The sequence below is a fragment of the Emydura macquarii genome, unplaced genomic scaffold (genome assembly GCF_026122565.2).
Source record: "Emydura macquarii macquarii isolate MOO-44397 ecotype Brisbane River unplaced genomic scaffold, CSIRO-AGI_Emac_v2 contig_1644, whole genome shotgun sequence".
Lineage (NCBI taxonomy): Eukaryota > Metazoa > Chordata > Testudines > Chelidae > Emydura > Emydura macquarii.
The window spans coordinates 17,729,207-17,873,385 of record NW_027131781.1 but is presented as its reverse complement, the minus strand read 5'-3'; the positions used below and the strand labels follow the sequence as shown (position 1 = coordinate 17,873,385).

Below are 144,179 nucleotides of genomic sequence, written 5' to 3'. Positions count from 1 at the left end.
TTATCGAACCATAACTGCCCTTTTGTTCAGGCTGACTTTAGGATAAGGATGGTGTATCCAAGATCAAGTCATATGTCTAACCCAAGCCATCGGAGATGCCTTCAAGAAGGGCAAAAAAAGTTGGCATCATTCTGGATCCGTCAGCCACATATGATACTGTCTGACATGTAGAACTGAATGTCAAGTTGTTGCAGAATATTCCCTGTAAGCCTGTAACACAGTACATCATGGAAATGATAAGGAATCAGACCTTCATCACGTGAGCTGGAAACAAAGTGAGCCATCTTAGGTGTTTCTGTAATTGGCTCCCACAAGGATCTTTTTCAGCTCCTCTCATTTTAAACATATATACTTATGACCTACCAGTAACTACGGCTTCTGACTATAATGGCTAGAGTAGTTGCCACAATGCAGAAATTTGGCTTAGCCCAATCTTCACAGTGTAACTGCAGGGTGGTAATTCAGACAATCAAACATGATGGAGGACTGCAGTTACAAGATGGGAGGTTGGCCTTCAACACCTTGCTACACTCCATGATGCAGCAGTTAGATGGCTAAACAACTTAGATATTAACTTGTGTCGCATACAAAAGAAAAAGTAGGCACAAAGGTGAAAACTGCAGGAGGCAAATCCATCAAAATTGCAATAAGCTCCACCATTGCCACAACACTTCCACTAATTATTTAGGATTTGCTCTGACAAGTACATGCTTTTCTGAGGACAAGGCAAGGATGCTACAGGCAGGCAAGTCCTCAGTGTTGTGATGCATGTTGACTGTTCTAAAGGGACTTCACCTCTTGTGATGTATTTGGCATGCAGCATGGGATATGAATAGATGCACACCTAAATTATTCTTTTTTTGGTGCAATACATTTTACCAGCATAGTTTTGCAGCATCTTGGGTACAGGTGTCAGCTTGTGCAGAGCTGTAACTTGGGCATAGCATACCTTTTTCTTCATGCACTCCATAAATCACATAAAACATGTGGCTAATGAACATCTGCTATTTCCCCTCCCATTTCCCCTCAGTCATGTAAACTGGAGCACATATGGTGAGGGCTATGGTTCTAGAGACGTTAATTTCGGCATAAATTACAGAAGTTAGAATTCATTGGCAATGCTGCAATAAAAGTCAGAGTTAAACCCTTAAACAGGGAAGAAACTTTTAAGGACTATTCTAATCCTATTGTAGACCATCTCCATTATTTCATAACTGGTTTAGTTTAATTTGCATCTTTAGTTTAATTCACTAAAATTATTTAAGATTGAGTTGCTGATATTCCTGACAGTTAAATGAAAATTTAAGAATTGTCCTTTTACATACCATTCAGATTAAGGTAACTGAAAAAGACAAAATGACTATCAGTTTATCTGCTTCCTTAATCCTGATTTTGCATGACGTATTAGAACTCCAAACTCGGTGCTATTAGTCATCTGAAGTGGACTAATGGAGAAAATTATCTTTCAGGGAGCATACTCTTCATCTTCTCTTATTGTTATTTCATATTTTAGTTTCCAAATTTTAGCTAAAAGACATTAGCCTCCTCCCCCGCTCCCTCTCCCCATTCCTCTTTTCAAAATCATTCTACTAAGAAAAATGTTTTGAAAGCTTTTCAATCATCCCTAAATCACTTTTTGTTAAACATCTACATTGCCTCTCTTGCCTTCGTATACATGTGAAATACGAATTACTTCTCTGTTTTGTCATATTAAAATGTTACCTAAATGACTGATTCTTTCCTCAAATTATAAAAGGCATTTCTCTAATATGGTGTGCCAAATCCTTTCAGTCTGCCATCTTTGGGCTACTGTTTTGCTTTCTTAGAGAATTACCAGGTTGCATTTTGATTTAACACTTGCCAGAAATATGTCCACATGTAAATGTCTTGTATTAGCCCTGCAAAATTATCAAAAAGGTAATAGGACCAAAATGTATATAGAAAAGCGTGTCACCATATCACTGGGAGTTCTGGCTGCATAAGGATTGAGTAAAGACTGCAGTATTTAGCCACTGTACCTATTTGTCTCTCCATCTTGTTTAACAGAAACATCCTCTTATTTCAAAATATAAATGTAAAATGCTTGTACATTAAAAATTGTCATTAAGCCAACAAAATTTCAGTAAGGATACATAATATACACAAATGGGCAACTGTGGAAGGCCCCAAATATAGCAGGACTAGATTAAGGAGCCAACCTCCTGCATCCTGTAGTGTTTGGGAAAAGCACAAGAACAAACGATGGCTCAGAAGGCTGGAAGCCTTGGGGTCTTGAGCCTGGAGCAGTCCACATATTAGGATTTTCCCAGAGCCATGGATAAAGGTACTAGGACTCCAGATTCCCAGCTCCATGGCATGGACCCTGGAAGATCTGAGAGCTATAGCTCAAGCAGGGAACATAGCAGCCTCGGCTCCAGCTGGGGTTCCAGGGGCTGGCAGGGTCCCTGTCACAAAGCAGTGAGCCTAACAGCCCAGAGAAACCCAGCTCTAGCAAGGGCTCACAGGGCTGCCTGCACAGAGCTAGGAGCCTACCAGCCCCCAGAGACTCAGCTCCAGTCTAAGCTGTGTAGGCTGGAAGGCTCCTTATCACGGAACAGGAAGCCTAAGAACCCCCAGAGTCCTGGTTCCAGCTGTTCCGATCAGCTCTAATCCACACAAAAATGGTGTAGCTGCAGTAGCACGAGCAGCAGCACCCCAATACAAACCTGCCTGGACTCAATGGGCACTTGTTCGGGGTTGCTAGCTGCTGCTGCCCATGCTACCACTAATATTTTTAGCATGCTGGCTCAGATGAGAGCTAGCACCAGTATGTCAAGGTGAGTTGGGAATCACACTCTTAGTTTGTAGTGTAGATGTAGCCTTTCAGTAAGGGGGTGTGTGAATGGAGAAGTGAGACAGAGACAGAGAGAGACCAGCCCTGAGCACACAGCTGGTAGCACAAGCCTGAAAAAAGCCTAAAGCAAGAGCTTTTTGGGATGCTGATTGAAAGTGTTTTTGGTGTTGAGACTAGCTTCCTATTGTTTGGTTCATCCTGTGTTCTGGATGTACATTCTTTGTAAATAACCAAGATTGCATCAAAGGTAACAGATTCCATATTCAATTTCTCCTCCCAATTGGAACAACCCGCAGGGCCCTAGCCGCTTGACTAGTTGCTTGGGACACAAAAGGGGTAAAAAGAGCCTATATAGTTCAGGTCCTCACAATTAAAAAACAAAAACGTTACACAGTTTTTCCTCTGCAAATGCTCATTTTTCAATTGTTTAAGTTGTATGACATCATTTTTCCTATCTAGCCTTTGTGAAGATTCACAAAAGTATTCTTACTGATTAGCACATTGGAAATAATCAGGCAGGTGAATGACTCTATACATGACAGCAAATGACAGTACAAGCATAAAGCAAATAATTCATAAACTAATATTGAATCAGATATAGATAAAGATTAATTTATGGACAAAATCTGTGATCCTTTGAACAAAAAAATAACAAAATCCTTTTATTGAACATTATTATTTGTTCAACTAACAGAGAATTTGGCTCTTGGATATTTGCAAATAATTTGCACTCTAGAATATGCAGTAATATGATCTGATTTAAAAAATAAAGTTAGTAATATAGAAAAGTAGCATTAAAATTATGAAAATAGACATTGAAAGTTTACAACTCTAAAAGGCTCATTTAAAGGTTTTTCAAGTTATGTAAGTTTTCCCACTGTGAAATGTACAATTTTAGAAATAAACAAGGACAAGATAATCTCAGGTGTAACTCCACTGAAACCTGTAAAATTGCACAAAAGGATGAATTTAGCCCCAAATATTTATCAAAAATAGACAGACCCAGAAAAGACTACTTGATAATGTAATGAGATACAGAGATATCTCTATTTATACACCTGCTACACAATAGTTTCCATCCTGATTGGGAAGCACTGCATTTTATTATAAAGAACACAGATAACAGTACAAATAGCTGTTTTATAGATTATTGTAAGTGTTGATATTAATATTTAACACCAGAGAATGAATTAAATATTTGTGCTGATACAGGATATATGTAGTAGGTAGAATTCCCAAAAGCATATTTTATAGTAAATTAAACATACAGTTTAGTAACAAAAATAAGTCGCAATTTAGATGAAGAAAATATGTTTCCTTTGAAGTTTTATTTAGACATTTTCAATTACTGTTCTGAGGGTTTATGAAGCAATATATATAGAAACACATGACCCAGCTATTATGGCATCATGTTTTTAAAATAATTTTGACATCCTAACTGAATCATATAAGGTGGCAAATAAGTAAGTGCTGAATCTAAAGGTTTTATTTCTATATATTTTCAACAGCTTGTCAACTGCCTCCAATAAAAATATTTTTAAAAAAAATGTATTATATGTAGGTGAATTACTGGGGAACTAGGAAAGCACACAAAACATTTACTACAAATGATTAACAAATTAGTGACCAGTGTCATGCAGTGCATTACAATGGAGTAGCACTGAACCCGTTAAAGAACATTTATACTGAAATGTTTCAAGCATGAGAGAGCTGAATGTAACATAAAATGAGTTTTGTTAAATTGCTATTGAAAACTGAAGAACCCTTCTGTTAAGAACAGTGACTTGACATGTAAGACTAACAGATAAAACTGGAGATATAACTGGAGATTCCAGATATAAGATTCAATCCTTCCATCCCTGTCACTGTCTCAACTTACCAAAACAATACAATTGGCTCTGGCTCTCCTGCTTTGGGATATCATACCCCAAGAAAATCATCTTTTCTTTTTATTTCCTTGCTCCCAGATGGTCTACCCTAAAGAAAAGAAGAAACAAAGTCTGCTGGCAAAGAGAATTGGGCTGCAGAAGTGAAGCCTACATTACTTCTACTTTCAATAATAAAAGAGAAGCACAACTGAATAGGTCTTGACAAACCTCTGTATTCAACCATCCTGAGTGCTCCACCCTCAGGTAAAGCCGTTTCATATATGGTGGCCACATGTGAACAGACTATTCATGTTCTCATCAGAACAGAAATTATTCCATTTAATGATATGTGAAGATACCGTCCAAGTCTGTAGCCATTTTAAGAGAGTTTATCTATGTGGTCTTTGGTTAAAAACACTCAGAAAAATGTAAGAACCTTTCTTTCAAGGCTATATGATTACATATTATCAATAACCAGAGCAAAGCAGCCCATGCCACCTCCTGTTTAATAAATGCAGTGGTCCAATTTAATTAGTCCCCTCGCTGCTGTTTTTCTTCAGTTATCCAGAAGTACTATACATATATAGATAAGACATACAAAACAGACTGATTTATCTGTGTAACACTCATTCTCCTCTATTAGATGATTAGGTTTTTATTCTATCATCAAACATCCAGTTGGCATTATTCGCTGCTCAAATGTCAAATGCCTGAAATATTCCCTATTCTGCATTTAGGCTGTAATGCCACCAAACAATCTTTCATTCTTAGCTACTGTGCCAACTGAAATTCAAGTTTTTCCCACAAACAGGCCAAAGGTTTTCTAATATAGTTTAACTATTAAGCTTTCTGTTCTTTAAGGTCGTTTGTCTTTTTTTTATTTATATTTTTATATTGTTTTTCATCACTAATTACATTTGCCCTATTCTACCACTCGCCAAATAAAATGGAGTTGCAACTTCCCATAAAAAAAGAAAATTGCCTGCTGTACAGTCTGAGGTTACAAGTCTAGCAATTAGACTCTTTATCTTCTTTAAAACAACACATATGATCCTGTACAAATATAAAAGCATATGCTAAATAATTACAGATGAAGAGGAGCATGTCTAACATTACACTGACTAGAGGGTTGAAACAAAGCAATTACCTCAACAAATGGCAACATGGCCACAGATGTTGCTTGAACAATACAGGGATTTAATGTACAACTCATTTTATATGAATTGAAGTTAAATTCTCACTTTTATACTTTGCCTTTATCTACATTGTAACAGTCACATAATGTAGTACCAGTTACTATCAATATGAAATTTAAAAGAACTGACCTTTTGTAAAGTTCTGAGATAAGGATCAACAATAAATTCAGCCCTGTCCTTTAACACTATCAATCTAACTAGGTGTCTAATACAAATACCTCATTAATACACCAAAAAGAGGTACAGCTTCTCTACAGAGAGCAACATGACCCATCACAAAATCTGAGGTTATGGCAACAGGTATATTTAACCTGTCATGTTTTATTCACTCACAGTATCTCATCATTGTCATTGGGAATAATTCTGTGGGTGTGCCACTTTATTAGAATAGATATTAGCTATTTCTTTTATTATATTAGCTTTGTTCTCAATCCCACCTCAAAATAGGTAACTATAATTCACACCAGGAAGGCTTTGGGGTGGGAACCTATCACACTTAATTTAATACTTCTTCATCTACACACCCCCTTAAAATGCTTTATTGGCCCCCGGGGGGGGAGGGGGGGGAGAGAGGAGGGAAGCTAGACCCAGCTCAAATGAAAATATTCTGCTTTGAAAACAAAAATTGTAACCATTGAGTCAAAAGTATGGCAATGAAACACAAGAACAACTCCAAATACTTAGTTTCTTACCACTAAACAATCCTCAATAAGTCTTATCTATTGAGGACATATTTTTATAAAGGAAGATAAAAGCCACATATCAGACAGTTGGCCACTTACCAGTGAAGGAGACTCTTAAATAAACCATCATTCTCTTTCAACAGAAAAGAGTGAAGAATTGGAGAGGGGGGTGGAAAAAAAATCTTAAAGCAGAGGGCTGAAAACAAAATAGTATACAGATGTGCTGAAAGGGGAACTTCTGCTTCTCCTCTTGCAGCTGCTGTTGCTGCTGCTTTGTATACCACACCTGTTCACTTACACAGTGTCACACAGTGCGCCTTGGGACCCTCCTTTTGTTTCTCACCAAGAGTACAGTATATCATGTTCAAAGGAGACTTCCAACCAAACAGACCTGTGTGAGAGAGGAAAATATGCTACCAAGTTATAAAGGAAAGTGTTTACCTTTCAAAGCTTTTACAACATTAAAGTTAACAACATACTTGTCCTGAACTTCTAATGTCATAAATTGAGTGAAAGAAAAATGGTCAAACAAAAACAGCATCAAATATAATGAAGTCAGGAACAAATACAGTAATGATATAAGTCAAATGAATTATGTTCCCCCACCTCTTCACACACACACACACACACACCCACAGGAGAGCAATTATCCCTTTTCCTGCCACTAAGACTAGCATCAAAGTGATGATATATTTTTAGAAAGCATTTTAATTCCTGGAATTACAGCACCTATTCAACCAGCTAAAGCCCAATACCAGTGGTACTACATATACCAAAAGGCACAGAGTTCTTTCCATATTATAAACAAATTATTTTAGGATCCAATACTCTACTTATTTCAATTTGTCTCAGATGGCAACTGTCAACACTAGAGCAATTTTTCTTTATTAAATATTTTTAATCAGTTCAACTATATTTTTAGTCAGAACATCAAAATATTTCATAATTTTAAAACTAGTTACACAGATTTTTGTTGGCTAGTTTGTTTTTTCAGCAAGGTTGTTAGGGCACATGGGCTTCTTTTACCTGCCATGCATTACACTTAAAAATGAAATTAACAAAAAGCTCATAAATGCTTCAGGGATTTAACAAATTCACTGTGATGCTCCACTCACAAATGGAGGCTGAAAAATTAGAGGAGCAGAGCTTCTGGAAGTGGGGAGGAAGCATGGATTTATGGGATTATTATCATGGCAAGTAGAGAATTATGAGATTTTGTGAGTGACAAATGAGACACTGTAAAATCCTGTTCCACCACTCCCCCATACATGTCAAACCTTATTTTAAAATGATCTATAGCTATAAAAAGGGATTCATGATAATTTTTTTATTAATTTTGCAGGCAGTTAAGTCCTGCAAATGGATTAAGTTCTTCCTATTTTGAGACAAAACTATTTAAACAGCCAAATTTTTTAAATTCCAAAAACAATTATATATAATTATAATACAATAGAATACAATGCTATTCAAAAAAACAAAACAACTCTTGCGCTGTCATTCCAGCATTCTTCTAGTGGACTATGTATTGTCACACGGTCAGAAAGAGAACCGAGAAAATGAGAATTACCTACACCTAGGTCAGGCTGACCAGCAGAGTGTCTCAGATTTTTTTTTTTTTAAATAACGATAATGCACACACAAAAAGTTTTTAAAAAACTGTGAAAAATCTTTACTGAAAATATGATCCTGTTTCCCCAATCAACTACAGTGAACAATTAGGTCCTCAGTCCTCCAGTGGAATCTGCTAATCTGAATCCCTTGCCCCTGTGTAATTGCATTGGCCTTAATTGAGTCCAACAGAGTCCACATTAGCAAATCACGATGCAGGATTAGGGTCTTAAAAAACCAACTGTACTCAGAGACAGGAAAGCAGAACAGGAAGAAAGATGGGAGAGTTGCAAAAAGAAGAAAAAAACAAATATCTGATTAGGACATGAGGGGGAAGGGAGAAGAATGATGGTATATGAAAGTGGCATGGAGAAAGGAGGTCTCAGAAACTTAATTTAAACATCCAAACTTGGGGGGGTTAGAGGTAAGAGTTCTACTGAACTGTGAGTTTCATATCTCAGTACTTCACATTTGCCATTCCAATGAACAAACAGTTCTGCCTGTGTGATAGCAGAGATAAAACATCATTTATAAATGACTCACCAGAGATTACAAGAGGTCCAGGTTTTCCTTGTGCTACAAGGATTATTATATTAAAAGATAGGAAAAGCTTTAATTTCTGTACTGTGAAACCAACTGTAGCCCACTGCCAACTTTAGAAGCTGATGTCCTAAAGAAAAGCTGAATGTTTTAATAAACCATCATATTACTTGACTTGATAAACATTCATAAAACACAAATAAACAGTTATTAAAATATATGTGCACATATTTTATATACATAATAATATGCAAGATCCAGAATGTTCAGCACCTCACAGAATCAGGCCTCATCTGTCAGGGTGTTATTAAAAATTATATAGAAAACTAAAGCAGATTATTCTTCTACTCTGTGGACAATTTATACCAAGATAACAACAACAAACTACATCTAATTAAAAAGGCTATCCTGATGCTGACTGCTTTCCTTAAGGACCACGAAGCCAGCAAAGGAAGGACACACAATTTTTCAGATTAATCCCATAAGAGTTATTTTAAAAGCATTTTAAGGCAGCAAAGTCTAGAACAAGCAAAAAGAATATGCTGAGTTTGAAACTGTTTTCCTAAACACCTACAAAACTGTCTCTAAAATGATTAAATCTTAATAGGAGCAATATTCCATGTGAAATACATAGACAATACAAGGAATGGGGTCTTGTATGAGTGAACAGAATGAGGTAACTTTATTATTTACATCTGGCAGCAATTTATACAGGGGAAGGCCCAATATTGTGAAGCCAGAGTAAGAACTTTAGGCCCACACAGCAAGTAATGGAACCAAATCACTAGACCTTCTTCCACTGTGAGAAATGTTTGACTCAAATTGCAAAAGCTTTTTTTTTTTTAAAAACATCAGCCTTGATTGAACTACAGGGAGAGTTTGTAAAACACTAGGGGTTCATCAGAATTTTCTTGAACCTACAAACTGTAAATCAAAAAGGATTTTGTTATATTTTACGCTTTCAGTGGGTTCTCAAACTTTATAGCAACACATCCTATTTCTATCACAGCAAATGAGATAAAGCCTCACATCAACATTCTAGAGACAAAATTCATAGCAATATCAACTGTAAATGAAAAACTAGACTGCTTAAGTATATAAAATTATAATAGCCATAATACTTACATTTCAATGGATATGCTTGGGTTAAGTGGAAATATAAGCCATTGTGGGCACATAGTGAGCCTGCTGTGGCAACATGACAAGATGGTTATGGGAGGCAGTGGGACCCTACAGCTTTGAGTGGTGAGTGGGTGGTGAAAAAGGGGGACATTCTAGAACAGTCTTACCTATTCTGCCCTGCCTACCATTATTCCTTACCCATCAGTCTTCCCTTTTCTCCAGCCTGTTTCCCTTAAGTAAGTTTGTCATGTTTTGAGGGAAAAATTAGGGACATTTAGTTACTGACATATGAAAAAAAATATGCAAATCATTAGTTATTGGCACATAATCATAAAGCTCCTGAACAATGCTCTGTGTTTAGTCTCGTGTAGAAAGGAAGAGGTTTTTTCAGTGTCATCATGTGTTGAGCCCCAGCTAAAGTTATTCAACAATGGTGCGTCTACGCTAGTGACTGTCCAGGTGTCCATGCACGAGGTTTGCCATGTCCCCCCTCCTGTCCACATCTGAACCCCAAAAGCATGTGTCTAAAGGCTAAAGTGGAGGGCAAGTAAGCTAGCACACCTGAGGGGTAGTGGATATGTACATGCTTCAGGCTGTGGAATGGCCCCGTACACCTGTCAATTTGCAGCATGCATGGTGGGCAAGAAGCATGTACCAGGTCTTGAGTTTCAATAGTCCTCCACCCCCAATCCCACAATGAACTGAACCCTTTTCTTCCTGCCCCTTACCCAATCTATAAAAGGTTCCTGTCCCCCCATTTTCACTGGTAGTAGCAAGCTGTGCTGACCATATGAGAACTGCTTCCTGCTGCACTCCTGCTCCAGGAAATTTCACAGAGGCTAGAGTAGACAAGTCTTGAGCAGCCTCTGGCCAATGCCAGGAACATATCAAGCACTTTAAGTTCCCACACATGTAAGCAAAACATTCCAACAGTTGCTCCAAGATGGCTCATAGGGAACGTTACTGAGTGCTGTCAAGGGCTCCCAGTACACAGGCTGAAGTGGCTTACTAGGATGAGCAGGCAGTGCAAGGCCCCGGCCCTCGGGTAGGGCAGGCAAGGCAAACGGGAACAGTCTCTAGCCCTCCGTAGCGTGAGGAAGCAGTTCTGAGCCCCAACCCTTAGGCAAGGCGGGGCAGGCAGAAAGGAAGCAGTTTCTAGTCCTCAGCAGGGCAAGAAGATAGTCCACAGCCTGGACAGGGCAGGGCAGGCAGCAGGGACACAATCTCTAGCCCTCAGAAGGGTAAGGAAATAGTCCAAAGCCCAGCCCGTAGGCAGGGCAGGGCAGGCAGCGGGGACACAGCCTCTGGTCCTTAGCGGGCGATCACCCCAGGTCGCGGTAGGAAGGGGGGAGGGGGACGCGGACCCACCCAACTCCACTGCATCCCAGCCCAGGGCCCTGGCAGTCACTGGCTCAGAGGGGCTCCAGCTGAAACACGCTGAGCCGGCTACAAGCCATAAAACAGCTGGACAGATGTCTGGCTCCCCTGGGCTTCTTCCTTCCCCCCTTTCCCTGGTCCCTCGAGTCACCCCCGAGTCCTCAGGATACTCTGCCCGAGGGAGGTTCCAGAATCCCTCAGTCTCGTTGCTCAACAGCAGGTCCACGAATGCTTCAAAGCTGTCCACGGAGGGCATCATCTCCTCTAGTTCACAGGGTCCTGGGGTCTCTTCTGGCTCACAGGGGGCTGGCAGCTCAGGTAACTCCCCCAGGTCGCAAGATCCAAAGGTCTCCTCCGGCTCGCTGGGGTCAGGTAGGTCCTTCAGGCCCTCAAGCAGTGGGCAGCTCTGACAGTCTGTCCTCCGGGTAACAGTCTGGTGCAGGCCCAGGCCCAGGCACCAAGGGAAAGACATCCTTCTCCCTCAGCCGCCTTTCCCTTACTGAGGAGAAAGGCCTGCCTTTTATACTTCCTGCCCCGCCTCCCTGCTTCCGGTCAGTTGATCTTTTCTCCTGGGCTCTGTCCCCCAGAGGGGGTTTGGCTCTCCCTCATCGTCAATCCTTGAGGGAGGCCACACCTCCTGGCTACAAAGATGTTGCTATAAATCAACGATTTTATTGATTTCCCCTGAACCACTATTATGCATTTGGCAGAAGCTATGCCTGAAAAACAGATTATTAACAAAAAATCATTATGCCCGTGTCTGTGCATTTCTTGGCCAGCACACAGGTAGTGATAACCGTGGGGCCACATGGACTGGGGAAAGACAAAGGGTGGGTTTAGAGAGGTCCCAGAAGAGGATGCGAAAGTTGTAGAAAATATATAGTTGTTTGTCTAAAGTTAACAATATCCTTGGAAGATTAAACAGTTTCAGTGCATGTCTCCACCAATCTTACTGTCCCCTTACAAAAGGGAGCCATGCAGAACATGGTGGAGGAGTGAGGTGGAGTAGGGTTTATTTCCAGGAAGGGAAAGGGAACACTTTGGTTGCCTGAAGAAAAGTCCTTTCTCCCATGGAAGATAACAGTTTTTACCATCTTTGTCCTTAGTGTCTGGCCTCCTTCCACACTGAGCCATACTGCATAAGCTGAGGGGAAACGGGGGTGGGAGAAGGATCCAGTCTGGCAGTTGGATTAAATACAATGTGGTGTCACTTTCAGGTGGAGAGGAAAGAGGCTTCTGGCATGGATCTGAAACTTCAGCGAACCACAGGAAGTTGTGGTATGACTCTTTTCCTGTCGATTTCACCATTGTTAAGTAGAAAAGGTCAAGATTCTCTGGTAATGCTGGTGGGGAGGGGCAAGGAGTACTTTTCATGGTTCACATCTCCCTTTTCATGGAAACGCTGTACGCTAGCTGAGAATATAGTTAATTTCCAGTTCAACTGCCTCCCAGTCCTGTAAGCATATTTCAGCAAATTTCTGGTGTAGCAGAAACTCTAGCTGAGTCTTGACATTCAAAGGCAGTGAAAATCTGCTTGGTCCATTTTCATAGCTCATTCAGCAATATGTAGAAGGTGACCATTAACAGAAACATCTCTCTGGCATAGAATGCTGATCTCCCTCATAAGACTGGAAAGTCACCTGATTTCAATTCTTGTACCCAATACAGGAGGAGTGGGGGTTTTAGTAGGAAGAAATTTTGATGATCAAGTTCATGCAGCAGGAGACAAGCCATAGGGAACAAGAGCATTCTCTGATGGAATACTTGTCAAACAAGTTTGGGGTCCAGCTGCTCCTATCAACACTGCACCAGTCCATGAACCGTCACCTCCTGCTCTTTCTCCTCCTCCTCCAGCTGACACCTACGGTGCTGCTGAGCCAGAGGACCCAACCACCCCAAGTGACTGGGAGGAGAACATGGAACATGCAGGACTCCCAGGACCTCACCTTACACCGGCACACAAAACTCCTCTCAGGGAAATCCCCATGAGCATCCAGAAAGTTAATGATAAGCCAGCACAACTCCCTGAACTCCACGACGTGCCTACCCCTGAAACCTGCACAGAGAGGTCCCCAATTGTTCCCAAGAACAATTTTTCACAGTCATTCCCCCCCACCCTTGTTGGGAAGAGAGCAATGAGACAGGTACAGAGACATTAATATTTGCTCATTGTTCACAGATTCAGTCTCATGTTTTTTAAATTGTTGGTTTACGTTTCTTTTTAAAATATTTTACTTACATGTTCCATAGAAAAAACGAGAGTTCTGTAACACTTTAAAGACTAACAAATTTAATTTCAGCAGGCATAAGCTTTCGTGAGCTTCAGCTTCCTCAGCCTTATGCCTGCTGAAATTAAATTTGTTAGTCTTTAAAGTGCTACAGAACTCTCGTTGTTTTTGCTGTATACAGACTAACACGGCTACCCCTCTGGAAATGTTCCATAGAGTACTTTCAAGAAATGTTGTCATTTCCTTGACTTGCGTGTGGACCCTCTTTCCTAAGTATGATGAACATAAGATGTTTTCAGCTTTGGAACTGGGTCCCACATTCACAGAAAATGAATTGCAATGGCGTAACTGTCTGGTGCCATCATACTGCAAATACTTCTCTGTCTGTCCCATACCCTAGGTTCAGAAATCCCTAGCTTTCTCAAGGAGGGATGCAGAAAGTGCAGTTAGTGATATGTGCTTACAGAAAGCACCACAAGGACTCAATGCAGCAGAACTAACATCATAAAAAATGGGTAAATAAGCGTCTTTTTGGCTTTGTTCACATGCAGAAAATCGAAACACAATTCAAACAACAATACAGGCATCTGCCACTACCTTGTCATTAAATGGCCCCTGCTCACTGCTCAGTTTTAACCATACTAGGGGGTAGTGCTCCAAAGTAGCTGCTAAGTGCAGTTAGCACTGCCGACAATGGTTTGGGAAAAAAATGGGTGCACCACATCTGCCCCAAAGCAAACATTGATAAGGTTGTTAAGAGAGATTGAGTGCTCTCAATAACAGAGGTTTGTAAATACGTGTGAATAGTGAAGACAAAAACATTGCACAATGACTGCAGTTTGTGATGGTGTCCCTTATCATAGGCAGATGTCATCCTGGCCTTGTCTAGGCAAGCAGAACTTCTGCAACTGATTGGGTGGGCCTGCTTTCAAATTGGGTGGGCCACGGCTCACCCAGGCCCACCTGTAGCTACGCCAGTCTATATTACAAAATTAAGTTGACCTACGTTAGGTCAACATAGAGCCATCACAGTAATTACTGTGATTTTTCATGTCCACGCTACCTGCCTTCTGCCAGTGGTGTGCATCCTCACCAGGGGCTGCCTTACATCAACTTAACTCTCTAGTGTAGAACAGGCCCCTCTGCTTCCCTGCTGTGCACATATGGCATCCTGGGCCAATATGCATATGGGTAGGATCCAGCTGCCTGTCCAGTTTGTAAACCAGACTTATCCTGACCCCACTCAGGATGGAAGCACTCCTCTTTACCTCACAAACAACATGGAGGGTGCAGCAGGCTATGATTAGATTAACAGCATTTGCCATATTGGCATCCAGGCAGATGTGTACACAGCACCAATGAGATTTTCAGCCTACCAAATGGAGATTGGCAACTACTGAGCTTGTAAATGAATTCCCTTTTTCTAGGGTCATTGATGGCAGGGTATGGTTTCATGAGTCAAATTAGGAGCAAGTATGCAGGGTCCCCCAAAATAACAGTGTCCACAGACATCACACTGTAAACAAATGTTTAGGGATAAACTCTCTTCTTTCCACTTCAAGTACAATCCCAATCTCTTTAGCACCCTGGCATCATGAACCTTTCCAGTGTTTTCCACATTTGCATACATGAATCTGCTTCTGTGTCCCACTAAGCCTTGCATAATGAGTGAACAGTAAATTTTTGGTTCATATACTGCCTTCCCATTGTGGTGAGCAAAGTATTGGGCTATGGGTGCCATAAATGATCCCTGCACAGTTTAAAAACCCCATCTTCTCAAATCTAGCTATAATTTCTGGAACTTTTCTTGTGGCAGTCACTCATGGGTAGATCACAGTGTCAGGAATCTGGCAAACTTGCAGAGTCATGACCCTGACAGAGGACTGTCCAAACTGAAGGGGTCTGCAACGGATTAATAGCTGTCTGATGTTGCCAGCATCTACAGGACAATAGCCCCCAGCTTCTGCACTGGTATGGCTTCCCTGACTCAGCTGTTCTGGTGCAAACCCCTCACACAGATCCAAGGAAATTTGTTTCCTCTTTTAGAAGTTCTGAAGCCACTGTTGGTCATCCCAGGTTTCCAAAACAATGTGATCCCATCACACCTTGCTGGTTCTCCTGCATTAGAAGCAACAGTCCACCCACAGTATACCATGCCAATACTGGCATTCACCATGCCTATACCATGTGATTGAATGTATTGTCGTTAACCCTCAAAGTCAGCTGTCTTCAGCATGTCAAAAAGTTCTGCGCAAATTCCATCCAGCATCCCATCCAGTCACCTACTCCATTATATAGCCATTTGTCTTCCAATAAGGAGCAGGAGTAGTACCACATCAACATTGTCCCATTGCTTTATATCTTCCACCCAGTTTGGCAGGGAATAAGTGAAGGGAGACGTGATTTGGAATTGCCATTGGCAAATGTGTGAAGGTGGGAGAGAGTGAACCACACACAGCAAAGCAGTTCCTACAATGCCTCCCTGTGATACACAGAACCCTGGGATACTGCTCCTGAAATGGCAACACTAACATCACACTACATTACTGTTACATGGACACAGGTATATGCGTGTACACAGTGTTATACCAATGTCCAGCACATCATATGTGGACACTCAGCATGGGTATGGGGAGCATGAGTGGACATGAACACGGTCCAGTAACTGAGTATGCACACCAGTGTAGATATAACCTAAAACAGTGGTCCCCAAACTTTTGGGGTCACAACCCCTTATCTGGTCCGCAACCACCCAGGAGCCACAATCAGGAGCTGGGACAAAGCTGCGGTCAGGGGCCGTGAGCCATGACCCAAGCTGTGGCTGAAATCAGGGTGGGGGATGGAGCTGCAGCCATGGGCCTGGGCCACAGGGTCTGGGGCTGTGAAACAGGCCCAGAACAGGGCTGCAGGACCTGGGGCCACAGACCTGCGAATAGGGCCATGCAGGGGCCCAGGCTGAAGCCAGAAGCCAGGAATAGCCAGGACTGGGAGACAGGACCCAGGCGCAGGCCGTGTCAAGGAGCAGGGCACGGAGCTGCAGCCAGGAGCCAAGGTTAGGGCTGCAGCTGGCGAGCAGGGCTGGAAAAGAGCTGGTGGACTCTTCCTTCCCGCCCTGTGGGGGCTGGCCCAAGCCTTGCCATGACCCCCCCAAAGGTTCTTCTGGGGTGCGCCCCCAGAGATTGGGGACCTCTGGCCTAAAATCACACATCCCCTGGAAAAAGGGGATGGGATGAAAGGGTGTTACATTTGGAGAAGAGGTGCTTATTGGCCTCTTCTCTCCTATTCATGGAACAAGTCTGGGAATTTGAGAGATTAGTAGACAGAGTTCAGAGCAGCAGAGATTGTATGACCTGGAATGAAGTTCAGAAGAGATAGATGGTCTGTTAGGGAAGAAAAAGGGTACTGTACATGCTGCGTGAACCCTTACAAATTCAGTTTAAAATAGATTTATACACTCTTTTTGTGTTATAATCTTGGATTTAAAGAATTTTGATGTGCAGGCCTTGAAAGTTCTTAAAAATAAGAATGTCTTACAGTCAAAGCCAGTTATATAGGGAAAGTTCAGCACACATATGTACTGGTCACCTGGCTTCCCAGACTGAACTTCAGCTTTGAAACAATATGACTCTCCTCCTTTTAGAACTGAGATATAATTATGTCAGCCAAAATAAGAATTCCCAGTAACTGGGAGAATTATGCAAGGTAATAACTGTCAGCGCCGGACCCTGGGTAGCCAGATCTAATGGGCAGAGCCAGGGTCCACAGTCATGGGATGGGATGGTCAGAGCCAGGGTCCACAGTCCTGGGGTGGGAGTCAAGAGTCAGCTAGATCAGGATAAAGATCAGAAGCAGGAGACAAACTCAAGAGCAGAACCGTGAATCGGTAACCAGAGTCAGGCCAGGTCAGGATACCAGGGGGTCAGAGGCAGGAGACAAACCGGAGATTGGAACCATAAATTGGATGCCAGGAGCCAAGCCAGGTCGGGATGCCAGGAAATCCAGCCAGGGAGCAGGTGCAGGAATTACAAGGCACACAGTCTGGAGCAGAGTGGATCCCATTGCATGGACAACTACCTGTTCCTGTGCTGGGTTTATATAGAAGCTATGGGCTAATCAGGACCCCCAGCATTCTGTCAATCAGGTTCCAGGACTGGAGTCCTCTGTTGGGGTTCAGCTTCTGCCCTAGCAGCTGTTGGCAAGTTGGAGCTTACTAGTTCCTAAATGTCCTTTAGACATGCAAGACCCATAGTCCCTGACAATAACATATTAGGGTCTGAGCTACCAAACTCAGAAAAACTAGGAGAAAATGTTTTTAATTTGATTTTACTAGATGCATAAGAGAGCTCAAATTAACCCCAGTTCCCCAACCAAATGAAAAAGGCTTCTGAGTAGCTGAACTTCCTGATCACATTGGGTAGGCTTAGCCAGTCGACAGGAGATATACCATGTGACTTACACATGTGATGTACCCCAACAAACAAAGCTCATGCTTAAAAACTCTGAACAGCAGTTTTGGGGGAAGGAGGTGTTGAAGTCATAGGTTTTCTGATAGAACAGGCTCTCTCAAACTATGGGTTGCATGCATCATAGCTGGGACCTGAACAGTGGGGCTGGAAACTATTCTTTTATTTACAGTCTTTAAAAATGAGAAAAAGCAAATTGTTGCACAGGACTTCTCTTTTAGATTTTCTGTAGGCCTGTTTCAGCTGAGACTAAAGTCTTTTCCATGTACCCAGCAGGGCTGCAAAGACTGTTCACTGTTTCACTTCAAGGGGTTCTTTGGTTCTGCCAACTGTGCTAGTGCAGAGGGCAAGAAGATTTATTCTCCTTCTCCCTGTGCTTCCCCGCTGCCCAGCCAGAATGAAGTCATCAGAACTAGAAGGAAGCAGCAATTGATCAAGCACGTGGCTACAGTCAAAGTAGTCCCCTTTGCCACATAATTTATTTGTTTGATCCCTACCCTCCCCAAAAAAGTTTGTATCAATAAAACAACCATTAAAGTTCCAGCTACCTAACTACAAAAACCTATGCTGTGTGTGTAAGGACTCAATTCAGAACTGATCAACCCAGTTCTGTTGGAAATGAGGAAGAAACAGAGCTCCCCTCAAGCATGGAAAGTAAATAAATTACTAAAAAAGTTATCACTGTTTCCCATCTCAATCCACAGTCAAGTAAAACCTTTACATCACTGAACCCTTCCTAACCACAACATTTAAAAAATAATTTATATAAGAAAGAAAATGCATTTTATCCAACAGATGACACCAACAAGATAGCCGTAAATGGATTACTAACATAATGAGATACTGAAATGTAGAATTATTCACCTAGAAATTATGGTTTCTGGATAAAAAAGTTTTGCTCTCTCCTTCTGTTTTGTTTTGTTTTTTCTGTAAAGGCTGGTCTACACTTACCTGGAGATTCGGCGGCAGTCGACGGGAGTTACGCAAACTACGCAGAGTAGCTTGCGTAACTCACATCGCCTGCTCTTCTTCCCTTCTGCACGCTGTCTACACTGCGCTGTGCTGACGGGAACAGCGTTCCCGTCGACACAGCGCTATGCTACTTGAGGGGGTGGTTTACCAGCATCGACTTCCTGATCGATTGAGCGGATCTATACTGACCGCTCAATCGATCCAGAAAGATTGATCTGCGGCGGCGAATTTGCCGCCGTCAGTATAGACTCAACCTTTGTCACTTTTCCATCCATGTGATAGTAAAGAAGCACAATTCTAAACACACAAAAAGGCCACAACCATAAAAAATCAGGGAAATTACTTCTCAAAATGCCTCAATCTCTCACAATCACAGACTCATTCTCAACTTCTTGGATACAAATAGATTGTATTTTCACCCTAGTATTACAATAAACAGAGAGCAAAGTTTGGACACAAGTACTTAAAGTACACAAAGCAAAATGAAGATTAGGACAGATCTAAACATACAGAATGCCTTCAAAAGCAAACATGATGGGGTCTTATCCCAAGAGATGTAACCAGATACTTTATCACAGAGAAAACAAAGACCCCTCAACCTATCCCCTCCAAGCAATTACTTGGCCCTTAGTTGAGCTCATCTTACACATATAAAAACAGCTTTTCTTTACTTTGAGCCAAGAGCATCTATCATATGTCCATTTTGTCAAAACATGCTATATTGTATAAGAACTGTAATAAGCTACAAGTGTTACCTACCCAATTGGTTAGCCAAAAGGACAACTACATCAAGCCTCTCCAAATTGCTACATAATGAAAAGATAAGATAACATTCAAAAGAATTGGAGAAACTAATTCTAGTGCTACATCTTTGCACAGACCCGTTTAAATATAGGTGGGGAAAGGAGGAAATCAACCTCCCTGCTTTATTACTGGAAAAGCAAAAAATCCCAACAGTGAACACAGACAGCCAAACCAAACTAAAACAGATATAACCTAAAATGAATGCAAGATATGGTAAAACCAAAACTGATTTTAAAACAACCTCTGCTAACTCAAAGAGTATGGTCTATACTGCAATCACAGCATGTGAAAACATACCAGGAGCTAGCTTTAATCTAGCTAGTGTGAGTACCAACAGCAGTGAAGCTGCAGCAGCACAGGTTTCAGAACAGGCTGCACAAGCCCACCCAGGATCCCAAGTACTTATTTGGGTAACCAGTCCATACTGAAGTCTGTGCTGCTGTGGCTTTGCTGCTATTGGTACTTATTAAAGCTAGTTTGAAAGTCTACACATGTTGCAATCACAGCTTTGACTGTGGTGTAAACTTACTATAAAGCCAGCTGGAGGGAATACCTTTTCCATTCCATGCACTCACAAACATTGTCTCCAATCTACAACTGTCATAGGTTTTATTCAAATGAAACAAATAGGCTTAGCCTAGAAATTAATTTGGATAAATGTAAGAAAATATATCTGGGGAAAGAGCAAGGCAAACAGAGATATTTAATGGTAGGAGAAACTTCAAATGGAGTGGGGCCAAAAGAGATCTATAGGGGTAATTGTGGATAGCAAATTAGATAGGAATTTTCAACGTGGTATGTCTAAAGAAAAAAAACAGCCAATGCTGTTTTGCATTGTATATGCAGAGGAATCATGCCACAAATCAGGGAGGTGATAGTTTTCACTCTCCGCACATGGCTTTGGTGAGATCACATTAGAACTGCATTATGTTCTATATCAAAATATATGAAATTGGATTAAATTCAGAAAACAGCAACAAAATGATTAGGGTGCTGAAAAGATTGATATACTGAGAAAAATTAAATGAACTAAATATGCGTAGTTTGACTAAGCAATGATAAGGGTGGGACATTATAAATGTCTACAAATATTTAAAGGGTATAAACACTAAGGGGGGACAAGAAGGCATAACTAAGAGTAATGGATTACATAAAGAAAAGAAAAATTCAGACTCTCAGAAAACTTTCCCTGACCGCAAGATCTCTTAAGACTGTAGAATAGTCTGTGAAGGAATTTGATGGAAACCCCATCATTTGGAAAATTAAAGCCAGACTGGACAGAGCACTCAAAAATATATGAAGGGTTTCTGATTTTAGGTTTTAACAGTTAAACACCAATAAAGCACTCCACAATTAAAAAAAAAAAAAAAGAACGAGTCAATGGTTATCCAATAAATGTCAGAAAAACATCAGAAAGGTTACTTGTAGCTAAGGGCTTGTCTACTCAGAGCAGTAATGTAGACTACACTGGTGTGATTTCTGGAGCATACTAACATGTTGTGCGTTAATTGGTCTGTGAAGACATTGCTGGTGCACGCTAAATATTTCCTAGTGTTCTTTAATACGGTGCTGTTTGAAACAGTACTTACATTAAAGCTCACTAGGGAACATTTACAGAGATTACGCATTATGGTAAATACTACTGACATGAATGAAATATATAACCTTTATTACCCATTACAATGTATACAAAGAGAAAGCCCTGAAAACCCCTGATTTTCATGATTCTAAGGAATGGTAGGAGGGAAAACAGCACAATAAAGATAATGGATTTCAAGTAGGCAGACTTTAGCAAACTCAGGGAGTTGGTAGGTAAGATCTCATGGGAAGTAAGTCTAAAGGGAAAAACAGTTCAAGAGAGTTGGCAGTTTTTCAAAGAGACATTATAAAGGGCACAAGAGTAAACTATCCCACCTTGTAGGAAAGATAGGAAGTATGGAAAGAGACCATGCTGGCTTAACTAGGAGATCATCAATGATCTGAAACTCAAAAAAAAAGTTCTACGTAAAGTGGAAACTAGGTCAAATTACAAAGGATGAATATAAAGAAACAACATAAGTATGTAGGGACAAAATTAGAAAGGCCAAGGCACAAAATGAGATTAAACTAGCTAGACACAAGGGTAACAATGAAGGTAAACAAGAAAACATTCAACAAATCCATTAGAAGCTAAAGGTAGGGTAGGCCCATTACTCAATGAGAGGGGGGAAACAATGACAGAAAATGTGGAAACGGCAGAATGCTAAATGAGTTTTGTTTCAGTTTTCACCGAAAAGGTTAGTAGCGATTGGACATCTAACATAGTGAATGCCAGTGAAAATAAGGTAGGATATGAGGTTAAAATAAGGAGAAAACAAGTTAAAAATTACTTAGACAAGTTAGATGTCTTCAAGTCACCAGGGCCTGATGAAATACATCCTACAATACTCAAGGAGCTGACTGAGGAGGTATCTGAGCCATTAGCGATTATCTTCGAATCGGGAAGACAGGAGAGATTCCAGAGGATTGGAAAAGGGCAAATACAGTGCCAATTTATAAAAAGGGAAATAAGGACAACCAGCAGACCAGTCAGCTTAACTTCAATACCTGGAAAGATAATAAAGCAAATAATTAAGCAATCAATTTGCAAACACCTAGAAGATAATAAGGTGATAAGTAATAGGCAACATGGATTTATCACGAACAAATTGTGCCAAACCAACCTGATAGCTTTCTTTGACAGGGTAACAAGCCATGTGGATGGGGGGAAGCGGTAGATGTGCTAGATCTTGACTTCAGTAAGGCTTTTGATACTGTCTCACATGACCTTCTCATAAACACCTAGATGGAGCTACTATAAGGTGGGTGCATAACTGGTTGGAAAACCATTCCCAGAGAGTAATCATCAGTCGTTCAGTCAAGTTAGAAGGGTATATAGAGTGGGGTCCCGCAGGGATCAGTTCTGGGTCCAGTTCTATTCAAGATCTTCATCAATGATTTAGATAATGGCATAGAGAGTACACTTATAAAGTTTGTGGATGATACCAAGCTGGGAGAGGTTGCAAGTGCTTTGGAAGATAGGATTAAAATTCAAAATGATCTGAACAAACTGGAGAAATGGTCTGAAGTGAATAGGATGAAATTCAGTAAGGACAAATGCAAAGTAATCCACCTGGGAACTGTACAAATTCAAAAATACAAATTGAACTGATTATTCCTTCCTATGTACAAAATGGGAAATGAATCCCAAGATAAGAATTCAGCAGAAAGGGATCTGGGGATCACAATGGATCACAGACTAAATATGAGTCAACAGTGTAACACTATTGCAAAAAAACAAACAAACATCATTCTGGGATGTATTAGCAGGAGTGTTGTAAGCAGGACACAAGAAGTAATTTTTCCACTCGACTCCGCATGGATTAGGCCTCAGATGGAGTATTGTGTCCAGTTCTGGGAGCCACATTTCAGGAAAGATGTAGACAAACTGGAGAGAGTCCAGAGAAGAGCAACAAAAATGAGTAAAAGTCTGGAAACATGACTTATGTGGGAAGATTGGAAAAAATGGGTTTGTTTAATCTGGAGAAGAAAAGATTCAGGGAGGACAAGACAACAGTTTTCAAGATCGTAAAAGTTGTTATTAGAAGGAGGGAAAAAATTTATATTCTTATAAATTATATTATTAATTTGTTCTCCTTAACCTCTGAGGACAGGCCAAGACGCAATAGGCTTAAATTACAGCAAGGGCAGTTTAGGTTGGACATTAGGAAAAACTTCCTAACTGTCAGGGTAGTTAAGCACTGGAATAAATTGCCTAGGGTGGTTGTGGAATCTCCATCATTGGAGATTTTTAAGAGCAGGTTAGACAAGCACCTGTCAGGGATGGCTAGATAATGCCATAAATGCTGGGGACTGAACTAGATGACCTCAGAAGGACCCTTCCAGTTCTACGATTCTATGAAGCCACAACTGCAGGCTCCATAATTTCAACTAATACATTTACTTTCTGCCTACCTACATTCCTCTGTAGTTCCAACTGAATAAAGCCTTGATCCCCCATCTATTGACGTTAATAATTAAACTTTCAATAACTTCAGTGGTGTAATATCTGGTCCTTAATTACTTTTCAGTTTCCTTGTTAAAAATGCTGTTGTGCAATGTGGCTGCTTGTCTCCACCCAGAAATGTGGCTGCATTTCAGTAGCAATTCCTGTAAAACAGTCTATATAGCATTTTGGGATTCATCAAGAATTTTAAAGAGATTATTTTTAAGAGAACAATTGTCTGTTGTCTCACAAATGAGGAAAATCTTCTTAGCTTCTGTTTCTGACCACACTGGCTCCCTTTGACAGTTTCCCTCTTCTTAAATCTCTAATTAAAAGACACTAAGCAACTTTAATCAACTAGAACAACCCTTGTTTAAAATGTTTGCTAACATCCTTGTGGTTTCTTTCTTCTGCCCCATCAGACAGCTGTTTTTGTTGAGAAACCTGATGAGAAGGCTTCAGCCGAAGAAATTTACACAAAGAGAAATACATAGCCTTAAAGAAATCATAAAACTACTTTTTATGGTGCCTTTTCTGGCACAGCTCCATCACCCACAAGCCTTACTAAACCTAAGCTATGTTTAAGAAAGACTATAGTCATGACTGCAGCAATGGCAGGTGCTGCTGACTCTAAAAACAATCAATCCAAATAAAGGTAAGGAGTAGGAATTAATATCATAAACTCACACAGTGGGCACTGTAATCCCTCAAAGAGAGAGGTTTTAAATTACTATTTATTTGCATTGCAGTAGCACCCAAAGGCTCCAAGTAGGAACAGGGTCCAGGAGGAAAAAGCAGTCGCTGCCTCAGAGAGCTTACAATTTAAATGAGGTAATAATACTATATAATTTCTCAATTGTCAAGAAAGTAGGCTTGAAAGTTTTAGTAAAGATTTTAATAATATCACAAAGCAGTGGGGAAAAAAGGATATATTACAATCAGCATTTGTAAGAAAACAAGAAATACCTCAAAACCCTCCCCAGTAATGTAATGCCACAGCTGCCACTTAAAAGTTTTTACATTTATAATTAAACATTGTACGAAACTGTCTCTGTCAACAACAGAATAATATTTTTCAAATTTGTCATGTTTGATAGCATAGAAACAACACACAAGTTGAGGATTTCAAAGATGTTCGCGAAACCAATCCTTCCCACTCACATTGCCATTCCTACACTCTTAACAGTAAATAATTTTTCCATTTACACTATTACATAAATTTCTTAGCATGGATGAATAAGTCAATTGGGATCAAATAAGAACTGTGCATTTACAAGATTTAAATAGGTTTAGCTGGCTTCCTTGCCTACCCATCTCCCCGCACACTTTTTTCTATTTCTACACACATCTTTTCTAATCTGGACTAAAATCTCTTCCTGTGTAGAGCTGGTCAAAAATGTTCCGATGAAACAGTTTAAAAAACAAATCCAATTTGTTTAACCCAAAACATTTTGTGAAAACGAGTTGGGTTTGACAAATGTGGGTCAAATCTCAGGCAGATTTCCAGGTCCATGGCAGCCTTACCATGTGGACTGCTCCCAGATAGGGGACTCCAGGGATTCCAGACTCTCTGAAATGAATTTTTTTCAAGACTTCCAGTTCATGGGAAATTTCAGAATATCAGAACTGGAAATACTTAGTTTCAGATGGTTCCATTCCTATAGTATTTCCAGTCTGAACAGAAAATGGAAATCTCATGAGAAAGCCTGTTTTCATGATATTTCTATATTAAAGAGCCTCAGAAGGTTCAAATGAGCGTCCTAATATACAGCCAAAGTTCCCAAAGAGCTTTCATCATCAGCTACTAACATCATGTGTACATTATTTAATACCATATTCTGAGTATTTTAGACTAGAGAAAAAGTAGAGAGGTCTCAGTACGCAAACTATCGTGTTTCCCTTCACTTTCCTATTGTTTCCCAGGGACACTATCATGTTATTATGTATATTTTTTAATATATTTCTATGTATATTTTCTAGCTCTGCACAGTAAGTGGATCAAAACCACAAACACTATTTCTAAAACATTCACTATCTATTTTCACTTTTGATAAGACTCCCTTGCTGAAGAAAGGCACTTTCTTCCACACTATTGGCACAAGCATGGCACCTAAATGAACAACAAAGCAATCCAGTTCTGCATTTTTCACATTGTGTTGATTACTGTGATGCTAAACATGCATACTCAGTCATGGAGTTTAAGTAAATAGGACCACCCCATCTGCTTTTACAGTAGGACTTATGGAGGCCATGTGTTTGGCACTCATAGATATGCTGAATTGCACAAGCCAGTGATTACATATTCAGTATTATAATGTATCATTTTCTGATTCTGAAGAGATTTTGAAGTGGAATACCACAATCTCCTTCTATAAACTTGCTATCTATACATGGTCTGCCATGGAAATAACTTAGGACAACGACAGTAAGCACTGTGTAAAATTGTACCTTACCATGCACATCAGTGCAGTTTGATTGTTAGATAGCTCTTCCTTATAAATAAAAATACATTTTCTTTGTAAACATCATATTATTGATTTTGTTTAAAAAAAAAAATTAGAAGGATTTGCATGTAACAGAAGGGGAAAACCTCCCCCTCCAATCCCCTAGCTGATGTTACTTCTGGAAGGGAGAGTTGGGGAGTGAAAAGAATACTCTTCTCTTGCACCAACTGCCTGTGCTTCCCCTACAGAGCCATTATACTATTATTACACTCATACTAACATTAAGGCACACAAAAAATGTAATAAAACAGTTATTTTGCTGCTTCTCTTTTATGTCTGTTTTGGAAAAGCTGCAATCTTTGAATTAAATTTATTTCAATATTTGTATGGGAAGATATATCTGTAGAAGTATTTTTGTACGGTTTTTGTTTTTTCTTTAATGTTTCCTATGTGATCAGGTTGTCTTTTAACCCCCAAATTGCTTTTGAACTTAGGCCATCTTTGTTGTCTCAAACATGTAGATAGTATAGTAGTTGTTGCTATCCAAAGTTAATGACTGTTGTTTCATTCTGTGCTACCTAGAGTAGGGCTCAAACTAAAATACTGGATCAACTCCAAAGTGTTGTGGGTTGGTGAAGTTCAGATACCCATCCAAATGTTATAACTGACTTGTCTCTCTCCTCCCAACCCGTCCACTCCCCACCCTAACAACTCCCCATATCCAAACATCCCCAAACTTGTGATACAAATCAAAACACTTAATGTAAGGCCCTTCTCTAGTAATAGTATATTGTTTACCTAAAATCACCAGAATTTCTGTATTTCTAGAAAGGAAAGTTGTTAACTCCCTTGGTTCCAAAGTTTCCAGAGCTTTGCATCACTAAAGCACCAATGAATTTTTCCAAGGGAAATCCTATCACCAAACATTGTACAAGATAGTACCCTCACACACTCATATTTGAGTACTTGATCACATACTGCATTTTTAAAATAGAGTTACCTCTTCCTATTAACTTACCATGGAAATCAAGGAATGTATGTTAAGACAGAAGATCATTTTAAAAGGAGAAACTGAATACGATTTTTAAATTATGATTCTATGAAAACCCAGACCAGGTTGGTGTTATGACCTTATAAATAAAAAAGATAAACATAAACTTCATCATATAAAAGCTCCTTGCACCCTACTTTAGGGAGCTCAAGCTATCATATCTGTCACCCACTTCTTTTCCAGACCAACCTAGAAAAATGTTTCTCTCTCCACTTTCTCCTTTAGACTACTGTCTAGTTCATGTTCCTTCTTAGATAGGCGCACACACACTCTCTCTCTAGTGATAGATCTTGTTAGCCACCTTGACCACCTTCCATCCTTAAAGATCAGAATTGATGCAAGTGAATTCAAAACCCTTATTGCTGTTCCAAGAACTAACTGCAAACAGACGGATGTGGTCTATCTCTGCTTCTTCCTCCAGTTTCCAGAGACAGCCACTGTGGCAAAATAGACTCAGAATTGAAAAAAAAAAGAAACTTTACACATGCATGACCTATACTAGCCCATCCCACTGATCAACTTGGCTATGCACCCCTCACATAAGCACTTTGGGGACAACATTGGCTACCTGGCATAGGCGAGATAGGTGCTGACATGCACTGCAGCAGTATCCCATGTAAACTTTCTGTCACCAAGGGCCTCGATGTATTCCCGTGATGAAATAGCTGGCATAAATAAAGAATCTAACCCATAATCTGTAAAGCACTTTGGGATACAGGCACTATATAAATATAAGATATTACTATTCTTATGTTTTAATTCCATACTGGGCACATTTCACTGTTCTCTACTGTCTGAACTCCTTCTCTTTATTAGCCTACAGGGATCTACCTGAGAAAAACAAAACAGCATTAATATTTGCTCAATGAACTCTCTACTAATCCCTAAAACCCTGCTCATTCTTGCTCTTCCTCTCACACATATAAACACATCATGCAATCTTTGTTTGGTTAATAATACATCAATAATACCTTTTCAAATACATTTGCCATTAATATAGGCCATACTAAACCACTGTCAATTGAGAAAGCATTAATAAAATTTACCAATACTGATAAAAGCCTCTTTGGTTGAACCTAATAAAATTTAGCAAAGAGATAATTATCTTAATATCTTGTTTATTTTGTATGGACAAAATTCTTAAAACAAAACACAGCTATCTAAATGTTATGAATTCTGATATACTGGGAATGACATGCAATATTTTATTATACCTAAACCAACAGATAACTCTAGCATAAAACTAGCTATGTTATTTCTTGTCCTTAACATAGTCATTTAGAGTTCTTCTTAAAAGAAGCAAACCATGCACACTGAAATGAGGAAGCAAAGGATAGATGAAGACTCTTCCCCAGCAATAATCAGTAGTGGACCCCATATGAAAAAGTAGAAATAATGATGAATCTGAAAATGATATGAACACTCACTGAATATGTTATCTGGTTTGATTTGAGACACCATCTGTTGAAAAGCACTGAGGACAAGGCTGGATTAGATTTGGTTTCTTCAAGAGTTGATGACTACTCCCTTTAAAATGGCATATCTGCAAGCAAGCAACCACAAAATCATTCCTGAAGTTCAGCTGCCATCTAGTGGATATTAAGAAAACTATTATATTCATTTATTTTTTTAGGACAGGCTTTTCCACTCAGGTTCTGGGGAGCATAACTGTTCTGTGTGGCTGCCAGCAAATCATCTTGAAAGAAACAACCACTTTTATTCTTTGTCCTTGGGTTTTAACCACAGGCAAAACAAAATGCAAAGCAATGCAATTCAAACAATATACTTTCCAGGAACATACTAATTAAGGCCCTGATCCTGCAATTGGATCCATGTGGGTAAATATTTGCATCTGCATGAACTTTTGATTGAAGACAGTAGGGCTCCACCCTGCTGCAGTGGAGCCAGGCAAAATTCAGAATTAAAGTCTGTTAAAGGTGAACAGTTAAAAATCACTAGTCAAGATATGGTAAGTTAAGGTTCTAACAGCAATGTGATAATTCCTGTACTGCATAACTCATATATTTTATTGTATGCTCTTTTTTTATAAGTAATAACATATTAAGTGATAATTAACCAGAAAAAAAACAAAAACAGGAACAAAAATATTGTGCATCAGCAGGGCCCAATCTAACATTTGGAAGATTATACTATTTAATGACTTTGTGACTTTTAATTGCACAATTTTACTCTTCCAACAATATAGCTTTCTACATTTAATCCTTGTGTTTTTAAATGGTAAATGGAAAAAATGGCTGTTTATTAATGTTAACATTTTAAATTGTCCTAGCTAAGCCTTGTTCACATCTTATTGATGTGAATGGGACAAGAAAAGGCAAGTTTCCTCCTTTACTGCTATTATTTAACTAGAGAGAGTTTATCGTATTTTCACAATGGAACTGTTTTTTTAAATAAAGCTTATAATTTGTAGTATTCAGCCCAAATTATGGAGAAAATCTAAGATTTCATAATCCATTCTTTCCACACACCCCACCACATTCTCCTGTGCCTGATTTTACAGTGGAGGTGAGTATTTTGTTGTGTTTTAATGAGGCATAATTGCTTTACAACAACAGCTTTCTCAGCCTCAAACCCTGGTTCAGGCCCCACAGGGAGGATTATTCCTTGTGGTTAAGTGGGCAGCACTCAATTAGGCTCTCAGAAAGCATGATGGGAAGTGACTTTTCAACTAATTTACTGTTATTATTCATTTTAATTCCCCCCTAAACTAAGTAAAGACATTATTATTCATTGAGGATTACATTTATACTCTATTTCAAACTTCAGCTGCTTTTATGGTAACCTTGTTCAAAAGAGTGGTAGATCTCCTTCTGCCAATGAAGAAATTAAGCATTATTGCTAGAAAAGATTGTATTCATGTTTACCCAACCCTAAATAAATAACATTTAAGCAAATATCAAGTGCAAAAAAATTCAATGCATCCTGCTAAAATATGAAAGTTTGAGAAGTTTATTTTAATGTGAAAACCAAAGGACACAGTGGAAACTGTTGAATATCATGCAATACCAGATTCCCATTACAGTAAAATGAAAAATATTCCTTCAGCTGCAGGGGCCGACTATCAGTTTGCAAGTTCTCAGCAGTTCCCAGCATGATGATTTTCTCAACTGCAATCCAATGTCATTAATCATTTAGGATTAATAGACTTTACTCAGCCAGTATCCAAGGCTTACATTTTTTCTTAGCCAGGATTCCTAGAAAAATCAAGAAGAAGCATCCATCTATTTCACTCCAACTTTCCCTTCTTGGCTTTCTTTCTCTGACTTTTCTGCAGTCCAACTGGCTGGGGCTTTTCCTACTGTGGACTCTAATATCTCTATTCCCCTCACCAAGGGTTCTCAGCTATGGCTGAAAAACTACTCTAATGATCTAACCATATTTGCCAAACTAATGAACATCTCCTGACTAAGCCCTAATCTTTTCCCCTGATGCCTGACTTTTTCCTAACAGACTGTATATACACTATCCCTGGTATCAAACAACTAGAATACAAATATTACTTATTTTGCTCCAAATTCTCAATGCTCTATAGTATATTTCCAAGCAGATGCAGACCTAGAAACTATTTCCAGCCACTGTCCAGCATCTATGACCATAACCCCTGCACCATCATGGAGCTTGTTACATGACTGGAGCCTAAGGCTTGAATGGGATTCCAGAGAAGCAAGGAGGTCTCCCCATGAAGCTCCAGTTGCAAGACCAAGAGCCTAAATAAGAACAGGATGCTAGAGCAAAGTGTAGAACAAAGTGGATGGAAAGACAAACATGACAAATTAGCATGTTACACCAAAACTGTACAACTTGAAGACTTTAAAATCTGGTTTATTTGTTAAATACAAAAATAAGCTAAGTTTGTAAACACCTTGAGTAGCAAAGGAGTTGACAAGATTTAATCAGGAGGAAGGAGGACAAAAGGAACAAGATAGGTTCCTCTTGTGGCGTGTCTATGTAATGCTGTCTGAATATGTGGCAGGCTGAGAAATAGACAGGAAGAAGAAAGAAAGTTCTCTGAGAAAATGTAAGATATATTTTATTCGCAGCACTAAAATAAAGGTGCTTTTCCCTCCTGAACATTGGATAGTATGGTATGGTATGCAAACTGTTTTCATTTGTTTTAATATGATATTCTCTCTCTGGTCTTAATAAAATTTGTTTTAATAAGGCTACATAAGTCTTAGACTTTTGCTTGGGAGATCTTTAATAGGCCATCCCAAAATAAGGAAACAATCCTGATTTGGAAGTTTTGCTCAAAAGGACACAGACCAAGGGTTCATCTTTCATAAGATATGTCATGTATGGAGCTGCAGTCACACTAACATTGCTCTTAGTTAAGGATCATAGATGTAACATAACTGTAGCAGATGGCAGTGACAGACCTTGGTTATCTGTTGATATGTGCATATAGATCTTTTAATAAAACGCCAAACTATCATGATTTAAGGTATTGGAACAGCAACAAATGAGGGAATTTTTGTTTATTTTGTTTTAATTGGTTGGCTAGTTGAGGTTTTTCTCCTCTCTTTTCTCTCCATCTCTATTTTCTCTTTCTCCTTTGCCAGACTCTTTAATGCAGATAAAACATTATTATGCTATTATATTACTTACTGGATGTAATTTCCCATTATCCCGTTTTCCACATAGTATAGCTATGCATACATTTTCTGTATTAAAATAAAATTTTAATGGAAACAAATAAACCATCCTATCCATGCACACGTCATTCAAAAATCAACAAGGGACTGACCTCGCTCCTACTAAAGTCAATAGTGGCCAAAGTCAACAATTTTAACAACTTTTATTTGGAACTCTTTGTCACTAGAGATTAGGGTTTGCAGATGTTTTTCTTTGTCATCAGAAATCAGTTTCCAGATGTTACAAGAAGTCTGTTCTAAAGAGTAACTATATTTGAACACAGGCCATAGTGCCTGGTTTCAAATATGCTCTTTTTTTTCCTAAAGACAACCTTTTAACACCAAGCAGAGGATCTGCCGCTGCCAATTTGGAAATCTCTCCATCTCAGAGCTAGGTCTGCTGCCCTTTTAAAAGGAATATTTTATATGTTTTCTTAATTGAATATGGACTCAGGGTGTTCATGTACAAATATGATGCTCCTTCAGAACCCCCCCCCCCCCCAAAAAAAAGATGTTTTTAAAAAGACTGTCTTAAAAATATTACCTTCTCACTCTTTGAAGGCAAGCTTCAGACAATCCCTGGCCTGCCAACCTGGCAATCTGTCCTACAAAGACTGGCTTGTATTTAAAGTACTAATCTGTACATGACATACATGTATATACTTGCATTGAAAAGTCCACTATGAAAAATGCTCAAATCGGTACAAGAAAACAGGATAAAGAAAGAAATGAGATGACTTAATCAGAAACTGAAAAAGAAAAAAAGAGCAAGAGACAGAAAGTGGACTACTCAAACAAGAATGAGGTGGAAGGAGAAGGCTTCCCAGTTTCTCACATAACTAGAAGAAGATGCTGTACCTCTCCTGCATTGGCCATCACCTTTCATGCTATGTTCCTGCCTGACACTTAGTCGGCTGAGGCAGGTCTGCTCAAAATTCCTGATGCAAAGCTGACCAAAATCACTTTAGATTCAGTCACTTGATTCAGTAAGGACTACGCCAATACAGCACTTTCTCCATCAAGAATTCCCATGGAACTGAGGAGGTCTGCAGAATTCCAGTGCCGACTGCCTTTGGGATGTGCTGCCAATTCCAGTGTCCTGGGTTCTGTCTGGCCGTGCTGTTAGGATAGGTGATTCTTTAGATATTGCTTTATATTTTAGGCCACGATCCTGCTAAGTATATATAACTTTCCTCACAAGCATAGCCTTATTAATGCTATGGAGCCATTCACAGACTAAAGTTTGCAGGATCATGGTTTTAGTTTGTATTCTGTCGAGCCTAGACACTTTTTCCATAAGATCCATGAATAAAAATAAATAATTAGTAGAGCAAAAAGCTAGGGAATTAATTCTTTTAAACTATCGGTTCCCTGACTAAACACTTATTTCCTAGTCAGGGAATGTATTCTTCTCCTCTTTAATACATATGTCAAGTACTTAGCATTTTCAGCAGCTGAATTGGTTATGAGGTGCTAGTTACCTCTATCTACAGCTTCTAGACATCCCTGGGGCTCCCCACTTCCCTGAAGCGAGAACTAAAGCTGCTCTGCCCCAGAGATAAACCGTGAGCGAAGGTGCTGGTGCCGGGGGAGTGGACTGAGGAGGCATTGGAAGCCGGTGAGGTCTAACTCCAGGGGAGCGTGATTGAGGCACAAAGAACCCCGCCGAGCACTGGCGGGGGAAGCACTTCCTCCCTGAGACGGGACTGGAGGGGAGCGGGAGCAGTGGGATGAATTCCTCCACGAGGGCGCTCTTTGGGCACAGGATCCGCACAAGCGGGGAGGGCTTTTGAGGGAGGCGGGTCACTGGATTTGAGGCGGTTTCAGTCCCCAGGCGCCCGGAGGAGGGGACGGGGGCGGGAGCCGCAGCCATCTCTCACTGGGCGGGGCTCTCAACAGAGGTGTTGGGGGGGAGGGGAGAAGGGCTCTTACTGGCCAATAGGAGAGCGGGGGTGGGGCGCAAGTCCCCTTAGCTGCCTTAAGTTAGAAGCAGGAGCATGAAGCCCTGGCGGCAGGAGCGTTAAACGACAGCAGAGGCAACCCCCAGGCTCCCAGCTCAAGTGCGCAGCTGCGGACCCCCAGCGGGGCGGGACTGAGGGGCGGCGCGTGCGCGAGCCGGTGACGCAGAATACGACGATGACATTACTACGCGCATGCGTTCAACGGAAGAAGTCGATTCTCGCGTGGCGCGTGATTGACACACGCTGATGGTGACTGGTGAGCGCCGCTGGAGGCTCGTTTTTTCATGACCTGAGAGTCAGAGACTCGCTCAGCTGCTCGACTCCGGAGTCCGGCTGCCCTGCGGTTCCGGCCCCTGCTCCCCTCGTGCCCGGGTCTGTGGGGTACTCGAGAGCTCACCCACCTCTTCCATTCCCGCCTGTGAGCGCCCCCCCCCCCCGCTCTCCTCTTGGGGTTGTACTAGAGGGAGGGGCCGGCCTGGAGGCAACGAGCTGCCGCCTGTACGTGGCTGGGGCTACCCTGTATGTGACGAGGAAAATCCTAGTGCAGCCTCCGTGAGGGGATGCCCCTCGGCTAGATCCCCGCTGGCCCGCGAAGGTGGGTGAGGGGTCGCGTGAGAGAGCGAGAGCCCTGGACCGAAGGGTGCCACACACACGTAAGGTCCTCGCCCTTCCGTCGGTGGCACGCTGCTGGCCAGGGGGTATCACGTTGCTGCGCGAGGCTTGGCACCGTCACCGCTAGGCAATATCGGCTATGGCGGCTGCTGTACTAAAACTGCTCCCCCGAGACCAAGGAGACCGAGGCACGCAAAGATGCAGGGTGGGACCTGCCGCGTTCTCCTCCCTGGGAGCCAGACTCGGGTCCCCACTTAGGATCACGGTTCCTGGTGGCTGCTGTTTGTGCACAGCCTGGCCCAGAAACGATTTGGCTGATGGTTATCTGCAGCTTGATCTGAAATGCAAAACGTCAGGTTTAGCTGCAAGTAAGTTGAAAGGTCTCACCCTGAGTGTCAGCCACTTGAAGCTTTTGGCCTGTCAGCGGTTGAGAAAAGTAACAGTGAAAGTGGTCAGTAAGAACCTTACAGTGAAAAAATCCACCTCGGAAGCAACGCTGCAGGAGGTAGTCAAAGAGCTGCTGAGAAATGTGTATGTTTCTCTTGACTATGTTGTTACTGCTGTCCCGATTCCTGGAAATCCAGTGGTATGTGTTGAAATACTGTCTATGGATCCTTTGACAGAACAAGCTGGCTTGATATCCCCAAAAACAAATATATACATTAAAGAAGTAGTCTCTTTAGAATGGTACAGGCACTTGTCAAAGGACACAGCAAACATTTCAGTTGCAGGAATGGATGATTTGGGCAGCTTTTTGAAGGAGATAATTGTTTTGCCTTTCCATTTTCCCAAAAGCTTCAAGAAGTTGGGTCTTTCAGTCCCTAATGGAGTACTTTTGGTGGGCCCTCCAGGTGTGGGGAAGACTCTTCTTGTAAAGGCAGTTGCAAGGGAAGTGGGCGCATATGTGCTTTGCATTAGTGGTCCAGCTATATATGGCTCAAGGCCTGGAGAAAGTGAAGAGAATTTGCGAAGAATTTTTGAACAAGGCAGGGAATTGTCCTGTGAAGGGCCAACCATTCTCTTTATTGATGAAATTGACTCTTTGTGCCCTAAAAGGGGAAGTTCAAACAGCATCCCTGAAAATCGTATTGTTGCTCAATTGTTAACTCTTATGGATGGCATAGGCAGTGAAAATGAGATGGTCATCATGGCAGCAACAAACAGACCCGATGCTTTAGATCCTGCACTGAGGAGACATGGTCGATTTGACCGAGAGGTGAGGATAACCTGTTTGTCATGTTTTGTTTTTGACACTTCAATAACATTTGTCATTTTTTCTATTGAAAAATCAGCAAAGAAGGGCCTAGTATTAGTGTTCTGCAGTGTCACACCAGGTGATTGGATTTAATGCCCTATTTCTTGCTGTAGATCAGTAAACTACAAAGGAGAAGAAAAACTTACCTTTTTGTTGCTTTTGTTGGAGGGTTTTTTCCACTGCTTGGATTTTACATCATTTATTTTTAAAGGTTTGTATAGTAAATCTGTACTTTGACTGACGTAAGGCATTAACTGTACTACACAACATTTAATTAAACTAGAATGATACAAAATTAACATGGCACACATTAAATGGCTTAAACTGACTAACTGACAATTACATTATGAGACCTGTAAATGGGGAATCATAGTCGATTGGGTGTGTTTCTAGTGGGGTCTCACGGTTTAGTTCACATCATCACTGATAGTTTGCAGCTGACACAAAGATTGAGAGAATGGTAATAATGAAGGGGGACAGGTCATTGTTCTGGATCTCATGGTAAAAGGGACACAGGCAAGCAATATAAGTTTTTTAATAAGCCCAATGTAAAATTATATATCTAGAAATAAGGAATGTGTGTCATGTTTACAGGATGGGGGACCCTATCTTGGAAGCAGTGGTTGAAAAAGACTTGAGGGTCTTGGTAGATAATCAACTGAACACATACTCCCAGTGTGACACTGGCCAAAAGAGATAATGCAATCCTTGGATGTATCAATGGGAATATTGAGTAGGAATAGGGAAGTTGTTGTTTCTGTATTTGGCACTGGTGCAACTGCTTGTGGAATACCGTAGTTCTGGTTTCCACAATTCAAGAAAGATACTGATAAATTGGGAAGAGTCAGAAAAGCACTACAAGAATGATTAAAGGATTGGAAAATATGTCTTTTAGTGATAGTCCAGGAGCTCGTCTACTTAGCTTAACAAAGAGAAAGTTAAGGTGTGGTTGCTATCTATAAGTATCTATAATAATAATAATCAATAATGAGCACTTTAGTCTTGGAGGTAAGGGTATAACATGATTCAGTGACTGGAAATTGACTTTAACTGGAAATAAGGCATACATTTTTAATAGTGAGGGTAATTAACCATTGGAACAAGTTACCAAGGATTGTGGTGGATTCTTTGCCACTGGAAATTTTTGAATCAAGAATGGATGTTTTTCTAAAAGATGCTTCAGTTCAAACAGGAATTAATTCAGAGAAGTCCTATAAGAAGCCTATGTTATACAGGAGATCAGACTATATGATCACAGTGGCCTTATAATCTATGAATCTATACCCTACTTTTCCAGGAAGTCTCAATGGACAGCTGGAGAATTAGTAGATGCCACACAAATAAAACCTATTTAACTGAGGCTAGGTCAACACTCAAAACTTCAGCCATTATAACAAAATTGGTTAGGGTTCTGAATTATTTTCACAACATTTCTGTACTGGCAAAAGCCCTAGTATAGATGCAGTTACACCAGCATAAAAGCACTTCTGCTCGTATTCATCATTTTGCTTGCCGAATTTTATAAATTCTACTGCAAAAGCACTTTGATTGCCAATATAAATTGTATCTGCACTAGGAGTTGTATCAACAAAACTTTACTAGTGTAGACCTGGCCTGAGAGAAATGAGCTAAGCTGGTGATAACAAAGGTGGACAGTATTAGCAATAATGTATTAAAGTGACAGATGTTGGTCTTGTCTAATGTGGCAGCTTTTATAAGGACTAAATCTCCTTTTAAAAATTAAAAGTAGTACATTCTAGGGACTCTTTGGATTGTGCATAAATTAGTGACACTTATATCTCGTAATTCTAAAATCTTCTAAGAACAAGTAGAACCATGCTAATTCACACTTCAACTACCTGCAAACTTTATAATTCATACACAAAATTGACACACTCTGCTCCTCTCAGGAAAGATTTTATAGAGTGCTGTAGCGAAAGCTTATTTTAATGAATGTGCTAACTTCATTATTTTTGCAAAATATGCCACCTTTGCTAGTGTCTTATGATTTATTTCATACATGAAATACTAAACGACATTTGTGAAAATAAATTGACAAAAAATACAACAGCAAAGTGATGCATCCTTGTTTTCTTTATTGTCTGTCTATGTATTCACTAAAACCTTGAACCTGCAACAAATTCGATGCCAGGGCGTATTCCAGGATCATGGCCTAAAATCAGTAACTCACAAGGGTATCCCAGTCAGTCCAAATAAGAGAATTTCTTTTGTATTGCATTCACTCTTTTATCTAAATTTTCAGGATTTGAGTGTATTATTAACAACTGAAATACACAATTTTAATTGGTTATATTTTAGCAGGTTTTCAGTATTTAGCAGTTTATTTTATACTTACAGTACTGTTGGTCCTTTTTGAGGCTACTGAATTGTATTTTTTGCAGTCATATTCTCTCGTTTATTCCATGTGTTACTTAATTGTATAGAGATTAGCTTTATTTTACAAGGCATAGAGTAATCATTCTCCATGGAGTTTTTCTATCTGACTTGCATCCTGTATTGCAGTTTTTAAATAGAAAAGTGTGTTATCACTAGCCTCATGTTATGTTGCAAGGAAGTGATTATTTCATTATTAAATCTCCCTTTAAAATATGACTTCTTAGACACTAGGTGGCATTCTTTTATAAAACGACTATTCATTGAAATGCTACTAACCTGGAAAATTAAATAAGGGTAAATGAAATGTACTTAAATATGTCACTTGTATAGTGGTTTATATTTTCAAAGCATCTTAGAGCCGTTAATTTGTCCCTTATGAAACAGTGTAAAAAGAGGAGAATTTGTCTAAGATACAGATAACGTGAGTGACTTGTCTAGGACTACAGAATGAGAGGAATATAGCAAAACACTTAAAAATTTTCATGTATTGTATTTGTTTTAGATTGTCATTGGGACACCTACGCTTAAACAGAGGAGGTCTATTCTACAGCTGATTACTTCTAATATGCCTATTTCCACTGATGTTGATTTGATTAACCTAGCAGAAATGACAGTTGGATATGTTGGAGCTGATCTTACAGCACTCTGCAGAGAAGCTGCTATGCAGGCAGTCCTCCACAGCTGTTTGGTAAGGAGTCAGATTAAACCAGAAAGAATTCCTTCACATCACCTTTTCCCCACTAATATCAGTCTACTTTAATATGTGAAATGATGAATAATTCAGGGATGAGAATACTCAAAGTAAGCTAGCAAACCTGTTATAGATGTAATTATACAGCTTTGCTGTTGTCTTCTAATCCAGTCCCCAAGTGACTGCCATCTCCTTGAGTGGAAAGGTGATGTGGAATATCTTTATTCTGTCCATGAACTTTTTAGTGTTGTGCAAAGCAGAAAATATAAGTTTAATTGAAGAAATTCTAGTCATTTTTTTTCCACCTATGGGTCTATTCTATAAGCTACAGGCAACTTACATAAAATTCTGTTTATTAATGTAGTTTGTACCATATAGTTGTTTGTATTGTGGTTTGCACCGATAGACTTATATTGCATGTCTAATGTAACATGAACATCTTGGCCAGAAGAGAACAGTTACAATTCCCCATCATCCAGCTGTAATATTTGAGATGTCGCAGATATGGATCTCAGGGAAACATTATTTGTTAATCTTTCTTCCCCTCATTCCTGACTGCTAGGAGAAGGGGAGAAAAGGCTTGCAGTGCTCCCTTGTTCATCAAGGTGGAGTGGAGGGGCAGAAAATAAGTCAAGGCATGTTTCTATAAGATCCACATCCAAAATATCTCTGGAATCATAGGAACTATGGGAAATGCTGGAGTCCCCCAGATGTTCCCATGAGAACATTTTATTTATAGAACCTCCATCACCATGGATCCTGTAAAAAATTGAAAACGATAATTAAAATAAAATTTAGCCCAGACAGAAGCAGCCATTCTACCAAAAGATGGACAAAGAAAAAAATAAATCAAATGGCTTCCCTCTGTGATATGTACACTGCAAAGTGCAACTTATTACATTTTATTATGAAATCTGTAGACTTCAACAAACCTGGGGGTGGGGGGCAGCTTGGCAGGCTGCAGGAGACACTCCACTGGAGGGAAGGAAGAAGGTCCATCAGCCCCCCAACAGTGGGGTTTTTAGCACTGTGCTGAATTTCTCCACTATGATTGATACCTAGATGTAGAGAATACAGTGCCACTCAGATTCATGCTGTGTCTGTAGAGCTGTGTCTATACTAACAAACTTGGTTAACCATATGTCACCACAGATGGTAGCAACAGTGGAAACTGCTGGTAGGGTAGACAGGACGCAGGTGGGGCATTTTAGATGATATGATAGGAAACACCTGAGTCCTGTCTACCTTAAAGCTTCTACCTCAGGTATCATTTGCATCGTGGGTAAATTATGGCTACAAAGTTTGCTAATGTAGACTAAATGAGTACACAGAGCATTGAACAATTCCAGGGGTCAGCCTGGCCTCCGATGAAATCTAGCATGAGTTGAGGATGAAAAATAGGTCCATAATCCAACATTTTTGCAAGCCTGTATTCTATAGAATGTGAGAGGTGAGGGGATATGTTGTAATAATTGGGCCTACAAATTTACCCTAATTGTGAGCTTAACTATAAAAAGTACATGAAAATTCATAAGATGTCACAGTAGCTTCCAATGTTGATGGGAAAAAGTATGAACATGAAAACAGACTGAATTAGTCCAAACAAAAAGGCCTACTGATAAAACTCAAGGACTATGTTAAGATCATGTTTGGTAAACAAGAAAAGTGTGGAATCAGAAATCAATGGACCAAAATTGGTGTGTCAGAAACTAGGTATAATTGGTGAACAAAGTAATGAGGGGATGAGCTATTCTACGCACCTGTTCCTTTGTGTGTCCTTAAAGAAAGAGCTTTTGTGAGGAAACATTAGTTACTGGAACAAGCTTCACTTGTAATGGCTAGCATCCTCACCCAAACATCATGTGGGATGCAGTGGGATCCAACTTCAACAACAGCAGTTCCAGCCCATCCCAATAACTTCTCTATTCCCCCAAAAGGACAGTTATTAGCATCTTTGATATCATCTAAAAGACTGTCAAAAAAGGGGGTTTTCTGTCTGAAGACTTTCTCCAGCTAAAGGGAGCAAGAGACACTGTTAAAATGAAAGCCTTACATCATAGTTTTCATTTCAAATGCTTTAACTGTTTTTCCTTCTTTATCTTTAATAAAAGGTTAAAAGGATTTTTAATGGAGTATGCGCCATGGTACTAAGCCAGCTGAGGTCTCTGTATACCAAACCCCAGACGTTATTTAACACTTTTTAATGTTGGACAGTGACTGGGTTATGTTAGTGCCTTTAGCCCGTGCATTTGTTCTAAATGTATCTGTTCCAGTAAATACAGCAGAATTCATGAGTAAATGTGGACATTTCTCTCATATATTTGAGAGAGATCTAGGAATCCTGTGTGTTAGTGGTCCTAAACCCTTGGTTTATTAACCATTTCCATCACTAGGGTCCCATACAGCAGAACTAAAGGAAATTCAGGAGAAAAGCAAAGATGATATCTCAAACATCAGTTTCCTACAGAAGTACTCAGCCCTGTGCCATAACAAAAAATGTATCCAGCCACAATTAATGTACATTACTTTGTTGATTACATCTTTGTTTTGTGTCTGTTGTACATAAACTCCTTAGGACAGGGATTCTCCTCTTTGTCACTTACGTTCGACCTATGGCAAAATGCTGTCTCCATCTAATGGAGCTAAATAAATTATTAATGATGCAAAGGCAAAAACAGTGTTTTCCTTTTTTTGTGTGTTCTTTGTGCATTTCTCCAGGATTCAGTTCACGTGTTGATTAACATGGCAGACTTCCATGAAGCTTTTAAAAAGATTCAACCATCTTCCTTTCGAAGCAGTGTTGGACTAACTGACTTTAAACCTGTTACCTGGGAACAAATTGGTGGTCTTGAAGATGTGAAATTAAAGTTAAAACAGGTAAGAGTGCAGAACACATTTAACAAAATGATAATTTCTCCCATTTACCTCAAACTGTTCTGTATGTTGCAGTTTTGAAATGTGTTCTTATGTGAATTGCATCTGTTTAATTCATATGTAAACTTTTATTCCTAATTACTTCATATTATAACACGTTTTTGTATTTTCTTAAATCAAACTAAAATTGCCTATACACAGGCTTTAGATACCTTGTGAGTAATTAAATTTACAATCTCAAAATATCACCCAGGAGCATTATTAACATATCAAATTAACATATCAGCCAGTAGATGTTAGATATTGCAGCAGCATATACCTATCTCATTCCAACTACCCTCAACCCTTTGCCACAGCACTATTAAATAGATGGCTTTTACAGCATCCCTTGAAAGTCTATAAATTTGAGCTATTTCAGATCAAGGAGGAAGTGTGTTGCAGAGCCAACCAGTGTGCCTCCCTCAGAGAATGCCCTAGCTTCTGCCCTATCTCTTTTATAACAGAGGGTCAAATTTGAATGTGTTCGTTGACCTCAACTGTGATGATACAGCAAGATAAAGAGCAGTACTGTGACCAATAGTTCATTGACTAATGTGTTATGAGATACATCACTGCAAATGTTTCATCCTTTCTGTATTTACAGAGTATTGAGTGGCCTATGAAATTTCCTCAGGCTTTCGTAAGGATGGGACTGTCTCAGCCAAAGGGCATTCTCCTATATGGGCCACCAGGATGTGCCAAAACTACACTGGTGAAGGCTGTGGCCACAAACTGCCATTGTTCCTTTCTTTCTGTTAGTGGTGCTGACCTTTTTTCACCTTATGTTGGAGATTCAGAAAAGATTTTGTCTCAGGTTTGGTTTCTAATCACGTATGGTGTGTGACTTGCTTATTTTTTGTATAAAGTATTCATCACCTCCTGTGTTTGCTTTTTAAGATATTAAAGCTAGATTCTCGTCTGGTCTAAACAGATATAGCTCAGTTGACTTCAGTGGGGCTACTGCCATTTACATCTGCTGAGGATATGATCCTAAGTTATTTTAATTTTGAGCTTTAAAACTCATTTCTTTAGCCTATTTGTTGTTTATGGCTTTTTGTTCTTTGGTTGATCTTTGTATTCAGTTAGGCACCTAGAGTCTGCTGTACAGTAAATGTAAACCAGACTGGTCTCCATTGAGTGTTGTAAATATTTCTTTAAAGTGAATTAGTTATGTAAAAGTATAGAAAATATAACAGGTATTTTCAGTTGACATGGTAGAACTTACACATGCATTACAACTTTTTTAGTTTATTTTATGAATCCAATAAAAGGTTTTTCGCCAAGCAAGAGCACATACTCCAGCAATAGTATTCCTGGATGAGATTGATTCTATCCTGGGATCTCGATCATCTTGCAAAACTGGACATGGTGTCCCAGAGAAGGTTCTTTCTGTCCTGCTTAATGAATTAGATGGTGTTGGACTTAAAGTCACAGAGAGAAGAGGAAATGAAGCACAACTTGAAGGTGAATGTCAAGAACAAAATGAAAAGGAGAGACAGGTATGTACACTCGTATGGGAAGAAGTATCGTTTTTATTGCTAAAGTACTCCAGAAGTTTAAACCATTGGCTTTCACAGATTTAAAGATTACCTTTCTGCTGCCTCTGACAACTTCTTGATGGTATCTGCTATTTTCTTTTACATACAATATTGGACATGGCTAACATGCTCCTGCTATGCTGTTAAAATAGGTTTCAAGGAGGTGGGTTTACATCCTTGCTGCCATTCTGGCATATTGGAGAACCCTCCTCCATTGCCACCATAATTTTATCCTTATATGTCTCATTCTTTTTTATTTCCTTTATTTTCTTCTAATTTTTTTCTCCCTCAATTTTTGTGATACACTGCCTTTGAGTATCTTTAAAATTTCTCTTTTACTCCCCCCCTACATGTTTAGACTATCACCATTCTGAGTTCTTAGAGCAACAGACTTAATACATTATTAACCTCTTGTTATTTAGTTATCATATTTTGTTTCCATTGTTGATAGCATATTTTCTGCCTTTTTCAGAAGGAATCTTGTCTTTGAAATTTTCCAATAGAGCATTTTAACAGCATTAATGATTTCACTTACTAATATTGCAATTGATCTGTCCCCATGTAGTCTGCTTTTAACTACTTAAGAAGACCTTTATTTATTGCATGTAATCTTAATTTTATTTAAAACTTTTTTTTCCTGATTACATTTAAGGAATGATGTAAATAACCAATAGTCATCTATTCCCCATTAGTGGCTATATTTCATCAGTGTAAATTACTGTGATTTCCTGGTTTCTGATGTCAGATTTATTGTTGCTGCAATGAACACACAATACATGTTTTAATAAACCTTTTGCTACTTGTTGCCATTTTAATCATTTCAAGGTTATATAAACCCTAGAAAATGTTGTATAATTCTTCAGTTTTATATCATCTCTGCACTCAATCTGACACACAATCTTGCTAGACTCTGACCACAAGAAAGTTTCATATGTATTACCAGAATGGATATTGATTGATTCCTCATTGTATTACATATTGGTATATTGGCCTAGACAAAATAGAAATGTTTGTAGTGAAAAGGAATGTGACCACATATAGATACTGTATTGCATCTTTTCTTCTTTTAATTAACACTTGTAAAGTATGCTTGTCCTGTAGCCTAAAACATATAAAACACTGTATACCCATCTAATGTGCATATATACTCTCATTCAGCTAGAGTTTCAAGAAATTTTGAATAAAGGTGTCATGATAGTTGCTGCAACAAATAGACCAGACATGTTGGATAATGCCTTGTTGCGCCCTGGAAGGCTAGACAAGATCATCTATATTCCACCTCCAGATCAGAAGGTAATGCATTATAAATCTGTACACAAATTTAAATAGAGATGTGGAGTTGTAATTATACTATATCATAACAAAAAGAGGCCTAGTACTATAATTTATAAGAGTGGGTAGCTCTTTGTACTGAAGATTAACTACTAAACATCTAGCTTTTAAAATAAATATGAAAGCAGCATGAATTATAAAATATAGTTTGAGTATATAAAAGTGTACACCCTTCGCACACTATGACCAAAGCACAGGCAATTCTGGCACTTCCTGACTTCTGAATGCTTGATTTTGCAAGTATGTTATCAAGCACTCAAAAGTTAGGAAGTGCCAGAATTGCCTGTGCTTTAGTCAGTTTTTATTTTTAGCCTTGTTCTTGGAAACTGAACCGTTTCTCTGAAACTTTCCAAAAGAAGTCAGCCTGAAGCAGAGAGCAAACATAGAAAATTGCAGTCCAAAAGATTAAAATTTGTTAAAGGTATAAGTAAGGATGAGGTCACGGATTCCATGACTTTCTGGGGCAGAGCTGGAGCAGCTGTCAGCACCCCCCGCGCGCCCCCCCCCCCCCCTACTGCTGAGCAGCTGATCAACCAGCTGGAACAGCAGCTCTGTCTCCCTCTTCTTCCTCTGTCCAGCTTGAATGCAATATGATTACTCTTGAATTTAGTCTTTTTAATTCTGCATATTTATGGTAAACTGGATTTTTGTTTCTTGGCAATTGTTTATCACAAGCAGAATATTTACTAGTATATTTGAGTTTAGAACACTATGGGTCAGATTTTGCCACCTGAACTCATTGTTCTGTGATTGGTTCCATTAATACAAATGAGATTAATATACTTGTAAAGTACTAGCCAACATGACAGAAAATGGCCCTAAATGAGTGCTGTTAATAAAACAAATAGTACATAAATAGACTGTCCTTTTTTTGTTTGTAATGTGCTTGCATCATAGGGAAGACTTTCTATTTTGAAAATCTGCACAGAAAAAATCCCAATAGATTCTGATGTTTCATTAGAATACTTAGCAGTTGAAACCAAACTCTTCTCTGGAGCTGATATTGAAAATCTCTGCAAGGAGGTAAGGGTTTTCTTGTTGGTTTAATCAGTGAAGTAAGCTGTAAGTGAATACTTTAGGTGGAAATTCTAATTTCTAATTATAGAAAATTCTAAGTCATTTGGTATTTTTCCTCAATTTTTAATGAAAAAGATAAGGAAATTAGCAGATAGGAAATTGAATATAAACTGGGTGAACTAGAACTGATCTAATGAGGCAGTGAAAAATACCTTATGAAATCATATTTAGCACCTCTATCCAGTGGCTTGAAGAGCCAAGAAATGGTGTGTAAATATTAGTTTATTTGAAATTTTTTAGAACAAATCTTATACCAGCTGAGTGAGTTGTACCAGTAAATAAGGGACCTGTTAGTACTGAAGTTGAAGTAGGTACAAAATTGCTGCTGTGGAGATCCCAGAAGAGACAGTTTGTGGAGCCTGGAAACTCCCTGCAGGAGATGTTATGGAGAAGGCAGATGATGCAACTTGGCTACCTTGGATTTTTCAGGAGGAGGGTAACCCCAGTCCTACAGAAATATTTGTTCCAGTCCCTCTCCTCCTGTCAAAAACACCTTTTAAATAGTGCAAGCATGGAGCTTGAATTATTTCTGCTTTAATAGCAACAACTTAGGCACATAGCCACAGTGTAAGGAAATGAGCATGCTGAGTAAGGGACTACTCTAGTCCAAAACCTATTCCCTTACCTTTCTTTTCAAAGCCTTACTTAAAATCCAGATAAATTGCTCCCTGTACTACACATCATAGAATTTATTGCTGAAATTAACATGTACAAATTGGGGGGGGAAAAAGGCCGGTAAGGGAGATGTGTCCACAAATATTTGAGGTAATGTATAGGAAGGGGGAAGTTAGGTAGAACATCTGAGGAATTAAATGGCCAAGGATACGTCTTGTAGCCCAGTCAACTAGATGTACTGAGTGAAACAGTATTAACTGAGTTTAGAATAGAGAGGGTAAACGAACACTTGTATCATCTGAGAAAATTGACTTTATTTAATGTATATCAATTGATGTTTTTAATCTTGAATCATATGGTGCTGTCTCAAAGCACTTGACATAATGTTCATTTTTATTTTTAAGTTTTGAAAAGGTTGATTTTTGTAGCTTCGGGGCCCCTGACACAGCTGAAAACATTTTTGAATTCTCTAAATCATGTTTTTCTCTTTAAGGCTGCTTTGCAGGCATTGCAAGAGAATGGACTTGAAGCAACTAGTGTGAAACATGAACATTTTGTAAAATCACTGCAGACTGTAAAACCGTCATTAACCCTCACAAATTTAAATTTTTATGAAAAATTATTTAGCAACCACACAGTATCCTCTTAAATCAGAAAAATCTGAAGAATGACATGGAAAAAGTGGTAGGTTGGATTTTTTTAATCTAAATTATATCCTCTTTTATAAATGCATGATTTTGTATAACAATTCTTCTAAAAGTGACCTGCAAACAAAGGGGGGGAAAGTTTTATGGTACCCACTTTCCCTTTCTAAAATGTAGAAAGAAGAATTGAAAGGGAGGGAGTGTGCGCGCATGCATTCTGTTTTTGGTTGGGTTTTTTTTTTTCTCATTAGAAGTAGTAAGCATGATCTTCCTGCATTTGTTTGAGGATTTCTACTGTATATTGAAAGCTCCCTTTAACTGAAGGCACAAGGGTATTAAATCTTCAATGAAGATTCATTTTCTCCAAACAATTGAAGATTGAATTAAGTAGGTGTCAACAAAATTAAATTTTTAAACAGTCTGAATAAGTCACTTATCTCAGTTAGATTTTTACTTTTGTACTGTAATGTTGTCATCCTCCTCCTAGCTCCCAGTGGTCCATAGTATAGTCTAAACTAGACAAGAATTAAATATCTAATATAAACAAGCAGAAAAGAAATATTTTAGAAAAAATAACCTTTCATGCCACATTTATACTTCATAAAGAAATAAAAAGAGGCACAAATTACTTTCTCTTGCTGTTCACCTTTTCCACAAGGCTATATTTGCAATCATCATTTGAAGCTTAGGGTTTTTTCCCCCCCCCATGGACTGCAGCTTGCTTTGTATCTTATTGTGTATGCTGCTTTTTTATATTGTATTACAATTTCCTGGGTTTTGCATGTAATATAGCAAGATTTTACTTGTTTTAGATTGCAAAAATTGTTCACATTAAAGGAAAAATAAAAGTTAAAATCTTTTTTGCATTAAATATCAGTCTTTTAAAAGTACTGAATTTTTCAGATCCCGTTCTTTTGATTGAGGTCTGTTATTGATATAAAATTCTCTTGAATGACAGAGACTTGCTTAATATTTGGGTTCCTCACCCTGTAGCTACTACATACTTTTCCATATAGCAGGTTAATTTGGTCTACACTTTAGTCTCCATTGCAAGCCAGGCTTTTCACAAACCAAGAAAATCTTTATCCAGTAATAAGCTGTATCCTGCATGACAAAGTCTCTTTCTTAGGGCTTGTGTACATTTGCAAATTTGTCGAGCCCTTAGAATAAAGCTGTAAAATATATTAGGCTGCCACAGATTTGCTTTTGTTTCAAGCAGTGTGTGTTCAACTCCTATAAGGACTCCTTTCTTCTTGTTTCTCAGCTCCCAAATTCAGATTGATAGCTCAGTTGATAAGGTTATGAATACTGTAGGAATTGCTGTGTCTTGATCTTATGAATATTGAGATACAATAATGGTAGGAACACTGTATGTGACTAGGTGAGTGAGGGGAAGGTTTTTTTGTACTGGGTTAAGATTATCCTGTGTGAATGCATTGTGCTAATTTGCATTGGGCTTAATGGAATGTTTTATATATGTCTGTAATGCTTGAATTCAGTGGGAACTGAACAGAACTGCAATACATCGCCTTCCCAGATAAGAATACCTAGGTACAAACTAGGACAGTACAGGCCAGCTGTTAGCTTTAGAGATCTTACATCTAGTCTACGAAGTGCTATAAATTTTGTTTTGCCAGGGTGAGCACTAGAGATGAAAAAGATTGAAGAGTTAAAAAGCATGGGGAGGCAGGAGTTAACTTATGAACAGCTACCTAGGCAGACCAGCTGGTATAGAGCAACCAAGGAAGGAAGGAGTTGGAAGGAATTGGGCATTCTCAGATCCATGAAATAGTAAGTATTAGGGAAAAGTAGGCATTGCCTTTATTCTGGTTTATTGTTTTTCAAATATGTTTAATCTGAAATGGTTTTGTTCTAAGTAAATGATACTTTGCTTCAAGGAAGCTGATTAGTCACTAATTACCATTGTCATTCCCCAAAGAGACTAGAACTGCATGGTTTCAGCCCAAATCAGACCTCCTAAGGTGATCATAGTTGATACAAAGGTAACTGCCACCCAGCATCTCCTGTCAGAATAGAAGAAACGTGATTTTTATCCCAAGAAAGTGGTGATTGCATGACGCCTGGAGGGGGTGTGCTCAGAGACCAGAGTGTATGAGGTGTAGTTAGCCTGGTAATCATGATGCAGATCATTCTCACAAACAAGGTGCCAGAAATCGTTCTACTGATTAGTGGCAGTTAGAATCTGGGGAGACTAAAGATATGGCTCGAAAAAACCTTGAGTGTCTTTATCTGAACTGAATTACTTTCATTCTTTAATTCATTTCCCAGATCATCTGCAGAAGTCACCGTCAAAAAAAAAATTGCATCTCTACAAGACAGCCTACTTGGTCCGCAGCTCAGATAAATCACGATTTTAATCATCTATAAAATGAGACAACAGAACACTTAAGGATTTTTAATTTTTATCAGGTCCTTCAACATCTCTTGTGGCTTTTAGATACAAGATATTCAGGAGTAACTTTATTTAATAAAAAAACAAAAACAAAAAAACAAATACTGTGAAGTCTTAGAGAATCCTGAGGACAAAATACCTGTATGAATAAAGTATGTTAAGTGCTATTGACTGCGTCCATCATGAGAACTGTGAGCAACTAAAGTCCTGGGCCGGTTCTTCACAATCTGCAAATATGTGTATAATATAACTTACATTTATATAGAATTTTTAGCAGCAGACATGCCCAAAGCACTTTTGGCTATGACAGGTATATAGTACTACTGAAATGCAGCTGCCATTTGGTGGTCTGCACATTTTTGTGACTTTGGGAACCTGTTTTGTTCAAAAGAATTTTACATCATCTGTTGTTGGATCAGTAACAAAAAAAGCATATACCAACACAAACACATACATATTAAAGTAACTCTGGACCCTTTTAAGTGATTTGTGCTATGGGAAGAGGTGTTTTTTGCAATCTTTTTGCAGTCTGAATTTTGTTAATCCCCAATTTTTCTCCCACATTCCATCATCCTTTATGCTTTTGCATTGTAAATGGAAATATTTGTTAAAAACATACTGAGAGCTGGGAGGGAATAATTCAATATTTTTACAAGCATCCCTTTGTTTCTGCTTTGACTGGTCAGGAAAAATGTTTAAAAATGTAATTCTGTTTCTGTTAAAGTTATTGAGTTGTTCCCCTATAGGTGGTGAGAAGAAACTAAAGTAAAATACAAAACCTAAGGTTAAAATACAGAATAGGATATTGATTTCTTTTCTGCTATCCTGTGTAACGAGACCCCAAGAAGGTCCTTTAAAAAGCATTATTACGCTTGACCACGGCTGGAGTGAGATCACTGACTTGAAATGAAGATTCCATGGCAGTTGGGGACAACTGCAGTGATGAGAGAAGCTGGACATGAACTGGAAGCCATCGCTATGTGGGAAAGGAGGTGGATTATAAATTACTGTCATAATTAGATAGTTCTGCTGCTGCCACCCCAGTATTCCAAAGGTGTCACTGCTGCTGGCATCCAGCAATGTTGTTACTACCATTTCCCAGTAGGGGTCCCCAAAACCCTAGGGATTCAGCTGGACGGCCTATGGTGATGTGACAGAGAGGTGAGTTAGGAGACCAAGTAAAATAATCCTTGCTGCTTTGCAAACCTCAAGAAACTAATTTTCTTTACTTATGTCAGTCCTGGCCTTTTTGGCCCCGTATGTCAAATGCTGCTACTTAGGGTGGTTTTAGTCATCTGGATACACATCCACTGCGGACAGGAGTGAGACCACCAAACTCATTTAACTTAGGTTAGTGAACACTCCTCAAGGGGTAATAACATCCAGTCACTGCCAACATATATTTGCTCAAGCCAGGCCTGAGCCTAAAGGCACAGCTATTTCATTTTCCCTAGGAGCTATCCACCACAGATTTTCCTCTACTAGCCCTAGCCGCTCACTCATCCACTTCCACCAACTGCAGCCGCCCTACCCCGACCGGCCTGGTGCTCGATGTTCGTGCACCCACCACCTGACCAGTAGGTGGTGCCAATACTTGGAAGTGTGAGTCGTACCTGTACAGGGCCATGACATGCCCCTATAGCCCCGCCCCCCAGCAGCACTCCAGGCACTCTCCTGAAGAAGGCTTGCAATTCCAGCAGCATGCTGGGCTTTCCCTCCACTTCTTCCGACTGGCTGCAAGGAGCTATGGGGGGGGGCACTGAGCCTGCAACTACAGGCTCGCGCGCAGCGGGCCAAGCGGGGGGTGGGGGGTTGTCACCGCAGGCTGCCTTGCCCCTACGGCCCCGCCCTGTGCAGTACTAGCTGCCCCAGCAAGGGTAACGAGGGAAACCGCGCAGCACTGCGGATGGGCAGAGGCGGCGGGGTTCGCCGCCTGTGCGGCAACAAGGGAAAGGAAGGAGCCCAGAAGAGCCGGGAGGGCAGGGGGAAGGCGGAACCGTGCGAGAAAGGGGCTCCGCGACTGCAAGTCAGCAGCAGAACGAGAGCCGCCCCTCAGCACTCCCGCCGCGGGGAACAGGCCCCGCTCTCCGCCAGCTCGCGCCGCACATCCCTCTACACATCCGCCCCTCCCACACGCACCCCCCCAATCACCCCAGGAATCCAGCGGCGCCCACGCGCCACTCCACACACCTCCATGCCCTTCCCCCCAGGCAGCCCCTTCCTTAGTCCTTTCCCCCGCGCGCGCACTGCCCGTCCCCTACCCCGCCTCACCCCTGCTGCATTCCGTGCAGCCAACGCCACCCCGGCCGGTCCCTCCCCGTGCTCCGCCTGCCTCCATCTGCTGAGGCCGGGTCCCCACGTATCCCGCAGGGGGAGCCGCTGCCTCATGCTGCCGGCTGTTGCAACGACAGGTGCCTGCAAGGGGAAGTTGTGCATCAGTCTGGACAATCTTTGCGCTGGGCTACGTGACTCGGAACGGAGCCTGCTTGGGCGTTAGCTGTGCTATATAAAAGACCGGACACGTCCCAATCTGCAACTTAAGCCAAGGTTGTGTCTGCCCCTCTCCTCCCGGCCAGGTAAATGCAGGATCGGGGGTAGCGGATTACTGGCTGTGACCTGCAGGGTGATAGGGGATTATGTAGCAAGTGTGTAATAGCCTCTGCTAGGTGTGGTACCTAAATTGCCTCAGTGATGAAATTGTAACTGGGGTCCCTTTATTTCAGGTCTACAGCTGCAGCTATGCGCAACTTGGGCTTTTTCCAAATGCTAAGGAAATACAAAGAAGTAAGTTTCCAACAATGCATGTTCTAAAATGATCCAATCTGCCTTTCTGGCAATGATGAAGAGTCCTACGAACCAGTGCATGTTGAAGCGGTTACATTAAAATGTGAGATTTGCCAGATTAATAAAATGCACTTTACAACATAAATGATGAATGTGCAGAAGTTGAAGATGACACATTGGAAATGATATGATGAGATCTGTATATATTTTATTCCTTTCTTTGCAGGGATTTCACTGTCTTTAAACTTTGTAATTCATGTCTCCAGTGTGCTTGGACCACCAAGAGAGACCTCTTGTTTTTTAAACCTTTTCTTCTAACTTTTTGTCTTTCAGCTCATTCCCTTGGTTGGTTTTGTGGGTTTTGCAGCAGTTGGGGCTCTAACCGCTTCTGCGTATTTCCTATTCACCAAAAGTGATGTGATGTAAGCATAATCCATTCCATATTGCTTGGATTTATATGCTCATTACTGAGTTTACTTTGCTAAACAGATACACTTTATTGCCTGATCACCTCATTGGCTTCAGGGGATCAGAGTGGGAGCTGGGTGCGGGGGAATAGGAAAGATCTGAAACTCATGAGGCTTTTGAATTTAACTTCTTAATCTTTCAGCTCATTAATTCTTCTATTACATTTTTGTAAAGAATGTACTCCAGGCTGTTATTCCTCAAACTGGGTTCAATTTTGAATTTGTTGCTCATAAAAATTTTGTTTTGTCTTCACCTTACATGTAGTTAGAGCTAAAATGGTCTTGTGCAAAGTTTTAAATAGTGTACTCAAATAGCATTTAATGTGTTTCAGATAGAGGAATGTGTTGAATCATTTTTCACAACAGATCTATCTTTTTTACATTTTTCTTTCTGAGACAGAGGTACACAGATCAGTATATGGCATTTTCAATAGCCAATCCCCAAGCTCAACCTTCACTTCCTTTAGCATCACATTCAGTTTATTTCACATAAGCTCATTCAAGATATTTTATTAATAACCTCCTCTTTGAGATATTAAATCAGATTGTTAAATAACCAGATTGCTATAGCTCATATCTAGATAGCAGTATTTTGATACCCATTATCAGTCACTACTTTTTTTCTTTAAAATGGTTTGGCTATTAATTCAGGGCCCAACATTGAAGTCCATGGCAGTTTTAAAATTGACCTGAGAGCATGACTGGGCCCTTAGCCATAAAGCTAAGAATTCCAGTAACTGTTACCTAAACCACAACATATTATTATTTATTAAGCAGCGACAGCAAGTCTGGTGCCATACAAATTATAAAAACCTCTCTGCCAAGTTTAAGGGCCTAATGCTGTAAACCGTTATATATGCAAGTAGTTCTTACTCAAGTGAGTAAACTAGCTACACTGAAGCTAGTGAGGCTACTCAGCTGAGTTAGGGTGTGCAAGATCAGGCTCTACAATGTATTTGTTTTTCCTATAATGAATTTCATAATTCTTTTTTAGTGTTAACAAGTCTGGCAATCCAGAACCTTGGGAAAATGTGAATCCTAACCAGTCTCAAAAGGTAATGAATAAAATAATTTAATCCATAAAAAGAGTTGATGTCAAGTGTAATGCCAATGAATTATATTCTGTTTCATTAGAAATGAAATGAATGTATATAAATATATTTGAAGTGTATGAGTTAGCAGTATGTTAATGGCAGAATACAATCAAATCTCCATTCCTGGTCTAATTCTGCAAAGTGCTGAGCAAATGCAACTCTCATCTGCTACAGTACACTGATTTCAGTGGGTGTTTTACATATTCAAGGAATACTGGGTCAAGCCCTGTGTGTTCATAAAATCACAAATAACCTAATATTATGATTAAGTACTTCATTCTTAAGAAGGTCTTAAGATATATGTGAAGAGTCAGGCCCAGTATGTACAATTTGATTGTAAGTGGTATAACTGTTTACTGTACATAGATTGTGAAGTTTTTAATTTGAAATGCTAATTGTTTTATTTGATTATTAATAACAATATATTCTTCAATGGCACTTCTGTTTACTTGTAAAAAGAAAAGGTAAAGTTATTTATTTGAAGACTTTCTTCTTACACAGATTGTATACATTGCTGTATAGTGCAAAAAACCCTATATATTTATATATACTATCTATTTAGAGAATGTAACTATTTGCTTGGTTTTTGATAATTTGCTCTTTGTATTTTTCTCTTCATTTCTTAGTTTTTATCAATCAATCAGGAATGGAAATCCATAGAGGAGCTGGAGAAGGTGAAAAAGATGATGAAGTGACAAGTTGCCATTGCCTCAAAAGTGTACTCTATGAATCTAGTGGAATCATTTCTGCACAAACTCGACTACTGAAATCAGTGTGCGGAAATGCTTCTGCTACATTTTTAGAGTCTCCCTACATTTTTGGACTCTGGATGAGGAATTTCATTTTGCCTTAGTTGTTGCCTCAGAATATCCACACAGTCCAAAAATAAACATCCGTTTCAGGTACTCGTTTCAACAAGTCATGTTTAACTTGATATACAATATTCAGAGTATTAATGGGACGGAAAATCCTTCATTCATATATGAACTTTTCAGAATGCTGAATTATTTTTCTTAAAATGTATTATAATTTTGTAAATTTATATTTCTTTTCTAATAAAATGGGCACTTCTGTTTAAATGTTTAGATTTTTGCAAAATTTCCTGTGACTTCAGTAAGAGCAGGAACAAGGACATAATGAGTGTAAAAGTGTTTAATTGTTCTTTTAAAAGATTCTCTCCAAAATAAGATCTCTGGTCTATTGCTTCTTAGTTCTTTATACCATATTTCAGCAATGTATGCTAATTGTACTGAGATGCTATTTGTACATGGCAGCATAAGGGGTCATAAAACTTATGCATAGTACAGGGGGAAAAAATAAACTTCCAGTTGGGATTTGGTGAGTCCCGATCCTACAAAGACTTACACATGTGCTTAACTTTACACAGTGTTAGTTGTCCTATTGACTTCAATGGGACTACTCAGTGCAAAAATTTAAGCACATGTGTAAGTCTTTGCAGGATCAGGACCCAAGACAAATTATCAGCATTGCAGTACTAGTGAAAAAAGAGCAAATCTTTTGTATTTGTAAGTTACTGCTGTTTATCCTTTTGAAAAATGTTATTAAAGTAAAATAAAGATTAATATGCAATGGACCTAAAATTTTTAGAATAAGTTATCCTTTTTTATTGTACATACAATTTTAAGCATACAATGCAGATTCCCAACAGACATTTTAAAATGATTTCTAGATAAAGCAGACAGTCTTAATAGTATGTACCAAGAGAAAATCAACAGAGACTAAATTAGGAGTAGGATCCTAAATAAGGCATTTTTTGTTTAATAATTTACATTTTTTCTGAAGATTGGTTATTGCAGAGATATATAGGCAATTCTCCTCTGAGTGTATTAATGGGGGTTATGTACTTTAAATTTTGGAATAATCGCCTCAGAGGGTATCCCTTCCAGAAAGGTTTTATTTAATTTTGTCACTACGCATCCTCCTTTCAGACAGTATCACATGTACTCTGTTGTTTCTAACTATATTGTAGTTTCTAAAATGCATAAAATTTTCTGGAATCACAAGTTTGTCAGGGTGTAGAAAGCAAAGCAGGAATTATTAGATGAGCTATACTGGAGAATGACTTGCAGTCTGTAAGAATAACTTCTCTAAATTAGAAAAAAAAATCCCACATATGCTAGCAATTGTGAAGTGCTATAAATTAGTCAGCTGTAGTGCAAATAAAACTGAAAGTAAATAATGAAGCCATATATCTAGACTTTGAGTTAATGTGGCTTCAGAGTTCTCAAAGTTTGATACTGGAGAAGTAGAAAATAGTTACCATGCTGGTTTGTGCTGCATGTGTGTACAGATGCAGCAGTAAAGTTTGTTTTTTACAAGTAAGGATGACTCAGCAGCATACAACTGATGGAAGTAACTCCAGTCCTCCTTAACTTCTGAAAAGCTTGCATGTGTAAGGGCAAGAGGAATAAGCAGACAAACTTTTTCTCTGCTAAACTTACAATTTAAATAGGAATGACAACAGAAAATGCTTAGCTGTGCAGCTGCGAAAAATCAGCTTCCAATCCTCTGTAGAATATTGGCTTTTTTCTGTTTAAACAGAGAGACATTTTTAAATACAAGTCTGTGTAATCAAAACATTTACTCAGTGTTTCTGCATTTTTTACTAGAATGTGGTCATCAAAAGTGTGCAGTGCTCTGAGTAAATAAGTGAATTTGTCTGTCTTCAAATCACTTGTTTCCTCTGTAAAAACTGTATCTTGCCTTGAAGGGTCTTTCTATACTAGGGAAAAAAGTGTATGGTAATGACAGTATATAATGGAATATAAAGAGCAAACATAGGGTTATATCATTCTTATTTTGATGTGTAGGCATTCCCTCATATCTATCTCTTGCCCTCTCTAGTAATAGGATTAGCAGGCAAGACCCCAGAAAACATGAAAAATTCCAAGATTATTTTTAATTTAGTCTGGAGCTAATGTACCATTTTCTCCACAGGAAAAGTCAAATGTGCAACATAGAAAACTGAAGTGGGGATGAAGGCTGTAAAACTCAGTCAGGGGGAAGCATGTGAACACCCACAGCAATCCAGCCACCTCACAGGACCAAACAAATCTCTGGTTTCCAAAACTATACTGACAGCGCTAGCTTTATCACCACATAGCTCCTTTCATCCTGAATATTATTGTTTAACATTTATTTTGCAGTAACACCTGAAACCCAGCTATGCTGGAGTTCCCGTGTGCTAGGCATCCTACAGACTTCCAGAGAATGACCATCCCTGACCCAAAGAGCTTACTTTACACTGCTATATCATGTTTCACCAGAATATTGAAAAGCACTTTACAAATATTAACTAAGCTTTAATTATCCCATGTGAAGTAGGTATTATACTGACTGTGCTGCTGGGGAATCTGAGGTACAGATGAGAACTACCTGAAGTCACATAGGAAATGGGTGGCAGTGCTTGGAATTAGAACCAAGAGTCCAGACTTGCGGTGCCATAATCTAATTGGTTAACAATCCTGCTACTGTTTCTCATAGTACAACATTAACAACGCTAGTGAGAGATTACCTCATGTGGTTACTAATTGAATGCTAATGGCCATGACTAATGCCTGGTCAGTTGACCAGTAAGCTTTTGATGGTGCAGACTGTTTATGTGCCATATTACTTGCTAGGCTGGTGCTAGGAGGGTTTGATGTCTTGATGTCCCCCATGTGGCTCACAACATTGGTCAGGTGGGTAATCAGGAGCTGTAATTGAATATCAGCTTCAGAGAAAAGACAGCAAAAGTGACACAGAGCTATTTCAGAGATCAGAATTTTGATGAAATCTATGCTGATAAGGCTTATGGGAAGAAAATATTAATTCTGAGCCAGGCCTATGTATGTAAGTAAGGCTTAGATCTCATCAAGGAATCTTGGGATTAATGGCTTCCTTAGTCTTGTACAAAGTGTAAAAGTTGAAAACCAATTAAGCAATGTAGCTATGAGACTTCCTTGTATTGACCTAGAGTCAAAATCAATAGTTTCTCTGCTGGAGACTAACTATTCTGTGAAGAAGTGGTCTGTGAAAGGTTTCAGTGTGGCTAAGGGGTTATACAGAGTGTTGTCTGTAATAGACAATTGAGTTGTTTGTGTCAACCTAAAAACATTGTTTAGACCTCTCCATACCAATTTCCTTATAAACATTCTGGTATGGATAATGGCATTAAAAATATGGTAAATACCATCTGGATTGCAGTTAATATAATCTGTACTGCAGGTTAGTCTTAAAGAGTAAGCTACCTAACCAGGTGTGTTAAGGCAAGTGTATCTAGAGTGTATGTACACAGAGATGCATCAGCCCCGGGAGTAGCAGTACATGCAGAGCCACATCAATACAACGTGCTCAGTGCTGCTGGGAGGAAGGATGACCAATCAAATCAATTACATAAATATGGTTAGGGGTGGGGAGGGAACTAGGCCTTTGCAATAGACACACTGTGGCCCAGCTTCTCAAAAGGTATTTAGGTACCTAAGGTCCATTGATTTAAAAGGAGATAGGCACTTAACTACCTTTTGAGGAACTGGGCCTGCATGCATTCCAGCCACACCTGTGGTCAGTTGCAAACTTAGTCAAAAGCTGCAGAGTGGAGAGGGGATTCCTTAATAATTTGAGTCAATGGAAGCAGGGGCAGGCCCTTACACAGCGTTTTATTTTATTATCAAGTCCTTTATTTCATCCTTAAGGCAAGATACTGAGCCAGGCATTTAGAGAGAAAATAAAGGGCAGGAAAAAGCAAGTTGGAAACCTCATTTTCTGCTATGCCTGTTGACAGCAACTGCATTATTACTCTCATGTCACGTGATTAGTCTAATGATCTATAGAAGTTTCATTTGCCTACGTGCTGCAGAGAGAGAGAGAGAGAAGGAAGTAACCTTTGCTCAATATTTTTTTCATTTTTAACTATGTTAACAGACTGCTTGATTAAAACAGGTGTGGCTCCATGATTCTTTACATATTAGTCAACTTAAATGGAACCATTGGGTAAAGTCATCTTCAGTTTAAGAGCTATTCAGCAGATACACAGAAATATAGAGACAAATATCTTGGCAGAATGAAGTTAACGTGTGTGTGTGTGTGAGAGAGAGAGAGAGAGAAGTATTTTGGAAAAAGGTACTGGACTCTTCTCCCGTCTATTACAGCAGCTTTACAAGAATATAACTCCATTGATGTTAGTGGAGGTACTCTTGATTTACAGTAATGTATAAGAGTGAAAAAGAGGTTTAAATTAGAATTTAATTAGAAATCTGAGTTTAAATTAGAATTCTGAAATTTATAATCAAGAAATCTTCTCATCCAGAAATGGCTCGCCTTTATCACTGCACAGCTTGCTTCATTAATTACTGCAATTGTAGATTATCTCACTGGCCCTTTTGCATTTTCTATACAAAATTCACAGTACTTGGGTGAAATCCTAGCCCTATTGAAGTTAATGGGAGTTTTCCCATTGACTTCAATGGAAACATGTTTTCACTCTGTTTTGAAAACTAAAAGCCAGATTCTAGTTGCTAAGTGCAGCTAGGTACATTAACCTCAGTTACAGAAGGCATTTAACTTTAAGCATGTGCTTAAGTCCCATTGACTTCAATATCCTCAGAGGTATCTTTTTCCTCCTCGCAGGTAATGTTTTTGACCACCTCCTGTGTTCTTTTTTCCAGCAGATAGGTAGGTGCTCATCCAAAACTATGTAGATATCAATCATTTTCTGTGTATTTCAGGTTTCTCTTTCTTGGCCTTGCATCTGATTATAGGTGACAGCTGCCATTTTGGCTGACATACTAGGGACCTCCAGGCCTAAAAGCCTAAGCTGCTACAACTTGAGCTAAAAAGGCAAGAATTTGTATTTGGCCTCTGTAACAACTCGTATCATTTGTGTCTCAGCTCAGAGAGGGACTTGTAATACACACCAGTGAGTTACATATGCAATTAATTAGGACATAGCTCTCATGTTGCACACTGTCTTGCTCTTCAGCATTCAGACATTATATACAAATTCTGGATCCTACAGACTATTTTAGACACATTTTTAGAAGTGTTATAATTGCTTCTCCCTGAAGATATCATTGGCTTTTATGTAGTCTGAGGCTTCTTATGAAAGCACTAATGCAATCCATAAAATGCTATACTTGTACTTTTTCACTGTAAGCCCTTTAACAGAGTAATGTCAGCTGGAGTCCATTACCTATTGTGTATGCTACTGCTAGTCACACAATGGATCTTGTTTTTCCATACAAAATGTTATATTTGCAATTAATATTTTAAAAAGAGAGTGCCCATGGGGAGGAGGGAAACTATTTTTAAAAAGAAAAACTTCTTACAGGGAGAGCTTATTTTCCTTGGGCCCAATCCTGTAACCTCTGTTCATGTAAGGAGTCATTATTTGAATAATCACACTAGACTGTTTATGGGTGAAATTGACTCTGTGCAGAGGACCAGCACAAGGCACATGTATCTAAGTCCAACCTTACCTCTCAAAATAGGGTTACAAGTTCAGCCTATTTCAGCCTTTGGGAAGTTGCATGTAGATTAAAAATAAAGGTTTGGTGCCTGGACCTGCTCCATCTGAAAGTTTTGCAACAGTCTTGAAAAGAAGGAGAATTGGGCTCTTCAAAGGGGAAGAGGATCGATTTGTAACTCCTGGTTCCAATTCTTGTAATAGCCAGACATTCTATCAGATGACTGCAAAGCTTTATTTACTGAGTAACATTTTTTATTTCTGGGCTACTAACCACTATGATAAATACCTATATGCAGAATTTTAGAAATATTCTACCAGTGAGTACACTGCTAGGGTTATCTGTAATTCTGATTAGTTCTGGATTTCAAAGGCATATGCAGAGGAAAAAGCAGAAGATTTCAGAGGCTAAGCTAGAGGACACACTGAGAACTGCATGTATCAATGGAAATAGTTCTATAAAATACCAGTAAAACAAAGGATTGAACTCTTTCAATAATTAACTGTGGAGTATGCAGTTTATAGCTAGAAGCAGCAAAGTACTTGGATTTTACAAGCAGCATAATAAAAGATTGAGCAGATCTATGTCCCCTCTCTGCTGTATTTATATCTTAAGCAAATCCAGGGCTTTTAATTCACTGTATACTATAGACACTGCTGAAATCAAAATCCACTTCTCTTTCTCCCTCCTCTGCCTCATTCTCTATTCTATTGATTGTTTTTTAAATAAATCACTGTGTTGTCACACCTGCCACCTTGTCTAGCCGCCTTCCTTACAACTGTGTCACTTCTAACTTTCATCTAAATTACAAAACAATCAAATGTTTAATATTGTGTTTGTTTAATTTTAAAAGGCAAGTAAAAAGTCGCTTGGCCATCGGGCCAAGTGTCCAGTTAGTGTCCAGGATCATGATTTTCTCAGCACAGGTGGCTGATTATATAAAATATGTTTTTGAAAGGAAGTGAACAAAGGCGATCGCTTTTACACTACTTATACAAACTGGAACTAGAAGCACATTCATTGAGTCATAATTCATCAGTGAGACTCCGTGAGATGCTTTCTGTAACTCTGTAAGTAAATGGACAAATTTCATCACTTCAAAACAGCCAACTGCAACTCTCAAGAAAAACCAAAGAAACAAAGTTCTGTAAACAAGATGCCTATCTGCTGGGAGATCCTTTCTCTACACATCAACTGTGGCCAAATCAACTCTCTGCAATTATTTGTATCTCATGTTTGATTCACCATGATGAATCCATTAGTACACAATCTTCCCAAGCAAAATGTACACCACTCTGAAGAACTCCCCCATTGTAAATCAAGCCCAGCAATCAACGACCCAATCACTTTGTATTTTCTCTGTCATGTTGCTCTATTGTGATGTATCATTTGGTCATTTATAAAATAAAACTCTTAATTTATTAACTGGTTTTATTATAATAGTACCTAGAGGCCTCAACCAAGATGAGAGCCCCTTTGTGCTAAGCACTGTACAAACATAAAATAAAAGACAGTCCCTGCCACAGACAGCATACAATCTAAATAGATGAGATGCACAAAGAGTGGACCGGGAAACAGAAGCACAGAGAGGTGAAGTGGTTTGTCTAAGGTCAAACAGACAGGCATAGAAGTGAAGTCTTCCAGTTTCCAAACACTACCCTATCAACTGGGCCAGGATCCTTCCTAAAGTAAAAATAAAATGAGCTATTTAAAAAAAGACAGATCAAATCAAGAGAAAACCAGGCCTCCACAGCAATTGGCTCCTAGAAGTGTCGCAGTTTGCCTGGGGTAGCACCTTTGATGTCTGGGCTTTGGAATTAGGATGTCAGTTGCACCTTTGTTTGCCTCTTCAAAAATCTAAATCAACATTGTTCTGAGCAGATACAATTTCATTAACATCAAAGGAATTATGCCTGCTTACACTAGGGCTGAATTTGACCAAGTCTCAGATTCTCTCAGCCTAATTGCTGGAGCCAATTTAAGTAAATAGCACATGAGGACTCCATGGTGTATTTGTGATAATTGTTGGACTCTGCTTTCCCTAGAGGGTGGGGCATCTCATAGCTATCAGCTTTTCCTAGCTGGCAGAGTAAGTTGTCCAGCAGGTATTCCATTCAAAGATGCCTAAATAGCATACTGCAGTCTTCAACTCTGACTTTATCTGCTTGTATAGAAAAAGATGTTTGTTTATCAAGTAACTGTTAAGATTGAAGGTCAGTCAATCATGAACATTTAATGTTTGGTCAGTCTCCCACTGCTGCATCTCCAGAAAGAACAGTCCTCATTGAGACAGACAAGAGACTAAGTAAATATTTTTGTTAGGAAAGCAGCTTTTAGGCTTGTTTGTGTGTGTACTTATCATACAGTAGTTACATAAAAAAAAGCTGCTGATTTAGTCAAAGACGTGTGTGTGTGTGTACACATGCTGATTTTAAACTCATAAGCATGAATCAGTACTGAAACAAAAAGAAACTATAGTACATGGATAATTTGCATATACAGCCTTGTACAGTAGCTCATCATATAGTTCTGGTATAGACCACTGCCAGCGATAGGATACTGAATTTGATTAATCTCATATGGCAATTGCCATATTTCTTCAGCTCTCATTTTAGAGGGAACATTTCTGAACCATCAATGTCCCAATTTGAAAGTGTCAGGTATGTGCCTTTGCATGAAAGATACAGCAGGGAGAATTGATATCTCTCACTTTGAACACCAATATCTAAAGAGTACTGTGGGGTTTTGGCTCTAACTTCTAAATGTAGGTCAAAATACACTTAGAGGCAAATTATCAAAACAATAGCTTGCTCTTGGGAGAATTTGATACCCCCCAAAACCCTAATAATTCATAAATACTCATTAGAACCAATCAACCAATGTTTTAACGCACTTGCCAGGGTCAGTTCTTTGCATCTGTATCAATTTTCATAAATTTTCTTAATTCAAAGTTATCTAAAGCAGACAAGAAAAGCCTCAGTAAATACTTTTATTAACTACCAGAAAATGTGAACACATATAGAGTATGTCAGCCTGACATTTTGATTTCAAAGTAGTTGCACCAGCATAAAATGAAACCATGAGAGTTTTTCTGTTTACTTCAATGGGACCAGGACTTTGGATCACAATAAATGAAATCTGATTCATATAGGCTAGATCTGTGTTTTTACTAGGGAACACACTTTGGATTTTAAAACCCTAATATTTAAATTTCTGATAAATATTTAGTCCCTCTAGCAGCCAGTTTCTCAGATGGTGTACATTGGTGTAGTTCTTTGAAAGGCAATGGAACAATATGGAAGATCTGGTGTCCAACATGTGTCATTTCTCTGACACTTTTATAATGGGTTGTTGCCACCCTATTCCAAAGTATAAGATTTATGTAACCAAGCAGTTATGTATGTCAGCATTTCCTGCTGGAGCAGCTGTGCTTTTCTACAGCAAGTTGCGACTAGCCAGTATTCTACTATCCCTAGCTATTTCTATTGTGCTTGTGTTTTTTGAAATAAATAACTTGCAAAGGTGGGTGATGCAATCATTGAAATACACTGTTCATCCTACAGGTCTCATTTAGTAAAGCAGGCTTCTTGCCCTAGAACTAACTGTAGAGCACAAACACCGGTAATGGGAATGATTCATTCATTGATTCTGGCAGTACCTTGCTGTTGGATGTTTCCCAAGAAAGCTTTCAGATTAAATAAATATGGCATTGCTATTCAATGTATTTTTAATTCATATTCCAATGTGAGATTTCTAATTTACAGCGGTGTGCTGCCATATGGGGAGTGTTACAATACAACAACGTGACCTACAAAAATCATTCAAACAGAAGGGAAAATAAATCTATGAAGAACTGGACACAAAGAACTGGAGGTTGGGCTAGGTAACCATTTACCTCCAGGATGCTGAGTCCAGAACAAGCACAATAGTGGTTGAAAGTTATCTTGCATCTCAAAACCACAACTATTGTAACTGGAACTATAACTGGTGCACACAGAAAAATTCCAAGGAGTGAATGGGCATGGAGTCTGAAGTACCATTTCGCCTATTAGAAAGGGTCCCTCCTGATCAAAGATGAAAGAACTTCACAGGTCCATGTGGTGAAATCTGCACCACCGCACCCATGCAGCACCCATACTGCACTTGGTCAGTAGGTAAACAGAGGACTTTGACTTCCAGATCTGCCAGGCAATAACTTTTCACAAACACTAAACTCACTCCAAAGCTGAAGAATTCAATATTATTAAATGTTCTCCTAATCCTGGATTTTAGGTGATGTATAAGTATCTTCCCATACAAGGCCTTCTTTGAGAACAAGCCCAAAAGGAAACTTGTATTTGTTTGAGTGGATTTGAGTAAGTGGTCCTCCCATAACCTTTCTTAAAAATACAAAAATTGTTGTAACTTCATGCTAACTAGATCATCATCACAGCTCTCTAATTCCTGGCTTCATACTGCCTCCTATGTAAGGAACATTACAAACTACTGCAACCACCATGAAGAAAGTGCCCCTTAAGTATAAACTTCCTTTAGATTTGAGAAACCTAGGCTTGGTCTACACTTACCTCTGCGATTCGGTGGCAATCGATGGGAGTTACGCAAAGAACTTGTGTAACTCCCGTCGACTGCTGTGCTTCTCTTCTGCACGCCGTCTTCACTGCACTGCGCCGACGGGAACCACGCCATCAGTGTAGACATAGCCTCAGTAAACCAAGCAGCATTTCATCTGCTCTCACTGATGTCCTCCAAATACCCCTCCTCTCAATGCTTCAGGCTTTTGGCTTGGCCTCCCATTAGAAGCCTCTACTTTGAAGATTCTCTCTATAAGAGCTTTAATACAAGAATGTATTATTCCTCTCTATTCGGCACTGGTGAGGCCACATTTGGAGTATTGTGTCCAGTTTTGGGCCCCCCACTACAGAAAGAATGTGGACAAATTGGAGAGAGTCCAGAGGAGGGCAAAAAAAATATTTAGGGGGCTGGAGCACATGATATATGAGGAGAGGCTGAGAGAACTAGGCTGGTTTAGTCTGCAGAAGAGAAGACTGAGGGGGGGATTTGATAGCAGCCTTTAACTACCTGAAAGGGGATTCTAGGGAGGATGGAGCTAAACTGTTCTCAGTGGTAGTAGATGACAGAACTAGGAGCAATGGTCTCAAGTTGCAGTGGGGGAGATCTGGGTTGGATATTAGGAAAAACATTTTCACTAGGAGGATGGTGAAGCACTGGAATTGGTTACCTAGGGAAGCAGTGGAATCTCCATACTTAGAGGTGTTTAAGGTGCAGCTTGACAAAGCCCTGGCTGGGATGGTTTAGTGGGGGTTGGTCCTGCTTTGAACAGGGGGTTGGACTAGATGCTCTCCTGAGGTCCCTTCCAACCCTAATCTTATCTATAATTCTATGAATGTGGAGTTACCTTAGCAGCCCCTCACATGGGCTTCTATTAAACTGCAAGCACTTTACCTTCTGAGAAGCAACTGCAGCGAGGTTTGAGAGGGACTCCCTTCTTAGCTGGTTGTGCTTCATTATTGACATCACTATCCTTTACCTATAACAGACCTTTTCACTCTCCTATATTTTACTCAGAATTTCTGGACAGGTTAAGAGAACACAGATCTACTCCATCCCATGGAGGATAGAATGACCTGAAGAGTGAGTCTGTTGAGGGATGTCTTCTAAAGCAGTGTTTCTCAATCTTTTTTATACCAGGGACAAGCTTGCTGCCTTCCTAAACTGTGTCAGGGAAATCACAGGGACCGGCACCGGTCCACAGACCAGTTGTTGAGAAACGCTGTTATACTGAATAGTGGGGGGGACTTCGCCATCTTTTGAGCGTCTCAGCCAGGCCTGAAGAAATTGAATAATTGAAGTCCTAATTCAGTCTTCAGACTGACACTGCAAAGCTTATCATAAGTTACATATTTGAAGGAGGATGGCAGCTTCCATGCTGTTGTTTTTATGGTGTCCTCTCTTCCCAAAAATGTCTAGTTCTCTAAGTCTCAACATCTGCTGTGTTTGTAAATGAGGACCTTTCAGAAAGGTGATTTGGGTAGAAGAGAAAGGTTTAATTCTCCACCCAGGGCCATCAGCTCTTTAACCAGCAGCAAATGGCTGGTACATAGTTCAGCCCTGAATGAACATGCAGCTGTTTCTGGCTACAGGAGATAGTTTCTCTCTCTCCTCCAGGATAAACATTTTTGTCCACTGACCCTCTCTTGGCTCCACCCCATTGGCAGTCATCCTCCACTAGTCCTGGAGTTCCACCTTTTCCATTGTACCAGACAAATTCCACAGAATTGTCAGGGCTCAGCATGTTGAGCATCTCACATGATACCCATGCAACTCACCAGCATCCTGACTTCCCATGTCTTACCAAATCCCCACTATATAGCTGGTAGGCAACAGGCTACAACTGTACCTGCAGACTGCCAAGGGCTGCTTTAGTGCCTAGTGAGCAGGAAACCTCTTTGGCACTGCTCTCTCTGCCCATTCTTGCTAGATCTCAGCCAGGAAGCAGCAACTCATCCAAAAAGTGAAGAAGCAGCTATTAGCCTTAAGCTGCCCTCATCAAAAACACATTACTGTGTGTTCCTGCTAGTCTAGTACTTACCACTCAGCCCCAAGCACCTCAGTATATCTGTTCGGCTGTCTCCTCACCTGCTCTGGCCAAATTAGCTCATTAAATAATTAGCATAAAATGTCACACCTGGAGCTGCTCTAAATCTAGTGGCTGTGAGTAACAATGATGACCGGTGAAAACAAACCAGTCCCTGCTTATAGGCCAGGGAGAATGTTAAAGTTTCAGTTGTTCAAAGAACCCCTTTTTTCCTCCAAGAATGTGCTTCTTAATACCCTATGATACAAAAAGGTAAGAGAATTAGTTTGGGCTTTCCCCACAAACCAAGAAATTAGCTTGTAGAATCATAGAATATTAGGGTTGGAAGGGACCTCAGGAGGTCATCTAGTCCAACCCCCTGTTCAAAGCAGGACTAACCTCAGCTATGTGTAAGAAACTGTACAAATGTAATAAAGTCATAGCAAATGCTTTGGGAAAGGCAGAGTTTTTATACATTAATAAATGACCAGCTTTACAAGGAGAGATTTTCTAGAATAGTTTATTCAAACTTGTAAATTATGGGCCAAATGCCAACAGGTACTATAGATGCAGAAAACTTATTGCTAGAAAACTCACATGCTAGCAGAGGGGGTGTGTCTGTCCCTCTTTCATTTCTCCATCTCAGAACCTCCAGGGCTCACCATGATCAGAACCACTGCGGGGGGGCATGAAGCATAGTCTGCATGTTTTGGTGCATATCATATATCCTGATTCAGCAACGATTTATGCAAAGAGCTTACTAGACATGCAGGCAGGCAGGCCTGGGCTCTGCTCAGAGTCAGAATGCAGATGCCTATTAACGGTGCTTTTGCAGCATATTTTACATGTGCACCTGTATGTGGTGTAGTTACACCACTTTCCCCATGCTAGCTAGAGTTTGACTATAGATTTATTTTCATTCAGAAATGTTTTGCATCAATAAGTGGTTTGCACTTCCTTGTGATGGAAAAACTTTAACAATTGAGATAAGAATCACCATTAGATAGTATGATCTCCATTACCTCAGAGCTTTCCTTCCAGTGTGGGCAGGTCTTATGAAGAAAATCTTTAGCACTGGTAAAGAGAAAGGGTTGACTGCATCTTGTTAAATGTCAACTTCTTCTGAGTCAGTAATGTCTTTATTGATTCAAGAACGTATTGGAGGTGGGGAATGCCTAATCACAGTTGTAATACTAGTCTTGCCTACAAAGGACTTTAAATCGCTTTTTTCTATAGAAGCCTTCTTTGTAAGTAAGGTTAATTAAGCAGCAGGGAGCCAGAGGTGAGTGCAAGACCCATCAACTTCTCCTAGCAGATGCTCCATCGTATGGGGTACAGATGGGTCCATCCCACTATCCCATGTGACAAAAGGAACAGCTTCTAGGGAGCCAACATTCATAGCCTTAGCCACCTGACATGGACACAGTGAGTGTACTGGACTCTTATTTCAGTCAGTCTGTGACTCTCTGACCTCACCTGCCCTTTTTCTGCTATAACTCATTTCAGGTGCTGACTCCTATTTTGCTGTTGCCCCATCTTCATATCCCTGTGACACCTCAACACAGACACGCTGACATCATAAAAGCTTAACATATTTGTGCCTGATTGTTATGGCATTTACACTGTTGTAAATGAATAGCAGCTGAAATGCAGTCAATGGAGTTATATCTCGCTTCCTTGAAATCACTATGAGATTAGAATTGGGCTCATGGTTTAGATAAAAGAATAGTCCCAAAATAAAATATATAATTAATCGTGAACTAACTGGAGCAAACCTGTATGTAACACTTGCCTTCCCATCCTGCTGTCCTCACTTGTTATGATGTAATCGTACTGTTAATGTACGATACCCAGATATCACAATAAAACCAAAATAAATGGTTTTATTAATAACAGTAATGATGGATAGACTGTAAGCTGTTCAGAAAAAGACCTATAAAGCAATTAGTATATCCACTATACATAAGTAATAATAAATACATATTCATAAGAATTGTTCTTCAGCTGTGAAATACTATTAGGAGTATACTCAGGTATTTTCTTTCAACAGATTTCAATGTTTACTCATTTACAATTTTGCTTTTAGAACTGCAAACAAACTACCACTAACTTGTTAGCTAGTTTTCATTCCACTGCTAGCTGTTTCCTGATTGTGTAGCTGAAGACAGCCAGAAGTCATGTCTTTAACAGTAACGTTGCGTGAAGGTCTGCTCCTTATCCACTTCTAGCATAGGATCCTGAAGTTTGACCAAGACCTGTTTTCATTAGTGAAATTTGATTGACTGGGTTAGTTTCCTGACAGGAAAACAGCAGAGGAAACTACATTTTCCACATCCCCAAAGGCCAAAGTTGGTCCAGCAATTAAGTGCAGTAACAATTGAGTTCTCAGCACTGCCACTCTGATAGGTTGCAAAGCATATCCTCCCTGCCTTGCAGACCCTGATGTTGTCCAGCTAAAGAAGAGCTGGAAAAGGTCGTGTTTTCCCTTTCCTTTTTAAACTAAATCAGGAAATGGTATTTCCTTAGGTTCCAACTCTGCAGTCTTTTCTCAGCCAGAACTCTCATTAACTTCACGCCAGAGTTTGCCAGAGCAAAGGCTGTAGGTTAAGGTTCTTAAATTGGAGCCATATCATGGCAATGGTTTTAAAGCAGAACCCCCTTTAAGTGAATGGGGAGTGCTGCACAAAAGGTAATGGTAAAATACACCGTCAGATTAAGAACCTTGACCTGCAACCCTTACTTCAGCAGAACTCCAGAATCAAGTCAGTAGAAAACATCACCAAGACTCTCCAAAAAAACTTCAAAAACAGGCTTGAAAGAGAAACTTCTGAGTTAGAAATTATCTGCAAACTTGACACATTCAAACTGGGTTTAAACAGGGATTTGGAATGGCTATCTCATTACAAGAAGTCATTTGCTCTGATCACCCATTCTCACCTCCTACTCAATGGTTGTCATGCCTCAAGTACCAGGCTTTTATCCACCTACCCCATTGCTATCTATGCCCTTGGATATGCATATGTTGCCTTCTATATATGTTTCTTATTTGCTGTATCATTTCTGCCAACTGCATCTGAGGAAGTGAGCTGAAGCTCACGAAAGCTTATGCTTGCTGAAATTAAATTTGTTAGTCTTTAAAGTGCTACAGAACTCTCGTTGGTTTTGCTGTATACAGACTAACACAGCTACCCCTCTGGAACTCATCACCAAGACTGTTTGTTTGGCTTTCAGGCCAGTTTCCATCTCTGCCACATCCTTAACTGGCATAGTTTTCTGCTAAATTGTCATTTGGAGTTAAATTCATTCCTGTTCAAAAGACCAGTACTAGACTACTAGTGAGGGAGAGTCAGGTGATGTACAGGCATGTGGTGTGGCCGGAGAGAATTTCACTCAGCTATTTCAAAATAGCTGTTTCCTGTCATGAGAGAAAAAAAGCGAAAGCTTCCATTTGACTGATAGATCTTGGCACCTCCATAACAAGCATGCTAAAAAGTTAGAGGCCTTGTAAATAGGGTAGATTAATTTTAAATCAAAGCCATTTAAATCATTTATTTTAATCAGGAAACCTTGATTTAAATTATTAGTTTTAATCTTGTTTTGCATTTGTACTTCTTAGTTATTTTCCTAAAGAGAGGTTGATTTTCATTGATAACCACTAAAACATTTTGATTTGCAACTTATTGTAGCCTTTACACTGAACTTGGTATTTTAGCTAATCAGGAGGTTACACTATATACCCCCACACACTTATTTAAGCAATTCTGTAACTTAACATACATTTATTCAGATACTTATTTTTGTTTTTCTATTATGTTTGAAAATGTTGATGCATTTCTTATTTACTAGTAATTTAATTTTTAGTAGGGATTTGTGTCAAGATCTATTTTTAATCAGCATTTTTAATTTGTTTTTATTAGTTAAATAAAACTACCTTAAATGTGCTGGATAAACATTTTCTCTTATGTATCAAAAATGTTTTGCATTTAAAACTAACTTATTTATTAAACAAAGAAAGCATTATCTACATGTAGTAAATTGAACTGATGGTAATCAGAAACAATGTCCTTCAGGATTTGAGAGCTGTTAGATCTCATCCTCACACCTACTTTTCATCCACAGATTGGATGTGTTTCTGCTTTTTCAATTGGCAATAAGTTTCTTTTGAATGAACTAGTCATTAAACTGAACTAATTGAATAAACTGAAATGAAGGAAATATTCTCTCTGAACCTGCAGAAGAGACTACTGCTGTCAAAAACTAAACTGCTCTAGCATTTCAACAGACTCTAGTTCCAGATGCCTAGCCGGTGACTTCCACCAGGTCAGTGGTTTGAATTTTTTAAAACCTTGGCAGCAAACATATACTGCTTGCTATTTTTTTATCCACCTTAAATGACTGTAATAGATTAAGGCCCAAACTTATTTCATAGGTTGTTGTAATTTCAGATTTAATTTTAAATGGTCTATTTTTAAAAATGTAATTAATTTAAATTTAAAAAATCATTTTAAAAAAATCACTGTGTTTTTATCCATACTGCTTGTGAATAGCTGGAGCAATAGGCAAGGGTCAGTGTGTTTTTGGGTAAGTAGACTTTTAATTGAGAAATTGTTATAGAATCAAAGAATCATAGAATCATAGAGTTGGAAGGGATCTCAGGAGGTCATCTAGTCCAACCTCCTGCTCAAAGCAGGACTAACTTCAGCTATATCATCCCAGCCAGGGCTTTGTCAAGCCTCAGCTTAAAAACCTCTAAGGATGGAGATTCCACCACCTCCCTAGGTAACCCATTCCAGTGCTTCACCACCCTCCTAGTGAAAAACTTTTTCCTAATGTCCAACCTAGACCTCCTGCCCTGCAACTTGAGACTGTTGCTCCTTGTTCTATCATCTGCCACCACTGAGAACAGCCTAGCCCCATCCTCCCTGGAACCCCCTTTCAGGTAGTTAAAGGCTGCTATCAAATCCCCCCTCATTCTTCTCTTTTGCAGACTAAACAAGCCCAGTTCCCTCAGCCTCTCCTCATAAGTCCTGTGCTCCAGCCCCTAATCATTTTTGTTGCCCTCCGCTGCACTCTCTCCAGCTTGTCCACATCCTTTTTGTAGTGGGGGGCCCAAAACTGGACACAATATTCTAAATGTGGCCTCACCAATGCCGAATAGAGGCGAATAATCACTTCCCGTGACCTGCTGGCAATGCCCCTCCTAATGCAGCCCAATATGCCATTAGCCTTCTTGACAACCAGGGCACACTGCTGACTCATATCCAGCTTTTTATCACTGTTACCCCCAGGTCTTTTTCTGCAGAGCTGCTGCCCAGCTCGTCGGTCCCCAGTCTATAGCTGTGCATGGGATTCTTCCTTCCTAAGTGGAGGACTCTGCACTTTTCTTTGTTGAACCTCATTAGATTTCTTTTGGCCCAATCCTCCAGTTTGTTTAGGTCACTCTGTATCCTATCCCTACCTTGCACGGTATCTACCACTCCCCCCATCTTAGTGTCGTCCGCAAAGTGCTGTACTGTTATCAGATTTGGTTCATCTCAACACACAACACTGAATTGTACAAGATATAAAAATCAGATGAGGTTTCTAGATGCAACGCAATTAGCTGGGGACTTCAAAAAACCACAGAATTTCTAATACAATTTATAATTTAAGGTGCCCATGCTTCTTTTTCAATAGGGGTTGGATGGTTTTTGATAATCTGATGTAGGTCACTTCTTAATTCCAATAGGAATATTTGGGATTGGGTGGGGGAGGACATTTAAACTCTCTCTCCTTATGCACCGTCCTGAATGCTGAGATTGGCTGAGCTGCTTCTGGTGATTTCCATTCTTGGTGGAGAGGTCTCAGCTGTAGAATTCATTCCTTTTGATGAATCACTGGAGCATCAGACTAGTCTTCAGTCCATGGTGCAATGCTTGCATATTAGTGCAGACATGCATATCATTTAATTTAAAAGGCAGTGAATTTTTAAAATGGCGGAGGGAAAATGGAAATGGTGTTGCAGATTGTTGCTGCTAGGTTCTACAAACAGTATGAGCTGAAATTTTTTTTGTAATTGAGTAACCTGTCCTAAGACGGTGATCAGTGGGTAGATTAATATCTCTGGGCCAGATCCTCAGCTCTTATTGATAAGTGTAGCTCTACTGATGAGCAGTAGTTCTCAACCTGGGGTATGAAGAGGTCTTCCAGCGGGTACACCAACTCATCTAGATATTTGCCTAGTTTTATAACTGGCTACATGAAAAGCACTAACAAAGTCAGTACAAACTAACATTTTACACAGATAATGAGTGGTTTATACTGCTCTATATACTATATCAGTGTTTCTCAACCTGGGGGGTTGTAATTTATTTTATAATTATATGGTAAAAATGAAAGAGTAAGCAATTGTTCTGTAACAATGTGCAGAGACACTTCTTTGTATTTTTGTGCCTGATTGTGTAAGGTAGTAGTTTAAGTGAGGTGAAACTTAGGGTACGCAAGACAAATCCGCTTCCTGAAAGAGGTACAGTAGTCTGGAAAGATTGAGAGCCACTGAGCTAGATTCTCTATTGCCCATCACTTTCTATAATCATCCACATGAATGTAAAGTGAGTGTGAATTATGAAATCAGAAGGGTAATAATTCACAATGTATTTCAGTAGGAGTGCAAAGAGAGCAATTTTTCTTCTCTTCCCTCTCCTGGATCTGCAAGAACTGGTATCTGTAGGAGCTGTTAACTCCCAAACACTATTTTCACTGCTGGGCTGACAGTTGATAATGCTAGTGTATAAACAAGGAAGTGAACACAAAAAGTCATTGATTTTAAGCTCTGTCTGTAACAGAAAAGTCTTATCAGTGTGCCAAAGTAAACATGGTTATGCTGTAGTGAATCAGTAATTTATTACAGGTGTATGACTTGGGAAGGGCTGTTCATCTCATATTGATGTATGTAATTTTTTATAAGAAAAATCCAGTGGAAATCTAGGAGTTTGCTATCACCCTATTCAACTATTTGCATGTGCATTAAATTGAAGCGAAACCTATTGCAATATGCAAAACAAGGAGTCACTTTAAGTTCCTGTTGGTTTAGCTGTTTAGAAATAATGTAACAACTTGTCTAGGAAAAACATAGAGACACTCCCTCTAACATGGTTCTATGGGCCAAATCTTGCAGTCCTAAAGCAAGCAAAACTCTTACTGAAGTCAATGGAAGTCTTGCTCAACAAATGACAGCAGAGTTTGGCCTTCCTGTCTGTTTTTAAAATTCTGTTCAGTATGTATCTTTCAGTATATCACAGAAATGATGAGTATAGTTTAGTGGAGACTCTAAAGAATGAGGGAGTAGCATGATTAGAGATGAGCATGTAATGAAGTAATTGGAACTATTTCAAAGTTGGGAGAGAGAAAGTGTTTCAAAAGATGAGTTTTAATGAAAGTTCATATGCAGATTGTAGAACCAGTGATATATAATTTAGGGGTCTGGTTCTCCACTCCCTTACTCCACTCCTGGCTCCACTTGAACTAATAGGGTTATATTGGTTTGAATGGATATAAAAAAGTGGAGAATTAGGTGTTCAACTATAATCAAAAGCTAAAGAGCCTTTTTTAAACTTGGTTACTTGTTTTTTCCTATCCTCCTTGAGCAAGGGCCCAGTGGGACAAATGGAGGCCCAAGGAGGGGGGGACCAAAGGTGGGGGTGGGAGGGGAGTAAGGGGGACAGAGAGTGACAGCCCCTCTATTCCTTATGTTACCATAAAGGGGCATGGCCTGGCATAAGGGGGAAGGGCATAAATTTAGTTTGTGTTTTGCCCAAATCAAGTCAATGGATAGCAGCTCTAATCAGTGCTGTGATGTTGGTTATATTGCCATCTTTCACTTGATCTGGACACCATAAATGATTATTAATAGAAGGCCAAATATTGCAGTCCTCAAGCACAACTCTGATTGACTTCATTTAAAGATGACAGAGTTTGGCCCCAAAATACTAAGATGTTCATGCCAGGCTGCATGCATGCTAGCATACTGGAATCTAATGATGTTCAGTTGTTATCTTGGTCTCACAGGGAGCCAGTTTTCTCTGCATTAACCTTGTATCAGCTGCAGAATGTAAATATCTATGGGGGTAAAAGGACTGAGAAGTAGGAGGTTAAAGTCAGCTGCCAGTGCAAGAAAGAAACAGCACAGAAACATAAATGCTAAGGGCAAGATATTAAAATGGGATTCCACTTTTTATAATGCACCTGGACACGGCTGTAGCTGAGCATATTAGTTTTATTCTGTGAGAGAACCTTTAAACATTTGATTGCCATAAATATGGGGGAGGGGTGTAGAATTTCTGTGTGTGATGTTTTGTTTCATTTCTGCATTGCAAACCGTTCATGCAGATGACCTTCTGTGGTGGTTTGCAGTATTATCTTCAACTGCAGCTGTTTAGAAAATGAAACCTACTTTGCAACAGCTCTTGATTAAATAAATGGCAAGAAATCTTGTGAGGTTTTTTTTTTTTTAATTCTCTGTATGTTTGTTATAATATGAAATAGAAGACAATGAAATAGATATGGAGTCACAGACATTTAGCAAGTCAAAGCAACTATTTGCCTGATAACCAGTTCATAAATGAAAGAAATCACTATAGTATTAAATGGCCGATCCCTGTGTCTGATTGTCTTTCAAAACAAAGGGTGTGTTTCTGTACAAGCTTAGATTTCTACACTGCTGGAAAATACAGGATTGCTTAATCTCTTGAAACTGAAGCAAAGAAATTAAAGGAGGCCTTTACAGGAAGGAAGCTGTGGTTTTAAGTTTTTCAAACCTCCCCGTCTAACTTTTTATTTTGCTTAGGTACAGTCTGTAGTCACAGACAAACAGAAGCCAGATTTTACTCTCATAGTATCAATGTAAATCCACAGGAACTCCATGCCAGTCAGTGGAGTTGTTTATTTAACTCAGAGCATTTATCACTCAAAAGTCTTCTCTAGATGTGTATTTCACTTCAATATGTTGTCAGTTCTCGGTATAAACAAAGAAAATCAGGATGTTTCAAGTGAAGTCTATACTGTTACATATTCCCGGTATATGAATTTAACATCACATAGCAATAATAATTACTTCCACACAAATGAATGACTTGGACCAAGTTAAGTCATTTATGCTAATACATTTTTCATTATATTTCAATTATCTATAGCTACAATTGAGTCCTATGCACACAATTTTCATTAATCTACTTGGGATTGGAGGGAGGCTCTTTATATGTTTATTAACACAATTGTAAACTTAATCCTTACTACTAGTTGGTTAGCAATTCAGTATCATGTTTGCCACATTACTAATTTAATCCAAGTTAAACTTCAGTCAGTATGACTGAAATGTCATAACAAAATATGCCTGTTGGACTACGATTCGAAACTTAATCTACCCTTAAAATTTGAAATGAGAACATTTTCTTTAATGAGTCAGGAAGTGATTCATCATAGTTACACCCAGTACACACCTATTTTTTAAACTCTGGATTAGTGCACCATCTACTGGTAAACACATAAGAGACATTGTCTGGCTCTTGGTTGATTTTTCTTCTAAATTCACAGCTGATATTTAGGTCCACTGGGCTTTACTTCAGAACTGTGATTTCGCTGTCTTGGATGAAGGGAGAAAAAGGAATAATATCTGCGAAATAGAGAGGAACTTCCTGTAGGGTCTATTTTACCGTGGAGAGTTCTTACTGATGATATTTTACACAACAGCTCCATCAGATTTGAAAAAATGAATTACTATATTAGGCAGGTGCTTTTAATTGCTTACATCTCATGAATTTCTATGGAGGTTTATTAACTAAATCCTGAAAGTGTGCAAACACAGCAGTGCTACACGAGGCTTGCGTGTGGATCTGTTTCTTGTAGTGTGACGGTTGTGGAAGATCTTAATCCATTTGTTGTTTGGTTGCTTCTGTTCATATTCATCTGCCTCTATACATTCTACCCAGTCAACATGCTCTATTAATGCAATATGCATGGCATACTAGATTGTGGGGTTATGTGAAATGGCCCCCAAAACAGGCTCCAAAAGCTGCACTGTAGAGCTCTTGTTGCATTTGCACTAGCGTCACATGTGGAGCTTCTGCACAAGGGGTAAGTTCAGAGTATGTAACAGATAAATATTGGGTGAATAAGCCCCCCCCTCCAGTACAGATCTGAGAGAATTTTGCCCTAGGCTGATGAAACAGACTTTCAGTGATAGGAGTGGCCACTCTCACCTCCCTCACAAAAATATGACTTGCTAATGTCCAGTGTCCTGCTTCATTAGCTGGGCAGGGTGTTGGACAGGTGTACAGGCTGGTAGGTGGTCTTGGACAAGGCAGCAGCTAAGGAGCAGCTTCACAGGGGTTAATCCAGTCCGACAGATGGAATAACCTCCAGTGGTTTTGTACAGTACTCCCTGGATGGTGTGGAATCAAAGAAATAAGCATTACATTTATTAATAGAAATGCTTGGCCTGAAACTGGTCATGAAAGGCCTGGCCTGAAGTTGTAGCCTGAAACTGAAATAGAAGCCCCAGGCTAAACCATTAACAGAATGCCTCAACTGAAATTAGGATAAAGATGTTAAAACCCCACAAGAGGTCTCTGAACCACACCCGAGAGGCAAGTCTCTGTTATGAGCCTTAAGCCTTATTGAAGTCTGAACAGACTTCAACTGTTTTGATAAGTACCAGTACCTGCCCCCCTTTGTCTTACCAGCCCCATAGAGACTTACTCCATACAAATTAGCATTTGAACAAGTATTGTGTCACCACCCATCTTCAGGTGTTAGCCAGGGTCCCTGAAAACCTGATTGTATAATCAAGTGACTCATTGGGCGTTCCTGTGAGGGCGACTGGTGTGCCCCACTGTGCATTGTGATTGTCTTTCCTGTTAAGTATAAACTGTTAATCAAATTCCACTATACGATCAACATGTAAATGAACCTAAGCAACCCCTATATAAGTCTTTTGTATCTGGTAGCCAGGTGAAGTACATTTGCCCAGCATCCAGACATGCTGCTTGACTTCCCTATAGCCACCTGGGTTTTCCCTATGGCTATAGTATTCCCCATAGCTATGGTTATGTGGTTGTGTGTGTCACAATTAAAGCTGCACCCGATCCAACTCTAAAATGTAGCAGTGTGATTCTTTTCCACGACAATGGAAAGCAGGAAGATCCATGCAGTAACAAATCTTCTAGCACATCCACTGTATGGAGATAAAGATATATGTAATACTGTAATAGAATTTTAGCTATGTACTAGGCAGGTAACCTCCCGGCATCACCCCACAAAGTAGAGATGGAGATTCTGGAGGCATCTGCTCTAAGCTTATCTAACTGATGGGATTCTGCGGGAGACTGGCCTTATGCTGAACTGATGCATTTCCACTCACTTTGTGTGTTTGCAAAGTTGCGGAGCCTAAGATTGTACAAATCTTCCTGTGATAGCACCAGAAATAATCATTGGGATATCCAGTTGTTCCTTGTAGGTATACTGGTCTCTTGGACTGAGAGATTCTGGGCCTGATTCTTACAACCTTTAATGTGTGTTTATATTTTAAAAAGCATAATTAGCTGGGAGTTCATGTAAGGAATACTCCAAAACATAATGGCAATGGGAATAAAAAGAAACAGGCTAAAGCCAGCAGTATAAATAAATATTTTATAAGACATCAATGTGTAGTTTAATAACTGATTTGATAAATCCCACAGTAAAGCAACATATTTTGCTGTTTTTCAGTTAAACAAATGTATAGTAAATCATTACAAAAAAAACTTTAAATACAATACAAGTTTATCATACTCCAATGTCTAACTACATTGACTGTAAACTGCAACTTCATAAAATCCTACTTGAATAGCCAGTATGTGCAAAATACCTGGTTTTCAGAAAGTTCTTATGGGAAGGATACACAATTTTTCATAAACTGTGATATGGCTTAATTAGTGATATACTGTATGTACTGAAGCATTAGCTTCCCGAAGACACTGGTACTCTACCTCTGAGCTGAAGGTGCTGGCATACTGTATTGTCTGTCATGTTCCGCCTCTTTGTTGGAAGAAATACAAACTTAATCCAGTGTTATGTGCACTTTGTCCAAACTAATACTGTGCTGTTAATTAGTATCTCTGAAATTTTATCATGTGATTTCCTACCTCAAGAGAAAGCAAACAAGCCATGTTTTAGTCCTAATTGCAGTTACAAATCAGTTTTGATGAAAATATGAAACAGTAGCAAATTTCAAAACAGTTGGTTGCCTTGGTATTTACAGCTGAATAACAAAGCTGTCAATGTAGGGCAAAATTTATTTTCTGATTCACACACACAACTATTAATGTCAGTGGAAGTTCTGGATAGAGATCAAAGTGCAGAATAGGCAACCGAGATCTGAGATCTAATTCTGGATGTCTTTTGAGCTTTCGCAGCCTATATTCTTGCAGCCTTTAGTGGGGAAGGTACATGGCAGCTCTAACCACAGGCAGATCGGAGGGACTGAGTTTAAAGTTGCTCCCTGTGCAGACAAAGTGCAGAGGAGCTACAGAGAGCCTGTGAGACTCAGTTCTATGAGTTTTGGAGCGCGAGAATCACCAAACAACAGTGGTGTCCTACTGTTCCCATTCCTGATTACATCTTCCATATTCAAATGCAAGGAAACGCCCACTAGAGTGTGACCCCATGTAGCTTGGTGGTGGGATATTTACCCAAAACAGATCAGAAAGGAGGATTCTGACAGAAGATTGGTAGAAATAAAAAAAAAGAAAAGAAAATGAGTTACTGACTTCATCTGTTTTTTGTTTTCTTGTTTTATAAAGCGAGGCAGTGTGACACAGTGAGTCACTGACATTTCTCTGGAATACTGGACATCATATATTATGCACAGAACATATTTCTCTAAAGGAAATGAAAAACATTAAAAGAACAGATTATTAAAATTCTAAGACGGGGGAAAATAATGTATCTGAAATCTCTCTTCCCTACTTTCCTGTTAAAACATCTATGTATGTTACTGTCATATAATCAGACATTCATCTTCATAATTAACATGTTTTTTATCATTTAATTTTTTTCACAATTTACAGCACATTTATTAATTATCATTAGAATGAATGCTAATTATCTGGCCTTTGAATCAAGTTAAAATGTTTTATGAATTCAACTTCATTATTAATAAAATCATTTTAAAAGTCAAAATGCGTCTAAGGTATAAATGCCATACTACAATACATGAAAGATAACTGATCACTTACAACACTTTGAGTCCAGTCCTGAAGTTTCTAATTAGGCAACGGAAATTTTGCCTGGGTAACGACCTCTTGATTTGTACCTTTGAATGTCCGCCTTAAATCTAAATGTCTGGTATGGGTACAGTAAATTCTATATTTGGCAATGTTTCTGAAGACAGTTTATCAAATGGTTTAGCTAGCACTGTATGCATCATCTTCCAAGATAATATATTAAAAACTGTATTACAAAAATACTGTATAACCACTTCAGGGATCTTTGTGTTATGGACCCCTGACATAATCAACTTTTACAAAGTTTTTAACTCAAATACTGAATTATTGATGCTCCTTTTGGAGCGCAAGTACATTAGCGGTACACAATTGACAAAGGACAATATTGAAGTGTAATCGATGAGGTATCTGCAGAGCCATATCACAATCTGTAAACAATATTGTGGATACATCTTTGTCTGAAAATCATAATGAACTGACAAACTGGTAAGAGAGAGCAAATACATTTTTCTTTAGGATACCTCCTGCAGTTTCTGCAGCACCAGTTCTCCCTCTGGCATCAAATACTGGTATAACTGCACTCATTAGGGATTCGACTCAATCATTTTAGTTTTGCATTTATTGCTGTTTAGTCTTGGACTACAAGATAAAGAATAAGGCAGCAATTCCCAAAATGTATGAAATTAGGCACTAGAACTCTGACAACTTGCACAGGTCTTGTTTACTTCTTGCTTGTAACTCTGAAGCTGGACAGAGCATTTATACATTCCAAATGTATTCAGCAGCAAGTGTCGGGCCTTGGACTGAACTTCCTCCCATTTAGGTGAACTACCAGGAACTGGAAAATGAAGAAAATAATCAATACATGTCATCCTTCAAGAAGTCCTGACAGTCCACCTACTTCATTATGCATTAAAGCTGACATGACAGCCCCCTTCCCTTGTTTACCTACATGGTATCTGTTCATTTACTATTGGACTGTATTATTGTGTGCCGTTAGGCCCTGATCCTGCAATCAGATCTTTAGTGCTGATAAAATTAAGAATCTGATAGTCTGCTAAAAAAGATCAAGGATTTGTGTCTATGCTTGGTATAGACAATCCAAAAAGGGAATAATATGACAAATACATTACTGCTGCATTATATAACATTTTATATAGGTGCTAAACATAAACCCTCATGTGTTGTATTAGACAGATGTCTGCTGTTTTAAACTTGGATATACTCAATGGGCCCAAAGAGCTAATGGTGTTAACATAGCCCAGTCACTGTTCAACATGAAATAGATTTAAACAAGGTTCACAGTTTGATATACAGAGACCTCAACGTGCTTAGTATCATGGGATAGACACCATCCTTAAAAATCCTTTTAAAATGCTTTTAACTTTTTTCTAAAGATACTGAAAAGAAGAAAAACAGTTAAAGCATGTGAAAGGTAAAGTATTAAGTAAGGCTTTCATTTTAACAACATCCCTTGCTCCCTTTCCCTTTAGGTGGATACAATTTTTAGAAGGAAAAAGTCCCTTGTTTGACAGTTTTTAAGATGGTCCACCAAATAGGCCTGATTTCTGACCCACCAATTTTGGTTCATTTGGTTTATTTCTGATCTTATATGGTTCTTAATTCCCAGGCATGCTATTAACATAGTCATTGACTTATATCACAGTAGGCCTTTTTGTTTGGACTAATTCAGTCGGTCTTGTATTCTTTTCCCATCAACATTTATAAATATTCACTCACCTTTCACGGCTGAGCTCACAATTGTAGGCCCAATTACACATGTCCAAAACTTTGGCAACAATTTTAATAAGATATAATATCCATTTTCCATAGGACAGATTGCCCCTTGGATCTGTAGGTGAAAGATGACTATGTGCACACATGCCCATCTTCTCCCAGATCTGTGGGTAGGGCCACTCCATATCCTTCCCAATGCAAGTACAAAACTTCACCCTTCCTGCACCTGGGTGATGTGAGGGAACCCACACTGATATTTCCAACCAAAAAGCCCATCCTACAGCTTTTATGAGGGGTGAGGACAACCTGAAGACACATGCTTTTACAAAATTTCTAGATTTCCTCTATAGAACAATTTTATGGGGCTGAAGCCTTCTAGACCCAGATCTGATGTAAAGATAAAACACATGCTCCCAAGCCCCACGACTTTTAAAGAGGTAAATTCATGCTCCTACCCTTTGCTGTTATGGACTTGTGCAGTGTTTAGCTAAATGTCTGCTTAAAGTTGTAATGAGCTGCCCTGCAATTCCAAGCAATGACAATCTTTACTCTGACCAATGTCAGAAGATGTCTTTAAACAGTTTACTGAAGCTATAGGCACTGTGCCGTGGTTGCTAGGACCACCGGATGAAGAAATATTACAAGTCCACTAGTGAATAGGTTCTTCTATCTCATTAGAGCCCTAGAGGCCAAAATAAGGCAATATCAGACTTGGGGGGAGGGGGGATATCATGAAGCCTCTAGAGAGGTCTGTGTTGATTTTTATACAAAGAGTCTTCTGTTATTTTACCTCCTATTGTGGGAAAACTCCTTTTCTGTGACAGCGAAAAATCTGTGCAAAAGCATCAACTTTCTCCTTTTTTGTGAATCTGATCAAACATACTAGTTCCTGATCTTACCAGCAGAGTGACTTTTCTTGCACAGCTCTCTACAGTATACCCAAGATAGGAGAAGTTTTATATATTTTAAAAGCAAGCCATTTTGTATATAAAAGGATAGTTAAAAGCCTTGTTCCCAAAACAGATACTTCATGGCTCAGTTTAACCAGAAGCATAAAGATAGCTGCAGAAAGGACTTCGACTGTAAGGCTTAATCTATAGCTGTATCATATGTATACTATGCAGTAATTTACCTAATTGCAAGTGGACTATGGCAGTAGTTTTTCCTGCAGTGAGAGACCAAACATTTAAATCTTCTATTGAATAAACATCTTCAATTTTCATTAAGTCTTCTTTAATGTGGTCCACATTCAAATGTCTGGGAGCCCCTACAGTATTAGAATATGAGGTAAAATTAATTGTTTCTAATTAATACACACACTGACTTTCAAAGTAAAATAGTAGGAAAAGCCACAAGAAGACAAACATATCTAGTTCTTGCAACATTTATAGTCACTAGTAATATATTATTGGCAAAGAACATAGGAGTTGCCACATTGAATCAGACCAGTGATCCTTCCAGTCCAATAACATAGGAACTGCCCTATCGGCTCAGATCTGTGGTCCATCCTGTCCAGAATCCCTGTCTCCAAGACTTGCCTGCACCAGATGCTTCTGAGGAAGACGTAAGAAACCGCACTGCAGGCAGCTATGGGATAATCTGTCACCCCTGACAGTTTCATCCTACCTCCTTCTAGCTAGAGCTTGGCTTAGATCTTGAAGCATACCCTGCCCAAAACTCTTTTTTTGTGTGTGTGTATTAACTCTCATTAGTCTGGATGTTCTTGTTCTCCATATAACTGTCCCATTCTTCTTTGAATCCTTCATGTGACAGTGCTGTGTACCAGATACTTCAAAGGAAGGTATAAAATCCCCTTATGGTGGACAATTATGCAATAACATGCCTTTGGGGAATGTTTCTTCCTAACCCCATGAATTCCAGTGGATTGATATCACTTATAAAAACTTATTCTAGCTAATGTAACTGCAGATATTATTATTCATGTAATGAGGTCTTTCCAACAAGATACTATTGAGACTGTGAGTTTCACAGGTTAATTTATATGTTGAATAAAAAGTATTTCCTTTTACCAGTTTGAAATGTTCTGCCTTTTAATTTTATCATGTCATGAGGAAAAAATAAATAAATAGAAGCACCAAATAAGTTTCCTACACCAGTCACTAAATTATATATACATCTAACATGCCACATCTTAATAGCCTTTCTAAATACTCTTAACCATTTTAACCTACTATGGAAGCTTTTTGGTCACGCTTTATATTAAGATTCCATTTGTAAATCATTTATACATGCTAATAAATGATTACTAAAATTCTATGAACATGTTACTAGTCAGGAACTGGAATTTTTGTCTCATGGGAAACCTTGACATTTCAATATTTAGTTTCTGTTCTGAATCAGAATGGAAAAAATCAAAATATTGAAACAATTCAAGGAATGAACAATTCCAAAAAATCTCAAACTGGAAATGTCAACATGATAAATTTTGGCATTTTTGATCAAAATGATTCAATACATTGAAACATGTTTCCCTTTTGAAATGACAATTTTTTCAAACAACACTTTAAAATGAAAATGTTTTTTCAGATTCATGGTTTGAAAATAAAATATTGCTTCATTTCAAAACATCAACTTGAAACAAAATTCTTCAATGTGATTCTCACAACTAGAAAATTTAAAAAATTGCCAGAATGAACAGTTTCCCATGGAAACTTTCAATTTTGACAAAACTACATTTTCCACCAGGAAATTTGACCAGTTCTACATACTAGAGATATGAGAAGTATATATATATTGATGGCTTTAAGCACATCATTAGGCATTATAGATGATTATATAAGACATGATTACAAAAAATCTTTTAATCTGTTGGACTCTATAACAATCAAGTTAATCATTTAGTAAAACATCTATTAATCAAGTATTAACACTACATAAACTATAAATGGAAACTTAATATAAAGTGTGACCAGTTTTTCCATGGATCTAACTCATTTTCATTATTCTTCTTTGGACCTTTTCTATTTGTGCTCTATGTTTTTAGAAATAGGGTGACAAGGATTGAGCAATGTTTTCATTGATCAATTCCCACTGACTCCTTCGTCTTTCAATTCAAGGATTACAATTAATTGAGAACCCATAAAAATGTAGAAGCAATCCACTATTTTGTTGATTCTCTCAAAAAAAATTTGATATGTTGGAGAAACATGATTTTCTTTTATACAAGACATAATTTTGTCCTTATATCACGTTCATCTACTGTAGATGTTTACTAACTCTATCTTTTTCTAACTAATAATCTTCTTACTATTAAAATAAGCCCCAGGATCTGTAATTCCCAGGATCATCCCTAGCACCTTTTAAAAATAAACATATAATATGGCTACTTTCCAGTCTTATAGTACAGTAGCTGATTTTAATTATATATTGTTAGCAATGTGATCACTTCATTCTTAAGAGTCCTTCAGGATTCTTATATGAATTATTTCTAGAACTGGTGTCTTGTTGCAATTTAAATGACTTGTTCCAGTATCTCCTCTTTTGAGAGCTCAGTATTTGAGACTGTCTCACATTCATTAAATGCAAAGAGCAGCTCTAGAGTGAGTAATTCTTCATTGTCTTTTCTGGTGAAGGCTGTTGAAAAGTTGCTTACCTGTTAAATAAGTGCTTTATGGCTGTTTCTGCCCCATTTCTTGCCCAAAAAGCCTAGACTTAAACTCTAATCCTGTACAGTGTGCTTCCACTAGACTGCTGCACCAGCTTTTAAATCTATGTTAAAAAATAGAATCTAACTGCTAATATGAGGTAATCACATGTTTTAAACTTAACATTCCTACTTTAACAGTGATGCTTAGGTTAAATGTACTTTGAAAACCTACCCGGCCTCACAGACTCTGATGTTTAGCAATGATCTCTGACAGAACAAACCAATACAAATTCATATCTCACTTGCTAAAACTGAGCTGGAAAAGCTCCCTAACGTACACGAGATCTAAAAACTACCTTTCATCACTTGTAATAATATAGTTAATCCACACATTCGTAAGAGTCAGGAGGCCTATGCAAACAACCAGGATTCATATGTGAAATCTGATACACCTGTTAGTTGTCTTATCTATTTTCTTTGGCTAAATCTCAATACCACTACCCTGGAATTAATTGAGATGTCTTAACTGTAGGCACAGTTCACCATTTTTGCCCTCTCAGTGAACCTTTTATTTATTTATTTAGGAAGAAAAAACATTTTGACAATCAAGATTGGTGAGGCCTTGTTCAGTTTTTGATTCCGCCTTGAACCATAATTCAACAAAGCAGACTGTCAGATACCCTGCAATTTTATGGCCATGTCTACATTAGCCCTTTCTCCCTAATGTTTCCCCCATTGATACCATAGTTGCATTTCCACTAGTGGTAGCAACGGTCGAACTGCTAGTTAAAACAATGCACTGGAGGCTGTTGGCATTTTAACCACCGTGTTATCTAGATCTGCTCTGCACAGGTAAGATGACATAGTAATTAAAAAGCTTTGACCAATCTACATCTGTGCTTCCACTGTTGCTACCACCAGTAGAACTACACCAATGGTGCAATAACAGTAGTGGGAAATTTAAGAGGGGGGGAAGGTTAGTGTACAGCCTTTCCAGGGTTCCCCTCTGTGTTTTATAAGCATTTAATTTTCAAGTTAAAGTGAAATGTGGAGTCAGGTCTTTGGCTATGGCAGAGAAGCATACTGTACAGAGACGGGGCTGCAGGAGAGAGTCCACATGGGTGCTGTACATTTCACTTTTGCCTTCCAAATTCTGGGCAAGTTGTGTGCCAGGCAGTCATCTAGCAATCTGGCTAAGTTAAAATATCCTGAAGTCTGCTCTAAGTTATGCCAGCTCCCAGTGATCCCAAAGGCTGAAATAACAATGGGGCAAAGGGAAACAACAGCCATGCCCTCATACAAGCAGCAGGGAAGGCATCAGGGCCATTATGCCCCCTCTGTGCCACTAATGATCCCCTAGTCAGGGGCAATCCTCTGATGATTGAACAAGTCGGCTCTGGGGCCAGGTTCTGTTTGTGGGGCCGAGCAAAGGTTGTAACCCATCCAAAAATCTGGGCCATGATGTCTGTGATCACTTATTCAATATGATTTAAATACACTTAGAGAACATTTTTGTACAACAGAGAAATAACAAAGAATTAGCCATTACCACAAAATGTAACTTTCACTGCTAGTTGACATGTAAAATTAAATAAGAGTATCACAGAATTCATACAGATCTTACCTTCCAGTATAATAACTCCTGTATCCCATATGATTCGGACTGTTGTAAAAACCACAAGTATTGAGAATATGTAAGTACATATAGGGTCAGCAATCTTGTATTCTGGCTGCAAGGTACAGATTAAGAGTTTGTAAGGAAAGAGGCTTCTTGTAAAGATTTTAAAAAGACTTGGTCCAATAAGATTCAGCCACTTTTACCTCTCACTATTTTCCATTTAGTGTTGTTGAATAATATTTAGAAAATCTGTGCATGGTAGAGGTCTAATCTTTACTCGTTTTGGATGAATTTATATTACTAAAAAACAACAACGAAACACTTAATAGTTCTGTATCTTCCAAAAAAAGGTCCTTTAAATTTAGTATAGGAGCAGTTAACATCAGAACTGTCCAGTCACAAAAGATTAGCAACGTCCTACCTTGAAACGTATGATGTATGCAGCTATGAGCACACCAATGCTTTGGACCAAGTCCCCCAGGGCATGTACAAATGCTGCTCTCACTGCAAGGCTGCTGTGTCCCTGGCTATGCCCATGGGTTGTGGTAGGAGTGTTTGATGGAGGTACTTGGGAGTGTGAATGGGAATGAAGGTGACCTGACTGATTCAGTAGAAATCCCATTCTGAAAATGAAAGGAAAAGGAATAAGAGCGAGGGGATTTTTAAGTATTTTGACCAAAGGATGGAGAAAAACATTGCGTTCGTTATGGCTGAATCTCTCATTTTGTGACCATGAAGAGATCCAAAAAACCACACTAGCATACAAATAAAATTTCAATGTGATTGAGGCGATTCAATACAAATAAAAATTACAGAATGTGAATAAATTAATCTACATATTGTGTTTTGTAAATATATACAAGGAGCCTTAATATAGGAAAACAGAGAGCTTACATTAAGTTTACGGCAACGCCAACAGCTGCTGTAATGAGCATTATATCTCCATTAATTTCATAGTCCATATGGATAGTTCTTTGAACAGCTTCATATAATAAGAACACCATTAGGATATATACCAGCAATACACTAGTGATGGCTGACAACACCTCTGCAAATAAAAAGGGAACAGTATTACAAGAATGACCTATAGATCTACTATATCCTATTTTAAAATTTCATTTCTAGTGTTTTACCATGCAATAATTGATTTTTTTCAGTAGATTCTCATGCCTTAAAACATGTAAATCAAGTCAAAATCAGAAGACACAGTCAGCAAACAGAACAGTTTGTGCTAATCAGATAATACACACTTTCCTGTCAGTTTTGGTCCTGGAAATATATTTCCACTGTTTAGGTCAAAATTTCTAGGTGGGTTCAGAAAATTTCCCGGCTAGCTGGAAGCTTTGCCTAATGCAGTTGCAGATAAAGGCCAGATCCAATGTAGCTGAAGCTAGGAGCTTTGAAACCATAAGAACCGTTTCTGCTTTTGGTAGGGGAGGAGGGGACGTTAACCAGGATTCTAGGGGCTACTTAGGCACCTGAAAACTCTCGGTTTTTTTGCAGATAACTTAGAAATTAGCTGACAGGAGAACTGTATCTAATTCCTAGATAAAGAAGAAAAAATATATACAAACACCAATTAAAGCCATATTTTAAATGTATATGTACATCTAGAACAATGATGAGATAATATAGCAAGATATTCCCAATCCCATACCTTGAGGTGGAGTCAGAAGTGTTTGGCTGTGTCCTGCCATTAACCCATTCAGATCCTCAGTCAGCTCAGTTGGTGGTGGGAGGAGTCTGTGCTTTGGGAATGGGAGGGAGTCCATTTCAATCCCCATGGCCAGGATAAAGTCCCATATGAGGAGAGGTGCCGCACTGAGGGGCCTGTTGCTCTCGGGGGAGAATTCTGGATTTGGGAATGACAGGTCCCAAGATCCCATCTCAGACCAGCCTGAGCAAAGACTGGGGAAGTTATGGGGCAGAAGCAGTGGGTGCACAGAGATTTCTTACACTGATGTCAGAAGTCAGATCTGAACAGCTAGTTCTGAGGGCAAGCTTTGTCTGTCTAGGCGAGTGTATAATAAACAGTCTGGTGTTTACATGCATGATATAACCCTCGTAGCTCCCCGTCACACTGCTACAGAGAGCAGAGATTCTCCGTTAGATCAGGCATCAGGGCCTTTGGCTTCAGTGCAGGTTCTGCCCCAGCCGCAGCTGTGAAGCTCTCCAAGGCTGGAGCGTGCAGCACAGCGGCACGTGGCAGTTCCAACTGGCTGTGGAACTGCCCCAAGAGCAGTACCTCCCTGAGTTACTCCTCTGCCATCCTGCTGCCCGGTGAGCTGTGCAGTGCACTGGACATGTTTCAGAACAGAACAGGGTCAAACAAAAGCTGACCATTGTAACTTGAAATCCACATGTGAGTGACGGGGGCATCATGTCCCAGCAGCTGATTAAAAACTTGAGTCTCCAGGCCCCGCAGCTGGAATTTCAGGCTGGTACTCCCCAGTTCCCCGGAGCTGAGCGCAGGGGAGCTCCTCCTGCCATGTGGGGCTCTAGGAAGCCTTTCCTCCTTGCCCCCAGCATGCAGCTGTATCAGGGCCAAAGGTTTGTCAGCAGCCAAGGGGCAGAGGTCAGTCCCGTGTGCAGCAAAGGCCCCAGAACAGCACCGACCCTGTGAGTGGCCGGGGTGTGTCACTGCAACATTCAGCCAGGCCTCCCAAGAGCCACGGCTGTGGCCTCAGCATGCTGGCTTGTCAACAGAGACACCCGAGCCAGGGGTGAGTCTGTTTAAGTTCCAAACACCCTCCAGCAGGTACAACTGGTGATTAACAACTTCAATGAGAGACTTAACCCCAGGTGCCCTCTCTCCCCCAACCCTGGGAAGGGCCAGGCCAGTGGATCTGGGGAAGGCAACAGCTCCATGCTGAGCTGACCACCCAGACAGTCCCTTATGGCAAAGATCTGTACAGCACCAAGCACATTTCATGTATGCTCCATCACATAGCCCCACTTGTGCACCCCTTATCCTCCTAGTGCCTATACTGATGCTCATGTATCCCCTTCTCCCCTAACCCATGCACTCCCTTCCTGCACCCTTTCTGCCCTAACCCCTGCACTCCCTTGTGGCCCATGCCACCCAGGCACTCGCTGCAGCTGGTCTCCTCCTTCCTCCAGCAGCTGCATGTAGCATGCCAGGAACCAGCCGTGCAGCTGGTCCTCCTCCTGCCCTTCCCACCTGCCTCCGTCTGGCACCCGTGGCTCCCATGATCAGCTCTGCCCCTGCGAAGCCCAGCCCCTGCCAATCCCCGAAGAAGGGATACGGGGTCTAACAGCGTGAGCATGACATGCTGCACCATGGAGCTGACCCACAGGGGTGCTATTTAGAGAGGGAATGGGACACACCCCTACCAAAATCTGAAATGGCGCCCTTGCTCTGATGGGGTATGAAACTCGGGGGTCAGGTGCCCCCTCTTGCCCTCCCTAAATGGCATCCCTGGATTGACCTGTTTGTAAACTAGACATGGTTACTTTTTAAATGTACACTATGTCAACTTGAATTTAATGCATGAACTATTAATTAGAGCTGTATTGTTTTAAAGATTTCTATATACACTCTTTTGTGCTTAAGGTGAAGACAAAGACACAAGCAGATAGTAATCACTGCACACACACCACAAAATCAGAATACATACTGGCAGCAAAACTCTTGAGGTGTGTGTGTACGTACTGTGTATTGTACAGTCTTGTTACAAAGTGTTATCTAATAGCTAAATTGAATCTGCTGTATTTACTACAATATGCTGTTACCTACTGGCTAACTAATGTCTACGTTTCAGAGATAAGAGTATTGTTAACATTGACTGCATTGCATTTTGGTTTTGCAATTTTAAATAACACTCAGGGCCTGCAGATCCAGTGTATGGGTGCTTTTCATTTATTCCATTTCAAAAGAAAATAAAGAAGTGAATAAACATTGGAATGAAAGGGCCTGATTCTGCAGTGCCTTGCACCTTTTGTAATTATTTATGCCTGTATCAAGTGGGTGTAAAACACTGCCATCCTGATTTGGTGACATTATACATTAGTGTTAATGACAACACAAGATGCAGGAAAGTGGAGCCTCAGCTCCTAACTTTAGAAAACAATATCATGCAAGAGTTTGAAGTAGCTCTTCCAGTTTTTAAAAGAAATTACTCTAATATGTAAGTTACTGAAAGGCACGTTCTGTAGGGTTTGGGGACCCTTTAGAGATTTCTGTTTTATGCAGAATTACACCCCAAATACTGAGCATGAGCAGCAGGATTTGGCACATAGGGCCTTTAGAGGGACTAAGGAGGAAGGAATCCAAAGATGTCCAAGGCTGTAGCATAATACAGAGACATGGTTCTTTCTTGTCTAAACTGTAAGATCAAACTGTAAAACCAAACTGTTTAACCATATTGGGAGACTACCATCTTATAGCTAGATACCCCAACACAGTTTTTTCAGTATAAGCAGGCTCTTGGAGCAAATCTACAATCCAATAGCCAGTCCAACAAGTAGCCAGGCACTGGAAAGATGCAGAGAGAAAAATCTCCTTGTACCCTGAAGCTATGAAATGTGTCCGTAGACAGTGGGTCCTGATGCATCTTCCTTCCCCAGGAAGGGAAGAAGATGGAAGGATCTATCCAGTGGAGGAATCCTCTCTGCATTCTATCCCCTGCATTCTGCCACATAAGGAGCTTGCATGCTCCTATGCAGAGCCTCTTTGCCCAGAAGAACCTAGTCACTGGTGCAACTGCCTCGGGGAACCCCACAGAGGAGGAGCAATTAGTGTATAGATACTGTAATTCAACTAGCCTATAAAAACCTGAGATGACTATTTTAGAATGTGCATTTTATAAGATCCACACAGGCAGTTCTTAGAACATCTGCATATTACTGTAATTAAGACATGAAAATTTAATGAGAGGGATTTGTTCTTTGCACTTTTTTTTTTTTTTTTTGTTCCTCTTTTTTCCTAGATAACAGAAACTGTAAATAATCTGGTACTTTGACACCATCTATATGACAATTCTTCCCATGCTTGGAAACTGAATCTAAACAGTTTTTAAAAAATAGTTTCTGCTAACATAATTGCTTGTTCTTAGCAACAGCTGAACATTATAAGCCCCATCCGCACAGGTTTGCACAACATAGTAGCAAAATAGTTTTTACAGCAAAGTTAAATCGTTTCTTTAAAACTGGTGGAAACTGTGGGGGAGATGGACAGTTTGACTCGAGCCAGGTTACACATTAATTGAAGCAATTCACTGCTTCACAGTACGTTGGAATCTTTGTTATAATTTTGTCCTCTTCCTTTTCATTTGTAATGTTATTTACTGACAGTCCACAGTATTTACTTTAGTATTTATTTACAGTATTTATTTAATGTTATTTACTGACAGGCAACATTGTTGTTTTTGTGTGTAATATTAATCTATGTTAAACAAATATTAAGTTCCAGAGGAGTAGCCATGTTAGTCTGTTTTTAGCAAAACAGCAAGAGTCCTGTGGCATCTTAAAAACTAACAAATTTACTTGGGCATAAGCTTTTGTGGGCAGAAACCCACTTTGTCGAATGCAAACATTATTATGGTTGCAAAGTCAAGCACTCAGAAGTTGGGGAATACCAGAATTAAGGTTGTCTGTGCAATTTTAATTTGCCCCCTTATTTGCATGCATTATAAAACAATCTTTAATGACATGAACATATGCTATTTTTTCCCCACAAGACCCCTGCCTCATTCAGTGCACAGGATGAATGATGCTCACTTATTAAGCAACTTTTCTATATTCTGGTTTCTTCTTGTTCAGTGTATGGTGCCAGGCTTTATTTACTGTAAAATATTCAAAACCTGCTCATGGACTCTATGGGGCTCATCCTTACAGTACACCATACTTAACACTGGCAAAACAACTTATTTTCCCTAGCCTTGTTCTCTGAAGCAGCTGAAACATTTTGCCTGAAATGTTCTCAAAAAATTAAGCCAGAGTCAGACACCGGGCATGGAAAACAGGCCAAATCTGGCAAAGTTCCATAAGCAACTGAAAACAAGGTCTTATAAAGGGTAGTGTTGGAAAAACCTTAATAATGGATGGTGCCACCAGAACAGGCTATAATGCATGTAAATCTGGAGGACTGTATACATTATTTGTATCATTATTTGTAATAATTAGAAATGTCATTCAGGTCTGCTGATACAATCTCATTGTCAGTTATATCACCAGAGCCTCTTTTTCTGTATGAACTCTTCAAAGATCAGAGTTGATATTCAGGTGTTCTCCTAGATGTAGAAGTGGAGTTGTTATTTCTTCGTGTTCCACACATGTTGCTATTTCTTTCAGAGGTAGGGCAAAATTCTATCCTCAGATGCATCATATGCTCGCTCCAACAGTGTTCTTCTGTGTTGGCATTTGACAACTGCCTCAGTACTCTCTATTTCTTAGGTCTCTCAACATGTACAATGTATCTTTGATGGCTGCAAAATGTAACATTTCTACCAAGGAATTGTCCTCATTTTACTCATTCAACATTATAGTAAAAAAATATGCTTTGTACAAGCTTTTAATGTCACCAGAATCACTTGGTCCATAGGCTGAATTTTAAAATCAGGTTGGCAGGAAGAAACTCACATGAACCCACTCAGCTGTTCAGTATGTCACTGCTTGGATAAGAATTAGTATTATAAAGCTCTAACCAGGCTCTGAGAGGCAGCCATCATGATCTCAGATGATTTCAGAAAGATAGCTATCTTTAAAAAAATCCTGGAGTTATCCATGCAATTGCAGGAGTTATTTATGAAACAGGCAGATTATTCATGTTGATGTCCTTAAAACCATGTAGTTTCATACACTTGTCAGCCATATGAAGTGTTGTCATACACCAGCAGAGTGATACGTTCTTTATTATTTTTGTTTTAATTCAGAGCAATTTTCTCTGTAGCTGAAACCAGTGGTTTTCCTAGTAATGGCTTACAACAAGATCCTGTCTCACTGGCAATGTAGATTTGGTTTGGCTGTAATCCTTCATTTCTCATTAAATTAACCAAGCACTGTCTAAATGGATCGATCAATTCTGTAACTATTGACATAATCTCACCAGTAATGGAAAGCTGCCAAATTCTGCATCTATGGTTAAATCTGTTAGCTGAAAAGGGGCATTTCCACTTAAATCATGGTGAAACTTGAAGTACTTTTGGTTTTAAAGATGTACCCCATGCCAAACTTGCGCATACTATCCATATTTCATCCCCCTTTTTCTAATCATTCTAGGGTTCTGAGTTTATCCACTTCCTTTTCATCACTGCAAAGAGAATAAAGCCTAGAACAAAGCATACATTCATTGTGCATTAAATAGCACTGGAGAAGCTGAGAGCAGTGCTATTTTCTCTGGAATGCAAATAGATAATCAATAGTGTTAATGTGCTAGATGTTGCTGGAGTGCTTTTACAAATGAAAAAGCTCTCTCATGTATTGGAAATTCAGAGTTCCAAAAACTGGAGTTATACTGTACAGTAGAAATACTGTTAATTATATTTGTAATGCTGCCAAGATTAACGTCTGTATAGGTAACTAAAAAATAAGTGCAGAGTGAATCAATTTAAGAAGCCATGAGACAGCTTTAATGCATATTCTCAGCTTTTTTGAAAAGGGTCGTTTTTATTGCTGGATTTTTATCATTCACTTCTCTTTCTCTCCATAGTCTCTTTCATGAAATTCAGACTAATTGTGAGGTTAAATCATTTGATAACAAGGTTCTTACAGTATAGGATTATAGGCTCTTAACAAGGTTCTTAAAGTATAGGAATGTGTCAAAGTGCTGGGGATCTCTTGTTCCATTGCCAGCTCTACAACTGACTTGTGTGGCTCTCAGGACAGAATGATCAAACTTGGGTGCTTTGAACTAGGCAAGTAAATCCATGTATATGTTAACCTCTTTTGTGCCCCCATGAGTAAAATGGAAAAAACAATACTTAGATCTCTCACAGAGGTACTGTGCGGCTCCTTGAATTAATGTTAGTAAAGTGCTTTGAAATCCTTGAATAAGAAGCCTTACATAAGTTGAAAGCAGAATAATATTTGATTTAGAGTCAATTAAAGTCCCATGGAAAAGCTGTGGATAAATCTCTAGAGACACAATTGTTCTCTCTCTAATTAAAGTCTCAAATAGTAGTTGCTAGTGTAAAAGAAACCCAACGAGATACAAGTCTTCTCCTGAGCCCAGAGCAATCTCAGTGAAAGTTTTGAGGATTGCCAAGAAAGATTTTCAAGAAAACAGTTTAAAAAAAATGGCTTTCCATTTTTTTAAATGAACTTCTCTGACCTTTCATTTTTGTCTTAGGTTGGTCTCAGGTCACCTCACTTCTGTATACACATTAGTTTCTGAGCTCTAAATGCATTAAAAAACCTCTGGAAATAGTGTAAGTTTTCTGAATGAGGCTTCATAACTCGAAACACTAACCAAGAAACTTCTGTGTGTATTCATATTCCTCAAAAAGTGCTCTGGGACAAATCTGAAAGGTCATGTTTCAGTGTAAAGGTAATTTGTACAACAAAATTAAAAACTCTTGAAAGAAATGTTTCTAATGGAAATGCTGGCAGACCCTTTCTCGTTAGAGACCCAATGAGCCTTCTACCGTATAGTATTACGCAGTATTGCTTGAGTGACTAATTGATAGCAGAGAGTTGTAGGGTTCGGTGATGATGCTAATAAATCTGCTAGCTACTGCTATAAAATCTGAAACATGAATTGTAAACTTCCTTACATTATGTAAGTTCTGAGCTAAAATAATATTTGGAATTCATTGTAAAGACATGTATTTTAAATCATAGCAAAGCAGAAATAGTAAGCCTGATATTTCATAAAGCATAAAAGTTAGAGTTCCTGTTAAAATGTTTACATTTCAAGACCTACAATCACACATTATTCATTATTAACAGATACAACATAAAAAGCATTTTTCATCTTCAGAGTTATTTACAATCACTAACCAATCCTCTCAACACCTGAGGCTGGTAAATAATTCTAATACAGACCCATTTTATTGATGCCTAAAATAGGGAAAAGTTAAGTAATTTACTCAATGTCACAGAAAGAATCAGTATCAGAACCAGATTTAGAACTCGGGTATGTAACACACACAAGGACAAATGTCTCCTTTCCCCTTTGTGGTCCTGGAAGGCCCTCAACACAAGAGAACTATTGCTGCACAGGGAAATAAAGGCTGTATAGGAAAACCATGCACTCAGCGGAGTTCTCTGCGATGCTTCTCTGCCCAGTAGCATGGAATAGAGAGGAAAGATAGTCATGTGGTTAAGGCACTGGACTGAGACCCAGTTCTGCCACAGACTTCCCGTGTGATCTTGAACAAGTCATTTAATCTCTCTGTGTATCACTTCCTCATCTAGAAAACAGGTTCAAGACTTCCTTTCTCGCACTCCATGTGTGTCTTGTGTATTTAGGGCTGGATTGTGATGACCATCATTCACAGTGAGTGGTACCTTATTTTTACAAGGAACCCCACTGAAGTCAATAGGACTACTCATGAAGCAAGGTATTACTCAGCATAAATGAGGATATAAAAATCTGGCCCACTAATTGTAAGCACTTGGTGTCAGTGACGGCCTGTTACTGCAGTATGTGTAGGTATCTCACTGAGCACAAGAGGGTCCTCCAGCTGCAGAAAATAGAGATAACATTGATAGGATGGTACAGGTTGTGGAGGGCCAGAGGAGCAATCAGTGGGTATGCTGCTATTTGGCTCAATAGACATCCTCATCTTAATCTTTCAAAACTGAGGGGCATACAGGGGCCCTAGTGGCTTGGACAGCCAACAGAGCTATGAAAAATGGGTTGTCTGCACATCCCCTCTGAGCCTCGTCATCACTGGCTGGTAGGAGAAACGTCCTCTCCTAGGCCTTGTTAGATATCTGAGGCAAGATATCCATATCTTGGGAGCAGCATTTCGATTAAAATTGGTAAAATCATCCACTCATAAGAACCTACTTGAGAGAAAGCCAAATAAACTTTCATTCCTAAGTACTGAGATAAGTCAACCACTAAAAACTTAAATCTGAATTTGCCAGATTCCATTTCAATACAGATTTGGCTCATGCTGAAGTAAACAGGGTTCTGCTATCAGCTTCCATGGAAGCAGGGTTAGGCTTAAGAGAAGTGATGTAAAATCCTTCTGGACTTTCCTTTGATCCTTTTAGCCTTAGTTTACCCTGAGTTGCAATCTGGAATAAATAGCATCGGTGAAAGTCACTTTTTATATTAGTGCAGTGTGTCACCAGTAAGGTTACATGATCACTGGGGAAAAAATGTGCTTTTAAGATGGCTTAGCTAACCCAGGTTCAAACAGTAGCAAAGCCATGACAACCCAGCTTTTAACTTGGGTTAGCAGCTCAAATTTAACCCTAGGCTTCCCTACAGGCTTTAACCTGAGCTGCTCACTCAAATTAAAATTGAGTTGCCTTGTCTTTGCTGCAATTTTACCCTGAGTCAGCTAACTGGGGTTAATTACCCCAAGTTTCTTTTTGCAGTGAAGACCTACCTGAAGGCTTTACACATCAATGCAGGTATATCTGTTCAAAAAATCCCTGTGTAGACAAGCCATTAGACTGGAAGATTCTTACTTGGGTGATAATGAATTACTAAACTGAGTTATTTGCAAGTAAAATAATATAACATAATTTAACATGAAATAATCACTGTGATGAGTTTCCTCAATAGGCCTGGCCTCTAATGCACAGCTATTAAAAAGATGCCACCAATGGAAATAGAGCTTTCTCCACATCACTCATCTGAATGCACAGCAAAGTAGTAAAGAAGAAGAAAGTTAAGGACCACACGCCTGCCACTTCGGGTATTATATAAAACTTTTCAGTGACATTAGTTCTCATGAAAGGTTACAGTCTGACAGCCAGGGACAACATAGTCTCCTGTTTGGCCATCCGTAAAGCTACAGCAAAGGCAGCAGCAGTGAAATCTCCCCCAGGAAGGCCTACCAATGTAACACAACCTTGGGCTGGAAAGACCAGGTCAGTTCCTGAGCCCTGATCTGTCATCTTTGTGCACTCTGCCTAGGGAAATTCCCAAGTGCCATAAAGCCAGCATAGCCAGTACTCTGCCATCTGCAGGGGCTTTCATGTATATAAGAATCAGGCTCCTAAAATGTAAAGCTTTCTGCTAGATTTACATAACTTCATTTCTGATGGTTAATGCACTATGTTACAGCTCCACAGTCAGACTCTCCTTATAGTTATCATTTATAACACTGCTATAACAGTGAAATCTGGCAGCTACATACCTAAGCGATGAAATCCAAAGGTGAATTTTTTTGTGGGAGATTTTGCAGATAGCCATAAAGCAAGCAGGGTCAAAATAATACCACTGAGGTCAGTTAACATATGAAGTGCATCTGTCATGATTGCTAGACTGTTAGCAACATATCCACCTGAAAATGGAATTGGAAAAATTAGGGCATGTGATATGAACAATTCTGTAAAATATCCTTTTGGTGTAATTTACAACAAAGTATTCAGAATGGTGCACTGAGCAAGTAATAACACATCTTATAAAATGTGGTGATGGAGCTAGTGGTTTTTCCTGTTGCAATCAATGTGCCATGTTATTTCTTAAAGCTACCATGGTGATAAATACAGTATAAATACTTAAACAGATTAGGTAAGCAGAAAAGGCTCAGTCCTCCAACCTTTACTCAAGCAAGTTGTCTCATGGATTTCATTGGGACCGCTTGATTGAAAAGGTTCTTCAGGATCAGGCCTAAAATAGCTTAGTGTCTTTTTTTTTTAATTTTGTGTGTGTGTTTAATTAGCTGATTGATTTATTAAGGCAAGACTGGTAGTTGCTGACATTTTGAAATATGGGCAAAGCTCCAATGACTAAATGGCAAAGAATTTCAGCCTGCCCTGCTTTTTTTTTTTTTTAACATTAAATCTTAAGCCTCATTGTTCCCTGTCCCAGCAGCCATTGCCAACCCTTTCATTCTGAAATATTTCTTTCCATTTCTTTGTAATTTAACCCTCTTCTCATAATTGTGGGCTGTGCTGAGATAAACTTCCTCAGATCAGAAGTCAAAATGATCAATTGGCCATGAAGCAGATATCTATATCTTTAATAGATGCAGGGAAGGGGTTAACCTAATAATGATGTAGTCTTCCTTTCCTTGGACTAGCCTTTCCCCAAATAGAGAGTAAGACCAGGCTCTTTTACATGCATATGAAATAATGCTAATGGGAGCTATGCACATGCACTCAGACGAGACTACATCTTTAGTGTCAGTTCAGCAATGGGTCGGGTCAGGTCAGGTCTCTCCACTGCTCTGCGAACAGTCTGAGATTGTTCTCAGGCCTGCAGCTTCCACCATGTAGATAATGCCACCTGGCAGGCCTGAATCTCCAATTTTAGAAACAAAATAACATCTCAGATAAGAGCCCTTTTGTTTCCATCATTTCTCACTACTTGGTCTTTGTGTAGTATTAAAAATTTGCATTACAGGAAAACCTAAGGATCTTTACTAGACAGACCATTAGGGGCCAGGTATAGCAAAGGAAAGCTCACAGCTGGTTGATTGCCTGATAATATAGACTTTTGTTGATTGGTCTATCTATACACGTGCACCCACATATGCACAGATAGTGCACATTATAGTTGTTGCCAATATTGACCACTATATACTTCAGTTTGAAATCCGACTTCCAGTCTAGCTTCCCTTCCACACTGGTTTTAGTTGCTTACCACTTTATCAGACAAATTCCTCTGAGGCTGAAATCCTCCATGAGTCAGTGCAGCACAAAGATAATGTATGTGAGGTTTTTGTTTGTTTTTGTTTTTTAATTTTAGCAAAATCAGTTCAGCAGCTTTTTGAGGAAAACAAGTTACACCTATCCTCATATGTGCTGAATGAAATTTTTGTACTTTGCAGCCTTTTAAAAATGATGTTTGTATTCTAGTCCTCAATGAGGAAGGAACAACAATTTAAATTTGACAAAATTTGGTTCAGTTGTTTTAAACTTACCAACATTTAAAATATACAATTTTGTGCATGTGTATTACATTTTTTCTATTTTTTCCTCAGAAATTGTTTTAAGAACTTCTCCATCAACATACATTTGTTCTGACCAAGTCAGGTAAGAAAATCTCATTTAAATAAGGCTCAATTAAGGCCTCCTACTTTTAGGATGCCTCAAATAATGGTACCTCATTTAAAACCACTTCAGTTTAGGGTGAATGAATTACAGGTGTGTAAGCTTTCTCTTAAAAAAAGCTTTAAAAATAAAATAATAAGGGAATCTAAATACTAATATCAATGTTATATAAAGGTTGAAAAAGCAAGCACTTATACTTCAGGAAATATTACAAGTGAAGGTTCTTAATGTCCAAATGTATTGTCTTGAGCAAAGGCATAAAAGAGGGTTGTGTCAACATGGTTGGCAGCTTGAAAAAAAGGCTTCAACAATCCTTGTCGAAAAAGGATCCAATGTCTCATTACTGTCTTCACTCAGACATGAAGGACAGAGATGCATCTCTTGTAGGGTGACCAGCTAGCAAGTGTGAAAAATCAGGACACCTTTTTCAGGGGCCAGGAAGGGGGAATATAGTTGCATATATAAGACAAAGCTCCTAATATCGGGACTGTCCCAATAACATTGGGACATCTGGCCACCCTAATCTCACAGGTGACTGTTCATAAATCTATAAAGACATCCAAAATCTCAGTAAGAAAAACAGGATGAGAGTCAATCAGCAGAGACAATGTTTTTTTCACCTCCTAATGCATTACACTGTTCTCACAGAAGTAGCCAAGTCAGCCAGAACACTCAGTCTTATCAAATAATAGATGGCTTATGAGATTGAGAAATGCTAAACATTGTAAACCTGAGGTGAAATGGGGTTAGGCAGTTTGTCCACAATTTGAAACAGTTCTGCTGGTCAGGATTTCCCAGATTCAACTGCTGATAACAAAACTTTCCTCATGGTGACATCAGAAACCAAGTAAAAATTTAAAAATTATTTTTGAAACAAATTAATTAACTCAGAGTCTGAAAGTGTCTTCTACCACTGGTGATCTAGTCTTTTCCGGTCCCACTCAATCTGTCACAGCTCATCTGTGTACCTTCATGACCTTTGAGGCTGATATTGGGGAAGGAGGCATGTAGGTGCCTCTCCCCCACTGGCAAGGAGAGGTTTAATGAGAGTCTCTGGACTTAGTTGGTCCTGCCCCACTACATCTGCAACGGTGGTCGGGCATGGAGAGGGGAGTTAAAAGGTGGAGACCTAGTCCAGTTCAGGGCTGACCAAGAAGGAGAGCAGAGTTCGGCATCTGATGTGAGAGGAGCCTTGCTGCAACCAGAGACTGAGATAGCTTGCTGGTTGGACGAGCCTCCTGGTAGAAGGGACAACCAGACCTTGAGAGACAGGCTGGAATACTGACTGTTTGAAGATGAGCCCTGAATAGAAGGGTGGGATCCTGCTGTGCGTTCACTGGAGGTCCCTGATTTTGAGTTGTGGTTATTCCTGACTTTGTTTGGACCTTACCATCCTGAAAGGACTGATATATGTCTTGGCCGCATGGCTAAAGCACTGCTACCTCAGCCCTTGCTAGACACAGTGAACCTACCTGCAGAGGCAGGCAGCTGGGTGAGTCATGCCCTGATGGGCCACAAAGGGGTGCTGAAAAGGCAAACCTGATAGCAGTCCCCGTGTGTCAAAGGTCATAGAAAACAGATTGTTATAATATCCCAAAGCATCAAATGCAAAGCTCCACAGGAGACTGAGCAATACATTTCCTCGGAATGTTCTGAAACTTGAAACCCAGAGGATGAACCACAAAACCAGATCAGGAGGGGAAGTTTGGTTAGGCCCTCTGTTCAGGAAGACAAAGCTTAGAAAAGTCCTGAGCTCAAGTAAATAGCAATGATGATCTGATCATGATTAAGATGTAGTTTTATTTTAAACACACCCTATTTCCTGTTCTGTCTCTAAATCAGATGGGTGGTGTACACACGAGCATAAGCTGAGGCGGACACCACACAGAAGCCATGAGTGCTCAAGCAAATCCACAAGAGGCATGGTGAATGATGCTAAAGTCACCCCATCAAGAAATCTCAGACTCAGATCCTCAAAGGTCAAATCAATGGGAATCCCACTGAGTAGTGGGCTCAGTACAAAGCCAACATTCCCAAATCAATTTTATCCTGGGAGTCTCGTACTACATAAATCCATCCTTGTGATAAGGCAGTTGCTACATCTGAGCTCAAACTCTGCCAAATTCACCTTTCGATCATGCTGAAACACAGACACAGTTGGAAAAAGTAGAACCACGACAGGGCAAGTTAAGTCATTTCAACCAGGTGTCTGTAGTATGTTCAAAGTTAAGAAACTCATCCATCATTAGATCATGAATGGTTATCAATGACTAACCATGCATTGAAGCAGAAGCTAAAGGACAAGGTCATTGCTTGCCACTACTACTAAAGCCTCTGATGAAACTAAGTGGAGTAGATAACAAATGTCAATTAGCTTGTATACGTCTGACAAATGAACTTTTTCTCCTAGTTGCTCCCTGAGAGGCTCAGTAAACGATATATATTTTTAGATTTGAACAACGGCTTTGTCAAATACACAACAGATGTATTGCAGATAAAGTCATTATTCAAAGGTACGATGGCAACAAAAGGTAGCTGTTACATCACATTAATTGCATTTTCCACTGTATAAAATGAAGCAGTTTTATCATCACCACTTTCTACACTTTTTTAAAAAGCTAAATCAAGAAAAGTTTAATCTTCCTGGTTTTAAAATGTTGTTTTAGCTAAAAGTTATGGACACAGATAAAATGCTCCTGAAAAACATAGCAATGCTGGACATGGGGAGAAATGGCCGAGCAATTTCCAACCATTTAAAAAAAAATGAATTTAATGTTCTTGACAGATGCCAGATTGTCAGGAATGAAGCCTTCTAATTTATCCATGAGTCAGGCACTGCCAATGCCCATTCTGTACTAACTTCTGACTCCCCAGTGTAACTCAAACCTACCCTACGAGACCACCTCAAGGGATGAGAGAGAGGTGAATTTAGGCATGTGATCATCTCTCCTGAGACCATGGATTCATTTCACAGAGGTCATTGAACAGCCCCCAGATTTTGTCAGTATGGAAATGACTTTGAATATGTTGAACAAGAGGGGGCAAGTCCTCTATACTATTTATTACCTGTCCCCTGAGACATCAGTTTCTATACTTTCAAAAGTTTTTAACTTTCCCTTGTACCAATGAATTTAAATTATAACTAATACTTTCTTCTTGATTTACTGTTGTGATTGAAATTAAAATATTTACAAAGTAGTGAAGTTGTCTGGTCACAAGTAAAACCCAGTTCAGTGCGACTGAAAGTCTAATGACTGATGCACTGACCGTATGCATCATTCTCCACTGCTTTCGAAAACAGAGTGGCAATAGAACAAGTCAGGGGAAAAAGTGGATGGCAGAAATACTTTGTGTTCTTCAAGAGTATCTGGCACCACATAGGCAATTACACTAAATTTTATGAACTCTAAAAGACAGGGTAGTACATAGTGCTATGTAAATGAAAAGTGAATAGTGATTAGAAGGTAAATATTATGCCTGTTAACAGTGATTAAATATTGGTGGTGATGTAGTTTTTATTAGCTTTGTATCCACAGCCATGTGACTTTTAACTTTAGAGTTTATTTCACGGTTATATCACAAGAAGCGCTCCAAGAATGGCAAAAAAAACTTCATTAAGGAAGAGTTAAAGATGCATAATGATAGCTTGTGCCCTTCCAGAATGTCAAGTTCAGCAAAACTCAAGACTTCTGAAAACCAGGAAATACAGAATTAAGGTAAATGCCCAGGCAACCTTAACTCTGACTGGAGCAGGCAAGAGCCACTGGGAATTATCTGCATGCATTCTAGTTTCTTTCAGAGCTGCAAATGTAGCTATAGTGAATGGTGGAGGCAGTAGGTAGAGCAGGTTAGTAGACGTGTGTTTGTAATATGAGGAGATTTGGGGATTAGTTTGGGGAGTGTTACAGAGCTGACTGTGATATGAAGAGGTCATCTGAGTCTGAATTCCGCCATGTGTATTATCAAAGGAAGGCAGTGCAGGTTACCTTGAGGTTCCAGTCTGCATCATTTCAATACAGAATTGTGTAGGCTCTGTCAGTAGCATGACACCCGGGTTTTCTTGCCAGGGGTTTTGTTAGTAGTGAGGTGGGATATGAGTCTGGGGATTTAATGGTGGGTAGAGAAAAGTAGGTTTAGGTGATATCCTGCACACAAATGTGAAGGGACTGTAAAAGGATATGAAGTACTTGTTAAATTTTACAAGTATGGTATTCTGTCGAGGGAACAGGCTCAGTGTTTGAGCATAGGCAGTTGCAGTTGACACCTGTCTATTACAGTGAAGAGACAGAATGTGAGTACGTGAATCCAAGTAACTGTACAGATATTAGAGGGCTCAGAACAGTCGAGCTTTAAACAGAAAGTTGGTCTTAACTATACTGGAGCTACTGCTCCACTGTAATATACAGTCATATGTGTGTATAGATTTACAGACTGCTGTATCATGCTGTGTTTGGTTAAAATATGACTTGTCTCTTGAACCTGAACTGCGAGAGACAATGTGCTTTGATATCAAAAGAGCTGGTCAGAGGTAAATAGAACTTGAAAAATTAGTTTATTGTTTTGAATCAATCCATAACGAGCAATTTTGTGGTGTAAAATCATTTCTCTCAACTATTAACAAAATATTGGCATTTTCAGTAAATCATATGATCAGATTAGCTCAAAATCATTTGTTGATTTAAAACAATATACAATAGACACTTTTATGTTGTTTCTCATGGCAGTTCAGGATGCAGAAATAGCTAGTCTAGCATAGGAACTCTGTTAGTCCAGTAGGGAGAAGAAAACCAGGAAGCTTTAAGTGATGGTGATATTTATTGGACTATTACTTACAGTTTCATGAGGGTTTTTTTCTCTTTCAACTGTAAAAATAAATTATATTGCAGTATGTGGGGATTAAGAACATAAATAATAAAGTTTGTAGGCCCCGAAATCTTTTACAGACACTAGTCTTCTGCTATTAAAGGGAACCAATAATCTGAAAAAATTACATTTCTATCTAAAAATGTTGCATCTACTATAATTACAAGTAAAAAGGTGGCAATAATTGAAACAAATTGATGGAGGAAAATCTTTATTTTTCTCCATTGAACAGCATATGGACAGTTTAATTGTTAATTCCAAATAGTCAGTTTCTCCCTTGTTGATAAGATCCTTATAAACATCAGTCAGGGGAAAGTTCATGTTAGTAGTGCTCCTCTAAACTCCTCCTTATTTTCTTAGAGGCTAATTGCATGCTGACTTTCTTTACTCTGGGCACTCACTGGACTTACTGAAACCCAGAGATTTCAGCAACAACTGATACACTGTCTCCTTTAGCAAATAATTAAAGAAAAACTGCGTAATAAAATAACCACTGAAGCATTTTTTCATTAACCCTAGAAAGACAGTAAGAAAACAAGCCCAACTCACCTATGAGCTCTCCAATCATAAAGAAGAGATAGAGAACGGCAGCCAGAGTCAACTGTTTTTTCACCTTCCTCTGTTTTGATAGTTCCCTCTGTTTACTGCAGTTGCTACAAGGGTCTGTCCTGGAGCTAGTCTGTGTGCTCCGCAGAGCAATATCCCGGTCCAGCAAGGAGTCATCATCAGACTGCAGACCTAGGTGAGGCCCATTGACAGGTATGTCCGGAGCTGCATCTGAAGTGTCATCAGAAACAACAACTCGCAGTTTGTTAAACCTGGGGAAGTCCTCCTCTCCCACTTCATCTGAAAAATCAAAGGCACTGGAGTCGTTCAAGAACAAGGGATCATTGTTCTTTCTCAGCATAGATTTAATGCTATTCCAGACACTGGATTGGGCCATAGTAGCTGCAGCCAGGAGCCCAACTAGGTGCTGCAGCTTAGCTACAGCAAATTCTTCTCATGGAGCTTCCCCTTGCAGGCAGCAATGCTTCATTTCACCATCCATCCAGGACATTGCCTCCTGGCCTGAGGAAATCAGATAGTTACACCTTCAGTTCATCACCGAATACAAATGCAAGTTACAATACACCTGTGGGGGAGGAGGGGTTATTCCAGGTAATCCTTCTAAAGCAAGTCACCTTCCAGCCAGCTGCACTACCCCTTAGGCTGGACAGACCTCATCCAGCATGCCAAAGAGGTAACAGGAGCCCCCCCAAAAAAGAATCTATTTTAAAAAGGCATTTTCACGTCCAGTGGCCTGCTCGCTACCACTGAACACAGAGCAGCGACTACAGCAGCAAAGACATGCTCGACAGGGACCGAATCTGACCCTCCCTGCGCAGAACGTACCGTGCCAGATGGTTACACTCTCGTCTGCGATTGATGCTGCACCGCGCTGACTAACTCTCGCCAGCCGGCACCGTTTCGGATCGCTGGAACAGACGGGGACGTCTTAACGCACCGGAACCGAACGGTACCTTCGCACGGCCAGGACCACCGGACCACCGCCTCCGCGCGGTGCAGAGCCTTCGGCCACCGACTCGCTCAGCTCATTTTCGTGCGTCCCTAGTAAATGCTAACGCCTGGCCAGCAATGCCAGCGATGCCAGCTCCCCCCGCGCGGGGCTCCAGCCGGGCACAGCCAGCTCGGCACGGCAAACCGAAGGAGGCTCTAGCCGGGCTTTCCAACGGGAGCGCGCATCCCCCGAGCAGTGACGTGCCTCTCCGCCCTCGGGGAAGCCGGGCGCTCACCGCTCCGCTCGCGATAGCTGCATCTCGCTTTCCTGCTTCCCCGGCCGGGGCTGGCGGCTGCTCCTCCTCCCGCAGCTGAGCCGCGCTGAGCGGAGCGGAGCGGAGCCAGGCGGACTCGCCGCGCGCGGCCGCTCACAGTACGCGTGCGCCCTGCGCCGGGGGCCGGCCGCGGTGGGCGTTGTTCGCGCTCCTGGGGCCCTCGACGCCGGGGCGGATGGGTGGGACGGCCGCCGCCTCTGCTCTGGTCCCAGCCCCGCTTGGCGCTCGCCTTGCGCGAGTAGCTAAGCCCGGGAGTGAGTCCTCCCGTCCTCTCCCGCCGGCCGGGCCAGCCCAGCCCAGCCCAGCCCTTGCCCGCAGCAGCACCCGACCCGCCCCGGCAGCGGCGATGCGGCGGGCGGGACTGGGCCGGAGGCTGCGAAGGTTACAGAGGGAAGCCTGGTCCCTCTTGAAATCGGGAGTTGCCTGGCTGCGGGCCGGGCCGGGAGGGACGTTGTCTGAGATGGCTGCTGCTGCCTCTGCGCTGCTCTTCCAGCCAGGAGTGCAGCCAGTCCGGCGGCTGCTCTGCACCCCGGGCTCTTGCTTTCCTCTGCCCGGCCGACAGTCTCTGCGGAGGGTGATTAGTCCCAAGCGCCCAAAACTTTAAAAAGTGCGTCCAACCCAGGGCCTGCAGACCAACTCCGGGTGCCGCTGCACACGTGTGCAGCCCTGCGGGGTGAGCATCCCCCGTCTCCATTTACAGCACGCTCTACTTTCAGAACTTGCCTCCTTCTCTTTCCACCTCGGACACTCCAGGGCACATCCCTTAACCTCTCCCTGCCTTGGTTTTCCCATCTGTAAAATGGAAGTACGAATCCTTCCTACCTCACAGGAATATGGAGAGGTTTAATGCTTGTAAGGGGCTTCGAAGTCCCCAGGTGAAAGATGCTATTGAAAGAATGGTTTTTTATTGCTATACCTGTAATTTTAAATAAAGTTACTCTAATTGTGCTTTTTTTACATTTTGAGCCAGGATCCTTCAAAGATATGCTGTCTTTGCACAATCATGGGCTTATATTGCAAGCCCACAGAGATTGAAATAATAAATGTATATGCACCTGTTGTCAGCACTTCCAAAAGATAACAGTACAATTTCATTTATAGTGCAAGTGCTGGAACTCGCTAGTCAGCAGTGTGGTTCCAGTTTATGGCTCAATCTTGCAAATATCTATGCAATTTATTAGTGGCTTTCTTAACAGCTTCAAAGTTAGCTACTATGTGGATAGGAAAATGGCTGCTCTAGGTAAGTATACTCATTAGTATTTCACATATTTGTAATGTGGTTTGAAAGACTTTGGACTATAAAAGGCACAACATGAAACTAAAATATTTTCTATTACTATATAACCACTTATATGCAAGCCACTTTACCACACAATCTGCACACAAGTAGGATTAACGTAAGGGAATATTTATATATAAAGCCCATATTGTATTTCAGGTGTGGAATTTTAAGAAGTCCTGTCGGTTTGAGAGATTTGTTTGTATCAGAGTTCTGCTCAAGATGACAAGTATATAGCACTGAAGTCTGACATCAACTTAAACATTTTTTAATGTTGCATCTTGTTTCTTATTTTTCTAGTATTTCTGACAGTAAAGGCAGCATTGTTTACATTCTGTTTCACATTCCTGTTCATATGACCAGGCACAGTGATATCATCATGTTTTGCCACTTTTGGGGAAGCCTAGGTGCACTCCTTTCCTGACTCTCCTTAAAGGAGTAAGGGGTCTGAGCTTCTTCCCATTGATGAGGTTCAACAAGGACAAGTGCAGACTTCTGCACTTAGGACGGAAGAATCCATGCACAGCTACAGATTGGGGGCCGACTGGCTAGGCAGCAGTTCTGCAGAAAAGGACCTAGGGGTTACAGTGGACAAGAAACTGGATATGAGTCAACAGTGTGCCCTAATGCCAAGAAGGCTAATAGCATATTGGGCACTGCAAGCAGATAGAGGGAAGTGATTATTCCCTTTTGTTTGGCGTTGGTGCGGCCACATTTGGAGTATTGTGTCCAGTTTTGGGCCCTCACTACAGAAAGGATGTGGACAAATTGCAGAGAGTCCCACGGAGGGCAATGAAAATTATTAGGGGGCTAGAGCACATGACGTATGAGGAGAGACTGAGAGAACTAGGCTGGTTTAGTCTGCAGAAGAGAAGAATGAGGGGGGATTTGACAGCAGCCTTTAACTACCTGAAAGGGGATTCTGGGGAAGATGGAGCTAGGCTGTTCTCAGTGGTAGTAGATGACAGAACGAGGAGCAATGGTCTCAAGTTGCAGTGAGGGAGATCTGGGTTGGATATTAGGAAAAACTTTTTCACCAGGAGGGTGGTGAAGCACTGAAATGAGTTATCTAGGAAGGGGGTGGAATCTCCATCCTTAGAGGTTTATAAGGTGCTGCTTGACAAAGTCCTGTCTGGGATGGTTTAGTTGGGGTTGGTCATGCTTTGAACAGGGGGTTGGACTAGATGACCTCCTGAGGTCCCTTCCAACCCTAATCTTCCATGAATCTATGGAGCTGATTAGAGCTTTGCCAATGATTTCAGTGGGGAGAATGTGGTGGAATGTACCAGGCCTTTGCAGCTCCCTACTGGATACCTTGCAGCCTGACTTCCCGCACCACAGGAAGCAGCGAAGTGACAGGAAAGGAATAGCAAAAGTGGGTGCTCCAGCCCTTCCTAGAGAGGCCTCAGAGAAGCAGCCATTGGCCAATCAGAGCCCAGCAGACTCAGATAAAAGGAACTGCAGGGGGGGTTAGCCTGTTAGTTTCTGGCTGGGACCAGAGCAGAGGAGAAGGGGGCTCCTATGTGGCCTGGAGATAGATAAGAACCTGATCATCCTGACCCTGAGATGAGGATGGAGATAAAAGGGGTCTGGCAGAAAGAGGCCCAGGGAAGTAGCAACACCCAGCCACAAGGAGGTGGTCAACAGATGTGTGCCACCATTACAGAGAAGAATTAGCCTTTACTACAAGGTTTGATGAATAACGCTATTAATTTGTAATCAGAAATGTGAACATTAATATGTTATGTACTGATATGTCAATTGTATGGTGCAAATACCAGTAATGGTGTTATTGAAACTGTGTCATTTATTATATTGTGTACAAATACTCAGAGGCTTAATACTGGTCACTTGCACCCCAGCCTCCTAAACTCCAGGTTCTGACTTGATGCTTGCACAAGACGCCAAGAGTAGTATGGGTAGCCTAGAGCCATTCCACCAGCTCTACTTCACAGGAATCTCCATCTTGCCAACTGGGAGTTTTAACATTGACTGCAATACAACCAGGAATTGGCTCGGTGTTTGCCACTAAAAGCCATGTTCAAATCCTGTTTAGATATAATTTTATTCATAGCCCTTCATGTCTTTTTCTTCTGCATCACATTTTTTTGCTGCATTTGCAATTCATATTGCTATCCAAAAATATTTTGCATTTAAAAAGAAATATTTTAAAAACTCATGGCTGAAAATGCAAAATAAACATAGTGTCAGGATCTTACCCAGCAATTGACTCCATGCAATGATCCACCCTTTGTGACTAATACAGGAATCTCCCTATGCTGAGAAAACTCCTCGGTTTCCAGTTCAGCTGGCTTTATGGCCTCTTCACACCAGAGGAGCCATTGTAAGAGGGCCACAGGGAGTCCACAGTCCTAACCTGATCTCTTCCAGCAGCCCATGAACAACTGCGCTCCAGCCTCATTTCTGTATTTCATATCTTTCCACAGGTCTTACCCTTCCTCTGTTCTCCCCCAGATTATGATCCTCTTTCATGACCCATTTCCCATCCTCTACAGCTCTTGGCTTCTCCTGCACCTCCAGATCCTACTGCAATCCCAGATTCCCCTCTCTACCTCCAGATCCCTGTCCCCAAGCACCTACGTAGCTGTCTAGACCTACCCACATAATTTATCCTTCCAGCAGATCTCTCTTATTTTTCAGCTCCACCTAGGATAGGGAGCCAACCCCCCCCTTCTCCCCAAATTCTGAGTCATTTTGCCTCCTCTTACTAGTCTTCTGAGAGAGCTCCCTCAATACAATCTGAGCTTGCTGGTGGAGCCACCATGGCATTTGGAAGTGAGATGGACTGAGGAATTGCAACCCACCAGCACGTAGGGCAGGGTGGGTCATGCAGCCCCAGCTCAGTGGCAGGGACAACTAAAGAAGCTAATATTACTGTTTCCCCTTTCTAACTGGAGTGGTTAGCCAAAGTTCAGGGCTCTGCAGGTGTTCCAAGTAGGAGCAGAAATTGATGATGGAGCCAGGTGTTTTCTTTGATGCAACCTTGTTTATTTATAAGGAATGTACAAAGTCCTGTTTCTCTGAACACAGTAGAGACAGTTCTTTTGTTTTCTGTTGCAAGCCTGCCTTCCAGACAACACTCCATACCCAAAAAGCTCTTTCTCTCAGCTTTATCTCATTGTTATTCTTCCAGGCTATGTCTGCTTCTGACCCTCTCTCTCTCCTGGTGCTGCATCTGTCCCATCCACCTAAACACATATTCTTACTGCCAGTGAAAAATTACTCAGTGAAAACCTCTCTGTCTGAATCATTAGCATTCCTGAGTTACTGTAGGTGTCACCTAGGCTATTTTTTCTTACTTTTTAACTTGAATGAAGGGTGTTTCAAACCCCTCAAAAACTGATGCATTTAATACCCAATCCATAACATTGTCAAATGTTTGAGTGTCTATAAGTATATTTCTAGAGATAAGCATTTGTATTCAACACAGTTTTTTACTAATGACTTCTTTCACAATCATTTTTTGAGCATGGGAGGCAAGGCCATCATCACCTTTTGCACAGAATTTTCTATTGATCTTTGCTTTAAACTAATGCAAAAAGTAACATTAAGTTTACTTATGTAGTCGCTGCTTTGCCTGTGAGCTAGGAAAGTACTCAGGGAGAAAGATACATATTTTGCCATTGATCATTTGCCCATTAGTAGTAGCTTTTACTTTCCCAACTAAGCATTTTTTAAATTCAACAGTGCTTTCAAAGTAATTAAGCTGTTGGTATAGGCAAAAAGGAAGCCAAATTGTGGCACAGGTCTATGGAGACCCAGGCCTCAATTTTTTTTATGTGGCTGACAACTCCTGATTGAAAGGATTTTCTGGGAGACCGCATCAATGGGGATTCATAAATGGAGGACACAACAGTGGTTAACTTTTTGTTCAGAGCAGGATCAATCCAAATAGTGAAGCAAATGCCGTACACTATTGGCAGTCATTTTGTGTATAGACAAAATTCCCAGAACTAGGTTGGTGCATTTTTTTAACACATGTTGCATAGCTACCTGAAAAGTTATAAATTAGCAGATGTGTAGAGAATGGTCAAATCTTACAAGAGGGAGGCTACTCCTTTCACTTTAGTGTATATAAATGAATCATGTGCATTGTTTTTGTGTTTTTAAGTTGGTAATGGAAGAATTAGCTCAAGGACTTAGAGAATACACATTAACTCCAAAAATCTTTCTCGGATGAATCAGTGCTGATATTCTTTTACTAGGGATGACAAAGCTAGTCACTTTGAGAGAGTACGAATGCCAATTGGCTGTAAAACCAGGCCTTTTGTAAATAAACACGAGAAGGGAAAAAGAGATCTTGGAGCTGTATGTTACACTGCCAGTTCATTTAAGGACACCAAGAAAGCTATTGTCAGAAACAGCCCATTCTCTTCAGAAAGAAAAGCTCCTAGCTATAGAAGCATTGAAGGGGAGCAAAGAGAAGTTGTAGAAAGTAGTTCAAATTCACTACTGGCATAACTGGATGCAACTCCATTGAAGCCAAGGGAGTTGTTCTTTCCTGTGCATGTGGCAAATTTGACCCACCAACTGCATCCTTTTATAAGCTTTATTATGTTCTTCAGTTACCTCAGGCCTAAAAAAATTGGTTAATGGGAAATCTGTGCACAACTAACTGACACTCAGAAAGCAGAAATAGCTCTTTGAAGAACAAAACATACTTTCTATTTGAATGAAAGAATAAGAAATTATGAGTGTGGCAGATCAGGAAAGTATGGGCCAGTAGGTGCAAGTAGTGGGGGTGGGGAAGTGGCTCTGTAAAAAGTGAGGCAGGAGGAAATAAACTTTGTTTTGGGACAACGGGGTGATAAGGCTGCGAAATCATAATTCCATTTAACTTGCAAACAGAATACTTGTTTCCCTTAAGAGTGATAGCTACTCAGCAGGAAATGAATTGATCTCTCCCTCCTACTCTTGCTGTAAATGTAGATGAATTAAGTTATCTCAATAATGCCTTTGGAAAAGATAGCAGCTATTTTAAAGTGAATTTCTTTGGAAATGCAGTAAATTGACTCAGATAGTTCAGCCTTTAACTGCATGTATGATGGATTCAATGAGCTCATCAAAGGGCAGATTTTGGTCCTATTAGAGGTAACATGTAGAACCGTGTTTCTCAACCTTTTAAATAGCAAGTAACCCCTAACGTCTGAAAATTTTAATAAGTACCCCAACACTTAATTTTCCACTCTGAGAAATACAATCTTTTCCCCCTTTACTGCTGGACGACTGTTTTTCTCGTAAAGCAGGAGAGTTCAGAGTTCTGCAATGCTATGTGGCTATGGCAGATCACAAAACCCCCTGCTGTTTCTCCCCAACTTCCTCTTCCTCCACATAGGAGCAAAGGTCAACACCACTATGGCCTGAGGGCAGGGTCACACAGGTATTCTGCCTGATGGCAGGGTCACATGGTTCACACAGGTGGGAACTTGTGAGGTCTGAGCAGATACTAGCAGTCCAGGGTGGATAGCAGGGCTCCCCAAGACCGTCCCCAGGGGGGTGTGAGTCACACTGTGTGGGCCCCTCTTAACATTTTTATACTGGTAAAATCTGGGGCTGTCATAGTTGTCAATTTCACAGCACAACTAAAACCGTGAAATTGACAAGTAAGTCTGCTGGTAGAGCCCGGCTCCAAGACTGGGCAAGCCGCTAGGCTCTCCGCCTGCCTTTTTGGGCACCAGGCTTTGAGCCGGGGAGGGGAGCTGCCACCTGGGCAAGTTGCAGGCGGCTGCCGCCTGGCTGCCAGCCCAGGAGGTGGGCGACTGCCACCTGCTCTGAACTGGGGTGGAGGAGGCTTCTGTGCAGGCTGGGACCCAGGGATGTGGGCAGTTGGCAGGCAGCTGCTGCCCATCTTCAAGCAAGAGTGCGGAAGGTTGTCTCTCGGCTCAGAACCGGGGCATGAGTGGCAGCCACCCAGCTGTGAACCCAGCTCGCAGGGTGCAGGAGGCTGCTACCGGGCTCCCACCTGGGAGCTGGGACTGGAAGGGATGCGGGCGGCTGCCACCCGGCTTCCCAAAAAGCCAGTGGTTGCTGCCCAAGCCAGTGGCTGCCACCCGGTGTCCCAAAAAGCTGGTGGCTGCCACCTGGTGTCACCGCTAGGAGGTGGGACCGGGCAGGAAGCCGGCGACTGCTGCCCACCTCCCCTAGAAGCTGGCAGCTGCCGCCCGCCCCCCTTCACTGGGTTTTTTGCTGCATACCCCCTGCCTGTGTCACAGGTTGAGAAACTATGATGTAGAAGACCAGTTATTACATAAATAACTGAATGGAAAGGGTGATCATATAATGTTTCAATCTGGGGGTCAGATTAGTCACTTTCTATTTAAGCTATGATTCTGTTTGTCTTTAATTTGTCTTCACTCTGTTGAATATAATAGTATTTGCTAAAATGGGGAGTGAGGTGACTGGATGAAACTATTGTATCTTCAGAAATAACTTTCTGTACTTAAACTATTTAATGTAATATCTATCTTTTTGTTTAAACTGTTGAGTTTCATTTTTAGTCAGGTTACTTTGTATTCAGAACATTCAGAATATGCTGTTAAAATAATTTGTTCAGGAAAAGTGGAGGAGAAAAATAAAACTGTGTTTAAAAAAACTACAAAGTCACACATAGGATTCTGAATTTTAAAATGAAACGTGGTCCTTTCCAAATGTTTTCTTTTATTCTGACCATGTAAACAAGTTAGCCTTTTACTGACATGGCTTTTTTTCCTCCTCCCCCCCTAATATGGCAAAAATCTGACTGTCTAGTTATCCATAGATGAGCTTTTAAAAAAAAAAAAAAATCCATCACCTGCTATTTCTTCTTTTACTTCAGAAAGGTGGTAGGAATTCATTTATCTGTGATTAAATTGGTAAAAAAGTTAAATCAACAAGAATAATGGAAAATTGTTAGGGACATCCCTTGACTCCTTTCACTGATTTGTTGCATAAGTAAGGGAAGGCTGAACCAAACTTTTGCAGAGTAACACTAAGCAATGTAACTTGATTAAACCTTGTTTTCAGTGTAGAATTCAGCCTGAAGAAACCTAGTCTTTTAACAAAACCTAACCACAAAGCTCAAAATAAAAAGTTCTTCTTTTATATCATGCTAATACTGCAGTGAATTGCATATCTGAAATAAAAATCATGGATGTGGTTCCATCACATGGATGAATATTTAATATTATGTTTTATCTCCACCTCAGGCCTCTCTTTTTGCACGTCTAGCACAGATAACAGAATGCTAGGAAGAATTTAGAAAACTTCTGGAAAGGGAAAGGTTCATTGATGAACCAAGTAAACAGCAAATGCTTGCCACATATGGCTCTAGTATGTTTGATTGCAAAGGATCATTGAGTACTGTATGCAGGGGAGGTGGGGCTTTGAAACATGGTAACTAGCTCCTGTGGGCAGGACAAGGCAGTTTCAAGCTGGAAGCCTTAAAGTTACCAAACCAGAGCACTCTGGAAATTTCCATGCAAGCTCAGCAGCCTATATAGAGATGAAGACTCCCCCTCCAGCCCTTAAGGGGCTTTGCTGTACTGTCTGTGCTGCTGAGGAGAAAGGCTTCAGTTGGAGCCATGTGATGGATCTGGAAAGAGAAATGGGCTCCCTGTTTTTAACTGAGGTCAAGAACTGGGTGAAAGTTTCAGAGGAAAACTGAGGTAGAAGATTCCCCTAAAACTGGGGTGGAGATTCCCTTATATCCTACCCCGAGACTATTGCTTGAAGATTGAAGAACTTGGCCAGCGTGAGGCAAAGATGATCTGGGAATGACTGAGAATTGATACACCCACAGACAGGGAGTGGGGCTTCCTGGGTGAGTGAATCTGAGCTATCTTTGCTGAAGGCTGTTTCGTTTCCCCCTAATAAAAACACCATGTTGTTTGAGATCCAGTACTGTATGGTCTTGGATTCAGGATGCTAACCCATAGCATATAGTCAACAGCTACTACATCCTTTATTTAAATACATTTATTGGTACAACAAATAATGCAACTGTTGAAAGTTTTGTACATCAAATATTTATACACAAGCAATAACAATAGTTTACATTTATGCAGCATCTCTAAAACCAGTGGAACCTAAATTTATTTACAAACTTTATACACAAATCACTTCAACCACCACTGAAATGCAAAAAGATAAGTTTGAAATTTATTTCTAGAATAGCTCTAGTCTACTGAAATGATTGCTGCTAGGATTACCCTATGTCCTCAACCTTTTGGTATCTAAAGATGATTTCATCCCATATATTTATCATGGGCAAAATACTGGCAGTATGGAGCATAGTATCTGGGATCTGTTGGCCCAGTACACAAAGGGGTGCAGACAGAGTGATCATGATCTAAGGCTGAGTCTGAGTATTATTTATGAATTTTTAGTTGGTCGAGTTACATTCCTACATGGATTGTGACTGATAGTGACTGCGGGGACAAAAGCAAGTCAAGATACGCCCCCCAAAAAGAAGAGGCTTTGCACTTCCAGGAATAAGGGGAGAAATGATTTTTGTATGGCTCAGTAAAGAGAGCAGTAAGTGCTATAAGACTTACTGTAGTTTATGCAGCCGAAGTTTCTCAGTTGCTCATGGTGGACTGTCAGATGTTAGACAGCATGCTAAGAGAGCGGATCATAAAAATAGTTCTAGCATAGCTTCTAAGAACAAAATTGGAGTTTAAATTCCAAGTTCTAAGGTTCACTTAGCTTTGCTTTCATGCTCCTGTTTTTGTTGGAGGAAAGCCCCTATGGCAGTAAAACTAACATGTTTTCTTCTTTAACCTTTTAAGTAATATAGCTCACTTGGCTTCAGATGAGACTTCAGGTGTTGTCTTTCAGGTCTCTGGGATTCCTTTTGAAGTACAAGGAGGGAAAAGTTTTTAATGTGAGAACATAATATTTAATAATGATCTGTAAGTGAAGAAAAATATATAGACTATTTTACCATTATTAATCACCTGTGCTCTTAATAAAAGTAATATTAAAAAGAAAAGCGACAGACAATCTCAAATACCCAACTTTTTGCCTCAACATGTTCCTGAAAGGCATCAGTGGGATAGGTACTGATTGTCCCTCGTGGTAATCAGTATTGTGTGTTCTTAAAAACTTGTGGATTTATTTGCATATATAATATAAGGACTTGTATGGCAACCGTCGATCTGCTGTATCATGCTGTATGTGTAAGAGGTCTAGTCAGATGCTTGATGATTCCACTTATGTCTGACAAGCCCAATTTGAGAGCAACACAACTTGTTACAAGTTTCACAGATCCATGTATTGTCTGAGTTGGAATCCAAGATGACGGCACATTGCTTTCTTCTTTCTTGCTTTGCTTCTCATCCTCTCGATCAAAGCTGCTTCATGTTGAATTGCACACAGTGCCAGATGTTCTCTCCAGATTGCATGGGATTTCGCACACTCCTCCCAGCTTTATACATTGATGTTAAACAACTCCATATCGTTTTTATGCACATCGTGGAACTGTCATAAGATTCGTGACAGTTCTAGAAAGCAAGATTGCACTTTATGGTGGTATAACGCCTTAATCCTTCCCCAAAGATCCAAAGGAGCCGGAGGCAGGATTCCTCAGGTCACTAGGAAGGGGTGGTTTCTAATGGCATATTCAAAGCCAATAAACAATTGATTAGTACATGTCTGTAAAGTGCTTTGGAGGTGAAGTGTTGTATAAATGCAAGGTACAGTGGTCAAGCTTTAAAAATTTTGAAAAACTGCCATTTGAAGATGACATAAAATGGAGAATGTGGCAAGAACTGTTAATAGCTTTCAAACCACAAGAAACTTTGTAAGTGCACCAACCTTATTGTGGTAATGAAAGTAACACTGACATTTTGAAATCTAATTAGCAATCCATCCATTTCTCATAAGAATATGCAGTTTTAAGTGCAAGAGAGAGAGAGATTTACCTGTTCATTGCTAGTGATTTTATTACACTAGATGAGATCAGGCTTCTGCAAATTTTGTTATAACCTTGATTCCTTAACAGATGGGGGGGGAGGGGGGGAATCAATCCTGTCCTGATGTAAATTGGAAGACTCTCCTGCCACGGATATTTCATATGTACTGTGTGAAAAGGCTAAATGGAGCATTTTAATTTCTGATGTGGTCATTTGAATTTAGAACTCAGCAAAAGCTGCGCTCTCAACTGAATAGTCACAATTCAGTATATTTCATATTCATGAGATGATTTTTCTGTAATGAAAACAATCCACGAAGTGACCCTGGGTGCAATTCATCGTTGTGTTGGTGCAGGGCATTGGGGGAGGGAGGCAGTAGATAAAGGAGGCTTGCACCCTCCTGATGCTGGAGCTGCTGGGAGACATTTTGTTGCCTGTTTGTTGAGACAGCAACAGGGACAGTTGGCAAGGCTGTTTCAATTTGTGCATGGCTGCCAAGGTTCCTATGGGCTTTGTGACAGCTGAAGAAGAGGCAGTTGGGGTACAGGAACACCCAGGGCACACTCATCCCACTCTTGGAATGTCCTCAGCTTGCTCCTGACACATTCTGCCATGTCCCCTGTGCAGGGATTATACTGTGCTGCCTTAGGCACCTAAGTCCAAAATCCAGATCCTCAAAACCCCTGCTCAGCTGTCACCTAACCTTATAAGTGCCTAAATTCTCTGTCTCTAAGTTTCCGCTAATAAAGTGCCTTAGGTCATCTCAAAGTGTTTGGCTGGGCATGTGCACAGCCATCTCAGTCCAGACGCCTACCCCACCCCTGAGCCCCACTGGCATTCTTAAACTAGGCTTTGCCTCACCTCTCTCCTGCAGGGCCTGATCCAGTAAGACATTCTCAGAGGCTGCCTAACCGATCAGGACACATGCAAAATGCCAGTGGTGTGGTGCCAGTGCATGTGTTCCCCTACCCCCACCATAACTCTCAGCTCAGTGGTTAGACCAATTCCACCAGATGTGGGAGAAGTGGGTTCAAGTCTCCCCTTTGCCTAATGGGCAGCAGGGACTTGAACCCACCTCTTCTAACCTCTAAGTGCAACAGGCAAAACTGACAAAGAAACAGGCCAGAATATTGCAGAGGTTAGGGCACTCTCCTGAGAGGTGGGAGATAGCAGTTAAAATCCTAGCTCCATATTAGGCAGAGGGGGGGAACTGATCCTAGGTCTTTGACAGGCTGCGTGAGTGCAGTAACCACTGAGCTAATGATTATACTGTGTGGGGAGGGAGGGACACTACCACCACTGTGTCTCGTGGTTTGTTTGTTTTTAAAGTGGGGCAGGGCATCTTAGGCAACTAATTCCAGGAGAGGGTTAATGTCTGTAAAGTCCAAGTGGAGATAGGTGCCTAGTTCCCTCTGAAGGGCAGGGCTTAGGGCACACTCCTCTCCTTAGCATTCCTACTGGCTAGGATGTATGTACTGGGAACTCTGGAGTCCTCTTGCACAGTGGACTAGGTTTGCTTCAAATTCAATTGTTTTGGTCCTTTGTATGCACGCAGTTGCTGTGCACCATTCTTTGTATGCTTCCAATGACTATCTCACAGTGCTTTGCAGGTCTACCATTACCAACCTGTTAGTTTACTTGCATGCTCTCTCTGCCCTGTAGTTAAGTTTCCAGGATGACCTTTGTCCCTTCCCCCTTAAAAGGTGGTGCAGAGCCAGACTTTGCCCATTTGCTCCTAGATTCCAGTTTATCTTTATTCTGGTAATACAACCGCAATTGCTGTCCAGAAGGTTCATATCATGCCTTGCACAGCTGCCTCGAGCTAGGCTGAGAGCCTGGGGAGAAGCATCTGTTCAGGAAGTTCTTGTGGCCAGCCACAAGAATAAAGGCCTTTTTGTGGATATTGCAAAGCAGATGTCCACAAGGGGTCATGACCAGGTTGCTGACCAGTACCGGATAAAGAGCAAGCTGTTCAGGAGAAAGTATACTGAAATGAAGCATTTAAAGAAACAATCTGATATGGGGCTCTTTTTGTTGTTGTTATTGAAGTGGACAGGAGTCTATGTAATTATAGTACAACCCATCCCAGGCATTATCCGGAGTCTGCTGCCCACACTCTCCCTCCACTGAAGACGACCCACTAGACCCATCAGAGTGTGACCAGGAAGATGCCAGAAATGAACTGTGCCTTGAGAGTCAGGATCTTTTGTGACATAGGACCCTAATGATGGCAAGTGGGAAAGCCAGCCCCAGTCCTGCCCTGCTACAACTGAGCCCAATTCCAGCCAAAAACCCAGGTTGGGACTGAGGAGTCAGATCCCCTGGAGGGAACTTTTTTATGTATGTTCTTACCTTTACTATTTATTATTGTTGGCAGATGTGAGCCCATGCTTTTTCCCCATCCTCCCCTCAACCTGCTTCAGAAAGGTTCCCTCCCCCCTGCAAATGGTCATTTGTAATCTGTATCTCAACCCTCTCTTGCAGCAGATTTGAATAATGAAAGCATTAATTTTAGCAAAATTCAACAATTTGAGACTTTTTTACAGGAAAAGAAGCTTGGTTAGTTTCTATAGTTTACATGAAATATAGGTCCACATTGCATGCCAGGTCAAGGCACAAACAATACTGCCCCCTGCTGAAGGACAAATACCCTGTAACATGCATTGTTGTGGAAAGTCATCGTAGGATCCTATCTATTTTCTCTGCACTTTCTCCTTGTCTTCAGAGGAGATGTAGCAAAACATAAAGACTGAGAAATAGCTTGATTTTGTTTCACGCATTATAGGGAATAGCCGCAAGCCCCTTTCATTTCTGCAGCGCTTCTAGGGGGTTGGGGGGGACCATACTGGTGAATAACTTCAGTATATCTTGCTGATCAGCCCTTTGCATTTTTGAATGAAACTATTTTCTGCCTTCTAATCACCCACCTTATTGTAACATCACTGAGAGTGAGGATAGTCTAAAGGGGATGTAGAGGGGATTATTATCCAATTTGCCCTCTGTGTTCCCCTTAACTTCCCTTTGCACCTTGGATGCCCTTGTAGCACCTCCAGCACATGGACAAAGCTGCACATACACACAAAAAGAAATCCAAAAACAAACTGGAACATAGCTCCAACCATCCCCACCTTCTTAGCATCATGAAAACAGTCTGAAATCCACAAAACAGTCTCAGGGAGGTAAGGCTGCTTGCATATACATGTTAAATAAAGCTATCATGACTTCTCTAGGATATGAACAATAAGTGACACCCCCTGTCCCATTCTTACAGCCACAGCACCTACAACAGGCAGACCATCAAAGGACAGGGCTTCTATGTACTGCTGATAGGTTGGCAAACCAGAGGGGAAGGAAAAAGAATGCTTGGGATGAGATGTTTGTAGAACTCACAGCAGAGTCACAGAGAGAAACCAGGCTGGCTGAGAGGTGGAAGCTGTATGTAAAAAGCCAAAGGGAGAAAGAAATACAGTTCTTGCAGGAGATGACCAAAGTGGCCAAGGACAGCATCATCACAGCATCAGAGAACACGGAAAAAGACAGATGCAGAGGCAACTCATAGACACAATACTGAGTCAGAATGCCCTCCTGCAGAACATGCTCCTACTAGACCAGCAGGCCCTACATTCCCATAATTTGGGACCCAGCCACATCCTTCAGCTGCTAGATAATGCTGAGTAGTGGGACCAGCAGCAATTCCTAACCTCTGCAGTGTTCCTAGCAGCTCCCATTCACCTCTCCGATATAACATCTGGGCACCAAGAACACTTGCACCAGCTCTCTTGAGCCTTGCAATCTCCCTGAGAGTTCTGAGCCAAGGACTCCAACTCCAGAACCCATGTGGACAAGAAAAGCCAGAGGAAAGTCGTAAATTCCCCTTTAACTTTATGCAACCCCGGACCCCATAATGTTATATTTGAAATGTTCCTTTCTATTTTACTTTGATTTTTGTTTGCATCGTTGCAGTAATTGAAGGGTTGTGTATAGTTGGTTACTTAAGAAGATTGATTTGTTAAATGTATTTCCAAATACAGAGATTTTTCCATTGGTTTAATTAACTGTTTTATTTTTTATTATTCTTTCATAATAATGGATGTATGGCAAACGGTTTTATGAGTCATCATTGCCTTTAACAAAGAAAATCCTTTACATAAAACTGAAATAATTCATTGGGTTTTGCAGAAGCACATAGAGAATGTTAAATTTCAACCACCCTTGCACAACATCCCAGTTCTCTTAAATCTGAATCCCAAAACCCCCCTCCTCAAATGAGCTAATAAGTTCAGGCATGTGACTCAAAATATGAACAGTAGGCATCCGGGCCGGACTGCATTCTCATGGGTGCTTGTGTTCTCAGTGGGAGCCTTGCTGGTTTCTCAAGCCTCTGAGCAAGTCTCTGCACCTCAGCCTCCTACCTATTGATAAGGTTTTCCCTCATGCGCTCATAAATATTGTGCAGAACACAACATGCAGTTACAATGGTTGGAACATTCTTTTTCTGTTGCTTCCAAACTATTCCATAAACAGTGCCGTCTGCCTTTCAAACAGCTAAGTGATTTGACTACCACGCTGCAGCTACTCAGGCGATAATTAAAATGTTCTTTCCTTTTGTCCAAGAAGCCTATATCAGTAGCCAGGACATCACGGGATAAGATGAGTTTCCCAATATAACTGAACCAACTGCCACACCATTAATGTCTATAGTGGTTCTGGGGACAAACAGAATTTTCTCCATTAATTTAAATAGTACTGAGTTCTGAAAGTTCCTAACATTGTGGACTCTCCTAGACCACCCTGCATTTGTCTGTAAACCTGCCATGGTGGTCAACCCCTCCTTGGAGTACCCTGGAGAAAAAAACGCTTTCTGTTTATAAATTTTGTGCCCTGGTTGTGTGTGTAAGAGACAATTAATAGGCAGTTGGGGTTCATCAGTTGCCCCAATACAATTTGAGTCCATGCATGCAAAGCCATCGGTAATCTTCTGAGCCTTGTGACCCAGTTAGACAGACCTTATCAGTGGCATACCAGATCTGCATGAGAATGGCCCCAACAGTTGGTCTTCCCATGCCAAATTGGTTGGCTACAGTCCAGTAATATGGGGAGGGGCAGCCGCCAGATGGCTATGGCGACCAGTTTCTCCATAGATTCGGGGCACCACAGGTTGATATGCTGTCACTGAAGTTCTGGGGGTCAGTTCTGCACAGATCTCCAAAAGGGTAGCCCTCCCCATCATGAAGTTCTCTTGCCACAACTGGTCATCCCAATTCAACAGAACAATCCTTTCCCACCAATCCATGCTGATTTCCTGAGCCCAGCAACTATGCTAAATGCTGTGTAGGGGACCCAGGAACCAGTCCTCTTGTTCCAACAGCTCAGTGTTTTCTGCTTTATCCTGCTGCCTGAGGAGGAGCTGGTGCTGTAAAATATTCTCCTGCTCCCACATCATCTGTGTGCAACAGGCCAACTCCAGTGCAGAATTTGTCTGACTTTGAGTGCTGTAATACAGCCCAAGCAGCCTATGCATATTTGCACTTGTCACCATAGCAACATGGAGCATTGTTGGAGCCATACTAGCTGACAAATTTGAACTTGTTTAACTTCCCACAGTTTACTGCAAAAACAATTCCAGGAGCATGTACACTGCTCAGTAGCGAAGCAGTGGATAATGTGATGCCTCTGGAAAAGGCAATGCCTTCAGTTTGCAGCAAGCACCTTGCGTTCATGTGATTCAAATTGAAAATGGAACAAGTATTCTGTGTGAACACTATTAATGCAACTTGCATACTGTAAGTTACCTGATGTGTGCCAAAAAGCTTACAATTAACCTCCCCTCCCATGTAGACATGGCCTAAGCCTCCTTTGTGGATCAACCCCTGTGGGCAACGATGAATTTGACCCTGTTCCTTATTTCCATTATCTAAATTCCCTAATTTTTTACCTGATGTGGCAATTTTACCTCTGACTTGCTGATATTACTTTTTTAAACAAACAAATTTGCTTTGCTATGAATAATTATCTCAAATTTAGTTTGCATTTATTCTGGTAATTACAAATATAAGTTTGTAAAGAGAATAGTGAGTGGGGAGGAAAATGTTAAAGGAAGCTATAGAAACAGTTAAAAAAACCAAAAACCCATCCCTGCCTAGTAAGAAAATAAATAAGGGATTCTGAAGACTCTCTCTGGTCCGCAGTGCACTTTGTGTGTTTCTCTTTCTAGGTAGAAGTCTGTGGTGGTTCCACTACTCCCTCTGCCACATTCTTTATTTGTGGTTATGCCGACATTGCCATTCCTGAACCCAGTAAAGCTGGGAGTCACAGATCTGGCTGTTCCTTCATAGCCGCCCTCCGCCAAGCCTAGGTGCTGGAACTGGGGGTGGGGGAGGGGTAAGGTGGGGCAGGGGGTGCTACCACACCCCCTGGCTTGAAGCGGTTTCCATTATATAGAGAGTTTACAGTCCAGTTTGGTTCAATGGCTCTCAGCACCCGCACCCCTGCCTCCCAGGTGCTGAGCACCCTGAGCTCCCACTGTGCTCAGCAGCGTTGGAGGGAACGCCCCAGGCCCGTGCCCGGGGCTGTAGAGCAAAGGACAGTGCGGCAGCCATTTGAAAACGGGCCCTTCCCCCAAAGCAGCGAGACCGGCGTCAACCTGAACATAAATTTATCTGAGAACGGCGGCAGCTGCTGCTGTAGTTACAAGCGACACCCAGGCTTCGGGCCGGGCCTCGGCCCACCCCCTCTCCCGCTGTTGCTAAGGGCCCCGTCCTAGCAACCAGGAGCGTCAGGTCACTGTCCCGCTGAGAGCAGGCGGGTCACTTCCGGTCGTCTCCCATCTACATCCGGGGTCGTGGACGCTCCCCACTCCCGAGCTTACCCGCGGTGGCAGGGGGAGGGGCTTTGTGGTCCGGAGGGGCTGGGGGCGCCGCGGCGTCGGCGGGTCGGAGCCGGACTGTACCCCCACCCCATACGCGTTAGGTGGGCCCCGCCCCCTCTGCGCTCCCGGACCCGGGTCTGTTGAGAGCCGCCCTCCCTCAGGGTCTAGCCGAGGAGCCGCCTCCCACCAGACACCTGGGTCCCGGTCCCCGCCCCGCGCGCCCACCCCCTCCCTCTTCCCCCCGGTCCGGAGCTCCTCCGAACCCCGCCCTCCTCAGCCAAACTCCCTGCGGCCTGCCCGGCCTCTTCCTCCTGGGCCGCGAGCGATGGGCTCTGCCCCGGGGTAGGGGGCCTCGGCGTCCCCCTCGAGAGGCGGCAGCGGCTGCCGGGGATCGCGCTCGTGCTGCTCTGTGCCCTCGGCTGGCAGCGGCCGCGGCGGGGAGCGTCATTCATGGAGCAGCCCGAGAGGAAGGAGGGGTTCCCACTGGAGGCCGCCGCCCCGAGGCAGATGGGACGGGCGCTGGGTATGTGAGCAGCGGCCGCCCGGAGCTCGGCCACGGATCGTTAGCAGCGCGATGGGCGGTCCCGAGTCGTGTTGGGGGCCAAGCATCGTGCAAGCCCTGTTGTTGTTGTTGTTGTTGTCATCACGATGATTGTGTGCGGGGAGGGGAGGGGTCGGGTCTATTTGCCTGGCTCTTCTCCAACTTTTGAGCGCCCAAGTTGCGAAGTTGAACTTGGAAAGCTGCACTCCAGCGGTCCCGCCCCTGCCTGTAGCCCACAGGCTGTGTGATGGTGTCAGTTTCTTGTGCATGTTTGACTTCTGTGAGCAAAGACCATTTGGCCTGTTTGAGTTGGTTTACTTAAGTGAGAGGGGCTTGCAAGGCCGTTTTAAGACCTTCGTAGGCCCCCGACCGAAATAACTAATTTGATTTTACACTATTAATACATAGTTTTTTAAATAAAAAATTATACATAATTTTTTTTCGTAGGCCCTGAAAGTTTCGTAGGCCCTAGACACTGTGCCTATTGTGCCTAATGGATAATATGGCCCTGGGGGCTTGTGTCTGTAGTGTGCATTTTTGTTCAAATCTCACGCTTCTCCCATCTGACATGGCATGATTTTGCAATTGAAACCTCATGGTGTAAGCCTGGAGGTGAAAGGCGTATTGCTTAATTGACGAAGGGCAAGAAACTGCAACTTGCACTACATTGCAGTTTGATTGCTACTTCTTGTTATAGATTCCAGTGATGCATCTCCAGATGAGGGACTAATAGAAGATTTGGCTGCTGTAGATAAGAAAGCTGTGGAGCAACTAACTGAAGGGTTGATTTCTCATTATTTACCTGACCTTCAGCGATCAAAAGTCGCCCTCCAAGAGCTCACGTAAGCAAACTGGAAAAAACAACTCTTTGTAATACATGCATTTCCTCTCTAGAATTCTTACAAATAAGGGGATATTACTGAAGTGAAATATACTTTCCTGTAGTATGGCTTACATATAAAATAGACCAGTGGTTCCCAACCTGTGGTCCATGGACCCCTGGTGATCCACAAGGCTACTACAGGGGATCCACGGAAAAGAAAAATAACAAACAATATCCTCACCAAAGAAATGTACAATTTCAAATAAAAAATAATTTCATATAGTTTCTAAAAGCCTATTACTGTCATTTATTTTACAACTAGTAGCATGTGGTGGTCTGTGAAATGTTTGGAGATTGAAAAGGGGTCCGCACTCTCAAAAAGGTTGGGAAGCACTGAAATAGATTTTTCTGGCTTTGAGTGCAGCGCTTTGAACAGTGAGTGTTTATTTGGTAGATTATGAGTATAATTTTAAAAGAATTGCCAGTCATGTAGCCTACCAGCATTTAAGTTGAAGGACTATTTTAAAATTAAAGTGCTGAAACCCATGCAGCCAGTCACAGCAAAAGACCCATCAATTTTCTAAATGCTCATTCTTTGTCTAGAGAGTTGTTACCTTGTACTGTACAACTTTATTTGGAGAGAAATATCCAGTATTTGGGATGTACTATTGAAGCGGTGATTGCAAGAAAGTTTTTTTTTTTTTTTAAACTTTTCTTGTCCATATGAAACCTCCGACTGTACTTTCAATTAACATGTGCTTGTTTGTTTTGATGCTTAATTACATTTATAAGAGTCCCCTCCCTATGTGTGTATGATATGGAATTGCTCTGAGACACTGTTTGGGATTTCCAGCAAATGCTAGCTGGTGTCTTTGCTGTGCTTCAAATGTTCCAAACAGTGCACAAGAACACTTTAGTAGCAGAAAGAGAGATAGAAGAGTCCTTTATAACTGTTTAATTAGAATTCATATAAATGTCAGCTTTAAAAAAAATCTGCAGACTCAGTTCCTAAATCTAATTCTGTAGGTTTTCTGATTATTTCTTGTCTGCTAATATGGAAAGAAACTATTTAACTAGGTTTTTTTGAACTAATCTGAAAAATTTCCCTTGGAATATTGATTTTTATACAAACTTATTTATGGTATTACATTCTCATTAACAGTCAATATGTTAAGATTTCAATGAAGAGAGCAGTATAAAAACTCAGAATTATGAGTACTCTTTAAATAGAGTATATTGGATTGATTAATTTGACTTCTTATATGTGCGTCTTAAAGTCTTTGTATTTTTGTTTCAGACAGAACCAAGTAGTGTTACTAGACACATTAGAGCAAGAAATTTCAAAATTCAAAGAATGTAATTCCATTCTTGATATCAATGCCTTGGTAAGTGTATTGTATTATAAGTTTGCCTGTGTTTTAACAAAAATTTATATCACACATATATATATCGTTCTTCCCCTGAGAAAATGTTATAAATGAACTATGAATAATAATTAAATCAGTAAGTCTGCTCTTTGTAAATTGGAAAACACAACAGAACCAACATGGTTAATTGGGAAGAGAAAAACATGGAGGACTCCTCAGGAGTGTAAGGAAATGTCTACACTGCATTAAAAAACATGCAGCATGACCACTTCTGGCCTGTGTCAGCTAGTGTGGGCATGCAAGGCTTGGGCTGCAGAGCTATAAAATTGCAGTGTAGACATTCAGGCTCACGCTGGAGCCCAGGCTCTGGGATCCTCCCCCGTCATGGGGTCTCAGAGCCCAGACTCTAGCCCAAGCCCAAATATTTACACTGCAATTTTATAGCTCTCGGTCCAAGCCCTGTGAGCCCAGGCCAGCTGTGGCCGTGTCAGGGGTCTTTTATTGCAGTGGAGACATATCCTTACTGACCTGCAGATGAGGTTAGCAGACATAGACAGTGGGTCCAACTCTATAAAACTGTTAGCCAAAGTCAGTGCATAAAGGCTGCATGTGCTACTGAGGCTAGAGAAGCAGCCATGGGATGCCCTTCGTACTCTGTGTCCTGCCCCAGATTGGTGTAAGGATTCTGGTTCACTCCCCTACATTTACTCAGTGTGCACAGAGACCAGTGTTTGGTCCTTTGATTTAGTTGCATGTTTGTAGAATTTGAGTTTGCTAATGGTAACTTTAGGGGATATTCTAATAGAAAAATTCACAACTCTACATCATGATTGCCATAGTTTAAAGGAAATGACAGTAACTTACAGAAATTGTATGTGCGGTTGTGACATGTGAAGCCAATTTTGTGTTTGTAAGAACTTTAGGCAGTTATAAGATAGGCTTGAGAATTAATTAACTGTGCAAACGTATACATAAGTGTACATAAACATATACAGGAACTTGAATTTTAAGACTAGCACTTGCTAAGCTTCAGCAACATTGGAATATAAAACTGAAAACTAATGAGCATACAAGTGGTTAAATGCTTTCTTCTACCTTAATGGATATTGAAATAATTATAATAATCTGTACCTTTTGAAATATAGTAATTTTATGAAAATAGTTTGTGTCTAGAATTAAGTACACTAAAATATTCAAGCAAGTCTCAAACTGACTGGTCTTCAATGTGTTTTTGAAGTTACTGTTTTAGGGCATAATTTTATAATACTATTCCAGACTGACAAACATTTTGATCCACTGAATCTTACCATTCAACTGTCTTGTGTTTTTTTTAAAGTTTTCAGAAGCTAAACACTATCACAACAAGTTAGTGAATATTAGAAAAGAGATGATGATGCTCCATGAAAAGACATCAAAGTTAAAAGTGAGTGGAGTGAATTTTGCTTCTTCTTGTCTGCTGTCTATTAATGTAGAATTTTAACAGCATCCTATCACATACTCTTATTCAGTTTTTTTTTTTAATACATGCTAGGAGCTTGTGTTTAAAAAAAACAAAAAAAAAAAAAAACCTGGTTCTTTAGATTCCCCTCTTTTGTGTAAACTTGTTTACTCTGTATTTTCAATGGCATCAAAACTAACCATGGCTACTTTAACATTCACTTAAATCTCCTTATGTTAAAATATATTTGTACACTAGCATTACTGGTGATGTTGAACCATCAAGAAAAGCTAGATTCTGACTGAAAGTTTAGGCTGAGAATTTCTTCTGCATCTCCACCCTTTAGTATAACACTAACAATGGTATAACTTCTACCAGCCTTGTGGGCTGCTGTATATAGCACGTTTGACTTCTTTCAGGTGTTAAGTTTGGCCCCTCAATTCTTGGCCAACAAAAATCAAGTCATTTGTGGAGGCAACACCTTGCATAGTATATATCCTCTAGTGTACGTAAAGAGCAGTGTTAGCGGGATTTGGAGGAATCCAATTCATCCCTCTCCTAGATAGACCACCATGATTCAGGGTTGGGGTAAAGGGAAGAGAAAGAAGATAGTAAGAGAGAGGAAGGGTTCTTCTGGATTAAGAGGGCTAGACAGGATTTTGGCAAGATCTCAATCGTGTGTTGCATTTGAGTTAGGATACAAAAACCACAGAACTTCTGATTAATTTTGTTTTTTTCTGGTTAAGAAAAGAGCACTCAAACTGCAGCAAAAGAGGCAGAAAGACGAACTAGAACGAGAACAGCAACGTGAGAAGGAATTTGAAAGAGAGAAACAGTTAACAGCAAAACCAGCTAGAAGGACATGAAAGCTGAGCATACATCAACTTGTCCAAATTAATTATTTTTGAATTCTCTGGACTTGTTATAGACTATTATACTGGTGAGCTAAAGTTGTTACTGGGAAAAGAGTCTCCTGTACAGTATTATAAACTCCAGAATGCTAATAACCAGTTGATAAATTGCTACTTTTCCATTTCAGCCATGCAGGATGCCTTCTTTTCTAATGCTATGCAGTTCGATATTGTCATAATGTAACTTTAGTTTTGATATATGCAGGGGAATTGAAACATCACAGTTGTAATTACAGCTGTTCATTTTCCATTTGTTTCTTTGATGTTTGAAATATTGTCTGAGAAATGGTAGGCTGTAGATGTGTATTCTTTCAGACAAAATGTTGAATGTGGTTGGTTCAGTTCTGGGAGTTCAGTTGTGATACATGGACATCCGCAGCTCTGTACCCCCCTGAGGTTGCTTCGATTCAAATGTATTTTTCCCCATGTTGAGGCCATAAATCATAAATATTGACCTTCTATGCCAGTTAAATGGATCTCCCTCCCCTGATTGCTATATAACTGAGCATTAATCCCATATGACATTACTGATCATGTGTAAGAAATGCAAATGACATCCTTATGTTGGGACTCTCCTCCTCTCTTCCCCCATGCATACTTAGGCTGATGGGCCCAGTCTCTGAAGAGCTGGAGAGACCTACCGTATATTTAGTTGAAGACTCCTTTTATTTCAGCAGTCTTCCTTGTTACCAGATCTTATAACTACATGGTTTGAGATGATCACTTTTGACTAGTCCCTAAGCCCTACAGGATGAATGTGAAAAACTTGTTAAATTAAGATTGGTATAACTGATGTATGCACGGTACAAGAGTGATCTTGTAATGGAATTGCCAGCCTTTATGCTTGGATAAGTAATTCCTCAGATGACCATGATTCAGACCAATGTAATTGAAACTAAGGTAGTGGTTAGAGAGGCTGTGAAGCCAAGTCATTTGTATTGTTAAACAGACCTCAATGGATTCAAAAGCTGTAGATTTCATTGCTTTCTATGTGATACACTAGTTTAAATTAATTTATATCTTCAGAAAAAATTCATGTAATGTATTGTTTTATGCAATTGACCCAGTTTTAACTCTTAGACTTAAATGGGAGAATCTGCTTCATTTGGTTTAATTTTTTTCACCAGTGCTGATAACTAGTACTGAACAATTGTGTCCAGGATGCTCTTAAGTAAACGTGAGTGGGGGATTAACTACAATTTCTCTGAATGTGAAACTGCTTTCTTATAGAATTTGGTACAGCCTCCTGTTCAAATGAATGTATATGCTGTTTAACAGTCTAGATAAGATTTAAACTATTTCTGCACTCTGACAAACTAGTTATTTTATATATTTACTATTAATTCAAAAAGGTACAATAAATGTTGTCACCTGAGCTGCCATGTTTATCGGGAAGTCAGATTAAGTGTAAACTTTGTGTAAACTATTTATAAAAATGGAGGCAAGACATTTAAAGGGACACCAACTTGAAATCGAATTGGTTTTTAAAAAATAAATAGAAGTAGTATCAAGTACTACATACATCTGCTCTGATTCCCCAATGTTTATTATGTCACAATAAAATTTTCATAATTTTTTTAAAATAGTTTTCCTTTTTCTTACGTGAATGACTTTTTCACCATGGAAATAGCAAAACTAACTATATAAAATGCCATCCAATTCACAGTGTAAATGGGGGAGGTGAGAGTGAAGGGACAAAACTCTCTTATTTTTCAGTTGCAGCAATCTAAGGTGATACCTGTAGCAATAACAGATTTAAAAAATTCAGGCAGGTATTTTTGTTTCTCTTTTTTTTAAGTGATTTTTAACCTGCCGGAGAATTGTTGGCCTATGCTGTTTTTTTAAAATACATTTGGTTTAAAAAAAAAATGTATAAAATGGTATACACCATTTTTGGAATGGAGTAAATAAATTTTAAATATTCACCTTTTATTTTTGTAATTAAATGTATTGCACTATTAGATTTTGAAAATATACTTTAAGAACTATTTTAATAGATAACCTAACATGTTGATCACACGTCCAAAACAAAATTAGCTTCCTCCGCTAAACATTTTTCTGCTCTCTAGTGGGGGGGGAGGGGAAGTTAAAATGTTTCCAACCATGGTAGCTTACTACTAGTTAAGAACTGATTTTAAAATTGTGATTATTCTCTACCATGCAAAATAGAGAAATCCAAACACTGAAATTAACAAGTAAGCAATTGACATGGTTCATTATTTTGGATTAATTTGTGGTCTATTGAAGAAAGTTAACTTGACAATGCTTTTATTGAAGAACCTCCATTGCACCTTTATAGAGGAAAAGTAAAAATGTACTGGACAAGATCCACCCACTGCTAAAAAAAAAAAAAAAAAAAAAAAAAAGGGGGGGGGGGGAAGGCAGTAAATAAGCAGCTGAGAATTTAAAAAAAAAAAAAAAAGGTATAGGGGGGTAAATAGGATAAGTGGAAATCTTTGGCAAGTGTGAAATTTGATATAACTTATGGTTGGTTATTTTAAAATTTTTCTATGTATGAGCTACCAGTCAGAGCTGTAACGCAGTTTCCATAGAGCAGAAAATTATTCCTCACAAAATTGCATCTTCACAAGGAATTTAATAATTTTTCCCCAGACTCGTGTAAAGTCTCTTAATGAACAGGGTTTTTGTTTGTGGGGTTTTTTTTTTTTTTCAAATTGTGCTATTGCAGTTAAGTCAAACCAATATGACATGGAGAGGAAATGTCCAACCCAATCACTTTTTCGAGAGCTCAGCCTTGCAAAATTCTACTTGGCCGGAGCAAGAAACTGTTCCTTTTTATAGGCCAGTAAAATTCTAATTAGTCTTTTCCATCATCCTTAAGGTAAGCGTGTGTGAGCTGGGGTGTCTTTTTTTCCAGTTGTGTCAAGGAGAATAACCATTATTTGACTACCTCACAGGTATGTGGTGAGGGTTAATGTTTGTGCAGCACTCTGAAGACGTATAATTGCACATGTCTTAGACTTTGCCTAAATATAAAGTTGAACTGATTTTTAACTTGATTTCTAAATCAGTACAGCCCCCTATTGTGAATGCAGATGTACTGATTGCTTGTTTGTATTGATACATGTTCTGATAAAATTTGTAACAATAAACACTTTTTTATTGGTATAAACCTGTCCCTGCTAGGGGGTTGCAACTAATTTAACTATCTCTTTCAAAACAAGTTAAATTGTTGCAACTTGTGTGTATACAAGGCTTTCTTTTATTTCTTGCCCCAAGTATCCAGTTTGCTTTTCAAACTGCTGATGCACATCAGTATATCTTCATTCAGATATCCAATTACTCTTTAACCTTTACCTTCTGAGGATTGCATACATTTTGGGCATGTCTACTTTGGCGCTTTGCTGGCAAAACTTCATCGTTCAAGGTGAAAAAACCACCCTCCCTCCCCCCACACACTCAGCGACATAAATTTTGCTGGCATCAGCGCTATGTCAGCTAGAGAGCTCCTCCCACTGAAATAGCTACCGCCCCTTGTTTAACTGGTTTTATGATGTCAGCAGGAGACCTCTCTCCTGCCAACATAATGTGGCTACACTAGTGCTTATGCCGGTAAAACTTATGTCGCTCAACGAAGGGAGGGAGGGTTTCCACATCCCTGAGTGACAAAAGTTTTGCCAGCATAAGCGCCACAGTAGACAAGCCCTTAGAGGCTGTCATCACAGTTGGGAATAGTAGATTTAAGTCATTCCATTAACATTGCTCCTATTTACCAGTCCTTAGAGTGCCCCACCAGTCTCCTTTTTTTCACTCAATTTCCTCTTTCTTAATCAATTTTTAATTTACAAGACTTTGTACTTTGCCCCCAAGACGTTAGCTTCTTTCCTTAAAGCTGATTAAGGGGAACTGATGCTTTTTGAAAATTCATGTCAATTAGTTAACTTGTTTCCTCTTAATTACTACTTTGATATCAATGTAGCATTTGTTTGCAAGATTGCAAATATTTTTTTAAACTAACCTCAGGATTTCAGTATCTGAGAAGGTACTTAATTAACAATGCTTCTGTAAACAGATTTTACTGTCATTTAACGTGTAGTACATGTCCTACCATTGCTGATTTTTCTGTAAGTTGGTTCTAAAATACAGCAGCTAAGGCCCTGATCCTGCTGAGATCTATTAAGGTGCTTAATTTTACTTATGTGAGTAGTTCCATTGACTTCAGTGAGTAAAATTAAGCATATGCATAAATCTCTGCAGAGCTTGAGGCTAATAGTGTGAGCCTGCAAGACCATAGGACAGACTGTAATCAAATAAGGTAATGGGACTATTCATGATAGTAAGAACTGGTTAGTTGTACAGTAAGTGTTTAATTTAGAATTTGATCCTGCAAAACATGTCACCAAGCCAAGGAAGAGAATAGAAAAGATATGAGTTGACCAAAAAAAAAAGGGGGGAAGGAAGAAAAGCTCTTTTCTGAGTACTTATTTTAGTACAGCTCCCCTGACTAAATGCAGGTATTGTTTTTTTTTAAATATAAATCAAAATGGAGTAATTGCCTTTGGCTCTTGAGATATGTAATTATGCATTGCATTGAAATGTGCCCTCATGCCCACATATGTATCTCCTATCGCCTCTCCCCCGACCTCCACTCTCACCCCTACACAGGGACTCACTCACCCTCCCTAGCAAACGCCTCCCAGGGACCCCCCCTCGCGGTGGCATGCCACTGTACCCCCAGACCTCCACCCCCACACATGGACCACTTGCCTTCCCTGACAAATACCCCCCAGGGACCCTCCCTCCTCAACCTCCCAGGGATCCCCCCTACCATGGATAGCGTCCCCCAACCCACATATCCCCCCGTACGCCACTGTACTCCCCAGACCTCCACCTCCACGCATGGACTCACTCGCCTTCCCTGGCAATGCCTCCCAGAGATGCTCCCTCCACGCTGGATAGCGTTCCCCCCACACCCTCCTGCAACCCTCAAGCCCTACACCCCCAGCCCCTCCCACGGGCCACAACTCATCCTCAATCAGCCCCCATTCCCCCCCACTGCGTATCATCCCCGGATGCTGTATTGCTGTGCTTTTTGAAACTTGACTATCACTTTATTGTTTTGTGCTTAAACATTTGCTAATAAAATGTTTAATTTTTTTTAAATATACAGTTATCAAATTCCTGAAAATCTCCCCTTAGCCAAAAATAGCCCAGCAATGAAAAGAAACCATAAATACTTTTAGGTCTCTGCCAATTTCCTTGTGTTATCTATCCAAAGTATTCAGAAATTGTGAGTGAGGCATGTGCAAAAATCAGATTTAAAAAATAATAAATATGGGGGGATTGCTTGTGTTCTGGGTTTTGAATCTTTAAGATTCATATTTTTAAATTTTCCTCTACAATTATCAGCTAAACATCTTTTTAAAAATTAATGCTGAAGTTCTTACAGTCCCATGACTTGAGGAGCTGGGGCTTCATGGAAAACTCCCAATATCATAATAGTGTGATACTATCATTGATTTTGTAATTTTGACTTCCATCAGTTATTTGGCAAGTTGTGGGTGAGTGGCAGCTGAGAGGTGAAAACTAGCTGAAAGAAAATGAGTGTTGATGAAGGTGGGATGCTGATAACTAGTTCACCCAGGTCACAACCTCAAAGAAGCTTTAAATGTACCAATTCATTTGTGCTGATAAGAATCAAAAGAATGCCGAAGTCGTTGTAGTGGGGTCAAACCAATTTACTTGTCAGAATAGTTCAAAGTAATGTTAGTGCTATTGTCTTCACATATCTGTAACGTGTTGATTTGCTATCGTTTGGACTACAAACTCTGATCCAACTATAATGTATTTTAAACTGCTTTAACGTTTTAATAACTCATTTCTTTTCTTAGCTAATAAAACTTTAGCTTTAGTTTGTTAAAAGAATTGGCTACAGCATTATTTTTGGGAAGATCCTGAGCATCCACTGACCTGGCATGAGTGACCGATCCTTTGAGGTTGGAAGAATCTAGTGTATGTGATTTTTGGTTTTAATAACCTTTTATCACAAAGGCCTTGTCTACCCTAGAAAGTGTTATTGATGCAAGTTACAGAGATGATCAAAAACAGCTGTAATTACAAGGCTTGTGCCTGACCACACAGCATTCATTGAGTCACAGAAGCGTGTCCACAGGTGGTGCTCTAGCATGGACAGTGAGAGCAATGCATTGTGGGCAGCTGTCCCACTGTGCAGCTTGTCACCTTGTGCAGCTAGAAGTTGAGAAGGCAGAGAGGATCGCATGCATCAGGAGTGCAGACTCAACATCCCGTGATGCAGTGATTTCTCTCCCATCATTTCATGGGTTTCCAACTGCATTTTGGGTCATTTTTCAATTCCCCTGGCTTGCTGAGTGCCTGCCATCTCTCTCTGAATGGATGGATCTTGCAGTGCTTACCACTGTTATTGTCAATGTTCTGAATACATTGCCACTGCTCATGCACTTTACCATGAGCTCCCAATCGGAACTGAAATCCAAGGCACCTGACCTGCTGTGTGCCATGTAAACAAACAATGCTGGATTATTGTTTGCATTCACGGAGCATCTGCACATGGTGCACTGACGTTTTTGGGTGCATGAAACAAGTACTGAGTGGTGGGATCGCATTGTTACGCAGGTCTGAGATAATCAGTGCCTGCAGAATTTTCAAATGCACAAAGCCACCTTCACGGAACTGTGTGGAGCTCACCCCTGCCCTGTGGTGCAAGAACACCTGAATGTCAGCTGATCTGTCAGTGGAAAAGCACGTGGCGATCATTGTGTGGAAGCAATAGATGGACACACATCCCAATTTTGGCCCCAGACCATCTTGCGACAGAGTACATCAGTAGAAAGGGGTACTTCTCTCTGGTACTGCAGATGCTTGTGGATCACTGTGGGTGTTTCATTGACATCAATGCAGGTTGGTTAGGGAAGGTGCATGATGCATGCATCTTCAGGAACAGTGGCTTGTATGGAAAGCTGTAAGCAGGGACCTTCTTTCCAGGCCAAAAGATTCCAATGGGGGATGTTGAAATGCCCATAATGATCGTGGGAAACCCACCCCACCCTACCCCTTATTGCCATGGCTTATGAAGCATTATATGGGCAACACGGATAGCAGCAAGGAGTTCTTCAATAACAGGCTGAAGAGGGGCCAAATAAGCGTTGAATGTGTGTTTAGCAGGTTAAAAGTTCACTGGGGATGCCTTTATGGCAAGTTAGTCCTAAATGAGGAAAATAGGAGGGAGTGCAGCGGCGGATCAACTTGTGCCTGATTATGAAAAACCAGATGTCAGGGCTATTAGAGGGGCACACAATAGGAGGCCATTCGAATCAAATAGGCCTTAAGGAATTATTTTGAGAATGAGCAGCAATGAGGTGTCTTTGTAAACAGCACTGTGCCATGCTATGACTGCTATCCAGCTTGCAGTGTGTATTAGTATGAGTTGCAACCACCATGTGCAAGAGACAAATAAAGATTGCTTATTCTACACAGAGTATGTCTTTATTAAATAACAATTATTCACAACACACATGAAAAGCTGGGCTGGCCGGGAGAAAGCAGTGAGGGGCAGTGTGAACTATGAAAGCTGGGTGTAAGTCCAGCTATCGTTCTAGAAGCTGTCTGAAGAGGTGGATTGAATGGTGCCGGGACTATGGTAGGCATATGTGGGTGGAGTTTGGGGAGAGCATGGAAAACAGTTCTATATTGGCTGCAGGGGAGGGGTGAGCACGCATGAATTCCATCTGCAATGTTATGAATGACTTAAGCAGCTCCGTTTGCTCCTCCATGGCTTTTATCATGTGCTCGTGACCTGCTATCACTCGGTCTTGGTTTTTCCTCTTCTTGCTTCTCAATTTTCTGATTTTTGGACAGTGTGTGTCTCCATCCCCTTTTTCTTTTCTTTTTTTTTCCCCCCTGCCTCAGGGGACTGGAGGAGTTCTTGGAACATCTCCCCTTTTGCTTCTCTGTGGTCATTTTCTTATCAGCCAAAGGTGCTCAGCAGGTGTGGAGGGGTTTTATCTTAAGGGCACATCTGTGGAAGCACAATAAACAATGAACAGAAGCAAGATTGTGATTGCAATAACAGCAGTGATTCATTACTGTAAATACACATCTTTCTCATTGTCCACTGACAAACGCACAGCTTGATGATCAACCAGGGCCTGGTGCATGGTGTCCAGGGGGAGAGGGCACTCAAGCTGGGGAAAAGGTTCTGAGTGGCTATTTGGGGTATTGATGCAGCCAGATAGGGACATCATTTCAAATTGTGCCAGCATTTTCCATAGACAGAAGCCATAGAAGCTGATATCTCACTCCTGAGAGTAAGCAGAGATGCTAGGATGCATCTCCTCCATGCAAGCAGCTTCAAACCAGGTCCCTATGCTGTTTGCCTATGGAGCCACCATGGTCAGCCGGGAAGATGAGATGTGGGCTCTCCATGCTGACCAAGCAGGAAGTGGAATTTAAAAAATTTTCTGGGACTTTAAAGGGTGAAAGGCAGATAGCTGCAGGGCAGTGGCGTTCAAACTGATGGCCAGAGTGGTCAGGATGGGCATTGTGGGATGCTTTCTGAAGGCCATTTACCGCAACAGAACCAAGTGGTAGCTACACTGAAACTTTGTTGCTAAAAGTTTGGTGCAAAAAGCTCTATGCTTCTTGTCAAGGTGGTTTTATTTTGTCACAAAATCAGCGGAGTTGGGTTGTCAGGTGGGGTGATTGCAGTGTGTAAACCACCACTGTTTTAGTGCAAAAAGCTGATTTTGAATGATAAAAATCACTAATGTAGACCAGGCTGAAGTCCAGTTTGTCTGTGTGGTGAAGAGAAACTAAAAAGCATAAGGGGACTGTCTGTGACTCTATGGTAAAACTAATATAGTGATCCAGGAACACACGTTTGTTACTGGCTTGGTGAAATCTAATAATAGAATATATCACTAGTCTGAAGTATCTGCCCTAGTTTCTGACAGTCTGACCTGAATTTTACACTTTTAGCTGTAAGCTACTCCAGGCACCATGACAGAAGGATTTGAAAGAAACTGATGAAGCTGTTTGCTTTCTAGGCACACAGGGTGATGGGGGAGTAGGAGGAGGGGGGGACGGTATGCAAAGTAGTGAGTGAGTAAAAGAGACCAAGAGCAACCCCTACAACAGCCTCACATGGGTGCAGGGGACCTTCCACACAGAACCAGTTTCCCAGTAAAAGCCAAAGAAAGCTGTAATGGCAGAGAGGGAGTACTAGGTGTGGTGAGTACTGAAATGTAGGCAGGGACAGAGTATTGAGAGTCTGAACAAGGAATTAGAATTTGGTACCAAAAAAAGGAGACCTGTGAACAGGTTGGGATAGCTAGATAATTTTTGCGGCAGCATTTTGGATAGGATAGAAGGGTGCATCATGAGAAACTGGGAAGCCAGAAAGGAAATGATTGCAACACTTGAGGTGAGAAATGACCGAGATATGGACAAGAAGGGATTGTAAAGGAAGAACTGATGGAAGTTAGGTTTCAGCTGCGTAGAAGATAAGCGAGAGAGAAACATTTGACCTCATACCCCACAGTTCACAGCGACATCTTCCCACAAGACAGTGCACCCGAAGTCAGCATGGAGGGCAGTGGATCCCGACTCACAATGCAGTGTGCTTTTGCTGATGCAATGTGAGGCTGTGTGGACACAAGGCCCTGGCACAAGCGGCAGAGTATGAGCGCATTCTCCCAAGATAGGTTTGTCACGCTCTAGAAATGGTGCCACTGTTCTGCTGACGTAACTTTCTAGTGTAGACAAGACTTCATTATCAATCTAAAAAAATTCTGACTCTAATTGTCACTGTCCAATCTCAAATCCCCTGCCTACAATACGTGTAATTGGAAAAAGCTGTTTACACATCAGCCATAATAAAGCAGCACCCTTCCTTGGGTTTTTTTCCCCTTTCTAATGTGGTATCTAAGTTATTCATAAATGTACTAATTCACTCAGTTCAATACAAGGGTCATTCCACAGTACCCATCACTCCAGTAATATGTTTTTGCTATAAGTGACTAGTATTCATTATTACTAAGAAACCTCCATCATGGTGCCTTTGTCCTGACTCTGGCTCCCTCTTGCAGTGTTTTTCAAAGGGTTTCATATATTGATTCTAGAACAAACTTCTGCTAATTGTTGGAGTGCCTCAAACATCATTAACAGATTTTCTTTTCCAACTCCAGGTGACTTATGTGGCACCATTTGGTCTGAATTTCTGGGCCCAGATCCACAACGACACTTAGGCACCTAAGGCCCTGTCTGCACTTTTGGCAGCATGTAGGGTACATGTAGCTGCATTCCGCAGTGAAAAGCAGCCTGTGGCCAAACTGCGCCTTGTACTTACACTCTGCAGTGAAAGACTCAGGCAGGCAGAAGGTAGCAGGGATCTGCCAGAGCCTTTCTCTGCTGCCTCCCCCAGAGCCTTTCTTTCACTCCAATGAGAGAAAGGCTCTGGCAGTAGCAGGGCTAGGTGCTTGATTTTTGACCGGAAAGTCCAATTGAAAAGGAGACCTGACGTGTCCAGTCACATCTACTGACCAGACCCCTGAAATCTGGTTACTGTGGGAGGCAGGGAGGTGCCAAGTGTTCACCAGTGCCAGCCCCTACTCGGCCGGGGCGCCTCCTACCTGCCTGGAGAGGCTGCAGCTCCCAGCCCTGGCTCTGCCGGCAAGTCCCTCCTGACCCAGGTGGAGGTTGGAGGGGGAAGAGGGGAACAGCACTGAGTGACTGGAGGAGGGGAGAAGAGGCGCGAACACGGGCAGGGCCTCGTGGTGATGAGGTGGGGCGAGGGAGGTTCTGGCATTGCTGCTGGAGTGTCCGGTTTTAAATATTACAAAGTTGGTGACCCTGTCTGGCAGTGGGGATGTTACACTGCTAAAAACAGCAGTGTGGACAAGGGAGGTTCTGTTCGGGTGTTTAGCGAGCAAAGTAGGGTGTATACCTAGGGTTCTGGTGTGTCTGTACTCTACTCGCCTATCCAGTGCCGCATTGACTACACTGCTCTTATGCCCAGGCTAGCTGAGCATGCAGTGTCTGTACACTACATGCTTCTGTAACTGTAGATCTACCTTAAGCCCCAGTTTGGCCCCCAGCCATCTACAAAACTCCAGCCAAATCCCATAGGCACCTAAACTCGGCCAGCGCCCATGTTTTCAAAGTAAAAGCTCCCCAGGCGCTTATGTGTCTGAGCACCTGCACTGCTGCTTCCCTCGAGGCACCTGGATGCCTATATCCTCCTTACGCCCTAGAACGATTCTCAAACTAGGGGAAGGAAGGCATTCAGCTGTCTAACTCATGGACCGGGCCCAGTCCGATAGGCATGCTCAGAGACTGCCTTCCAGATTGGGTCCCACTCAAAATCCGGCTGGTGGAGGAGGAGCACAAGGCACTGCTCACCTTGTAACTTTTAGCCCAATATTCATAGCACTTGCCTGAGATGGGGGAGACCCAGGTTCAATTTCCCCTTCTCTGTGAGAGGAGAAGAAAGGATTTGAACTGGGGTTTCCCTCTTATCAAGAGAATGAGCTACAGGATATTCTGAGGCAGGGCTTCCTCAGTCTCTCGTGTTGAAGCTGTTCCACTATAGATAAAGAGTGAAAGCGTGAGGGAGCAGGGGACTGGACCCAGGATTTCCCACCAGCCAGAGGGATGCCCTAACCACTGAATTACCGAATCCTCTCACTCTCTGGCCCAGTGACTGTTCCACTGTAGGTAAATGCTTTTGAGCCAGAGACTGAGACTATTTTGGTAGTCCAGTGGTTAGGGCACCCCTCTGGGTGGTGGGAGACTCTGGGTCCAGTCCCCACTCCAACCTGCGAAGTACTGTACTTAGGAAGGAAAAATCAAATGCAGAAATACAAAACATGGAATATCTGGCAAGGCCACTGGGGGGGAGCGGTGGATATAGTGGATCACAAATTGTTTATGAGACAATGATGCAGTTGCAAGAAAGGCGAATATAATTCTGGGAGGTATGAACAGGAATGTTGTATGTAAGACATGGGAGGTAGCTGTCCCACTCTAGTCAACACTGGTGAGCCCTCAGCTGGAGCATTGTGTGCAGTTGGGGGCACCGCACTTCAGGAGAGATGTGAACACATTGGATAGGGTCCAGAAGAGAGCAATAAAAATGGAAGAAGCTTTATGAATACCTGGCCTATGAAGAAAGGTTAAAAAAAAACTGGACTGTTTAGTCGTGAGAAAAGACAACTGAGGGGAGACATTGTAACAGATGTTAAGGACTGTTATAAAGAGGATGGTGATTAATTGTTCTCCATGTCCACAGAAGGCAGGGCAAGAAGTAATGGGCTTAATCTGCAGCAAACAGATTTAGCTTATATGTTAGGAAAAACTTTCTAAATGTAAGGATAGTAAGTGAGTTAAGTTATAGTGAAGGTTGTGGAATCCCTGACAGGGAGGGTCTACATATACTTGGTCCTGCCTCATCACAGGGGGCTAAACTAGATAACTTCCCAAGGTCCCTTCTAGCCCTAAATTTCTGATTCTGTATAAAAGGCACTGTTTGCTACTGAACGTTAGGATGCCAGCAACTTGAAGCTAATACCCCAAGTGTAACTGTGAAATCTAAAATGTGTGTGCAGAGATTACCCTGCTCTCTCATTTACTCTTCTCAATTATGATTGATTTCACTGAGATTTTTAATATCTGCTCAGATGACCTGTAAGCAGATCAGCTGATATAACAACCACAGTCTCCATTTTAAGACAGTGATGGCTACAATTTTTTTTTCTACAACTACAGTTTCCACAGTCCAACAAGCAAGTATATGGGCAGCTAGGGGTGTATTGTAGATTTTAGGGGTTCAATAACCAGGGCCAGAACTTGAAATTGAAGCCCTTCCCTAAGGTTAAATATTTAATAGGGTTAGAGATCCTCAGGCTGCTTAACCTCATCTATTCCCACAGCAGGAATTTCATAGTTTGCTGAGTCCAGAATTGTGAGTTACATAGCTTCAAGATACATTAACTAGCTGCTCTGCATATAAATACATCTATCTCTTAGCATTTGTCTGGTTTTCGGCAGATTCAGATCCTGCAATAAGCCCACTTGTATTATCATCTGCCTTTTACTGCTAGCCACATAAATGCATTGATCAGTCATTTGTATTTATGTACTGTTGATATCATACATTCAAACAAACTATTTGATTATCAACAAAATTATTACATGTTAGACCTGACCCTAGTCTCATTTTAAGTCAGTGGGAGTTTTAACATGGATTTAAGTGATAACAAGAACAGTTCTATACTGCATGCTATTAATGGAATGAGACATGACATTTTAAAACCCACTAAAGCAGTACTTAATCTTAAAGTTCTTATTTCTTTTTGTGTTACAATACTCTCTGGTTAATGAGCATTATATATTCTGAAAAGCCCAGTAATTATTTATTTTTAAATTGTGTAAAACTTGTTTTATCAGTGAATGTTAATAGATTTGTTGTCAGTTTGTTGCTTTTCAGTGGTACAGCATTTCACACACTGTGTAATGTGGACCACCTGGTAAGAGGAGAAAGGAAATTATTTGTGGATCAGCTTACTCTTCAGTTACTAAATATGTGTGTATAAATGTTTTGCAGAGAGACAGATACTGGGCGTTTTTCCTTGTGTTTTTCTTGGATGTTTAATTTGTTCTGATTTCTGTTTTATAATTGCACATCTTTTTTTTATAGTAACTATAGGACACTAATGATTTTTCAGTATTCTTAACGTGCAGTTTTGGATGTACCAGCTTAGCGTGCAGATTCTGTTTTATTGGTGGGAAGAGAGGGTGGCTCACATGGAAGAAATTCCAGTCAAAGTCTAAGTGCTTAGGAGATTTAAATTAAGGAAGTGACTCACAATTGTAGCAGTTAGGGTGGTGTCACTACTGGCAATCTCTGTAATTGCTCTGGAGTCCAGCTGCACATTTGGCTACAAAAAAAATACAGCTCACCTGATCTTCCATACCCACATGGAGAAGTTTAACTGCTCACTCATGTTTGCTGCCCTCCTAACCTTCAAAAGTAGATGGAGAATGACAGTGGTAGCCAACTTGGGAATATATTTTTTTTACTATATTTTGTGTATTTTGCTGATTTGTCTATTTTGTTCTACTTTTGATGGGGGAGATGCTGCAATTTAGAGGACTCCTGGATGAAGTGTATTTTAAATTTCTCTATAAAGAAACAAGTCTTGAAGAAATCAGACATATTAGTAATTTGCAATTGCTTTTCTTTTCCATTGTCTATCTCCACCTGTTATTATCTGTCTATGGTAGTGCTCGCTT

General features: G+C 40.4%; 4 protein-coding genes and 2 long non-coding RNA genes across 8 annotated transcripts; 5 read left to right on the top strand and 1 right to left on the bottom strand.

Annotated features, from left to right (window-relative positions):
* Positions 1 to 34,035: 34,035 nt before the first annotated feature.
* AFG2B (AFG2 AAA ATPase homolog B) lies at positions 34,036 to 50,505 on the top strand. Of its 3 annotated transcripts, XR_010921305.1 has the most exons (10): positions 34,036 to 35,654; positions 38,593 to 38,778; positions 41,500 to 41,658; positions 42,299 to 42,508; positions 42,966 to 43,193; positions 44,391 to 44,525; positions 45,462 to 45,587; positions 46,750 to 46,940; positions 48,538 to 48,691; positions 49,190 to 50,505. XR_010921305.1 is itself a non-coding variant. In XM_067555775.1 (9 exons), the coding sequence occupies exons 1-8, from the start codon at positions 34,578 to 34,580 to the stop codon at positions 46,903 to 46,905; spliced, it is 2,277 nt and encodes a 758-aa protein (XP_067411876.1). In that variant the 5' UTR covers positions 34,036 to 34,577; the 3' UTR covers positions 46,906 to 46,940; positions 49,190 to 50,505. The 3 variants fall into 3 exon arrangements, 1 of the variants encoding a protein (XP_067411876.1); XM_067555775.1 differs by lacking the exon at positions 48,538 to 48,691; XR_010921306.1 differs by lacking the exons at positions 46,750 to 46,940; positions 48,538 to 48,691; positions 49,190 to 50,505 and having other exon boundaries at positions 44,395 to 44,525.
* Positions 50,506 to 51,759: 1,254 nt separating this feature from the next.
* CUNH15orf48 (chromosome unknown C15orf48 homolog) lies at positions 51,760 to 55,249 on the top strand. Its single transcript, XM_067556122.1, has 5 exons — positions 51,760 to 51,889; positions 52,037 to 52,097; positions 52,431 to 52,519; positions 53,559 to 53,619; positions 54,285 to 55,249. The coding sequence occupies exons 2-5, from the start codon at positions 52,053 to 52,055 to the stop codon at positions 54,351 to 54,353; spliced, it is 264 nt and encodes an 87-aa protein (XP_067412223.1). The 5' UTR covers positions 51,760 to 51,889; positions 52,037 to 52,052; the 3' UTR covers positions 54,354 to 55,249.
* Positions 55,250 to 66,846: 11,597 nt separating this feature from the next.
* On the top strand, positions 66,847 to 79,835 carry LOC137158147 (uncharacterized). The gene is made up of 3 exons (XR_010921303.1): positions 66,847 to 66,990; positions 70,953 to 71,037; positions 79,533 to 79,835. It is a non-coding gene; the product is annotated as an uncharacterized lncRNA (long non-coding RNA).
* Positions 79,836 to 80,638: 803 nt separating this feature from the next.
* On the bottom strand, positions 80,639 to 106,527 carry SLC30A4 (solute carrier family 30 member 4). The gene is made up of 8 exons (XM_067555773.1): positions 106,313 to 106,527; positions 105,470 to 105,988; positions 98,197 to 98,343; positions 87,812 to 87,965; positions 87,339 to 87,540; positions 86,924 to 87,029; positions 82,825 to 82,959; positions 80,639 to 80,793 (listed from the first exon to the last, which is right to left on the bottom strand). The coding sequence occupies exons 2-8, from the start codon at positions 105,861 to 105,863 to the stop codon at positions 80,639 to 80,641; spliced, it is 1,293 nt and encodes a 430-aa protein (XP_067411874.1). The 5' UTR covers positions 105,864 to 105,988; positions 106,313 to 106,527.
* Positions 106,528 to 115,669: 9,142 nt separating this feature from the next.
* Positions 115,670 to 121,380, top strand: LOC137158148 (uncharacterized). The gene is made up of 2 exons (XR_010921304.1): positions 115,670 to 115,850; positions 121,214 to 121,380. It is a non-coding gene; the product is annotated as an uncharacterized lncRNA (long non-coding RNA).
* A 3,545-nt stretch (positions 121,381 to 124,925) lies between these two features.
* On the top strand, positions 124,926 to 131,820 carry BLOC1S6 (biogenesis of lysosomal organelles complex 1 subunit 6). The gene is made up of 5 exons (XM_067555772.1): positions 124,926 to 125,333; positions 126,049 to 126,193; positions 127,472 to 127,559; positions 128,878 to 128,964; positions 129,726 to 131,820. Exons 1-5 carry the CDS (start codon positions 125,261 to 125,263, stop codon positions 129,843 to 129,845), a joined length of 513 nt encoding a protein of 170 aa, XP_067411873.1. The 5' UTR covers positions 124,926 to 125,260; the 3' UTR covers positions 129,846 to 131,820.
* The last annotated feature ends 12,359 nt before the right edge of the window (positions 131,821 to 144,179 follow it).

Bases quoted from the DNA above. Each gene is read 5' to 3' on its own strand.
- CUNH15orf48 (XM_067556122.1), top strand. From the start codon at position 52,053: ATGCGCAACTTGGGCTTTTTCCAAATGCTAAGGAAATACAAAGAA. The intron at 52,520-53,558 runs GTAAGCATAATC...ATTCTTTTTTAG, and splicing joins TTCACCAAAAGTGATGTGAT to TGTTAACAAGTCTGGCAATC. The intron at 53,620-54,284 runs GTAATGAATAAA...TTCATTTCTTAG, and splicing joins ATCCTAACCAGTCTCAAAAG to TTTTTATCAATCAATCAGGA.
- SLC30A4 (XM_067555773.1), bottom strand. From the start codon at position 105,863: ATGGCCCAATCCAGTGTCTGGAATAGCATTAAATCTATGCTGAGAAAG. The intron at 87,030-87,338 runs GTAGGACGTTGC...TGTACCTTGCAG, and splicing joins CATACATCATACGTTTCAAG to CCAGAATACAAGATTGCTGA. The intron at 80,794-82,824 runs GTAAATTACTGC...TTCATTTTCCAG, and splicing joins CATAGTCCACTTGCAATTAG to TTCCTGGTAGTTCACCTAAA.
- BLOC1S6 (XM_067555772.1), top strand. From the start codon at position 125,261: ATGGAGCAGCCCGAGAGGAAGGAGGGGTTCCCACTGGAGGCCGCCGCC. The intron at 126,194-127,471 runs GTAAGCAAACTG...TTTTTGTTTCAG, and splicing joins GTCGCCCTCCAAGAGCTCAC to ACAGAACCAAGTAGTGTTAC. The intron at 128,965-129,725 runs GTGAGTGGAGTG...TTTCTGGTTAAG, and splicing joins AAAAGACATCAAAGTTAAAA to AAAAGAGCACTCAAACTGCA.
- AFG2B (XM_067555775.1), top strand. From the start codon at position 34,578: ATGGCGGCTGCTGTACTAAAACTGCTCCCCCGAGACCAAGGAGACCGA. The intron at 35,655-38,592 runs GTGAGGATAACC...TATTTGTTTTAG, and splicing joins ATGGTCGATTTGACCGAGAG to ATTGTCATTGGGACACCTAC. The intron at 41,659-42,298 runs GTAAGAGTGCAG...CTGTATTTACAG, and splicing joins TGAAATTAAAGTTAAAACAG to AGTATTGAGTGGCCTATGAA.